This window comes from Rhopalosiphum maidis, chromosome 1 (assembly GCF_003676215.2).
Source record: "Rhopalosiphum maidis isolate BTI-1 chromosome 1, ASM367621v3, whole genome shotgun sequence".
Classification (NCBI taxonomy): domain Eukaryota; kingdom Metazoa; phylum Arthropoda; class Insecta; order Hemiptera; family Aphididae; genus Rhopalosiphum; species Rhopalosiphum maidis.
In genome coordinates this window covers 61,431,369-61,540,567 of record NC_040877.1, presented here as the reverse complement: position 1 = coordinate 61,540,567, position 109,199 = coordinate 61,431,369, and the positions used below count along the sequence as shown (strand labels likewise).

At 25.6% G+C, this 109,199-nt stretch overlaps 2 protein-coding genes across 5 annotated transcripts; both read right to left on the bottom strand.

Annotated features, from left to right (window-relative positions):
• Positions 1-13,868: 13,868 nt before the first annotated feature.
• On the bottom strand, positions 13,869-20,471 carry LOC113548436. 4 transcript variants are annotated; one of them, XR_003404884.1, is made up of 10 exons: positions 19,837-20,471; positions 17,381-17,521; positions 17,137-17,317; positions 16,866-17,049; positions 16,604-16,781; positions 16,299-16,532; positions 15,889-16,233; positions 15,629-15,821; positions 15,321-15,384; positions 14,091-14,228 (listed from the first exon to the last, which is right to left on the bottom strand). XR_003404884.1 is itself a non-coding variant. In XM_026949314.1 (9 exons), exons 1-9 carry the CDS (start codon positions 20,131-20,133, stop codon positions 14,056-14,058), a joined length of 1,908 nt encoding a protein of 635 aa, XP_026805115.1. In that variant the 5' UTR covers positions 20,134-20,471; the 3' UTR covers positions 13,869-14,055. The 4 variants fall into 4 exon arrangements, 3 of the variants coding, with proteins under 3 accessions (XP_026805115.1, XP_026805114.1, XP_026805113.1); XM_026949314.1 differs by lacking the exon at positions 15,321-15,384 and having other exon boundaries at positions 13,869-14,228; positions 16,604-16,763; XM_026949313.1 differs by lacking the exon at positions 15,321-15,384 and having other exon boundaries at positions 13,869-14,228; positions 16,866-17,043.
• Positions 20,472-35,784: 15,313 nt separating this feature from the next.
• Positions 35,785-91,441, bottom strand: LOC113561263. The gene is made up of 5 exons (XM_026967581.1): positions 91,146-91,441; positions 40,571-40,671; positions 38,584-38,725; positions 36,328-36,462; positions 35,785-36,225 (listed from the first exon to the last, which is right to left on the bottom strand). The coding sequence occupies exons 1-5, from the start codon at positions 91,207-91,209 to the stop codon at positions 36,002-36,004; spliced, it is 666 nt and encodes a 221-aa protein (XP_026823382.1). The 5' UTR covers positions 91,210-91,441; the 3' UTR covers positions 35,785-36,001.
• Between the last annotated feature and the right edge of the window lie 17,758 nt (positions 91,442-109,199).

Sequence of the window (109,199 nt, the reverse complement as noted above, 5' to 3'; positions counted from 1 at the left end):
GTCAATTTAGATGCCAATATTATAACCGTCGTTACTCGTTTCTCTACATCATATTATTATTAAATTACACCCTAGATCAACACTAAATGTGAATTATATTTTAAATTGGAAAAAAATTATAATTTGTATACAAAAATGTATTTTAAAGAAAGTACGTATTAGGTAAACTGTATAAATATGTAAGCTGTTTAATAAACTATACTTGATTTCTAAGTTATGACTTATCATGAACACAGATTTTAAATTAACTAGGTGTCTAGTGATTTATGCTTAGGGGAGATCGGGGTGTTGTTGGATTTTTTAATAATGATATATTATTTACATGAAAAAAAAATAGGATCTGTGACTAGTCAAAAATGAATATCCCCCCTTTCAAAAAAGCTGAGCACGCCCAAGACTCTATTATAATTTATAAAACATTGAATAAAATTAATATTATATTTTATTTGTATGACTGACGGTGAGCTAGTGAGCACGAACTAAAGATCTCTTAGACTGTACTCACAATTATAATCTTTCTAAAAACGTTATTACAAATAAAATAAAAATAATAAAAAAAATCTAGATATACAATATATATATATATCCTAAAAAATAATTTATTAGATTAAAATAAAATCGTGTTCATATATGTATAGTACATATACCTATTATTGCAATACTCAACTTATCTTTTTGTTTAATCACTTTGTATGCATAATGGTTTAACAAATAATTAAAAATAAACAAATATTACTTTTATTTGATACAGACTTGTACTTACCAGTAAACCACTGCAATATACAGGTAGTGAGGAATAAAAATAGGAATACAATTCATAATAATATATTATAGCATATTAATAAACTGCAGTAAACAGTATACATATTATAGTATAATGGATATTTACAAAATATTTACTTAATTTTTAAAAAAAAAAAATGAATGTAGCACAATCACTTTACGTATGAATCAAGTGGTTCTTATAATCTAAAATAATAATAATATAATAATTTCCTCTCAACTATATGATAATTAAATATTTTTCTCCTTATTGATAATACACCTTAAGAGTTAAATATATAAATATATTATTTGTTAACTATTGACATAAGTTACAACTTAATTTAGTTAACTGTTTATATTATATAGACAATTTTAAGTATGTAAGTATCATGCAGTAGTAAATATCTATATCTAGATAGTTAAGTATTGTAGTTTAAGACGTACATTCGAACATAGATACTTAAACGATTAAGTTATGTGTCCATACATATTAAAATTTTCATCGGTGCTGCACATTGTGTCTTGCAGAAACGAGCAGAAACAATAAATAATAAAAAAATATGCATATGACGACATTTCTATAGATAATAATATTAATTTGTTATTCACGCTAAGGTTTTATATTGTCGATTATTATTGGTATTTTAATTTTTTTTATATTAAAAATTACAATATACACGAAATTATACGTACCTATACTATTGTTATCTCAGCCGTCAACTACGGTTGTCGTCTTGTTGCTCTACACTTGTGCGTTGTTTAATTAGGCATATACATATACACCGATACTCGATAGTAAACCGCAAAGCTGTACAGCTGTACCTATAGATGCTCGAGACCTGTGTTAAATATTTTACAGAATAAATGTAATAAGTTGTAAGTAAGCAGTTATTTTTTTTTATTGAAAAACATTTCGTAGATATGATATAATAAATAAAAACGGTACTTATACCTGCAATATATAAGTTTAGAATTTGATCCTATAATTTTTTCCATTTTTCAAATTATATTTACGTTATATTAAAACCATGGACCCGGAACTTAAAGCATTTGCATATTTTTATGGATTAACTTAAAATGTAGCAAAGTGCTATGGAAGTGCATGCCATGTTAAAACACGTTCAATTATGAAATTTGAAAGTGTTTTATTTTGTTTTTTCAACGATTTTTAAAAAATACGCTTATTTCCAGTTTTTCTGATTATTTATGCTTTTTTGATCAGTTTTTCTACTTTTAAGTTTTTTTTCAGAAAATCCTTCGGAAAATCTATAAACAATAAAGCAAAATGTCTCGAAAGTGAAGTTTGATTTTTTTTATAATATAAAGATTTATTTTTATTTGTTGAGTTAGAAGAAACTTAACCACTTGGTCATTGATGCATAATATGTTGTATAAGACGTCTAAAACTTTCATTTGCCTAAAAAAAACTCATGTATCCAGGTATCCTGAACTCTAATATACAACATCAAATTAAAAATCATTCAAAAAACAGCATCATTGAATTTTAATTAATAAAATATGATAAATAGCCATATATAACTTCTATTATAGTAAAAAAAATATAACTTGTTTATGTATTTTGAACATTATTATACATACGTGTAATGTCTATAATACAGTTTATAGGTATTATTGAATTATTCTATTGTGCAAATGGTGACAATAATTATAATTTATCTGAAAAAGGAAAAATCATCAATATTGTTATTCATACGAATTACAATAACATACCTTTAATTTACGAGTATACCTGCAATTTTATCACAATATCAGGCGTACATACCCCAATTTAATTTTTCGTTATCGTATTTGTATAGGTACCTGCCACCTGGTACCTATAATAGGATTTACTCGATATTTATTATATAATATTATATTACAATCACGGACAACGGACAATCTTATTCACTGCTAATATGTATCTACGTAATATACATTATACGCACTGTGCATATTGCAAATACAGTATATAGTACATATACCTAATTAAGTAATATCTAACTATAAGTATCATCAGCTAAAATTGAATGTTATATAATATTGATTACTAATTATCTCATGTATATATTTTTATTTTTATGACAAAAGAATGAAATGAATATTAGGCCACTAGGCAATAATGTATAAATAACATAACATAGTTATAATTTGATATGCTAAAATATTTATCCAAATAAATATTACAATATTTTATAATACATAATTCTTTTAATTGTATACATAATATGCGTATAGTATGTATATTAGTTGTATTTCGTGTGTTATATAAAATAATATACTTTATATAGTAGATACACCTATCATAGTAGCCATATTATAGTTAGTTGCAGTATAGCCTATTTAGGGCATAGGTAAATATACAATACATATATAATATAATACAACGATGATGTACGCACAACAATACGGTGTCCCACGAAGATTCACTAAATTAAAACAGTACTATAAAATCGAGTCTGCATTATCCCACCACTTTAAATTGATAAATCCTCACGAGGCAACCCTATAGCAATTAATTTCAACAAACGTATTAACATATTGACCTGGTTTTGAGTTAATAAGTGAATATAATAATAATCAGTGAACTTTCATTTAGCACATATCCATTTTAAAATATTTTCTGACAACAATAATCGTTGTTTACCTTCAAAATGCATATAATTATAAAATTATACATTATAGTAAATGTATGCAACACAATATATGAACATAAAACCAAAAACTATCATGTGAAGCATATTATACATGTATAGCTTGGTAGCTTGGTCATTATAGCATTATTTATAAAAAATAAATGTAATATAGATATAATGTTATAAATATATTAATAAAATATGTAGAATGATGATGAAGTTATAGATTATCTAATATGTTTATTTTATACTTAGGTATTTAGAATTAACAATGAGCTAATCAAACCTATAAACATTTTAAAATCTTTTAACAAATTGTATTTGTGTAGTTAATTATAATGTTAAATATTTTTGAATATTTATCGGCAATATTACATATTTTATGATTGGACTAAAAAACGTAAAATTATGCTGATTTTACTTAGAGTTAAGTTTTTAGAATTACCTATAAACATATATATTGTTCTCTAAAAATGATATAATATCTATTGAAAAATCTACTCAATAATTTAAAATATATGTTTAAGACTTAACAGTTTAATTTAGTACAAATGTACTTAATACCTTTGTATACATAAATTCAATACTTAAATACTTATAAGTTATAACTTAAAAAATAATATTCCTATAAATCTTAATTTTTGAACAGTGACTTCTATTATAAGGTAAGTAAGTAGGTACTGTACAATTATTATTAAATAAAAATATATAGGTATAGTGTATTATAATAATACAAAAATATATTAATTTATACATAATATATAAATCACTATAGGTACATGTAGTATTAGTATTTTAGTAATACCACTAGTATATATTATTTAAATGTTTAAAGTTTAAATTGTCTATAAAATATGTAGACATGTAGAACCTCCTAAGATATATGAGTATCTTTACACATAATATAAATACTAACAATTCTGAAATCAAATAATATTTAATAATATTTATTTAGTTACTAAAATACTGCATGTATATATCTTATAAGTATTTGATTTTACAGTACATAAAACAACTATACTTTTTGTATTGTATAATATCGAGAAATAAAAAAAAACAAAGTTAAGTATAGTTTATAAAAGTTTGTGTATATTATACGCGTGCATATTATTAATAAATGGGTAACTTGCCAGATTCTTAAAATAAATAAAATAATATTGTTGAAACTTGAAACAGAACATATTATATACTATTTAGTATTTAGTTACAAATAAATAGTAAAAAAACAAAAAAAAAATGTTTTTTATTTGATGGTATTACTTGTTTTATACCCTCCTTATAAATAGAGACAACGGTTATCTAATATTTTACAAATTATCAAGTTTAGATATTTATAATGTAGGTATACGTATTTAATATAACACGTATACGTAGGTAATTTACTATAAATAATATGTTTACAGTTAAGTTAATAATTAATATAGATATAATATATTATATTATTATTTATTTATTCCAAAACCTCAATACTGATAAAGAAAAAAAAGTGTAACAAATTTTAAATGCACTATGCACCTATACTTTGTTTTAATTACGGCGCGATGGAGGCAAGGACTTGAGAGTTGAGGAATAAAGTACCTACATAATATTATATATAATATAAATTTTATAGGTTTATTGGTTTATACATTTATAATTATTTACATCCCTGATTCCTCTATTATTCTATATTCTTGAAAAATAGTTCGTCGTATAATCGATGATTATTCATAATTATTGTCAAACATATATACGTATATATTTATGATGTATTGACGTAAAATATTGGTATTCAATATTAGATTTCTTTTGTAAATTTTATCTTTCATAAGAAATAAAAGAATTAAAAATTAGTGAAAAAATAAACAGATAAACAAGTATATTAATATCAATGAGTATCTTGCTCCCTGAACCTTTAGGATGTCCACCCTCTCCATTTAATTTAAAATTATAATATGTTCTATTAACATAATATTAAGAAATTTATATATTTCTGATGGTTTATATAACGGAACTTAATTATTAGTGATTGAAGACGACGAAACAATATTACATCTTTGACAAGACACAAGAAGGGTAATGAATGATATTGTTTATACCCCACGCATAATATTTAATACAAACGGAAGATCTTTTGTCTTGAAAAGATTAAAATTCCCATCAGCAAAACTTGCATTCTGATATTTGCCATGACAATTAATAAATAAAAGACTAAAAGGAATACAATTTTGAAAAAGAGATTATTCGTTTCATGTAAAGAGATTATAAGTATATTAACACATGATGGTCAATGATACATTGTATTTTATCAGTATAAAAGTAGGATTGAGTGCAAATTTAAAGATAAATCAATTATAAGTATTATACTTAATGAGACATTATAGTATAGTAATGTGTTAATGCAGTACCTATGTATTATATTTTATTTAAAATCATATTAATTTATTATGTTTGTATTAATTGTTGTTCAGATTTTTGTATTTAGTTATAAGCTCTCAATCAATCTTAGCTCATATAAAAAAGCGAACAGGGGGCGGGGCAGAGAATTCAGTTTTTAAATACAATGATTGTACTTGTAATTTTAAGCAAGTAAGTATATACTTAGTTAATTAAATTCAAGAAAGATTGGAATAGGTACTATCCTAACCAATAAATAACTTAACTGTCTTAATTGTATACGTTTGTTTTAACGTTTTACTTTTAATATATTTAAAATATTTAATATAACTAATAATGCTTATATAATTTATTTTACTATTGATAAATGATATAACGGGAGGTTTATTTTATTTTTATGGAATAACATAGCATTTATTATTTATTTTATTATTAATGTATAAAATATAATTATAATTTATAATAATAATAAATATAATATAATATTTTATTATTATATTTACAAGTATATACCTACCTATATTATTATACATATTTTTTATTTGTTAGATGTATACTATTACTATATTATATAATAATTGTTATAAACTTATGAGTTATCGTAAAACAGTTTGATTAGGTTCAAGATAAAAATAAGTAATGCATTAAAATGAATTAAAATATTTTGAAAACGTTGTTTTGAATAGTAAGATTCATAATAAATATAAACGTGCGTAAATGTTTTAAATTCTCATAAAAAATGTTTTTGAATCAAAATAAAATAATTAACATCGTTATTTATCGTTTAAATATGTATGTAATTTCACTATCAAATTTTAACTTAAAATGTCGATAAAAAATTTTTTTGGTTTTTATGTTTTAGATTTTCTGGTTTACTTATATAAACTTTACTACTTATGAGCAACCTTTTATTCAAAGTATTATTCAAGACTTAGATTTAAACAAATATTTATTGTTCACTACAAAATAAATGGCGAATTTTGTAATTTTAACCAATTTTATTAAAATACTTATTAAAAAAATAGTGGCTATATGTATCTTTAATATTTTTAAAAAGCTTTAATAGACAGTTATAAAGACCTTGTTTATTCTATTTTAAGCATTTTTAACAACACTAAATATTTTTTTATCAACAATAGCTAGGTACTTGAAAAAAGTTGAAAATTTTTAATGTTTAAAAAGAGCTCAAAAAGTCAAAATATTTGTATCGTGTATAAAAAAATGATAATATAAACATTTTGTGAATTTTTCAAATACTTATAATTATTTGTTTTTGAATTTTGTATGTGTTTAATGTATATATATAACATATATTTTATATTAATAAGTAATAACTAATAAGTATTATCAATAAAGTAAGTACTTTCTGAGTACTGAGTCTTATAAAGCAGCGTCCACTGTATTGGTTTCGCGACATTTTACCGGTGATATTTTGTCAGTATACCAGCTATTTGTACCGTATGTCGACATGTCGACTGTGTAATAGAAGTATATAACACAATATCTATTAAATGTTTATATAGTTGGATATTGATATATTTTAGCCTGTAGGTAACTTTTTATGCCATTAGTAAGTAATTATACAATATAATATAGCCAATATATATACTTTGGTATTTACAGTCCTACACAGATATATGCAGCCATGTAGGATGCAGATCATGTGTTATCAATTTTAAGTTACTACCTAAAATTAAATATTATAACTGTAATTTAATTATTTTTCATCACGTCTCATCTGGCAACTATAACTAGGTAATACAATTTGTTATACTATAAAACATTGAATTTTTTAATTAGGTAACTATAGATAACTAGGTAATAGGAAATGAATACCTAGTATCCAAATTCTAAATTCATTAAAATATTTATATTCTTCATAATTTAATATTTACGAGTATATACCTAGTATATTATTGAATTCCTGCAAAATATGATAAATTTACTATACCTATAGGCTATAGGTATTAATACGGAAAATGGCATACAAGTAATTAAATATTTTGGATGTATAATAATGCAAATTGTATAATATATTAATATGTTTAATAACTTTTTTAATGACATTTTATTTATCATTTATTTATCATTGAACATAAATAATTATCATTTTACTGCAGCAAAAAGTGTACTTAGGTATTATTAGTGAATCATCCTTTATAGAATCACGCTTATATTAGTTGAATACATATTATTATTGTAAAGAAATATCTACGCTATAAATTAATTAATGATTGTCCATCTTTCTTGATTTCATAAAGATACCTATAATGTCGTTGAACCTTGCAAAAATAGGACCCATCCAATGTTAGACAAATTATATTTACTGGATTTACTACTGTAATAAGAATATAATTTTGTGCAGTTGTCATAATTTATTTTATTTGCTTAATATTCAATTTTTTCTATGACACAGCAGCATAATGTTAATACAAATTTTTCGTTTTTTATCATAGCAACTAAGATAATAATATAATATATACGTTTTCACTAAAATTAATTAATTTTTTAAATGTACTCAGTAAGACAGTAACTCATATCGTATTATATTTACCAAAAAAAAAAAATACTATTTAAGCAGGTACATATATTCTTTTTGAAAGCACCACAATATAATATACAATCCTAGTTTTATCCATATTACTGTCAGCTGTATATTTTTATTGTTTTTTCACGTCATGACAATCGGACTTTATCTATACATGGTTTCATTTCGTTAATCGTTTCAGCAGATCCGTAGGTATATAGTGGTCCTCACCATTGACTTTTTTAATAATATAACAACTACTTGTCTACAAACTTAGTACATACTTTAAATATATTCCGATATTAGTTTTCCAGTTACAAACTTTTAGGTATCTTATTACTTATCCAAAATATGTCAAATACGTATAGATGCATTTCATTTAAAAAAATTTATTTGATCCTACATTTAAAACCTATAGGTTATATTATAAATCCCAATAATGTTATGCTGTTGAGTCTGAATTTAGTGATCAAACTTATTTTTAAGTTATAACTAATTGAAATTTATGGTATATTCATATACACCCAGCAGGACACTCGCTCTGACAATTAAAATCGAAAACATCCCTCGACTTGCTATTAATTTTAATTCTATATTACTTTTATAATTCTACTATATTATTTTATATTATTATTCTTTAAACCAGTGGTTCCCATTGTTCCCAAGGTTAGGAATCCCAACCTTTTTCATTCTATGCCCTCCTTGTAAATTTACAAAAATCTCATCCCCCTTCCTAAGTTAAAGTTTTGGCGAATTTTTTTTTGTGAGCGGTACATAAAAATCATATAAAATAACTATAAATTTATACAATATACAACTATTTACTTTTATTATTTCCATCATTTTAAAAAATTTTTATAAATCAACTTACGAAGTAATAATAATAAGTATAAGAAACAATTATTGGATATAAAAACATTGTAAAACAACAAAATTATTTTCGTAATTCCATCAACCATCATCACTATATTCCCTCACCGGTTGTAACCACTGCCTTAAAAATAATTCATTATTTATATATTAACTGATTATTATTTATTTTACCTGACGTCTTTATAAATTATGAAAATAAAATAATATTCTAAATATTTATTTGTTGCAGGACGTTTTTTAGCAGGATATTTTTGGTTCAGGTTCTTCTTAAACCGGATCAAATATTGCGGATCAATTGTCGCCGGAGGTTAAATTATCGAACCAAATGACATACAACCTTATATAAAACCATCATGGTCTCGAAATTAAAACAAAATTATTAAAAGCAAATATACATCTGGCGTGATAACTAGCTCGACATTGGTTTCAGATAATTTATTTTTTCGCCGTAATTTTTAAAACGTTGATTTGAATGAAAATTTGTTTTAAATATGGTAAAATTGAATAATTGTAGTGCAGATGCATAAAAAACCAAAAATCGTGAACTTTGTAAGACTATAACTCAAAAACTAATGATTTGCGCCCATTTCTTCTTGTACCATCGTTCTAAACTCATTGAAATACACAGGTTTTCGAAAAAAAAATTGAAAAACTGGCGTATAGGTGCTAAACTAGATGTATGCCTATACTTTTTTACAGTGAAACCTCCCTTAACGAACACCTCTAAATAGCAAATATTTTTTGAGGAACGGGAATATTTTCACTACTTTTCTATAGGAAAACCTCTAAATACCGAACACTTAAATGACATTTTAACTTTTGATTTTAATTATTTCTGTCGTTAATTTGTAGAATAAGAAAATGCATGCACATACGAAATGACCGTGTCAAAATATGAAAAAATTTAAAGTAACTGATTTTTTTAATGTATGTTAGTTTTAATTTTTATATTATCAATTTTTTTTAAACTTTTTACCTACGAATTTTTAAAAATAATTAAAACAAAAATAAATTAAATTTATACTTATGTATTTGTATAACTAAATAAATAAATCAACTTTTTAACTATAATTTAAATTTTTTATTTCTTTAATATTATTTCTCCTTAAAAATACCGGACACCTCTAATTAGCGGACAAGCTAACAATTTCAGCGACCGAGGGTGTCCGGTATTTATAGTAGTTACACTGTAATAACTAATAAGCAATTGAAATAAAATAATATTTAAAAATATCGAAATTATGAATACAATGTGCATTAAAATCAAAATAAAAATTACGATTTTATATATTTACCGTCGTCAAAATGTCTGTACCAACACTGCTGAAAATTCTAAGCCTTGTTCCTAGTATCCTAGTCCTGTTGTGGATAGTAATATATTAATATGTATATAGGTACTTACTAAACAATTCTGATGTGAAAACATTGCACTTTTGTTCAAATATCAACAGCTGAAATTGGTAATTAAAATAAATGGTCACTCATCTTACTACCTTAGCGGCTTAGCAAATACCATTTGAATCTCCAACCATGCATTCATGACTAATCACAATTATTGGTTACCGCCATATTCACTTTTCCATGAGATGTACATAATTGGAAGAAATATCTTTTATTGCAGCGCAACAAGTAATAAGGAGGGAATTCACGTTCCGTTTAAAAATAATAAAATAATATTACATTAATTTGAAATATTATAGTATATTATTATATTATTTTTCATTGTGAAATCCACGAATCTAAGAAAAACGTGACACGTAAAGAATTACGAAATAAACGTAAAATATGTTTTTTTTTTTTTAAATTACAAATATAATTTTTAAGTCAATTATAAAATATATAAATAAATAATAAATCATAAATATCGTATAGAATTATAAGCTGTTAAAAAAAATATCATAAATACAATAAATTATTAAATTATTAAATGAAGATATAAGAAATTGAGTGTTTGACCGGTGATTGCTATCATAATAATGCAATTATCATTAAATAATTCACTATTATTAAAGATTATACCTTAGAATTTAAATTTAAATAATTAAATTCACGAAATTGACTAAGTTTTCTTCTTAAATACTATTAGTTTTTTTTTATATGTACAAATTTTATTGAAATTCACACTTCAATAGCACTCTTATTAAACAATATTTATTCTTATTAAACTGATCAAAAAATTGTTTATAATTACATCTTTGATGAAAAAATTATGATTTTCTAATTTTTACAGCATTAGCAATTATACTCTCTTAAATATAATTATACAAATTTTTGATTTTTATAACCAATTATTGAAAAATAAATAATTTAATGTACTTACCTGATGAGATAATTGCTGAAATTACACATATTTTTTTTAAAAATTCAGAGATAAATTATAATATAATATAATCAGATCTACATTATATAACACTATTATATTATATGAATGATAAATATTGGAAATCATTAGACAATTTTAACCAGCCACAATAAAGCATGATTTTTTGTTATAAGGCTTAAACAATAAATAACAACACCTTACAAAAGCAAGTCCAATAGAATATTAAACATTTTTTTTTTTCAATTACATTAATTATTTTATTCAAATTTATTTATCATACGTATGATTGGATATTTTCATTTTCTAATGATAATATTATTGAATTATACAGTTTTGGAAGTATTTGTAAAGTTTCAATCATAGTATATTATAATAAACAGTGGTTTCAAAGCTTGATATTAATAAAATATTGGTATGGTATACTTAATAATAATATTTTTATGAATATTAATCAACTATTATTTTAAGGTTTAAACAGTATAATTGTATGGTTAAGAAACAAATAAAATAGATAAAATTATTTTCTCATTAACAATTTATTTTTGTTAGTTCCAAGTTTGCAGCTAACTTCTATAAATATATTATTTATTATAATTTATAAATTTGAACTATTAGGAAACTGTAGGTTTATTCAATAGCAATAAAAATACATTTAATTAATAAAATAATATTTTAAATGTTTATTATTACTCAATTTTTACAATTAATATCTTGGTTTGAATGGTATATCTCTAAAATTATAATATCATTAGAAGCTATATTATAAACATATAACTAACCTGTTTTAAGTAATAAAATTATTGTGAAAAATAATAATAATTTAAAGATATCTTATGTATGTATATTTAATAGTGTATGGTTTTAATACCAGGAAATAACATAAATATATCAATCCTACATAATATAAATGCAATCTAACAGATTTTGAAAAAAAAGATAATCAATATAAGTACAGATAGATGTTTACAAAACAAATAAATAAATATATTTAAACATGATACCAATTGAAAAAATATTCTTTATACAACAACTAATGTTAAGGAAATTATTGCTATAATTTATTAATCAAAGCGCACATAAAAATAAATAAACATTATATACTTTAACAAGTTTTTAAGAAACTGTTCTTTTCATTAATAGAGTGCAGCATAAAAATGCAAATTTATTTTTGTGTATCAATAGATGCATTAATTTATTAATTTTGCATTTTATAAAATTTAATTTTTTTGACAAATATAATTTTTTTCAAATATCATTAATGTGAATACTAATTTAAATACAGAAGTTATATTTCATAAATCACAAAGTTATATACATGTGTCTACCATACATAAACATATATAAAGTATGTATTGTTTAAATTCAGTCGTCGTTATGTATTTAAAGAAAACAAATGTTTTCTGTTGGTTGTCTTATCAACTTCTATAATTAATTTTAATTTCGTAACTTATCCATTCATACTATACTATATTACTTCTACAATTAGATTGTAAAATAATAGTTTTCTAAACCATATAGTTAAGACAAATATTTTTAGGCATTTACAAATTTCAAGTGGACAATTCATGGCCACTGTAAATTAAAGCTATATATTCTCTATAACCAACATTAAATTCTATAAATAGAAAAAAGTATGTTATCTAAATGCAAACTAAATATAAATAAATCATCGATAGAAACTTAAGCTCAAGAACCTAAATACTTTCAATAAATTTAGATCAGAAAATATTTCTATTACTAATACACGAGATTACCCTTTGAATGAAAATGGCCTAATTATTTTTATTTACAATGTTAATACCAGTTTTTATACATAAAAAGTTAATAAAAAAAAAAAAAATATGTAAAAATATTAATAATATATGATATATAAAATATACAATATACATATAATATATTATATAAATATATATTTTGTAAGATTAACTTTAAAATTTGTATACATTAATATTAAAGTATATACAGTTAAAGTTAGATTTACGTTCAAAAATAAGTAGGGAGATTATAGTGCATCACAATAGAGGTAGACTCTTTATGTAAGCTTAATAAAGAAACCAAAAATAAGAGAATTTATGATTAGAGAGCTCCTACTATCATTTTGTTGGTGTGAGAGATACATACTTTAATATACAAAAAGGTAAGGGCACATTGTCTTAGAAAGAAATATTAATATTATGACAAATAATTAAAAAATAGTCAACTGAACAGATCATCAAAACAGTTGATCACATATTATTATACATGAATGTTTGTTGATTTGTTGCTCCATAAACACAATGGAATGGGAAAGAAATGAATATTAATTAATTTAATAAAAATTGTGAATTATAGTTTGGTTTGGATTGAAAAATAAAAGTAGATCAAAACTCAATTTGATTTAGCATAATATTAAAATCTATTGATATAATGTGTGCAAGAACAAGAATACAGATTCGATACTTAATTCAAATTTTCTCTTAAGCTATAATATCTCACGTACACATAAGGACAAAAAAAAAAATTTAAAAAAAAAAATTAAAATGAGGAATATGACGAACCTTGCGTATTACGCATGCTCGTTATTTGTTGACAAGATTTAGAGGTGTTTCATCTTGAACAGGTTCTTCAATTATAGTTTGTACAGCTGCTGAATTGGGCGATGGCGGTTGCTCTACTTCATAGCTTTCTTCTAATTTAGCGTCTTCTGTTTTTTTAATTTTGATTTTTTTCTTATTCATGCTTATGTCCATACCTACACAAGAATAAACTGTTAAGTATATTTAACCGTTCTGATCCATAATCGGACGACTCCACAGTGAGCTGTAAGTGGGCATGTGAAATTCACAAACAATATGTCTTCGGCTTATAGTATTAAATAGTAATATAAATATTTATTATAATAATAATAATGGAATTTTTATATAGAGTAATACACAGTTAACAATTTTGAACCCATTTCCATTAAGCATTACAAATCATATTAAACAAAATTTAAGATACTACATTCTTAACAAGTTCATTTATCCTTATTACTTAGTTAAGCAGATAATAACAACCACCACCCACTAGCTAATAATATTAGAAAGTAAAAAAGCAAATATTCTTAACTATCCACCATGAAAATGCTTATAGTTGGAATGAAATACGAGTTATCACAAAACAAGAATTAAAAAGTAACAATATGGCCCAATTCAATATAATCACGAAAAACAGGATTTTTTAAACATACATTTAATATTCTTATCACATATATAATCAAGTTTAAAATTTTACTAGTTACAAAAAAAAGTAGAATAAGTTAATTTGTATAATGAAGAATTTGATTATAATCCTGTATTAATTAATTAAATATTTAAATGATTATTATGTACTATAAATAATGAATAAACAATAATATATCAAATGTAAGCATATAAAACATTTAGTTTTTATACTATTTTCCTAAGAGGAAGAAATTTTTTTTTTTATTAACTAAGTCTCGCTTTTAATAACCCCAATATTTCTAATTTTTGACAACTAATTTATTTAAAAAATACTTAATATTATAAAAATTATAAATACTTAATATTTTTAAACATATTTAATTTTTACACAATTTTATTATAACATGTTATGATTACAAAAGTATTATGTTCATGCTAACAAAAATAATGCATTTATTATGAAACTTTTTGTGATAAGTTAGTAATTATGGTGAGTTTTTAAATATAAACAATAAACTAATTTGAAAAAAAATATAATAAAACTAAGCATATTACAAGCTGTTTTAAATATAATAAAATAATAATAATAAACAAGAAATTTGACTTAATATCATCAACTTTTACCGCATTGGCATTCTTACCTGAAGCAAGCGTAAAATCTTGTATAATTGTCCTGACCACCGCTTAATTTTAGTTTTTAATGTGCTGCGGTTGCATAAATATATTAGTGTACCAAAAAAAAAAAAAAAAAAAAAATACAATTATTTGGCACTTAGCTATAGTATTACTACACAACGTGAATAATAAAAGTAACTAGAAGGGTGTTAGTTTAAGACAGAAAGGAGACGTCCGAAATTTTTTTAAAAACAGAAATATATTAGGTTTTTAAATAAAGAAGGAAATATATTTGATTTTTTTCTAATATAATAATATAGGCGAGAATGCTAACCGTTGTCTGATCGTTTTCTACGTTGTCTAGTATGAATGGTATCACGCCTCATGGTGGGTGGTCTAATTTTTCCATGTAGTTTGTAGTATAATCCACAGGCGTTACATACTGGGTCTTCATTTAGTCTTCGCCATATTGTTGAACACGTAGTTCCACAATTGCTACACATTCTCTGAACAGACGATTCCCTTGCCTGAATAAAAACATTGTTTACAATAAATAAATTATGAAGTATATAAATTACTCATAATTATACTTACAGTACGTTTCCTGGGTATGTTTGGTGAAGCATTTATATCTTTAACTTGCTGTTGTACTTGATGACCATCTGAATACCGCCTAATTGTAGCTTGTGTCTGATATATCTTACGCTTTTGGTCTGATGATACTAATTTACCACGTACCACAGTAGCACCCTTGGGTGTGCCAGGAGACTGACCATCATCACTTTCAGTGGATAGTTCTTGAATATGAGTAGCAGCAAATAACAGCATACCCATGCGGTCTGATGGATCTGTCGGTGCATTTGATTGACCTTGATTATTGGCCCATTCACCAACTTGCATTACTTGTGGACGTAATTCAGATGTTGTACCATCAGGATTCTATAAAAATAAAAAATATTTTATGATAGTATACTTGTACACCTATTATAATTTTGAGTACTGACTTTTGTTTGAAATATTAAAGTTTGACCACTGCCTTGTAAATTAGGCCATGCATAGGCAGGTTTTACTATAACAGCAGGGGAATTGGAACGGATTTTTTTAGTTGTCCAATTTGTAACATTTCCTTCATCTGATGAATTAGTATCATCACCAGCAACTTGTGTACGAAAACCACTTAATTCCAATGCTCTGGTCGGACAACTTTGCTTACGACGGTCTTTGCTCGAACTAGAAGCCTAATAAAAACAAAATAAAATAGTCAAAATAATAAAAATAAATTATTTTTATGGAATTCAATGAAACTTACCCAGGATGTTGGAATGCAATTAACTAAAGAAAATTGCTTCTGGCCAATTTTATGAGTACCATTAACAATTGTACCATTTACCATTGGGAACTGAACACTAGCAATAACTTTTGGTCCTTCTTGTTGGTCATAGCTTTCACTACCATCATCATTTTTAGTACTATACAAACCATTGAAACTATTAATATAATATATTAGTTTGGTTGTGAATAATAACAAATAATTATACATTTTTATTTAAGTTATATGCAATTGTACTCACTATTCCTCATCATATTCGTCATCAGGTTCAGTTTTAACTACGATAATATTTTCATCGTCATTATATGTTCCATACTCAGCATTATTGTCAGTACAAATAGTGTCATCTCCTGATACAGTTTCTTCCGAATCGTGAGCTATTGTCACTTCTGCTGCCATTTCATCACACCCTTGAATAACTTCAACTATATATGAATAAATGTGATATGAACTTACATACCTAAGTGTATTTAAATATACACTATATTTCAAGTGTATATTTTAAAACTTACCATGAGAAGCTAGAGATGCATTTGTTTCATACGGTGGAGAAGTAGAACTATTATTCATGTTATTAGCTGAATTATTGGCCTTAACGTAACGAGGGTCAGATGATACACCCGATGATGACGAGTGATTTGAATCCGCAGGACTGTATACATATTCAGAATTTGGTGAATTCTTAACTTCCTCCTATTTTAATTTAGAATAATATAAATTTTAATTCTATCTATTCATTAAAAAGGGAATTCTTACGATTGTTGGCTTTTTAATCATGTCAAACAAAACACGTTCTTGGCGTTTATATGTTTCTCTATGGCTGTAACACTGTTCAGTATTTTGCACACATTTTGAGCAAAGTTTATTTGGCAAATCTTTAGCATCGGTAATTTGTACCTAAAACATATTATAATAATAATAAATATATTACCAGGACTGCATTTTTTTCTGTAACATTATACTATATTATAAAACAATAATTTACAATTTGATTTTATGATAATACATCTAACAGGTCCTAAATGCATCAACTCCAGATTATTAAACAGCTGTTTATAAATAATAATTATTAGGCTATTTTGTTTTTTTTAACATAAAATTGTTTTGAATATTATAGGATATAAGTGTGATGAAAAATAATTTTTTAATTATAAAATAATATATTTTTAAATAAAACGTTTCATTATTAGAATATACTATTAAAATTTAACCATGAAAATTGGTAAAACAATTGGTCAATAAAAACAAACAATCTATAACAGGTAAATAAGTATTCTAATAATAATCAGATTAAATATATATAATTATAAACTGAAATCATTTAACTTGGAAAAGTAAAAATAACATTTAATTAACTATCTCTTTTATATCATTTTATTAGCATTCTATAATAAATTAATAACTATTAATTACAGTAAGGAAAACAAAATATAAATGAATAAGTTGTCTAATACGTATATACCTATTATCACAATGAATGCTGCGTGTACGATATTATATGACAATTTGTAAATTGACTGTTGGTGATAATAGGTTATTATTTACTCAGTAGTTGATCATTATTGTCACCGTACTGTACTCGATAGTCAGAGAAATATTGTTCAAAATTTCTTGAAAAATAAGGGACGGTTAAAATTAAAGAATATTGTTTTCCTACTGATTAATGTAGTATACTAAAAAAATAAAAAACATAAAAACATATTATTGGAACGTCAACGGCAAAAAAACGGCCACCGACTACCGCGCGCTTTCGCCAGATGTGCGACGCATTTACGTTTTCGGCGCGTGGTGATGACGATGTATGGCACGGATAAAGATCAAAATTCTACTAAGGCGGATAGGTACTAAAGTATATTATCTTGGTCCGAGACGTGCGGAAGTCAACAAGTATCATAATGTCATTATTCGAGTGAAGTTATAATTTTTTGAAAATCGGACCCGGAATATTGGGTGCTACAGAAACAGTGAGTAATAACATCAAGAAAAATAAACTGAAAGAGTGAAAAAAACCAATCAGAGCAAAGATAATGAAACGCGGGCGGCGTGATGATAAAAAAAACGAGGGGCACAGCCGCCGCAGAGCACGGGAGATACCGTGGCGACTATAAATAAAACCTGTTTGTGCCGAAAGTTAGGGGGAGGGGGAAAGTAATGTGCGGGACACGCAACGAGGGAAGGACGAAAATAAAAATATATTATATCAAATAAAAATAACTCGCACGCACGCGCGTACGTAACACTAAAACATGTGTGTGCCAATGATAAAAACGACGCGGAGAGCCAAAATGTCAATATACACATTATTATAATATCATTACGGTAGTACGGTACAACAATATTAACCGATAATAACGATTGTTCGATTACAGAGTAGTATTATAATACTACTACTTTACACGAACGAATGTCAACCATATAATATTAGGTATCATTAATATTAATATTCTCGGGTTTCCGCTGAAAATCGTTTTTACAATCGTCGTATTATTGTTACACACACAGTTGTTGATTTTATATTATATACATCATTATAATAATATATATATATATATATATTAACATAAAAACATAAAAACGGCGGTGATGATAATTATCGAATGTGCGTGTGTGTGCGGTGACAACGCAATCACACGCGTACACAAGTACGCACGCGCGAGCGCGAGACGCGTGATTACGCGCTGCCAAACAATGGCCTATCATAAAGCGGTCGCCATTATCAATAACGTTGGCGGGCCGCGGGCGGCGGCGGCGATCCGATCGCGCGCGCACGCCCGTTACGAAACGAGCGGCCTACCGAGATACGGCGGACGGGTTTGGCGCGGTGGCCGATTATTATCGTCCGGCCGGACGCAAACCGTGTTCCGCGGGTGGCCGTACACCGCACGCACGATACGCGGTTGACGGCGACGGACACGCCGCGCAGAGTATGATGCACGGACGGATAGATAAATAAATATTGTGGATAGATAAAGACGGAGTGAGCATGATAAAGGGGAGAGAAATAATAATAACAATAAGTCGCGGCGGCGATGATAAAACCGCGCAACGCCATTATCGGCAACCGCCGAACGCATTATCACGTTTTCGTGTTTTCCCGTATTATCTCGGCCTGTTAACAATATTTTCCGTCCTGTTAACAAGACGACCGCCCGCCATAAACAAATAATATTGAAAACGATAATTATGATTTACGCGCGGCACTGTCCGCTTACCCCGAATACACGGTAGATTTTCTCCGGCAACGAGGGCACCTGGTTGTTGAACACCGATTCGCCTTCATCCGCTTTTAGCGTGTTCAGGCACAGACGACACATCTGATAGAGATCCGTCGGGCTCGTCGTGGTCATTGTCGTCGTGATCGTAGTTGTCTGGCTCGTGATGGACATCGTCGTCGTCATTGTCGTTGTCGTCAACGCCGTCGTCAGTGTCGCCTGTGGTGGCGGTGGCGGCGGCGGAGGCGGAGGCGAAGACGGTGGCTCTTTCGTCTCGCCGTTGGTGCTGGTGTCCATCGCGCGTGTCTATACTGTTGTGTGGCGTGCAGGTGGAAAACGAACTGAATAAATCGTTCTCAGCCCAAAAACGGGCGATTACACTTCTTTGTCGTCGGTTTTAACTGCGCTGGCTGCTCGCACGCGTATTTGGCCCGGTCGATCGCGTTACTACATAATAAAACTCGTTGTCTCGGACTGAGTATATTTTTTTTCGAAAAAAAATTCCTTCGAAAACGATTCGGAACGCTGAGAGTCGATCGTTGGCGGGTGGCCGACGGGCAATACGTACGATAAACCGTGTACACACGAAATGACGCTATCACACACGGACGATTATTAATCTCGGTAAACGCAAATGGCGGTCCTGCACTGACTGCGGTGGTGGCGGGGCTGGGGGGCTTGGCTATCATCGTCGGTCGGGCCCGACCGCCGTAGTCCCATCACCCCCGGCCCATCGAACGGCCACACACCGCGACCCCCGACACCGCGGCGTCGACGCGCGAACCGTTCCACGTTGGCGGCACTGCGGACCGCGTTATCCCAAAACGACGTCGACGACGGCCCCCACTCGCCCCTCACCCACTCATGGAGCGCGAACGCCACCGCTGACAACAAAGAACCGCGCGCGCGACTGATGCAAGGACAGTGTAATCGACATAAACGTATTATCGCCGCCAAGGAGGTTCTGACTTTGGAGAGCTGCCGTCTCGGCTCTAAACAACCACGATACATTATAATATTGTGAAATATTATACTATAAGATCTTTCAATATTCAATAATATCTTTTGTTACCATGATATTTTTGTATTATTATATTTTACATATTTTATGTACATTGTTATATTTTGTTAGCCTGTCGTTACTAATGGTATCATTTTAAATTTTTATCGTTATCGTTTCTCCGTTGATTCTACTTGATAATCGCCGGAAAACACGGAGCGAGCGTCCGTCGATAAATGTAAACATCACGTCCTAATTATAGGACACTGCTTGACAATATAATATCTTTTCATGGGATACGATACGTACTATACAGATCACTACCATCTAATGTTAGTAGTGTAGTAGTGTGACACTACTACTCACTACATTATAGTGTGTGTCTACTGACTACTACAATGCCCCAGCTATAGCAATCAGAAATGCTTTACCACTGTGGACGAGTAAATAAGTGTCGAGCTTAAATCATACGTCACGCAGTCTAGCGGCATCGTACAATATTCTTAGTCGTGATTAACCACAGATTTGTGCAATAAAAATATTATAATTAATGTACAATGTGCATTTTATCTGTGTAATTAAGGAATAATCGATTCGAATCTTTAATGTTACTACTTAAGTTTCAAACAAAATTGAAAATATCAATTTATTAACTATTATTACTTTTCAGTAGCTAGTAGGTATTAATAATGCTGTGGTCACTAGTCAGTGAAACTTCCATAAAACGAAATATTTTTGAGAACCAAATTCATTTAGTTTTACTTAAGTAATTCTAAATTTCTCTGTGATATTTTTTTTTTTTTTGCCAATGAGTCTTCGTAGTAATATGAAACTTTCACCGTATAATTTAAACTCGTATATAAATAATACTATAACGTAATGAATAAAAATTAAGTATGGTCAATACTGAATATTATATTATGCATACAAATATATTTGAATAACAACAAAAACTACTAAAATAGTAATTTTTCAATAAAATATCAAAAATTGTGATTTTTTAGTATTTTAGTTAGATTTGTGTAAAAACTTATGAAAAACTATGCATTACATTTTTAAGTTGCTATAATTAAATTGAACATTTTATAAATTTACAACTATGAAATAATTTGCTATTTTCGTTATTTTGACAAACATAAAAATTTAATTTACATTTCGCCTCCGTATTTTCGATATTTTAAAAATATCATTAATATTACTTATAAAGAATCTGACCTAACATATATTTTCTTTTATCAACATTTACAAAAAAAATTTAAATGTTAAATGTTGTGGATTAAAACAAGTCTAATTACTTTGAAAATTGCATTGTGTGAAAACAATGATTTTCTAAATTATTGTAGAATGTTTCAATTTTCTATGGTTTATATACATATATTTTTTTAATAACAAAATATTTAATATCACTTGAGGATTAATCGTTAAAATACATTTTAATTTCTTAACACATAAAAACTTGAATTTAAACGCTCCTAACAAATTTAAATAAATGCCTACAATATCTTATACGTATAAATATAATATTTTATGAGCTTATAAACATTGAAAGTGACTTACAGACTTTGATGCAAATTATTATTTATTCAAACCATATTTATCAATAGAATTTCTTCCATATAATCGTTATTTTAACGGAAAAACTGTAAGCACTAACGTTTAGAACTAGAACACAATAATTAATAATTATTTATTCTGATATTTAAGAATACCTGAATATCTAATAAATTAACTGGACAATAAGAAGTCAACTGTGATTGTGATACAATAAACAATTCAATATTGATAATATTTTTATACAGTCAAATAGGTATAGCGTATCTGACACAGTGGCGCACACAGGGAGGGTCAGGGGTGTCAACTGACACCCCTTAGAGAATTGGTAGGTGACTAGTGCTGTGTGAATTGTGAACTAGGATGAATATTTGCATATATAATTTTATTTTTAGTATCTTTGTTAGTAAGAAAAAACCAAAAACACTTAAAATAAGAGTTATACTATGCCTAAACTCAGATTTTACTGGTGGAGGTGGGTGGGTACCTCGAAATATATATTTTCGACACCTTTGTGAAAAATCTACTGTGCGCCACTGATCTGACATAGGTACTGTCTATCGTCTATTTTATTTTTACTTATGAAAATACGAACCTAAAAAATTTTTCATAAGAAATAACGCAAACCTAATTTTTATCCAAGTATAATTCATAGACTATTATTCTTGAACCTTTTTTCGATTACGATTCATTACTGAATAAAATATTTTATATGCAATAGCCAATAGGTTAATATTAGTACCTAATAGGGAATTAAGAAAATCTGAAAATGTAATATAGTTTCTATGATGTGTCCAGTAGGTACTTACTACAGGCCCCCTTCCCGAAATTTTGGTCATAGTTCACATCCATCAACGAAAAAATAAATATATCATAGAAAACCAAATTTATGACCAAAATAATCATGCAATTTGTAAACAAACAACCTTATGAAAGAAAATTATAAAATTGTCGAAAAATGTTTACATTCTTAAATGTCAACATTCATAGAACAACGATAATATTATTGTGATAGTATGAATATATCCGGACACAACTTTACTTCTATCACGGCGGCACCTATAAAACAATAGAATTTTTGCCACCACCATTGCACCTTTTTCATTACTTTATTATCTATAATGTATACACCTATCATGTTGGTAGATATTATTAACTGTGGCAACCATGCATAAAGCATAATATTATGATCATAGACCTTAAATTCATAGACCGGCCCTGCCTATTTTTTTTTAATAATACGCGTCGACGCGTCGTGAACTACTATTGAGGACGCTAATAAGTGATCGAGTACCTATTTGAATTTTGAGAGATTGATTGACCAATATACGCACACAATTATAGGAATATCATACATAAAAATATATTATTTAGTATTTATTTAATTATAATTTGACTGTCACCAGCCTTATGCGTATTCGATTCGTATTCACAGGACCGGCGCAATATGAGTATAAGTATAAAATATAAAAAGTATTCATGCTAAATAATAATAATGTTTATGTTGTTGTTGTAAAGCATTTACACTTACAGTTTATATACAAGTTATACATTTATACAAATTAGGTATAAATACAACATCTTTTCAACTTTTTTTTTTTATCTAAAAATATAAAATTATACTTAGTTATGTAGTGCTCCGGAGTCCGGAACCCATTGCCTATATCACTGTTCTCGACTCAATGTTCTAATATAGGTAGTACAATATCACAAAACAAATTTTACTTTTTTTAAATACCTGTATAATAATGAAAGTTATTTGTTTATAAACGAAATGCGTTTACTGTGGCATTAAAAAAAAAAAATAAAAATAACGATTTATAATAAATAATAGTAAGTACACTTTTAAATTTTAATTGATCAGTAGTATATTATAATTGCATTACGTAATTAAATATTATGTTATATTATTATTTATAATTCATATGGTTTAATTAAAAATTAAAGATATTTATACCAATTAAAGTCACCCGCATTTCAATTATTTGTTAATATTCAAATAATATGTATAATTTATCTAAATTACCTGGGCCGTATTAGCGCATAGGCATTATAGGCACTGTGCCTAGGGCCTACGAAAATTTTTGGGGTCTATAAAAATAAAATGTGTGGTTACTATTTTTTTTGTTACAATTATTATGTTTAATACTTATAAATACAAGGGATAAAAAAATATTCAAATTGGCGTAAAATAAGTTTTTTTATGATTTTGACAATTTAATTTTTTATTTATTTGTAGACTGAGTAAAATTAATTGTTTTTAAAGATTTATTAAAATTATTATCATATAAAAGTGTTAATTATAAATACTAAATACTGAAAGTTTATAGTCAATTAACTTTATTCATCATTATAAAATATTTCTATTTTTAAAAAAATCTTGAGGGTCCGGACCCCTGGACCCTCCTCCAGCTACCGCTTTACCTAGGGTCTACGATTGTATTAATCCGGGCCTGTATATTATAATAATATATATACTATATAATATAGGCAATGAATATCTGGTATTTATTAAAAAAAAATGTTAAAGTATTAAAACGTCAAATAAACTTACATAATGTTCAATTATATCCAATTACCTATGTTGCTAAATACCTAATAATATAATAATGTAAATAATAAATATTGTGAAAACACCCTTTCCTATAATATTCCGAATTGAAAATAAATCATAAATAATCTGTACTAATACAGTGAATATTCGTCAACGTGCATAATTGCGAGATCGTTGAAAACAAGGAGGCATTTAAAAACACATTTTTATATCACTATCTGGTACATATGGTAGATATTATTCCAAAGATACAACAAATTTCTATAATATAATTATTTATTTTTCGATTTTGAGCAAGTATTTTTTACCATGTATAATAAAAAATATTAATTAATTAATAATATACTTAAGGTGGATGTATCCACCTTGAATAAACTGTTAATTTATTACTCATCTATAAACTATATTACGATAGAATGAACATTTTATGTTGGATCATATTATAAATAACGAAAAATGTTAATTTATTCGATATTTCTATAACTTCTGAATAGATGCATCAAATTTTCACCATATAAACATATCATATAAGTACATAGTAAATTGTAATATCACATAAAAAACCAACGAAAAAAATACTATTTTGTAAGATAATACATATCTAGTCGACTATAAATTTATTAAAGATTGTAAAGTTATTATGGTGACAACTGATTGCTAGAATGCGTATCATTATTCTTATTTAATATCTAAGTGTTAGGTAAGGTATAGACGGTATAGTAGGTGTATACAGTATAGGTACTGTATCTATATTTTATACATATACCTTACCTTACGCGACCGTAGATATTTTCATACACAAATACCTACTTATTATTCGTATAATTTAATTATTTTATCATATCTTACTCAGTTATTTTTGAATATTTAATTAAAATATTTCTATATCTAAGATGATTCAAAGATCGATAAGTGTGTTAGAAAAATATATTATAGGTAATTATTATTACGAGATGGTAGGAATAGGAAGTCTGATCGAAAAATGCCCAAGTATAACCTATGAATTACTACGAATTACCATCTCTAGCATTACCTATGTAATAGTATGGACAACGACACATTGTTGCATACAATTATAATTTTACGATAAAAATAACTTAAAAAATCCGTATTGAGACACACTAGAATAAGTAATTAACTAATAAAGGTACATTTTGATGTATCATGGGTAAGATTATGGTTGATTATAAGGCCAAAATTGCTGGTTATAAGGAGACGCCTTATCTATATTATAAAATAAAGAAAACAATTATTATACAAATGTAATTCTATCCACGAGTATTAGGTAGGTACCTGCATGGATTATCCTATTACACAATATTTTTACATAAATAAATAATAATTAAAGACAGTTCATCAAACATCGTTCTTAATCACTATACATTTATTTAGTATTATATTACTGTAATGTATAAATAACTAGATAATAATAATGATAATGTGAATTGTATTTAATTTTAAATAAAATAATTAATATTTATATATGTGGTCGTATCCTCTAATTATCTATTTGACTAGAGTGCCAATATTACTCTATACTGCTGGCCCTTGGTACGATATTACGATTGAAGAATGAAGTGTATTAGGCCAATAGGCAATAGGTCATCGCCATACATGATTAAGGTGTATTTATAATATTATAAGACACAATAATTATCAAATACAATGCATGTGCTATGTGTACCTAGCAAAAAAAAAAAAAAAATTAGTCGACAAATTATAAAATTATGTACAAACGGTATCAATTTTTTCAGATGAGGTGAAATGGTTTAATACATTTTATTTCAACTCGAGGAAAAAATGAAATCACCCCTTGTAAATCATGTCATTATCATTTGTTTGATATAGACAATCCAATAGTAAGATTAATTTTTAATTTAAAATAAACATAAAATAATAACAGAACTTATTATAATTATTTAATTTTGTGTATAAATTTTTATACCTTTCAAAGTATCCAATTTAAATACACAATAAATTAAAAATATATTAAATTATATTATATTATTGTATGTGAATTGTCGATATAACTAATTGTATCTTTCAGTATCTTTTTGTTCCTGTAGATAAAATATATTTCATTTAACTATACCATAAAATATGTAATATTGTAGTGTATACCTATATGTATTTACTTCACCACCTCCAATCCGTATAGAATCTTTAATTTGTATTTTTAATTTATTTTTGATTTGTTGATCTTTACAAAGCATATTTTTAATTACGGATTTCGTGGCATCTCTACTTGCGTTTTAGTCAATCTTCTTAATTTTTTCTGCAAGAAGTTAAAACTGCACATGCGATGTGTATGAGATGTTTTGGATGATCATATGACATCATTACAGTCACGGCTCACCTGAGTAAATAGTTATACGTTCATGATATTATCTCAATAATAAATTAACCTAAGTGCAAATTAATTTTATAAATACCAATAAGTAATTGAAAATATAATTTAACCTTCCGAAGTCATTATAACCAATTGTAACGATGTACGTAGTATACTGTATTTAATGTTTACTACAACGTTAATTGTAGATATAATTAATAATCCATGTATAATCGTAATACATTTTTTTTTTTATACTCAATTCATTTACTATTTCATCTTTATAAACATGTTTTTATAAAACGAGTATTACACGAAATATATTCAATTATATTTTATTGTAATTTGTAATTATTAAATTTGTTTATTCAGCCCGATATATTTAAGAATGGGGATGAGCTCGTTTGAGATATTTAGGCTTTTGTAGAATGTTTTCATATAGGAGATACATGTACCCCAACAAGTTACATCACCGAGTTTTATAGAACACCTATAGACTATATTGCTATAATACATTATAATATTAAATTATACTACAGATAAGTAACAAGTTAGTAAATCTAATCTGTGGTAGTTCTAACACAAATAAAGTCCCCTTTCACACAAAGATTCCCTAAGTTACGTTCATGTATCTTCGTATAATAGGTAGTTTGCATAGATGTGTTTTAGTGTTTTACTGTCATTATCACTCCATACGAAGTGCAGGTTGACATATCTTAGTTTTCCATTAGGTAGGTAACCGTATGTTAAGCGGATAATGGACCATACCGTTGTATGGCCGATTCTCAATTTAGCATTACACTGTTATAGTACCATTACTAGTACCTATAGTCTATATACTTAAAGTTAACACTTATATATATACACTAAATACCGTTTAGTAAACGCATTACGTCAGTAAGTATTCTATACGCAGTACAACACAACCGTATACTTATGCCCCTAGCCTCCCATTATAGTATGATACATATAATAATACCGTACCTATCGCTAGCATATTTTTTTATTCAAATGTAAATTTATAATAATTATGAATAAAAATCATAAAAACTAAATATGCTGATAATCAAAATGTATTTATATATTTTTTCTTGTCTTAAATATTATTTTAATTTTAGGTACGTAGAGCCTTAAGTGGCTTACCCCTAGTAAGTTATCTACTATTGTACCTACGTGAATTTTGTACCATAATTGTTTTTTATTAGGATAATGGATATAATATGTAATATATAATATATGGTGTAGTACTGTAGGTAGTGTACAATGTATAAATATAATATTATGTATATTATGGAAGTATATCACTATTAACTTAAAATATTATAAACATTTTAGATATTGTAGGTAGATCAGTATATAATATAAATTATAGTTACTTATTTGACAGCAAGCTGGATTTTATTAGGAATCAAAAACATACTTTTGACATAGGTAAACCAAAACTGGGAAAAGACTAGAAAAACCATGTGATCTAAATAATTAAATTAATAACCTAATGAGTAATGAAAAATAAAAATAAAATTACCTCTAATATTATGGAAAACAAATTTACGTTGACCTTCTTGTTATAATGTTATAGGTATTAATATGAAATGAGTGATCAAATTATAATAGGTATAAGTTCATCAAAACATTCAAAACAAGATCTTATTTCAAACATATGATATAATATTTCATATATCGATATATTATATAGGTACTATGTGAGTATATGACATATTAGTATAATAAACATGATCGATTATCGATTTTACGTCCATTGACAGTCTAACGATAAATCGTTTTATTGGTATGTAATTATGCGTTACAATGGTACGTAGTGATATCGTCAAAATCTATTTTTAATTATAGTGAAAATTCAATCAAAGAATGTTGATACACAGGGTAACTTTTACTATTTAGGCATTAGTCATTAGGGCGTTAAAAAAAATGGTTGATTCTAAATGGGAAATGTTACCACTATTTTCTCGCTTGGCTGCGGTCCTGTATCTAACCCTTTTTGATTATTTGGCGAAATGTATTATAATGATATTTCGGCCTGTTACAAATGTTAAATACACGTATCGAATCAAGTATAATCTTATTGAATCGCGAGTCCCATAGCCTACAGGTAAAAGCTAAAACATGTCACCAGTAAAAAGTAAAATAAAATAAATCATAATATTTAAATTGTATTTTAATAAACGTAAAATACATTATTATCCAGATACTTGGTATAATTAAGAGTCTTTTCTAATTTAACATTAAAATCGTTTCGTATTTCCCCGTTTTGTTAACTGATAAACCGTTCTATAGCTACAATAATATTATTGTTGGACTGGGACCATAATATATCGGCTTCAGGAAATCTACATTTACTTAATTGACCCAATTATCTAGTTATTTCTAAATATCACATGCACAAAATATAGGCCCCTAATACATCGGGCCGGGTGGCAAATGGCGATTTACATTTAATGGCTAGTTCGCCCATGCAATATTATATTACACTTACCTAAATATTACATCTATTATATTATATGAAATAACTTGATAACATATTCTGACTTACTGATTCATAATCGTCTAGCTGTAACCACTAACCACTGAAGCTATGAGTATGACATTAGGTCAGTAGTTCGTTTTATGATGTTTTGATTTTCTATGAAAGGATTTTCCGAAATTTATCTCCTTAGGGGATTAAAACGGAAAACGTTTTTTTTTTTTTGGTAGGATTTTTTTTTTTTAAATTCATTGTTTAATGGATAACTAGTTCCTAAATAGAAATAGTCAACACTTTTTTTAATAATATGAAATATGAATAATGGAATGGAAATTCATATTGTTTTCCTTACGAAAAATTGGCAATTATATAATTAAACAAAAAATAAAGAATATCTTATAACTACGAAAAAACTAAGATTAATCATGCTACTATGGTTCAAAATGCAAACAATATCCCTATATTTATTCCTTGGTGGCTCGGTTTGATTGTTATTAGTTAACAATTATTTTAAATTACCTGTTGTTAAATTAAATTGATTAATCGATATAGAGTTATATAGTAGTATGTATTGACAAATTATTTTATGAATGTGTTCCTATTTATTGGAATTTATAAATTTTAAATTATAGATATAATCCTTATCGTCAAATTTTCTGCCGTCAACTTAATACCGTCAAGTCAGTGTAAAAGTCATTGGTCACAAACTCACTAACACGGCTGTAATTGTGGTCACAAAATATAATTTACTATCCATCGTCTATGCATAAACTATAATAAAAATAAAAATAATAAAATATCAAAAAAATATGTCTGAGTCACCGTCCGGGTGGATATTAATATTATATTCACTATTCAGTCAATCATTACGCGTCAGGATGATATTGGCAACGCTATCTACCGCTGGGTGTTTGAAATATTCATCGTGTTGGTGAATAACGACTGTGTGCCTATTTTGCACCTAAGCGGCGCAGTAGTATACTGTTTTCTAATCATATTTTTCATTTAGAGCTACCTACACTCAATTCTCGGTTATCTTTTTTCTGTACAAAATAATGCTTTTACATTATATCACAACTGCTCAAGTTTTTTCGTAAGACAGATTAGTAGTTTATTTAGTTGTGATATCATACGCGATGTTGCGATTTACATATTGTATTATTGTAATCTTGAAATCAATATATACAATAACATACAATATATACTAAGTGTATCTGTACATTTTAAAGTGATCCAATTAATACAATTCAACAAATTGTTGATTTGTAAAAGATAACTGGGGTTAGAATAATGTAAATATAACGAGACAAAAAGCGTCCTGTTCGAAGTTTGTTGGGACAAAAGACGCGATGCTCAAACGAGAAGTATAGTCGTCATAGGACCAGTGGAGTAACTAGGTGCAAAAAGGTCTTTAGCACCCCTTGATTTTTATATTTTTTTTGTGTTGTTCAAATAGAGTTAAGCTTAGTAGGTGCACTCTCTGGGGCAATCGTGCAAAGGCAAATACAAGTGAAAATTGGCAAAAAAAAATTTATTTTTATAACTATAATTTTATACTTGTATGCATTTAATAATTTTACTATATTTACTTATTTTTCGTTATAGATTATACCTACACATCGAAATGCGTCAAAATTTTGTTTTACCGTTCTTGAAGAAAATTAGGATATGAATAATGAATATTCCATCATTGATGATAGACTCAAAAGAAAGCCAACAAAGTTAAAGATTTCTGAGTTATCTTTCAAAAACACTTGATGTTTTCAACTCATGTACAAGTCTGTTCTAAAGTCATAAGAAATCTTGGTTTTTTTTAAATTAGAAATATAAAAGATTTCAAGGATAAAATCTGTTTCAAAACATATGTCTCATTTATCTGGCCAATACTTGAATATTATTCAGTATTATGGAATCCGTCGCAAATAGGTTTTAAGTGTTTAAACGAATCACTCGAATGTGTTCAGAAAAGATTTTTACGATACATTGCTTACAAACGACAGTGTATTTATTTATTTATTATTATATAACGGGTACAAGGCCCAAATGTGCAATATTACATTTTACATTTATTTAAATAATCTAATATATAGCAACAGAAAGTAATTAAAAATATTGGTTAATATAACTTAAATAATACAACATTTTGACGACATAAAGTAATAAATAATTAACAAAACACATAATAAATCAGTAATATAGACTAAATAAGGTAGGGTGCTTATTGGCCAAATGCATCATTTGATCAATTGGGTAGTTCTTACCATAGTTAGTATGATGTAAAGGAATTACAAAAATTAAACATGATCTATTACTGGTGAACTGTCATATTCTTTGTTTATACCATTAAGAATAGTTCAAGAGAGTCTACACTTGGAAAGTGTGGATATTTCACGCCGATGTAATGCCATATACTTTATGTCCAAACTTTTAAATTTAATTGTATAATGTCTTCTGGAATTAGTAAAATTTTTGTCTCTCAATAGGTCATGTCTCGTTCCAGTCGTTCCTGTCTTACATTCTCTATAAAAAATAACCGAATATTATAATATGGATATAATAAACCATGCACCATATTGCGCGTGAGTGCAATAATTTAATAAATATCTACAAATTTAATACAAAAAGTGTTTGACACCCCCGTATAGTAATCCAATTATGATTTCCCAATATTTACCTATATTTGTACTTTATCTTGTAATTTTTAATTATTTCTGCTACAAATTTTAAGTACCTAATGTCCTAATTAAGTCAATTCATGTGTATATAGTTCTTTTTATTTTTACTACACATAGGTACTGTATTATTTTTGTTATGTTATTTGAATTGTGGTTGAGCCACTTGAGCTGCTGCTAAAACAAGCGTTTAAATAAATAATGCGGTACACTGTATAATATATTTTGTATTAAGCAACTGCCCCTTACTTCTCTCCCATTCTTGGCATCCGTATTCGCCCTTGATCTAATGTAAATCGGTAATGGTCGGCCAATATACCTGTGGCGATTTAAGTGTATTTAGGTTAAATTGCATTGCAGTTTAAGTTTGTTTAGGTTAAATCATATTTCGGTTGAGTGTAATTAGACTTTGGTGAGGTACTTCGCTTGTGGGAAAATTGGACCAGGTTGGATGTAGCTCTTCTGTGTACATCTGGTGTTTTTTTGTGTTAAAGAAGAGTGTATAAAGAAAATCTCTATTAGGGATTTTCGGTATCGAAATTAGTTCAAGTAAGGATTTTTTTACATAAATATTTTTATATTGTAATAAAATCTATTAAGCTACTTATAACAAACTTTCAACCGGATATTTCCCTCTTTCCGTTCCAACGTTGGTAGTTTTAAACAAACGTAGGGTATATTTTTCTATAGTACCCCGTACTCCTGTAGACTGTAGTAGTGATTTTTTACGTCTAATATGTACATAATATTTTCAATAATTATAAACTACCACTACACGATGTTTTAGATATATATATATAGTTTTAGCTACACCGCGGCTATCGAGGTCTAATATATTACTGGTATGTTTCATTATATTGTCATGTGCTTAAATTCCTTATAGAATTCACTCCCTATGGGGCCCAAACTTATGATTGTTGCTGATCCATAAGTTAGGTTGTAAAAGCAACAAAACTTTACTTATTTACGCACTTATTTACAAAAAAAAAAAAAAAACAACGAATGATAAATTAGAAGACAATTTAATTGATGCATCCTCGCTATTTTAATAACAGCAGTATAATCAAGGCAAATAATTAGATTATAATGTAATAATATTTATTGAAACATTTAACATAAAATAATTATAGTAGGGTGCTAATTGATAAATGATATAATTATTCAGATTATACACACACATTATAATATTATATCCTTAATTTCAGTAAGTAAAGTACCTACTTATTACATTATTTTTTTAAATTTGAAACACTATATGATATCTTAATGTAGATATGTTTTATGAAATTGATGTATACAAATCTAAGTATACAGGTATATGAGGTACTTAAATTATAATTTAGTATAATATAATTATAATGATAGTAGTTTCTAATTATTTAACAATATTTAATGAGAATAAGTATACAAATGTATGTTTAACGAAAGAGTTATAAATTTATTTAAAAAAAATTAAATTAGATCGTAAAAAAATGTATTTTTGCAAGAGAGAAGTTATGTATGCACCTAGTTATAAAGGTTTTTTACAATAGTATATTTTACTTAAGACTTTTTTATCCGAATGAAATTTTTAATTATTTAAGTATACATTTGTAATCACGAATAACACTAATAAGGATGTCTACATTTAAATAACTTATATAACTATATATGTAATAAAAAATAAAATCGTTGTACTACTTATATGTAATATAATAATAATGGTATACACAGTGCACAATTAAAAAAAAAACCAAAATCATACGCTTATATTTTATAAAATAAAAAATAATAATTATATTGTAAAACACATATATATATAATACTTACTAATAAACGATATAAAATGTATTTATAAGTTTAAACTTAAAAATATTTAAATAATTCATAATGAATACTCGTTGTAGTAGCCAGTTACTATCTTTTGTATGAAAATTCACATATGTAAAAATAAAAATATATATACATACATTTGGGTCATAAAATACAGCTAGTAGCAATAGTTACTATAGGAATTTATATTATCATAGTTTTATTTTATGATAATATTGTGGTCTGTTGACGTGGTCGAGATGAGTTATTGCATTATTGTGATAGGGCAGAAAGACCAAGTTATTCAAGATAAATATATAGTATAATAATATATGTATGGCACCTACCTATAATATAACTATTGAATATTTGAATGCGGGGCAATCCTGGAAAATTTTGAAGCCAAATATCACATGAATGTAAAGTGAAATTTAACGGGATAATCATAATAATGATCATTTTTTAAACTAAGAATAATAAAACAAAAGATTTTCCATGAAACGGAATAATAAAAAAATTTGTAATGGTAATTATTCCGAAAAATGACTGCTCTAAAGAACAGATCTTTATATTCGCCGCACGAAGAGCATAACTACCGGTCGCGCATCTAAAATCACTTGGTCAACTATGCCGTTCGTCATAGTAGGTGGTGGATGGAAGTTTGTAAAACCAACCAGAAGTCGACTGCGCGTAACGGATGCAAAATCAGCCGCTCTAAACGTGCGGCGAGTATAATGTTTTATGCACCTCCTTATATTGATCTATAGGCTATAGCTAACATATTATACTTATTTTTAGTTTCAATACAATATGTTTATATGAAATGGACAAAAAAGCAAAATTAGAATAACGCATTATATATAGGTCTTAAATTATTATTATTACATAATGTCTACGACATAATAATACTATGTCTGAACCGTATTATACGACGATATCCTAAGCGAATTGGTCTTTCTATCACATACCGTGTATTGAAAATTAAAATGGTATAATATTTTTATTGACTTAAAATTGCCATTATTATTTTTATGGATGTGAAATAAAAAAGAACCCGTAAAAATATAACACCGTTAACCAAATCATTTTTACAAAATTGCAAATTCTGCAAGATGAAGGGTACAGCGCAGGAGATCATTATTTTCGATATTCAGTTTAAAATGTACCTGTTACGCGATATACCGCAACTACTATAATAGGGAATAATAGTGCGTATATGGTATCATTATATGTTAAATATACAATATTGTTGTATATTTTATTGAACAAAAAGTAGCAAGATGTCGACAAGCACTGTTTGTGATTATTTTGTTTGAATTTTCAAATAAAAACGGACAAATTACAGTTATATATTCTTTCTGTCATTCGGTATTATTAATGGCAAAACCACGAATTTCGAAGGCGGACATAGTATCCACATGAGGGTATTCTTATGCTTAAACGGTCACAGCTCGTATTTTTATTTAATGAGGATTTCTTACTAATTAATTTGTAATTAAAAAAAGACAATTGTTCACTGTAAAAAATTAAATACTAATAAAAAGAAACTATGATGTAAATGTATGTATAAACTCAAATCAAAAATTATAAAACGAAAAAACATAACTATTTAATTAATAATATGGGAATAATATAATAATAATTATTACTATTACATTTTTGGCGGGCATTACAATGGTAGTAATATTATAGCTGTTTTAATCAAACAAATCGCATATTGATCGTAAAAGACACATCATTTAATATACATAAAATTTTCTCTTTCTAGCTCTCTTGTCCATTTCCATCAAACGACGTTGACGGCAAACATGTCCATATTGAAATTGCCGTTGTTCTGTTCGCCATTATTGTTGCCGTAGAATTCCGGTTCGGAGGTATCCTCGTCGCTTAACGAATTCAACGTAATACAGTCCTTTGGGCTGCATGCGATCTGCGAGTTTTGGCCGCACTGGCATTCCAAACAGGATCCCGCGTCCCTCGGTAAAATGCTACCGGGCTTATATCTAACTCCTGCGTTTGAAATAAATTCGATATTAATAACAACAGATAATAAATTGTTATTTGATCAGAACGATTTGATTTCGCGATAAATTGTTGCGGTATATACATTACCCATAACGAGACAAAATGCCTCGGTGTCTTCGTTGGGTGTCACGGTGGTTGTCTGCAAAACGTCTGAGGGACTCGAGTGAGGTACAAAGTTTGTTGATTTCGAACTCGCATCGGTTTCGAATGTAGTCAATATTACTGAAAAATATTAAATTTTTCGACGTAAAAATATTGTTCAGATTAAAGTGAGGCGTATACAAAGCTATATGTATATACATTTCTCTTGACAATAAAGTGTCAAACGTAAATCATCTTTGAAAATCTTTAAATTACTTATACATTGTTTCTAATAGGGTTAGAAGAGATAGAGAGTAGCAATATTATGCAAGACGTAATACGTATATTATTCTGTTTTAATGATTAATGGCTTTTAAATAGTTCGATATTGTGGTTACAGCTATATACATGGATAATGTCGATCATAATATACTGTAAGTAGGAATTACTTTCCTGATGCTTTATTTGTATATCTACTTAATTTATACATATAAATATATAATTATATAAAAGATTTGTAACTCTAATACTGACTTAATTATAGGGAATAATTATTTTGAATATAGCGTAAAATATGGAAGCGAATGATCAAACTCACGAAGAGGTGTGATGAGCGTTATTTTATTCTTTCGATAACAAAACTTGGTAGATTATAAGTTGATTCTAGTTCTATTGTAAATAATTATAAAATGAAACTTTTTAATTTTAAATAATGTAAGTACACTTAATACATTCATGTTAATTAAAAAAATATACGTATTTATTACATAATTGTTAAAGCACTTTGAGAATGGTAATGTTACAATGAAAATTGTCGGTAATATCCATATAATATAATATGTCTTTTAAAATCGAGAATTTCTAAAATTTACAGTATCATTGTACTATAATAGAATGGACATGAAATGAGAAAGAAAAAAGAATGATTTTGTTCGAGATGAAATTGTCATTAATATAAGTATTATTATATCTTTAACTGTATTCTCTATCTGCACAGTCATTGGTAAAAACACTTCAACTTATAATACTACATATAGTCGGTTATGGATATTATGTAATACGCCAAACTGCATATTATTTACCAGTTACCCCTTTAGCTACGGATCTCGGTGCACCATACGCGCACGTCCGTGCACTATATATACCTACTAGAAAACGATAGAGAATTACAATACAAAAAATTTAAATCCCTTTAATATATGCACACAGTTATCATTATCATCGCTACATTATTTACATGTACAATAATGACGGGTTTTTTTTAAAAATGTTTTTTCCCCATACACCGAGCTTTTGTTCTGTCTGATTATTTATTGTCTTTAGGTTAGTGTTTTACCGTGCTCGTGTACACATATACTCCTAGGTGTATAGGATTGTTTTAACTCGTAAATATTGCAAATGTCAAGCTGTTATATTTATATGCCTTTACTGTAAACACAAAAGCTTTGGTAAAAACGTTAAAAAAAAGAACGGACAGGACACGGATATGGAGACTGCCGCTTTGCTCACCACCGTGTACCTAATCCGTACACATATGTTGTAGTGTTGTATAATATTTATATACATATTATGAATTTGAAAGTAATAATAAATCACTGCGCATTACGAAAACGATGCCGCGTTGAGCTCGATTTACTAGTATAGTAGTAGGTATATGTATATATATAGTGTTAACAGTGCTTGTAAAAAGAATTTACTTATTTGTATGTACTTCTAAAGGTTTTCGAAACGTATTGGTATAAAATTTAAAGTTATAACAGTTATAACTAATGAGTAATGTTCGAAAGTTATATGACAACTGACAAAATATAGTTGGCATAGAAAACAATTCACATAGTAGGTCTTTAAAGAAAATAAAATATTTAAAACTGAGGCTTTTGAATATCTTAATAACACTGCAGTATAATATTATACTGATATGATGGTTAAGCGTGAGTTTAATAATGCGAACGTCAAAAAATGAAGAACAAGCAAAAACTACAGCTATTTTTTTTAGTTCTATTGAATTGTACACTGTGCGCTTATAAAGGTATACGATAAATAGGTATACGTATGATTGTATGTATGTGATAAATTATAATGTCAAATAGTCATCCAATAATAGATTATTTGTAAATTGTTTGTTTTTTTTTTTTAATTGAAAACAGACATGAATCCTACATTTATATAGCCGTTTTACGTATAGGTATGAATATATATTATATATATATGTTCATTTAGACCACACACATATTGAAATAACTTTCTATTGTTATATATTACTGTTTGTCGTGGACGTGGATTGCGGTTCGCCGTCGAACTCTTCGATCATTGTGTCTGCAGGAGCTGTGTCGTCGCATTGCCAATAGCAAAATATTTGACCGTCGATGCAAATGCATGCTTTACAGTGGTCGGTAAACAGTATCTGTTAAACGTAAATACAATCATTGTTATACAATATGTATATAATATTTGTACATTGAACGGACAGTTTTTTTTATTGAATACGTAATGTAAAATAATTAAATTTAAAAAACTGACTATTCAAGATGATCTATATTATTGTGACTAAATGCTATAGCGTATAATATAAGTACCCATAAATGTTACTTTAGAAATTCAAATGGAAACCTATATTCTTTTTTTACAATCATAATGTGAAGAATTTTTATCGTAAAAATTGAAATTTGGAGTAGTACATAAGTTTTGACTTTAGAGTTATAGATAGTTTAGATAAGTGGAGTGGAGTAGTGCAGGGATACCCCGCAAATGTTGTCCTATGCTTCATCTTCACTCACCTAAACTTTAAATATTTATAACTGATAAACTACTCCGCCGAATTTCAATTTTTATGTAAAAAAATATTCCGAAAAATATTGTATTTCAGAATATAAAATTAAAAATATGTGTTGTCTTTTTATTTGAAAATTATAGCAATAAAAATATAAAAAAATTGTTTTATATTGATTGAAAAATATGAAAAAAAAATATTTTCAAAAATTTTAATAGATTTTGAAATAATGAGTATTGTTCGATAAAAGAATCACTCTGTATATTATATTACATGCTGAATCTATGATCGTCTTTGCACGTAACATTACATTTATATTTATGCTCGCATATGTAATTTAATTATTTAATATTAATATAATATTATGTATTTTATGTAAATAGTATGGTTTAATTGTTTAATACCATAATACCATAAAAACCTCATAGCAGTCCAAGCCCTTTGATTACTCGATCAATTTATATATTGGATAGGAGGGTGAGGTAAAACAATTTACCGCACATGTATAATAATTTTATAGAGGATCAATAAATAATAAAGCTAAAGACGACGGATGTCCGCATCGCTACAGCCTGCAGTCATTTTAATTTAAATAGTTTGACACGCTAATTTTGCATGTATAATTAGTGGAATTCATTGAGATGAGGTATGATGTCCGAGAATCAGAGAAGGAAATTTGAAAATGATTAGGTAAAACCGAGTATTGGTATATAGTCAATTTAGAAATTGTTAATTTACAGAATGCCTGCGGTCGTTCAAGGGTGCAGCCTCGATCCGGTTGGCAACGGCCAATGGTATTATAGTTTAGTGCCGGGCGTATATACATAACAAACACGATATTATATATTATAATATAGGAATTGATAAAGGCACTACAAGGGCCTTATAGTAGTTAGAGAGTTGGGAGACTTGAGCTGCCCCAAAAACAATATAGGTATATGATTCACCCAAAATGATTGGAAAACCAGAGCTATGCCTACGCCTATTTTGGTAATATTAAATCGAAAACCAATCAAAGTATTATGCACTATACCTAGCATTTATTTTTTCGTAAAACATTATCCTTATACTATTCCAACATTGATATATGGCATTATAGTCATAGATTATATGTAGTATCTTTACCCACCGCTGTATATTAAATTATAATATTGTATACCTTATACGCGAAAGTTAACAACGCATGATGTTTTATGTATAAAACCCATCTATGTATACATAAAGGCATACGAAAAGCGGATATATCATTAATTGCGCAAAGGTATACACTGTGGCAGGTGTGTATAAAACGAATAGGATAAAGTACCTATAATAATATACCTATTGTATAGTTCAGTTAAAGTATTATTTAAGTTCGTACGCACATCGAATCAAAAATAATATATATTCTACGTTTTTCTGCGAACGGCTGTGCAGCATCGTAGTTATACTTATAATTAATTTACAGCTGTAATAAAATGTTAAAATTGCACACTGTACCTTTTGACTGTGATTATAAAGCACTCCTGAAACTTTACACTGTTTTGTCCCTAGTGGATTGGAGAACACGGCGTCGTTTAAGTTTCGTATGTTGTAAGGAGCTGAAAAACGGATAATATTAAATTAATTAAAAACAGTAAGTTTATAACAATAAATTAAGTAACAATATTTCTACGACAAATAATTAAAATATTTTATCCCGTAGTGCACCGGGCACACTATTACAAGCATTAGATTAATGACAAAAATAATTTGGAGGGACAAAGGTTGACTACCGCCAAACCCCATAAGGCGACGGTCATTATATTATTTGGTGTCACCCTCTATTATTACGCATACGCAGCGCAAACAGTACCACTCTCAATGTATTTTGTGTTCTGCATATAATTTAAACTAAGTTTGGATAATTATAATTTATTTTTGTCTTGTGTATTGCATACGATTATTTTAAGTAAAATTTCCGCAAAAGGCATACATATATTTTAAAATAGGTATTGAAGTATTGTACGATGATTGTAAGTCACAACTGTACGATCAAAATAATAGTCCCTATAGGTACTCAGGAAAAAAACAAAAAAATAATTTCCAAAACAAAATTGTACCAAAATTATATGCGTTTTTTTGGTATTTTTTATTATGAGTATAATATTAATAACTATTTGGGCTTAGTTTCGAATCATCACCATCAAATAATTAAATTATTTAATTACATGTCATGTTAATTATAGGTGTAGTAGGCGTGAAAAACAATTTCGTATAAAATGTATTTGGTATATCAAGCTATGTCAAAGTTGGATGTCGAGATGGTGGTTTCTGTACTTTCTAAGAGGTTGGTAATGGTTAGTAAACTTTTGTAGGTATTTGTAATTTGAACATTGCAAAGTTAAACACTTGTGTGATGTATGTATTGTAATTATAAAACACTATGGAAAAAATGCAAATATTTGTCATTTAAGCAATTGCTTTGCTTCCCTTGGTGCTAAGTACAGTTACAGCGGTGCTATGTATTATAATTACAAATTTGAAAGCTATGATATTGTAATAAAATATATTGTTATTAGAAATTTGAACTTGTTAAACATAAACATCAAAAAATATTGTTTTATTATTATTTTTGAACTAAAAATGAGTTATATATGGCTGTTATAAGAATATTTTTAGTACTCAAAGAGTGTTAATAAAAAAATATCATTGTAATAATTAAATGCTAGGAATTCGAAAAAATATGCCTTTTGATATTTGACTTATTTCTTTTAGAAAGAATTTTCTTACTAAAAACATTTTAGCAGGAATGATTAGTATAAAGTTTAAAATTTTTAGAAGAGTAGTATGTTTTTATTTCGTAAACTCCGTAAAATTAAAATATTTATATTTAAATCAAATAAACTTAAAAAGAAAATTTATTTATGAAATAACACGGGGATTTAAAACAAAAATGTATTAAAGACGTTGAGTGATTGAGTGAATATATTTCTTAACTTGAAAGCTTCTGTGATAAATTATCGTATTATTATTCTTAGTAGAGCTTGGCTTAATTTAAAATGGTCAAGATTTTAAAAAAAATGCGCATAAAAGAATTTTAAATCCACAGATAATTAGGATAAACGAATAATCAAATTTTTTGACAAGCGTACAAATTTATAATATAAATTACACTGTTGATTTGTTATAAATTAATCTGACTTGCAAATATATTTTCGAGGAAATTATAAAATGACTTCGAGTGTAATTTAATAAAAAGTAAAAAAAAAATTAACAAGATTAAAAACAAATTTAGACTATCATAATTAAATTCAATCATAAATTACTGTTTCATAAAATTGTTTTTTGTGTTTATGGTCTATCGGATATTGTCAATCAAAAATATTGTTAAATAAAATTGAAAATCTTCACAGAAAATATAGACTAAATATATAACTTTTAAGTCAAACATGATTTTATTTTGTTTGTATAATATTGTACAAACGATAATATATATGATATGTATAAGAACTATATTATACACTTTGATATTGCTTCTTTGCAGGTGATCAAATAGCTTTCGATATTTTTAGATCTAGAGCAGAAAGTGGATTTTATTGGTTGTACAATTATGTGTATTTTTTATTATTCTTTATTTTTGTGTATGTTATTATGCTTTAGAACGGAAAATTTACTTTAATCTCCTTTTTGATAGAAAATTTGATACAGTTGGTATTTTGAGTTGATGGAAAACCAGTTAAATCTCCACATTTTTCTTGATAAATGAGAAAAATTAACAAAAAACAGTGGATAAATGAAAATATTTATTCAATAACATTTTTTGACAAAATCAATTTTATTAATTTGTTGCAGTACACAAAGAAACAACCGATCATTAGGCATAAGAGTATTAGAATTATTATATTATAATTAACAATGATATGTTATAGTACAATAAGTTTGTTAATCCAAATAACTTACTGATTAGTGATTACAAAATATATATAGGTAATAAAATAAATTGAATTGAGAAATAATGATGTTTTGGGGTGTACGAGTATTCCCCCCTCATTCAGATACACTACTGATAGGCATCATTAACAATTGTTTAAATATTATTCTACGGAGTTTCGTCTCGTGAGTGGTGAGTGACATTTATAGTATCTACTATCTGCGATAGATATATCAAATTCTTTTAATTTTTTGTTATATTTATTACTCGTATTTTTCCATTTTTTTTTTTTTATTATATTATCATGATGAATAATAATTAATTATTTTATTTTTTGCTATATAAATTTGTTAATTGAAACACTAGTCAATAAAATATTACAAACATTGCAAGAAGTAACAATTTTTCAAAATGCCATGACTCACAAACGCGTGTAGTTACAATTACAAAAAAATTTGATTTTATGAAGTATTTCTATTGTATATATATATTAAATAGGTTTGTTTAATGACACGATTGGTAAAAACCATTTGAAATTTCGAACGCAATTTATAAAAAAAAATGTACTATAGTGCCAGAAATATCAGATTATTGATTAATCTGTCGCGAGGGAGTGAAAAACGGCTGATCTGATTTCCTCGAGAGTTAATTTCAAGTTGAGCGCAATTCATTTGGTGTATATATATACGCCGGTCAGTCTGACCTATTCTATTTGAAGTCAACGCATTCGTATTTGTCCAGATGACCGCCAGGGTGTCTGGTTTGTCTGGTACAGGGCCGGACTGGGTAAGGTCGGCCCATTGTCTCAAATATAATAGCAGCCCTACTTTCTCTGACCATGTGCATATTTAGTTAAATATAACATAATTAATATATAACTTAATTAAATGCACATATAGTATATAAATAATTAATTAAACCCAATAAGTATAAAATTTCATGATAAAAGTTTTAATAAAAGCGATGAAGAATTTTTTATAATTTCTAAGACATCTTGGAAATCAACCTCCTCCAAAACTATTTTTTCTGCTGAAATCATCATAAAGGTCTCTAATCGTTCTTGGTTTAATGAGGAGCGTAATCTATTTTTATTATTTTCAGAGTGCTAAATGCACGTTCACAATTAACTTGACTATAATACACAAATTATGTATTATATAAAGAGGTAATTATTTTTACTACATTACACTTATTACGTTGGTCAATTTCCGTGTTTTAAATTAAAATAATATACGTGATAGTATTATATTCTATCTATAAATGATGAAAATTATGAATGTGATCACATTATTTACTCCTTAGGTATCCACGCATACTTTTGTGTAATAAAACTATATTTTGTTAGTATATTTTAGAATGTTGATATTTACATTTTCATAATATTAAATAACACTGATAATAATGAATGCAAAATGTAAAAATAAATAAATAATATTCATATAATTATTTTGCTTCATAATATAAGATTTAGATTGAAGATGTTCATTAAAAAATAATATTTAAAATAAATCTAAAACTTAGTTATAAAAATTAGATTTTTTTTTTAAAAGTAGTATTGTAGTAAATAATATGAGTAATGAGTAAACCAACTTTAAGTTTTGTAATTATGTAAAATCATTATTTTCAAAAAAAATAATTGAATGCAATGATTGTTGACTTTCGAATTATTGATATCTGCTAAACATGAAATGATCATCTTGTATGTATACACGCAACTGATATTAGTCACGGACCAGTAAAGGGTTTAAACGCTTTACGATATTTATACTACTATACTGTAGCACGTTTAGTTACTATGTAATCTATATACTTATAAATTATAATAGCTATACCGTTACTCCTTAATTTCCATATATATATATATCAGTTGTTGAATATATTGTCGAAATATTTTATGTCATTTGGAACAAAAGTAACTAAATATATAAAATAAGTAATTGTATATTAGTATTCAGTATACCTACTACCTTATACCAATATATCATTTTCATTTAGTCGGCCTTTATCGAGAATGTACATTAATGAGATGTTGGCGATATAAAGGCGAAATTTGGTGGTGATTGTAATTAACTTTTTTTCCCCAAGACGAAAACTGTCTAAAAGGAAATCGACTTCTAGAAAAAAGAATACCCGTACAAAGAGGTGAATAATAAAATCTAATATACCATGTAGGTTTTTCACTCAGTTTAGTTCGGTTAAACACACATAGGCGATAAACTTGAAGCTTTTAACTTACATGGTTATAGTGTATACCTATGATAATATTTATGTACCTCAGCGCATAGTTCGCTGATGGTAATAGATTTTTGTACGTTCCTTGTTTCAATGTTTCCATAACGACATATGATTTTAAACGTTGTCGGAGGGCGAATAAAGCCGACGTTAATATTGTGATAATAATATGTACAAGTGACAAGCAAAAGACAAACAGAAGTTGTTTATCTTATTCATCAATAAACAGGAGATTAAAATGTTATACATATATAAATTATTAATTGTCTTTTGTACACTGTCGGACATCATAATTAATAAATAAAAAAAAAAATTAATTTCATTCATGTACATCAGCTTACAATAAGTGTAACCAACTATATAATATATATATATATATATTATAAGTGATATTACATAAGACATAATATTGTAACGCGTTATGTCATTAAACTTTCAAGAACCCGTTCAAATTGTATTTCGGATATAATTTTTTTTCTTATTATTACGCTCGGTCAAAATGTTATAGATTACACAAGAGTTTAATGTTATCTATTGTATAATTCATAGATAATGCTTACATTGCTTTAATAAAAGCCTTAAATGTTAGGATGCGTTCAGTATTTGCGTCAAAATTGATTAATAAATCTTCAGCTGGCGTTTTCTTTTACTCCTAGAGATTATGGCGGGTTTATAATACCATATTCCAGAGTAAGAGATGCAAAATGTATATCAGTATTTTTTTTTTTTTTGACGTAGATCGATTACTATAAGAATAATATTATTATTTCTAGTTAAAGCGGATTAGACATCGGACGAATATAATGGACATTTCGTTTTGATACTTTATTTTTTTCCTATAACAAAATTTGAAATTACGTTATAAATGTTATATAAAAATACTTTACACTTTTTAATATAACCACAAATAATAAATCATTCATCATATATACTGTTAAATTATTATATGTAGGAGAACCTCCGGAATATTTTGTTATTATTCAATATACATATAACAGAACGTACCGCATTCATAATATTCACATATATTATTATAATTTATTAATGATTCGGTCGAGGTTTTGTCGATCAATTGTTTTAATGACGAATATTGATAAATTTAAAATTACTAGTAATATTACTAATTGTTACTAATTGTATTGCAGTGATCAGGTTGGATAGGCAGCTAGCCGGCATACCTCGTCGTAATATAATATACACATTCATCAAATATTATTCAAACCGTCTACTATCTAGTTTCATAAACGTTAATTACTACCTTTGATAAATTATTTACCTATACATATATATATATATATATGTGTGTGTGTGTGTGTGTGATGGCAATCAATAAGAAGGACTTTTACGATTCCAAACGTTAGATAATTAAAAATTATATCCGAGAAACTCAATATGTTATAGCCATAAAACCTACGAGGATTTAATTATATATGATCCGGAGAATTCATTAATGTGTATGAAATGTATAGTATCAATATTTAATACGTACACGTATAGTCCTGTACAGACGCCAATATATTCATGCTCGATAACGTTACACGTAGGGATGAACCGATACTAGGGCTGATACTCGATATCGGTTTTATCGGTTGAGTGGGTTATTTTGTAATACATATTTGATTGGGTACCGAAAAAAGAAGTAAATGTACCACCAGTATATACAATAATATGACCACAATCATAAATTAATAGAGTAATTTATTATTTTTGATTTCACGGATATCGATTTACGGGATAGGTATTATTGTAATATATCGGTCCACGGTTTTCGCCTGAAATTGAAAAATATTGTTCTTAAAGATATCGGTATAAAGTAGTATTATTGGCCCATCCCTAGTTACGCGTGTACAACATTTATGCAGCCCAACAGGACGACAAAAAACTATGAAATGCGTATAGTAAAGGCTATAATAATTTATTATACAGTCACTAGTGTATAGGTATACTAATAAAATCTATTACTTAATTAATTGAACGCATATACGTTACTATACTCGTGGAATCGTGGATGGCAATGGCAATTTTTTCATTGGAATTTCGTTTAGGTACAAAACGGCCGCAAATAAAACACGTTTTACACTAATATGATTTACTTCGAATGAATAAACGAACCAATGGGTATTTTCTGATTTAGTAATAGTGCTACAGCATTTGTAGTATTAAATATTATATTATAATGGTTATGTTTCCCGCCGAGAGATTTTTGTTTTAGGAGTTACAACTCATCCCCCGGCGAGCAGTATATTATTATAAATTTAAAACGGGCATATATAAAAAAAAAAAAGGTTACGGTAAATATTTTTGGAAGAAAAGTGAGTGATAAACCTATTTTTGTGGATCTGCAGGTTAAGCTAAAAGCTTGGGCATTATGTGCTAATGCTAATCCTTTATTTCGTTGAATTAAATTATATTCTACTGATATAAATATACTGAGTGGACATTGAATATTATATTATACGACATACGACATACGTAATATGTATATGTAAATGCATATACATGGTAATTCCACAAGCACACTGTTTTTTCTTCTTCAATAATGCATTTATTTAAAATCTGTTTTTTGCCATTTTTAAATATATAAAGATCCCATTCTAAAATGCTCGATATTTTTGTGTTATTTAAGAGGTATCCTGTGAAGATAAAAACTTTTGTTTTTTAAATGAAAAACAACTTTTCAACTGTGAATTATTTAGCGGACAACTTACTACAAAACGTTTGATGTATTAAAATTACAATTCGAATAAGTAATTTGAGTAATTAACTTTGCGTATTAAGGATAATAAGTCCATAATAATGGGATTGAAAGATATGGTTATATGGTAATTTATATTAATCTACTAATATATATTTTTTTTCAGTTTTGAACAGACCACGCCGTGGGAACTGCTTTAGCATTGCTTCCAGGGCGCCGCAATCTACTAATATTTATAATTTATAAAAATGATTCAAGGATAGGTACTCAATACTAGATTCGACATTACATTTATTTTATATTTTAAAAAAACCATTTTTAAAGACTATTAATTTAGTAAGTACAAACACTTTAATAATTGAGAAATTATCAGTTAGAATTTTGAATTAGGTAGGTCAACATTTTTTTTTAAAAAAATGATCCACTAAATAATGTACATTAAAATGAAAGGTTTTCATTAAAAAAATAAGCTTGTGTTGCCGCAAGACATGCTTAAGTAGTAAAAAAAAAAATAAATAAATAAATAAACAAGAATTGAAAAATATGGTCAATATTAGAATATTCAAATATTCTAAAAACCAAAATTTGAATAAATTAATTATAAAATGAAACATTTTGGATGATTATGTTTGTTGAACTATTCTGTATATTATATAATAAGTAATTCTACTATATATACAATAATAATGTTTGTTTTAGTCGAAAAAATTTATATTGAATAATACAATTTTATCAATATAAAAGTTAAATCGATCCTAATATATTTTATTATTGATGATCGAAATATTACAATAAAAGTATAGTACCAATAGTGGTTATTTAATATTTTTCTAAACCATTTCTAATGTTTGTGCACTATAAAGTTATATATATATATGTTCCGCAAAAATGAAAAACATAACATTTTTTTAAAAGAAATATTAATGCATATATTGACGTTGTTGACATATTTCTATACTAAAATACTAGTATATTAAAGTACCTATAAAGGTATATGAATAAATAACGCTATTGAAATGATGTAATTCTGTATATCTGTACATGATATGGACAATATATTGTATCATTTAAACATTTTTCATGTTTTTTGGCAGCATATTATAATGATATAAAATATTATAAATTATTTTATGGTATTAAAGAAAAAAATTACTACAGTTTAAAAATAAAGCTTATTTAAAATAAATAAATACATTTTATTAAAATTTCACAAAAAAATTCATACTTGTATATTTCATGAAAATTTAAAACACTATCTATATTAAGTACGTGGATTTTCTTAAAAAATATTTTTTAAAAAAAATATCAACTTTTATTTTTTTTTAAGATATTTCTTTTGATCAAAAACCAATTTGTTGTTGTTAATAATAATGATGGTGAAGTTATGAAAACAAATATACGCTGTTTGGGCTGTTTGGTTTAAGTGGTTCTTGTTGAATCTTTATTTACCACCCCATAAACTCATATAGTGATTGATTGAAAACAAAAAATAAAAAGTTTCGTAATTTATATAAATGAAAAACAAAACTTTTCGTTCTGATTCGAAATTATACAACCTATATTAGCTTTTATAATACATGATGGGACATGGGAGCCATTAATGTTTTTCAATAACATACAGACAAACCAAAAATACGGTATCCCGTCCTGTACATATGACATATGATCAAAGTTTAAAATCATAAACATAATATGTTACAATTTATTAGTATGACTGTGCACACGCCACACATATTTTCAAAAATATTTCGTAACTGAAATAACAATACTGATAACCAGTAATATGTTATGCAATAACCGAAAGGAAACGCGTATACTTTCAGTATTTTCGTTCATCAATCATAAATAAAATTCAACCATATATTTTTAATAAACAGCGATATTATGGTTTCTTATTATTTGGCTTAGTGTAGAAGACAAAACAATTATTGCACTTGTACAATTTACTTATTTCTCGTGGAATAATAATCATAGTGCTATAAAGGAGTTATGCGGCGAAATTATATGAACGAAATCTGAATTATTATTACCCCACTAATATAAAACAAGAACAATGCTTGAGGTTTCCATAAATTTAAACAACAAAAAAGGGTGGTGAGTTGTTTTTGGCTCAGTTTTTATTGTGAAATAAATGATGGTAGTATGATTATGATAATTTTTTCGTTTTCAATGCGAATATAAGAGTAGGTTAATACTTCTACATCGGTTTGTTTTTAAGTTGAAGATATTACAGCAATGATGGATCGAAAAAATAAAACAAACATAAATATTACGCAGAGAAAAAATAAGTAGAGGTAATTCAGTAATTGTTTCAACTTAAAACACCTTTTTTGATTTAAATGGATTTATGAAAAAAACTTATAGTTTGTAGTGTTTGTTGTAATATTTATTACAATTTGTGTTGACTTATATTACTTGTAATGCATTTCATCATTTTCCAAATGGTGGGTATATAATTCGATGATTATATTATGATATTAGTATTACTAATATCATGTTAATGTCGATCATATTATATCAATGAAAATCAAAAAAACCTCATTAAAACATATTAATATATATATATTTGTATACATCTGAGATGTGTACAAAAGAATAGAGATCATAAATCACTGCATATTCACTCACAAACGAATTAAAGCAATTAGAAATACTAAGATGCATTATTATTTATTTTAACGTTTTATGAATATTTGAGACACTATACATATGTATAGTTAACCCTTTTATAGGAGCCAGTTATTATTGTCTTGATTTTTTTCTGTTCTGCTATAGGAACACTTGAAATAACGTAGTTCAAAGAAATAACTTAATAAAAACTTTGGTTCTGTTTTTCATTATTATTTATTACAATTCATTTACGTTTACATTCATTTCTCGGGAATGTTAAATAAATGAAAATATTTTTGTTTTAATTTGAATATATTTAAAAACAAAAACTTGATTTAAAATCGCATTGTACATTAGTTTTTATTTATATTTTAGTAATTCAGACGAAATTTGTATACTTTCCAAGTATTATAGTAAAATATTTTTTTTATACCGTTAAATGTTATATGTAATGCTGAATGGGTATTTTTATTTGCAATATTTATTTTATACAAAACTTGCATATTGCTAATATTTATCATGTTTTAGTAAATGGGTTTTAGCTTATTGAATTGTTTTTTTTTTTGAAAGAAAAAAAATAATTTTGAAAACAATTATTTGTAAATCTTTTAAATATTTATTTTATGATGCCTCTTATAATAATTGAAAATACTTTAATAAGTTTCAGAATATAATATGTATTTACCTTTGTTATCCTTAAAATTATTATATTAAAATAGTTTTTATTACCTCGTAAGTATTATATTTAAAACAAAATATTATACTAAAAATAATGATTGTTTAAATATTTATGTATAGGTTCTCTTTCTAGTAACTTTAAAAATAAAATTTTAATTTCACTGACCCAGAAATATTCAACTTTTAATAAATATGATGAATCACATCAATAAAGTACTGTCATATATTGAATAGTCTCTTCAGAGAGTTAAAGTTGTAATATCTGTAACGATATTTTTGTGTATTACACCTTATACGTATACTGTATAGTTAAGTTGAGTGGATATTTCACACGGGGTTTGAGGATTCAGCCTACTTGGCTGGTAGTTTATTTGATTTTAATTTCAAAGAACCGATTGAGGTAGGTTTATTATAAGTGGTATCGAAGGTAGTTTACTTTTTTGAAAATTTAGATATTCCAAAATTAATTATACTATATTAATATACTAATGTTTAATTGATTTATTATAAAAAGTACCTAATATAGGCAATTATAATAATATTATATTTACATCAGTACATTATTTAATAATTTATTAAATATTATTTAATATTTAATAATTTTAATTTTTTAATTATAGGAACAGTATGTTATACAAAATATTTTTACGTATTAAAATTTTTAATTTCTTGATTGGTAAAAAATTTTTGAAAATATAATACAAGATTCTTAATAAGTCAAAATAATATTTTTCAAATTAGAATTTTGACAAAATTAATTTTAAATTAAAAACTAATAAATGTTTATATTATTTCTTACATATTTATAATATAATTTTCATAATAGTTTGAATCTTTTTGAATTATTTATAGACACTTGACATTTTAAATATTTTTTAGATTACTTTAATGGTAACATTAATAGTCACGAAATATTCTTAGTGGTCTAGACTGGTTTGTCAGATCACCGTCGCTCAGAATCGTTTTTTTGTATACAGTGATACATCTTTTAATTCAAATTTAACACATATATTACATTATTACAATAACCTAATCAACACTTACTATATAGCAGAGTAGTACCCACTTGCCCTACTTTATTTTATTAATATAAAAAAATGTACATAATAAACAAACTATTAGTAATAAATAATAATAATTATATAGTAAGCACATACAATACAAACATAAAAAGGACTACAATGATTAATAATCAATATGTTTGTGTCTAAATAGTGTCTTTTTCAGTATCGATGTATATAGTATATAAAAAACATTCCGGTAGTCCACTAATTTACTAATTGGATTTTTGGATGATTACCTATATTATCTATGTCAGTGCCAGTGACTTAATCGGTGGTCCATAGATTTAGTTTGATTATTTCGCAAATTGAATGGAAACATCAAAAAATATGATTAAAATTATTTTAATATTTTTTTTTTTTTATTAAAATAAAATGTGTAAATGTTCTATTTTCACTCAAATATACTTTATTCAAATATATCATTTTGTATATGTGTTCAGAATTGTAATGTTTATTATTTATCATTAGATTTTACGGATTAAAATTATAAATATAATTTATTAAATTTATTGTATAAATTTGAAATCAACTGTCTAAAATAACTAATGTGGAATAAAGTCCTATCATTTTTTATGTAATAAAAATATGCAATTCTAATAAGAAAAATAAAAACCACTATTATAGAATTAATGAAATATACTTCCTCCTTGTAAAACTGTAAGGTCATACAAAATGTGAAAATTAATTTGAGTGATTTTTTAATGAGTTTGGGTTATCTATTAAATTTAGTTAAAAATTACAGTGAAGTTCATTTTAACGAGAGTATCTGAGCAAATTAATTTAACGAAAAATGTTAATCATTGTTAGTATAATATAATCACAATATCCATAGTAAATTATGTTGAATATTGGTACTTGGCTGTATAAATATTAATTCTAAAGAATTTGTTTTTTAATAATAAATATTTAAACATTTGGGACTGTTAAGAAAAATGTTTATTACTTTTCCTCGTTTGTGATTACTTTGGGTACCTAGTGAAAGGTCACGGAAATGCGATTTATTTGTACAAGGTTCTTTTGTGTTAAAAGTACTTGACTCTGGTACACTCGAAAGGTCTAGAAACAAAAAAAAAATCGTCAAAATGAATAAGACGCATTTTCCAGTACTGTGCACATTGATAAGGTTATACTACATGTTTTCGGACCCATGATCATCCGTCACATTTGACTCGTTCAACCGTAATATATTTGATAGTGTTAACGCCAACAGTTCTAGCCAAGTCAGTTGGAAAATGCAATTTGCCAAAAACAGAGTCCTCCAGGCCATCCAATCTTCTATAAATTCTTTTCCATCTAGTCAATCATTGATGTCATTTTCAGTTGATTTGTGTGCGCGTGCAAATCAAAATCTTATACATATATAATACATATATATGCATATATGCAATATGCATAACGAAAAATCAATAGCGAACAATAGTATATTGATTGTGGACGTAAACATTTGTATTCAAATTGTCAGTAAATCAAAAAAAAAAAAAATTATTTTGTGTGTTGCTTATTTTTTTTTTCTATCAATCGATCGTGTACTCGTTTAATGTATTCCTTATAAGTACTGTGTGGGCATAATATGTAATAATTAAATAATTAGATGGACTGTAGTTTTATTTATATGACCTAAACGGTGGTTGATGCTAAAAACGTGTTTAAATACAATCCAGGATCACACAATTTTAACTCTTCTTAATTCACGCTTTACGCTATAAAACGTTTACTCTAAAAATATTTACACTAATACTATATTATAAAATTATCAAAATCCACTCATTTCAAATCTTTCTCCCAGTATTTAATAACCGTAGTTCAAAATTTAATTGGTTATGCGATCTTTTGAATAATTAAATCAAGACAATATAAGAACGTCTATAAAAATAACGTCGCTATTCACAAATGATTACTCGGTAAACGAAACATCTAATTATATATCTAATATTACTTACATTGTTATTATAATAATATTTAATAAAACACTTTATTTATTTTGGTTTTCAGGAACGTACATTTGCTATTTCAGTTAAATGTATAACGAAGGTTGCGGAAACGAAGTAAATATATTCTTGTTTTTTTTTTTTTTGTATCACTACTGCGATGGTCTTATTTCCTCGTCAATTTCATCTTATCTGCGATTTCTATTGTTGGAATAATACACGCTGTCTTTCTGATTTTTTTTTACACACTTAGGAATTCGGAGTATAGATCTTTTTTTACACATCAGCTGCAGAATATATTATACAATTTCTCCATGCATTAAACATGAATTTCCCCTTTAAATGTTTACATTGGTCGTGCTTCAGTCGGTAGCGGTAACACGTTGCAGTGCACGATGAAACGAGTAAAGGCATCCGTCTTCGTTTATAGATCTAACGTGACACAAATTGGCTCGTTTAGTCGATATATTGTAACTAAATATTGAACAGAAATTATTTTTTTTTCATTAGCAACAATTGGTAAAAAAAAACCGATGATTTTCAGAAAAATAGTTTTTAGCAGTTATATGAATAAAAATGTTTAAAAAAGTCTTACAATATTTATTTTATTTTTATTTTTTATAATTATATATTAATGGATTTGACAGTACATTGGCGAGTTATAAATTATTTAAGTTTAATGTTTTTATAAATTTCACAACAATTCTAGCTATATTAATATAACATAAGATCATCTTATGAAAGATCTTGCATTAAATTTTTAAGTTAACGATAAAAATTGAAAATTAGACGAATTTTAACTCAAAAATAATTATTTTTTGCAATTTTATTAAAAACTGAATTTTAAACACTTATAAAAAAAGTTCTGACTATGTATTTTCAATATTTTTAATTGCTAAAATCACATTTTATCAGGAATCTTGTAATACATTTTAATTTTTAATATTTTCAGTTTTTTAATTAAGTATTTTTACTGCTCCAAAAGATGATGACGAACATAAAAAAAAATGGTTTAAAACTATTGATTCGTTAAAAATCTAAATCCACAAAAGTGGAATACTTGACTGATAATTCAGTAAAACTACATCAAGAAGAAGGTAAAATTCATGTGTAGTTTATAAAAGGAAATAAAATCTAATTATAATAACATTAAGTTATTGCTTGAAAAAATTTAATTAAAAAGTATAATATTAATTTTTTTTCGTAAGATTTAAATTATAATATTAACTATGGTTTAATAATTAGATTCCAAGACAACGCAACGGTTAGAAATTTAGTAAGGTAGGCAGTAGGTACTTATAATTGCAATTATTAAAAATTGTATTTAAAGATATTACAAAAGGGTGTATAATTACTATCATGTGAATTATTTTATTAATGTTAAAACAAAATTTTCAAAGGGTTTTTTTCGAAAACATCAATTTATCAAATCATATAAATTTTAACTTTTTTAATACTATAAAATCAATACAATTGATCTGCATATCAAATTTAAATATGAATTGTAGTTATATTTTGGTGACCTTTAACAAAGAAGTATTCAGTTAAAACTGTAATGTAATTATTATCTATTTACTTAAATTGGCTGTTATCGTTTTCTAAGAAACTCAAATATTTTTTTATTAATCTTGTTTCAAATTTTGATAAACTAAAAATCTAGGCTTTAACTCTCTAATATATATTAATAAATAATAGCATTTAATAATTATATAAATATTTATATATTAGAGAGTTTAAGTTTAGATTTTTGGTGTATTGAAATTTAAAACAAGATAAATAAAAATATTCGAGTTTCTTAGAAAACGACGACAGCTAATTTAATTAAATAGATAATAATTAAATAATCAAATTATTAAATTTCATTAAATATTAAAATATTAATGTTTAAGTTTTAAAGTTTAGATAGAAAATGTGGTGTAGATGAATACATATAATATATAAAATACATATATTTTAGTCAGGCTCCAACGAGGATACAAAATATAATATAGATATAGCATTCTGTGTAAAAAAATAACGACGCATATGTTTTCTTGTAAAGTTTGTCTAAATTTTTATTTTCATATTAAACAGTAATCACACGTATATAGTAGTTTTAAAAATTGTATTATGTTTACTATGCATAAATTGATAAATTAATAAAATTTGAATTTTATAAAAATCTCTTGAATACGAAACAATAAAAAACAAATTTAATTAACACTAACTTAAAATTAATCATTCCTACAGGCTGTAATATATAAGTACAATCTAAAACGCGAAACAATTCATTGATAGTTTTAAATTTTAATCGAATCGTATTTATGATCCCTAACTGATGTATATTTAATTTATTATTTATAAATATATAACAATTTGGTTTTATTTAATCCAATATTACAAAATATCGTTCATTATATTTGATTGTACCATTTGTATTTATACTATGATATTATTTTATTTGTATCTATATAATATATTTATATATAATTATGCACGTATACATTAGAACATTATAACTGATTAAAAATAGTTAAATTCAATAAGTCATAAACGGTACTAAATTATAAATATAATTATTATACTCTGTAATAATAGAATAATTATTGGTTTTTAATTGAATTAATGGGACGAGAATATATTACTAAAATAATCTTCATGAAAGTTCTATTCGGTGAAAATGTATCTATCTAAAAGTTTTCGCTAGTGCTGTAATAGAACAAATTACCATAAAAATTATACGTTGGCATAGAAATTTCTTTTACGATTGATTGTTAAGTAATATACATAATTATATAACAAATGTAATCATTAAAGAATATACATGACAAATGGTGTTCCAACGAATTCGAGCATAAAAAAAAAAAAAACATGGTCCCGTTTTATTGCTGAACCATAAAAATAGAAATAAAACCTTACGTCTTCGAATAAAACACAGTGGGGTAACCATTATGTTTCAATATTTTGTTTATGTTTTATTTTTTTAAACTGTAAACACGTATATGAACTTTAGAAGAAATTATAGGTGTGTGTGAGTGTTGGTCAAATACATTTTTTTAACCTATCTTGTCGATAAATTATATTTTTTATAATTTTTTTAAAAACCATCTAAAAGCAGACACATTTGTTATAATCAAATGAATTTTATAGGATCAAGAAAGTTGTTAATTAAAGATTTCTACATAATAGTAGAGATCGTTGAGCTTTGGAAAACAAGTATTAGGTATGCAACGTGTCAACGTATAATATTAATATACAAATAAAAATTATTTGAAAACTGAACTTTTCGTTACGATATTTCAAATAAATTTATTATAAATTAAAAAATATTATTTAATACTAATAGTTATGATAAATAAAATTATATTATTTTTATGACGTATTAAATTAATTTGAAATACTTTAAGAAAAAGTTTAATTTTCAATTCAATCGTGATCATTTTTGGGTTAATTAAGAGGTTCATTTAGAATCGTTTTTTGATTGCCACATGATACAGTCATTATATTTAAAATCATAGAAAAATTAATTAATAATAATTAGTAACATAATACATGGTTATTCTTTACTGCTGGCACAAGAGTGGTCTTGTCTCATCAGACAATAGATTTTTGATTTTATAGATTCTGAGATGAACGATGAATGAATTGGTTTTACAACGACGTTGTGTGTGTATATGTATATTTTTAAAGACTTCTTACATTTGCATGTTTTTTTGTAGTGGTCGTAGATTATTCTAAGTTATAAATTTGTTTTATGCAATTTTTGGAAAAGAGTATATTTGTGCATGTTTTGCATTTTTTAAATTTGTATGTACCTACGTAAAATTATCGAAAAAAACCATACTAGGGAAAAATTCAAAAATATTTTTTTTTAATAAATTAAGGTCGTATCTGACTCGTATATCTGTTTACGATAGTTTCTTTGTCGCTTAAGTAACAACCTTTTTATCGAAAATTGTATAGTTGTGGTAAACCCTAATGACATCTAGATTCTAAATTGTACGACGATAAGCAGTACGTGTTCACGTTAATCACGGTTAACTGATTGCACATCACACGTTTACGTTATTTCTTGTTTGCTCAGGATATATTATGCCAGTTTTTTTTATAAACTTTAATCAATTTGTTATTTTTCACGATTTTTATTATGTACCTACCTAATTTTTAATTTTTTTTTATAATTATAATATGCGTTTTCAAAAACAAAATAAAGAATTAGCGGCATATTTAAGCATATTTTTATGATTTTGACTCCATATTTCGATAATTTTAAGTGCAACAAGTCTCGAATCCTAAATATAACTATTAAACAAAAAATAAAGATTTTAATTATAAAGTCGTTATTCAAAAACATGTATTTGTAGAGTGATTTGAGACTTTACTTTAGTTGCATTTATTATTATTTGCAATTATTGATATGTAGAAGAACTAGATAGCGAACTGCATATTACATTTCTATAGAGACGTTGAAGTCGTGCAGCCATATGATACAAGGCAATGTTTACAAAATAACTCAATAGATGATATAACTATACGGCTATACCGACAATAATACAAATAACAAATTTCTTTTCATAGTTTTGTATAATACCAGAATTTTGTTAACATTGCCCTGTTAGCATATGACTGTCGACTTCAATATTATAAAGTTGATTATTTAGTTGTTCTATTTGTTTATGTTTGTAATACACCATAAGATTTTAAAAATATTAACATTAATCTTAAGGTATTTATACCACGATTCTATTTACACCGTTGTACCACACTTCGGTATTTATACTTATAAGTTATAAGTTAATGACAACTAGTAATATTATATGAAATAGTATAATACATGTGATTTTTTTTTTTTGGAAAATTGATTTAATCTATAGTTGTACTAATATAAATATGAATTTCTAATTTGTATTATAATTATTTTAAAATAATATATCCTTATATACACATAGGCGGAAAGGCCGTCTTCGCCCAGAATCGATTTTCGGATACAATTAATTATTATTGAATTAAAATTTAATATATACATCACGGTGACTTATTCATTACTCAACAATACCTACACAAAAAGCCTACTATACAGCAGAGTGAATTTTCTTTTCATTTTTTTTTTAAACTATAACTGTGCTTTAGGTATATAAACATGTTCAGGAAAATAAGGTGACCGTAGCGAAGGTAGGTTTTTGACGATCACAAACTAAGACTGTGCGTCAGGTATATTTGGGTTATAAAAATGACGCTTTGGAACTAGCCTTCCTAGTTGTTAAATGTGCCCTAAGAGAGATATAGAGAATGAGAAAGAGAACATATAAACAATAAAGAGCAAATGCTAACAGTTTTCTACCCATATATTGTCTACGCAGTTCGACGTAGTTTGTGGTTGGTAAAATAGGTAGGTACTTCGTCTACTGTGTTTCGTATATTAGACCTTAGGGATTTAAGATGATGGACAAAAATAGCGTAGGTTGACAGTGTAAAAATATATCTAGTATAAAGTTCTATATCAGAGACAACAAAAATAAAACAAAAAAAGTCCGTTGTGTAATGTGTTACTCACGCAATTGATTTTCTCTTTTACATACATATACACACACACATAAATCTATAAATAATATATTCATAAAGCGAATGAATATTAAACATAAGTCGCACATATATGATATGTGTATATCATCGGTAAAAAAAGGTTATACGATATGGACGATTTTAAAAAAATTGTAATTATTTCGTTGTTTTTTAATTCAATTTTTCAGAGTATGCAGTTAATTTAGTATAATATATTTATCAAACATGTCACGTGTTAAATAATTATGCGTAACTACATATAACTACTGTTTATTTCAATACTTTTTAATTAACGTAAAACATATCGATTTAATTTTATAAAATTTACTTTTCAATAATTTGAGTTATTTGAGACGGCTGTCTGGTGTTTGTCGATACTTATTACAAGTGGGTAGTAGAAGTGACGTGATTTATTTATTTATGTATATATTATTATATGCATGGCGATACCCTTTTTTCAAGAGGAGATATGAATGGACTAAACCAGTGATTCTCAACCTGGGAATCGCCAATACACAAAACAGTTAGTAAGAGTTTTGTGTAATAAAAGGATAGTAGACAATCTTGGTGACATTATAGGGGTCATGAATTCAAAAAGGTCGAGGAAATGCCGTACTAGACTGCTAATAGAGTGAATCCAAATTCTTCGCTGAAAATCAGATGATCCATTCAAGAACGTATGGAACTATGGCAGTGTGAAATAACCTATTTCTTTTGCATTGTGTCATATCGTGATCATCTGCGTAACCACTGCAGTACCATAGCCCAACTGAGACATAAGTAAACTAAAAATTAATTGCTGTTTCTTATAATCTTTATATTCTTTTAAGATAATAATTATAAATATTATACTGCGTCTTAGTTCACAAGTTATATATATATATATATATAAATTAAAAACTACTGAATAAAATATTTTTTAAGTTAAAGTGTAAACCGTTTGATAAAAATTAAATGTTTATAGTGTTATACCTACCTACAGGTTATATTTAATGAAAAATTGATCAACATAAAATCTATAAAAATACAATTAAGATATAATCTTATTTAAATATTTAATACTGTAAAAATTTATCAGAATAGCAATATAATTTTTTGTTTACTACCTACCAAGAAAACTAATAATTATTTTAGCTAATTTAACCATATTTTGGTACATATACTTCTGATTATTATAGTTGGTATACATTGAACAATGTACAGTATTAATAATTGTGTTGTTTATTTCATTATTTAGACTGGATTTAAGAACAACAACTATCCAATAATATAATATAATATAACATAATACTTTCCAAGTACAATCGACAAGTGTCTATTTTAAGGATTTTTGCCAACAGCACATTAAATTTTCTCTACCCTTCTATCACAAGTAACATTTATAACTCTACTTTAAATGTAAAAATATCATTCTTTTTATAAATTTACTAAAAATTTATTAATATAACAATATAATTTATAAACGTTAATAAAAGGTAATCAACTTCCGAAAAATAATCTTTAAAATAATACATAAAACTGGCATAATAATTTTATATGTAATATTTAAAATTTGAAAATCGATCTACTAACATACGCATAATTCCCACAAAATTGGCATAGGTAGTTTTTTAAAAATATAATTTTCGAACCATTTCACCAACCTCCTCATCCGTAATATCATTATAACATTATCAACAACATAAAAATGTGTTTCCAACAGCGCAAAAATTTTCTCAATACCGCAGAAAATGCTCTACAGCGCATTAAATTATACCTCGAGTGTTACATTTTTTGTACCGGTTTATGTAAAAATTCAGTAAAATATCGAACGTCAGATTTTATCAAACGGAAAATACTGGTACTCTTTTACTTTGGCTTTAAAGATAACAATAACCCATCAGTGTCGTATAATAACAACCAATGTTTTAATATCTATCATACGGTATTAGATAAGGGACTTAAATGGATTTTGGATTTAATTGAAAAGAAAGTCCAAACGCCGGATGTTCTTATTTCAATGAAAAATTACTTTTCGCGTAATCCTTTCCCATCAATTTATACTTAAGCACCTGGGGCCTGGTAGAATAAACTAAATTGCTTTTAATAATAATACACTTCGGTCATGTTAATTGCTTTGGAGCTAAAATAGTTCAATTACAACAACGTTATATTATTATTATATTTATATACATAAATACCGTAAAAGTAAGGAAATACTGATTTTTAGACTTGATTATTTTGAACACTATTGAGTGGTAAGTCTTACGATGTCTATATACTTAATAGATGTTGGAGTATGTACAAAATATATATTTTATAATATATAATTATATTTTATAACTGTCAATACTTTAAAAATTCAAGTCCCCATTAAAAAAAAGTTTCTTGAAAACTATGACAATACTTATAGTCTATCGACAAGAAGTTTTTCAGTTTAAAAATCAATATGTTCGCATTTTTCATTAAAGTTCATTTCATTTTTCAGATACCCAACAATGATAGGGTTTCAGAAAATAACAACGTCGAAGCCTAGAAAGTGATAAGTTATAAAGTGTATAATTTGAATAATCCACCTGAACAATTATATCATATTACACCTATCTTGATTTAATTAAAAAACAGTGTATGTAAATAATATTATTTTATTATAATATATAGGTGCGCGAGCGTACTTCAGAAAACAATCTGAGTGGTTCGTGGAGAAGATAAGTCTCGTATCTCACGTTCATGTTATTTTTAAAATGTGTAATCAAATTTCACTTAACTAATGGTAGAGAAAAATACTCCCTGTTAGTTTTTCATTTTTAAATCTGTTTAAACGTTTGTTTACATTTTGTTCAACTTAAATCATTGCGTTTCTTCAATGAGTTTTCAAGACGACGAATTTGATATCAGTATTGTTTTTTTTTGTTAGCAGAGAAGAACAGTTCACAATATAATAGACTACTCACGAAGTTAATTTTTCAGATTTTTCTACTGGATTTTTATTTTTGTTATTTATACATATACCAGTATAGATATTAATTGAAAAGTCAGTAATTGTAATTCTAAAAATAATGCAGATATTGTACTTCAGTTTGTTCAATATAATTTATTATTAATAGTCTACCTTTTACAATGATCTTAAATAAAAAAAAAAGTCAAAAACCACTTACATTTTTTTTTTACAAATAAAAGAGTTAGCTATTTGTAATACGAATAAAATACGATTTGAAATCGATTTAATTTTGAATGAACGAAAGAAACTTATACTTAAAAAAAGCAAAATTTTACCTATAGTTTTGACAACTATTATGCTAGGTATAATCCAAACCGTAATAATTAATAAATACACTACTCATTTAAATTGTATTTAATATTTGTTATTATAATATTGTTTAATATGTTATATTATGTTCACTATACACTGTTAATTATATCCAAGTTCATTTTAACTCTATTGTGATTTAAATCAAATAAAGTTATATCTAAAAAAACCGTTGAATATATGTTGTATTTAAATTTTAATTGATCTAACGTTTTTTTAAATTTCCTAAATCATAATATTGATAACAGTGATCAAATATTAATTATATTGTTGTGGGAATATTGATATAGGCCATTAATGTAACCTTTTATGTTAAAATTCTATTAGTGCATTTATACAGAGTGAATCTTTTATCAAACAACATTCATTATTTCAAAAAGTATTAATGTTTTTGAAAATATTTTTTTACAGTCTCAAATTGTTAAAAAACAACGTTTTTATTAAAAAATTATATTTTTAAATATTTTTTATCCTTATAATTTTTTAAGTTTTTTACTTTTTTTGAATGACACCATAGATTTTTAATTTCATATTCCAAAGCAGAATAATTTTTTGAGTATTTTGATACATAAAATTCGAATTTAGGGTGAGTAGTTCATGAGTTATACTTATTTAAAGTTTAGACAAGCGGAGTACTGGACAAACATTTTGCGGGGTAACCCTGTACCACTCCATTCCGTGCAACTAAACTTTAAATACATATAACCCATAAACTATTCGCCCTAAATACGAAAAAAATTTTCAAAAACATTAATACTTTTTGAAATAATGAGTGTTGTTTGATAAAAGAATCACCCTGTATATTACAAGTGAATAACTCTACAAAATGGTTATTAAAAATTTTCTTTTAAAAAAATAAAAATTTAAATGGTTTTTTTTATTTTAGACTATTGTAAACGGCAATATCTAATATATATTAGTCATATATTAGATTGAAAAAAAACTGCACTAAAATATCTGTATTATTTTTTGAATTACAGATGTCAAATACTAATTTTCCAATTAATTTACATACCGTATATAGTAATATAGTATGAAGTAGATGGGTCGTGTACTCATGTACCATATATTACTATAGTTGTTTTTAAATGGTCGAGAGAATCTATGAGACTGTATCAACACACCTTGAGGAATAAGTTTAATTTTAAATAGTAACATTTATATATGTATATTATGTTATATTGGAACTAAAAATTTTACTTAAAGTTTGGACAAGTTGATTTCTATACTACAACTAGTCGCCACTACTCTTATTTAATCTAAATTCAAAATGTAAACACAATATAAAAAAAGTGGGCAAGTGGGTATCGCTCTGCTCTATAGTAGAGATGGAGAGTAGGTCATTGGTCACTATAATGAATGTGTTAAATTTGAATGCAATGACGGGCATCATTGTATCATACGAAAAACGATTCTGAACGAAGATAATTTGTCAGTCAATGATAATTATTTGGTTATATTATATTATTACCTATATTTAAATTGTAATAAATCGTTATTTTAATTTCATACGCTCATAAAATGTTTTCTATATTGACAATGGAATTTATTTTACAGTTATTTGAAGGAAAACTTATGAATAACCGAGTATTGGATTTTTGAACCTGAAGTATAAATCACAAAAATTTTATGAATTTTCAACTTCAAAATTCTTTGCAAATTTTCGTGATTTTGATATATTTTGTAAGCATTTGAACTTTAAATGCTTATAAACAAAAATTGTGACTAATGATTTTTGATTTTTTTTTATTACGATAAGTATAACTTATAATAAACTTTGTATAAACTTTTAAAGATTTTTTGGATAGCCAAATTTTTTTTATCGGCATTTTTAGAAAAAGAAATTTAGAAAAGTCGAAAATTTCAATTGTTTATAAGTAGCTTAATAAAGGTCAAAATATTTTGAAAATTTAATCGTAAATAGATAACCATAATATAAACATTTGATGAAAAGTTCAAGTATTTACAATGATTCGTTTTTGAGTTACAGCAAAATCCAAAAATCGATTTTGTCGAAAACTGGTTATGCATAAAAATTTCCGTTTTTCTGTTATTTTTCAGGTTTTTTCCCGGCGCTTTTTAAAATTACTGGAAATTTTTTACTTTTGACCCCCCAAAGTACCAACTAGATAAATTTTCCTATTCAAAGAGAGGCTGAAGTCAAAAATCAAAACATTATTACTACTCCAAAACGTGATGACAGACACAAAAAAAAAAAAAATAATAATAATAAAAAAAAAAAACACACACATCGTTGTAAAATCAATACATTCATCACTCCGTTCAGAATCTAAAAAATGTAAGAAAAATATTCTGTTTTATGGAATATACAATATATATCATACGTTATGTATTTAAAATAATTATTATCTTACAGTATATTATATTTGTAATATGTGACATGTGTTGATGTTTTCACGCTTGTCGTCTAATCGCACATCGTGTCAATCCCTCACGTTTTCTATACTGACTACTGAGTATATCGGATAAACTCGGTTTTTACCTTTTATAATTATTTGGTATGCGGACGGGATAGTCACATGATGTTCACAGGTAAGTATTAATATAATAATAACGCCACCGTAATACAAGCGTGCTGCCGGTTCAGTAATAATTATACATTATTTTAGAGAAAACCCACCTCGCAGGGTCTCCTTTGTAACGCAGACTGTGTGTGATGATAATAATAATAATTGCTGTTATCCGGCCAACTGTTATAATTCTTGTACATAATATTATGTCTGTCTCGACAAAATCATCATACTCTATATATCATACAGAGTGATTCACTGAGCATGCACATCCAATTTTTTAAATTTAATACTTAATGAGTAATGAATTTCTTCAAATTCTGATTTTAGAAATTTTTTAATATATTTGAAGACCATATTTTAATATTCCTGAGATTTTTTGTACTGCTTATGCTGTGTCCTATCACTCATCACTCCTATCATGATTCACACTTCTGATTTTTAAATGAAAACTCAAATATTTAAAAAAAAAATTGATGTTCTTAATTCAAAATTTAAACGAGTTCCTCAGTCATTAGAATGTTTATATTGCATAATACATGATAATAGTCTATAAAAAAAATATATGTTACATAAGATTTAATATTTATTATGCACAAACCTTTTTTATAAATAATAAATACTGAAAGATTATTACAAATTAAAAATATTTTCAAATTACTAATCAGAGCTCCAATATTTTCAAAACCCATTATCACGGACTGAATATTATTAGTACACAAAATAAAATAACTCAAAACTATCCTTTTAAATTTTGATTTTGATACGTCATCATTTTAAAAAATAAAAAGAAGGAGGTTACCTACCATTTGATAAAATAGATGTTTGTATCTTCACCAGACACTCATTGAGTAGTACAAAAAACTCAGATATTTTAAAATATAGTCTAAAAGTACATACAAAAATTTCAAAAATCGAATTTTAAATAATTGTATTATTGAAGAAAAAAAAGGGGGTGAGTATGTTCGAATCACTCTGTATAATTGTGTGTATATACTCGTACTTCGGGGCCCAATCTTATGTATGCCGTTCATTCCATAGGCTCTACCTACACCCTTCAACCACTCACTATATTCACATAAATATGTTTATATACATATTATATACAGACTATATAGTATATAATATATGTACTTTTCTTTCTCCTCTCTCTCTCTCTCTCACACACACACACACACACACACACACACACACATCGACGACTAAGTAGTTTACGCTGGATTTAATTTCCGAATTATTAGTGCCGCAGTGAAATTTAAGATATTTTGTAATACGTCTAAATATATGACATACGTATAATAATATACAAACACATTTATAAAGTGTCGCAGCAGCGTTTTCTTTGCCCTGCGGGCGTGATTAAATTTAATAACAACTTTTCGGGGTGTAATTAAAAACATCATAATATATACAACTCTACACGCATTTAGATTGTTTTGTTTTTTGCAATTTGCAATTTGCCACCGACTTTATCACTGTCCGCTGCGACGTTATAAATAAATTGTTACGACTCCGCGTGCTATACAATAAAGAGTCTACATAAAGTCCGAAACTTGGCATAATAATATAAACGTGAAATCTGCGGGTGCATTACGAACAATAGTATACGACGCGCCGAACATAAACGATAGCTGATAGGAAATAATTTCCGTCTGGTTATATATATTTACACGCATTATACAGTAGGCGGTGATTTACCCAGAAACTACTCGTTGGAATTTCGATTTAGATACATCAATATTTATAAAAAAGAATCATCAAACTTCTAAACAATTTACAGTGAAAAAGTTTGATTCTCGTTTGGGGAAAAGAACTTTGTACCACCACGCGGGTCACTCCTTAAATGGTATTTAATTCTAATGCATGATTGCACAATCACAATCACAATAAATGCAATGAATCCATAGTGTGCTAATTTGACCATATACACGATTTAATGGTTCTACATTTTAGTGAACCATTTAATTGGAAATGTTTTTAAACGCGAGTATTTGAAAAATTGGTCCATCAGCAATTATATTTTATAATTTATTTATTACTTATATTATACTTTACAATTCTATATAAATTGGAATTATTGAAATAAAGGAGATACTAATGGTGGTATGCTTGGCAAATCGCACGTTTTATGCTATTTATAACACATATCATAATTAAAATTCATAATATTATTAATATTGCATAACTTGTATATTATATATTTACATTACCGATGTCGATATTAAAATAGAAGATATTTGATATTCTTCAGTACACGGGGTATAACATAATATAATTTATTAGTATGGAATCTTTCCGTGCAACCAATTGTGTATTATGGGATAATAATTATAAAATAATAAAACAAAAGAATTTTCGTTCATATAATACGTATATAGTACAAAGACAGGTGATAATAATTTTACGATTTTAAATGTATTAAAAAGTATATATAATGATATGGTGAAAAATGGCCAACGAATGGGACGCACGTACGATAGTCTATCTTTAACCCTGCACTACTGTAATTTTACGATTGAAATGCATAAAACAAATTGAATTTCGCATCGCTTTGTAACATATGATGAATAATTCCAACAGTCGACACGATCGAATCGGAACGTATACTTATTAACTGGTCACGCATCGCACATATGTATTTCAATATTTAACAGTTTATACACCCGCAGTACAGCAGAGCATATTATTATTCAATTTATAACACGTATATGTGGCCAATGGCCAATATATCATCGAGTAGTGTGTTCGTCGCGTATAAGTATAAGATAAGCACAGAAAAATACTTAAGGAGGTGATTAACTCTTCGTTTACTGCGGAATGGTATATTCCTATTTTTTATTCACGGAACATCGGATTATCGAATCTTATAACGTTGTCGTTAAGCAACCGTAAATATTTTAGACTGCGATAATTTAAATAGAAAACACATCTCATTTGAAGAAAAATAAAATTGGAAATACCTATAATCGCACCTTCCGCGTGAATACTCTTCTCCTCGATATTAATTATATGTCTCGATCGAATATAAAATATTATGCGTGAAAACGTTACAGAGTTATAAAGTTTATTAGTTGAGTATATACACCATCATTAAGTACGACTTATATTTTAAAATATATTTTATTATTAGCGTTTTATTTTTAAACAATAAATCATCAATTTTAAATTATAAAGTGATCGAAAATAATCAGTTATCTTTTTAATCTACACCAACCCAGTTCTGGATTTACGATTAAGTAAAATTTTCTTTCGGGTTATCAAAAATAAAACGGTAAAGTGTGTTTTTTTATTGCTATTATCTTATTTGTTTTTAAAAACCTATACATAATTATTATTAATCTTTTTTATTTAAAAAACAATGGAAATATTGCCACTATTCTTTTTTTAAAAAAAAATTCTAAAACCTGTTAATATAAAACGCCAGGTTTTTCCTTTTGTTGTTATTTTCTGGTTCGTTACAATCTTTTTGACATGGGTATAACGGTAAAAAGGTAAGTAATTAAATTAAAATAACTGAAATGTATATTGTGCAAAACGGGAAATTGTATTGGATTATCCCAGTTGCGTGACGTATCATATATTAAAAAAATAAAAGGGATCAACTCGGAATGAAGTATGAACTCGTTATGATCAGATACAACATGCTATGGAAAAAAAAAACGTGGATAGTATCGAATCACCATAAATAATCACCCGAAATCAAATTACTACTCATATATTTATGTTATTATTGTTATTATTATTATTACTGAAATTACGAGAAGCGCGTAGTTTGAGGGATGAAGCGGAAAGTGAAGCACAACTTTATAAACGTATATTATGCTATGCACCTGCCACCGAATTTTTTTTTTTATACATACAAGTACTTTTATACATAACTATATATACATTTTAATTTTACACTTTGCCGGTTTCTTATTTGGCATTTCATACATATTACATAATGCATGGTAACAGTTAAATCTTATATAAATTATACCCGTGGCGTCTGTTTTTATTTTTCTTTTCTATCCTTTCCACCAATTGTTTATAATGACAAAATTATACACAACGTCACATTTGTAAAACGTGGACATTTTTCTTGTTATGCTGGGACGGTTTCGCAGAAAATATAAATGTACGATAATAACAGCTGTGCTGATATTATGCATAAACATAGGTAACAAAGATTGAAAGATATTTTGATACGTATTTTAGTCGTCATACTGTTTTGACTGTTTTGTGAAACGTATAACGTTGATTTGTGACTCGTTTAAAAACCGAATGATAAACGCACATATTATACATTAGTTTGTATGGATAAAATTACAGAAACGACTTTAGATGTGATGCATATTGATCATATTATGTGGTATAGCATACCAACAAAATATAACTCTCATGTATTTACTATTTGATTATTTTTGTTATACATATAATAATACTTGTATTGTATTGTAACACAAAAGTTTTATAGATAGACTCTGTACCTACAATTGTATACGCATAGTTCCGTAAAATAATCTAATCTGACTAATACGTATAAACACAATGGTTGAAAATGTAAAAATAGCATGGGTATTTATTTTTATTTTTAAGATCATAAAAATTTATAAAAATGTTTGGTTGATTAAAAAATTAATGCTTAGTGTTACTTTTTATGATTTTACCTTATATTTTAGATTCAGAGCGAAGCGATGAATGTATTGATTTTTTTTCGTGGATGAGTACACGATAAGTTGTCGATAAAACACATGCTTCGATTTTAAAAAATGGGGACGTATTGGATATTAATTAGTATCTAGTTTATAATTTAGAAAGGTCAAAATTAAAAATGATCAGTATTTATTTTTATAATCAGGAAACAAATGAAAAATTAAGAAAAAATGATAATTTTTATAAAAATCCAATTTTCGATAGAATCGATTTTGGTTTTCTTTTTTATGTAACTCGAAAATGAATTCTAACAAATACTTGACATTTTCATTAAATGTTTAAAATATTATCGATTTTTATTCACGATAAAATTATCAAAATATTTTGATTACTTTTGAGCTATTTATAGACATAAGAAATTTTTTTTAGGTTCTTTTTTTATAAATATTTAAAAATTATTTGTTAGGTAGAAATGCTTGAAAACTAAATATAAAGCTCATAAGTTGTGAATTTCCCAGTTAAAAAAATATCGAAAATCTATATTCATAATATTTTTTAATAAGTGTTCAAAGTTAGAATTTTAACAAAATTCATAAAAACCTCGAAAATTAGTAGATTATTTTGTAGTTAGAAATTCACAAAAAAAAAAAAAATATTTATACCTAAGACTTAAAAATTTAATATAAAGAAGAGTACGAAAGTTATTCTTTTGTTCTATAATTTCTTAAAAAATAACGACAAGTGAGCACAGTTAAAAACTATATGTTTATCGATTTGAGATAGTGGTAAGATGTATTATCGTCGTCCATTGTTCTTAATGTAATTTATTGATAACGTAAAGAATTTTATTTAATAAGAACGTGACAAAGTTTGATGGTATCAATTTGATCATAGTAGGGTACTAATATACAAACCTATTTAAAACCTATCTGACAAAAACTTTTAATGTCAATGATTTTCTTAGTAAATTTTATGAAAGTTTAATTTTGTTTATAGTTATAATGTCGATATGTATTAATTTAACTTATATTTTGATAATAGTGATAACAATATAGCATAAACATGGGGTATAGTGTATACTAAATAGTAAATATAATACCTTTATTAACTTAAATAATTTAAAAAAAAACGTATCATTGACTTGATATTGTTTAATAAATAGTATAGCATTTGTACTACGGATATTTTGAAAAACCAAAAGACAATCATTTTGAACATTATTTAACGATTGTGTTATTATAAAACCAACTTTGGATTGAATGGTTTTTTAATTTCCAATCAATTTTAAATTATTTATCGACTGTGTACACAATCTTCAGTGAAATACGGCAATACATTTTAGAAAACCGTACAGTTTTTGGTGTTTGTTCTGAAATAAAAAAAAAGAAAAGGAAAATAATATTTGATCTTACAATAATCTCGGAAATATTTTGACAAAGCGTTGTATGAACATTAAACGTTTTTATTTCTTCCGAAATTGCAGGATTTGAATTTGATTTGAATTTGCAGGAATACAACTGTAAGGTATTAAATGGCCACGATTTTATGCTGTGTGACAAGTGAAAACGAGGCCGATACCATACAGTTTTAATGGCCGTTCGATAAATTGGCAGGATTCCAAAGAAGAAAACAGTTAAACTATCCCTTTATGATGTTATATTATACAACATTATACCTATAATACTAAAAACTAATCGTTACCTAATCTTAAACCATATCTACGAGCAGTAGGTTTATTCGCATACAATAAACTTTTCTGGTATCGTGGTATCGGGTGGTTAGTATTTATATTGTATTGAAAATTGATTCATGTTTTATTAAATATAATAGCTTATCGAAAAAAAATCATCACAATAAATAGCGTACCTACTTGTATTTGATTTTAATAAATTTGGTCGTGTAGTATAAACTGACCACCGATCGATGGTGATCTATAGCTTATAATTTCATAAGGCAATGTATATGTTATGGCAAACCTGGTAGTGAAGTTGTCCAATTTCATGAATTTGACAATTTTTTACTCAGTTCATGAAACGGACAGACAGTCTGTGCGACCATCTCACGAACTGTTCATATTTTGATTCTGTTTTGCACATTTCGTAAACTGATATGCATATATATTTTAATTTAAAAGTTCCTTGGAGTTATTCTTATTGCAAACGTTTTATTTTTATAGGTACTCATTATTATTCTAATAATATTAAAGGATTTATTCTATTACGATCAAATTGTGGCACAAATAAATTTACACCGAAATTGTTTAAAGTTTGTTATTTGTTCATGTAATCATTCATGTTGCTCGTTTTTCATTATTGTTTGATGTTATTTTCTAATTTGTAGTGCTGGATGTTTGTTATATTGTTCTTTGCTTTTTTTTTATTTGCCTCATTACCGCTCTGTGTAAGATTTATGCCACCTTTAGTATTCTTATTATTATTGTCTAAATTACCATCAGTTAACATCGTATATATATATAAACTTAAAATACAGCTGGAATTAAACAATGAACGTTGTCAGGGTTTACGATTTAAATTAAAAATACATTAAACCGGATGACTTAGAGGCAACGTTTTGCCATTAATATATATATATATAGTGTGTATTGGTGTTCGGGATCGTTATTTATATGTGCATCATGTTAGTACAGACTGAGATATAGAAATTTTTGCGGGTAAATTGTAATTGGAACAACAGAAAGCTGCGTATTCAAACATTTGTGTAGCTGACATGAACTTGTATATAAACAAAAGTTAAATATACATTCAACTTATTAAAAGCCGACGATGAAATAATTTTCTCTATTATACTATATTTTTTTAACGTAGTCCTTTTATAACCGTATACTGGATATTTATGATATCTAGTCTGCAGAGATGTGTATATATTCGTTTTGACACGGTGTGATATATGATAATGTACAATGACAGTACGACACCTACGCCTTTATATTATATAGAATAGATATGATATTATAAAATATAATTTATACACGTATGTATGTAGTAAAGTCACATCGAAAATCGTCCGCTAACGAAATTCTGGACTTAATTAGCTATTTTATATACTTCCTATACTACGTAGTGATGTACAATATATATATATATATATAGGACATAGATATATAAGAGTACGCTTGCTGAAATAATGAAAAGCAAGCGAGTGTCAAATACATTTTGGTCGTTTTGATGTAGCGTATATATATATTATATATATATATATATATATATATAAACATGAGAATTACGTGCTTTTGATTGCGAGATTCGTTTGCAGTGATTTATTTCCTGTAATTTGCATACCAAAAAGTCAGGTATAACACATTATTTTCAAGGCCACACTATGCAGAGTAAGTCATGTTATAGTTATATAAATTATATCTATATATATATAATTTATATACATTATAAGGTGATGGAACAATGGTGGTGCAGTGTGCACTGTGTATAGACTGCAGAAAACGAAGTCTTTGAGTGCCATTATATGTTAATACGCATCAACGACACCTTTCACCCCATAGTTTTGAGTGCACTCTATACACCACATTATAGTAAGTGCAGAAAGCAAAATGCAGTATGTAAGAGTTTAAAACGAATACATTTATTAGGTATAATAATATGTATGTAGATTTTTGATTTATTGGTATATTCTAAAAAAAAATAATTTTTAATGCAGAATTTCTATTTCAACAAGACAAATTTAAATACAATTATTGTTGGTTAAATAGATATTTTAAAATGTTAAAATATATTAAATTTTATTAATCAGTTTATTCGTTGATTGATATAATGATATAATGAATATTTTTAAATAAATATAAATTAATTATAACTCTAATATTTGATTTTTTAATAAATTGTTGGTTTTATACTCGCATACATCTTTTTAAAGAAGGGTTAATAGTATTTTTCTTAAATTACTGTTATTTATTTTTACATTAATTTGGAGTAAATTCGTTTTTGTATACAAATAAATATGGAAAATCAATAGTTAAATAAATTATAGAAATAGGTATTCTTCTTTATTTTTTTTGGTGATTTCCCAATTTTAATTCCAGTACATGTTTAAGAACTGAACCTTAAATATTACACAAGATTTTTTTTGTAATATTAGATAATAAATCTCTGGAGTCATATGTTACTTATTTAAATGTGTATAACTCTTTAGTTATATTATGAACACGACATAACTAACATATTAATTAGGTATTAATTAATTATATTGTTTTATATCTTTGTATATTTTATTTTTTAAAATGATATTTGTGATATTGCTTTTAGAATTTTAACTGTGTATATTATGATAATAGTAAGTAGTTTTCATAGGTATAAAACTTTAGTAACATTTAGATTTGACACTACGGCAACTAGTTACGTAAAATCAATAGGTTTACTGCTGTTGATCGATCTATAAAATCTATTAAATACGAAATGCATATTATATGCATAAGATAATAAATTAACTATACAAAATAATAGATTATTAATTATACATGGCATTAAAAATATGAGTTTATGTTTTTAAATTCTTAATCGTTTATCATATTAGTATTAATATTGTATTATATATATACATAACCTCATTTTATTAATAACAAACTGAACAAACACCAGGAAATTAGCATGATATCGTGATTATACATACATAATATTATTATAAATTATAAAAAAGGAGGTACATATTTTTAAATAATAATGAAATCTGTTTTCTTAACCATCATAGCTCATTTTAATATAACATTAAAATATAATATATAAAGATAATTGTTATCGCGAGCGTATAGAAATAATATAATATATAGAAATGGATATACCTTGATAGATACTTATCCAATAAGTATAAAATTACACATATTTTATAATATACACGTGCTAAGTAAGTTTTTATTACTCCTGTATATTGTTAATATCTGTTATTTTACTCAAGAATAAAATATTATTCAAATATTATAGGTAGTCTAAAATTAAATTTTTTTGATATCGATTACAAATTTATTTTATTTTATGTAAATAATATTAATTAGATTATATGAAATTGATATGTCTGGTATTTGGATACGAGTATACCTCAGTTCACAGATAAGTTGGTGTCGGTAAAGTAAGTTGAAAGCTGTGTTTGAGTGTCTAGTTATTGGTTTCCATAGAAATTTGCAATTCAGATTAATTTTATTAAAACTAAAATGCGAGGTAACTAAAAACAACAGTTTTATTATTATTATTTATTAATAAGTTTAATTTCCATTGATAACTATGTAAAATAATATATAAATTTATTATTATACACATATACACACACACACACACATAATACGTATATAAGATAAATTCTCAAATCTTAATACGCGTCGTAGTGGCTTGAATGAAATTGTCGCTGTAAGGAACCTATGAAAATAGGGGCTGATGTACATCCTATCTATACATAATCTCATAGGGAAACAAGGGTCGTGTTTTGTCATCTGGTCGTATATGCGATGTGAAGGTTTATTACTATATATTAAATTACATTTGCCGGTGACTCGAAAACGATTTGATCGAAAAACATCGTTAATAATATAGGACTGCGGTGAAAAGACAGACTCGGTAAAGTCGGGACGGCAAAGACCTTTGTTGTCCTACAGGACTGATGATTAATAAAAAAAAAAAACATCCTATTCACCCGATCGTCACGAGTATACTATAATATATTTGAATATATTTGACGGTCGCCTTGGTCAAGATTATTGTGAACAACTTTGATAGTGGAAAACGTTGATAACCTTTGATAAAGGTAAAATGCTATTTATCCGTTTGGTAAACGGTTGATTAAACGTCGGTAAATATTGTAAACGCCAGGAAAACCACGAGTTTGTAGAACCTTTTTATAAAATTCGCAATTGGTATCGTTCCAAAAGTTGGTACCTGTATAGTCATTGGCGAAATTCTGAGAAGTTGTAAATTCACGCAATTCAACCGTCGAACCATGGTTAGTACAATCAATGTGACCACCGATCATAATGTTTACGGTATACTTACTGCGAACGGATAACCATGATATTTCCTGGTCAATATTTTATTTTACCGTTTTCTCAAAGTGCTTTTCCACCGTCCGATTCGCGGTCATAAAGTTTAGGTTGTTTTTTTTTTTTAAAGATATAAAATATGATACAAATCATAAAAGTCAAACATTTTCACAGCATGCGTAATATTAATTTTTTATTAACGTATTCGATTACTACTAAGAGAATGATACATAAACCCTTAACGTGATACCCTAAATAGGTATGTATTCCTCAAGCCCTTCATATCGCCAATTTTAAGTTCATTCACAGTAGTTACACGTAAAATTATTGTTTTATTATACAAAGTTAAAATAAAGTATTTTTAAATATATTTTTTATTAACTCAAACTAAATAATATAATCATAATTTTATTTAATATTATACTATTATGTATAATTTCATTTTTTTTTTAAACATGTTATACGGAATGTAAAATTGAATAATTTTCATATAATCTAAGATTGAAATATTGTTTAATTTTCAAATTATCTATTTGTTTTATAAAAATACTTGTATTTATAGATTTCATATTTCTACAGTTCATAACTTAAATTATTAACTCTTGATACTTATAGCATCAATGTTGATTTTTATATTCTATGACCAATTTACTATTTATTAAATTTACTTTTTTGGGGGATACAAATGGTATACAAATGTTAAATGAAATTTTGAAAAAATAGTTAAATCTAGTTTATAAACATTTAAAGTTTTTTTAAAAAAAATTTGGTAATAATGTAAAAACAAATTCAAAAACGTCAATACTTTTAGAAATAATGAGTGTTTGCTGTTAAAAATCACTGTATTAGGTATTTTGTCACTGTCGCAAAATAATGCATTATTAGTATAAAAGAAAACATATTTTCCCCCTAAGATAAATTATTGTAGTTTTACTCAAAAGTATTATTCGTATAAGGTGCTCTATATACTTACTATAAGAAACTTCAATTGCAGCATATAATTTCATCATATTTTATTCTCGTTGACATTTTCCTTTATGCGATGTGAAGATTACTTGAAAAATTTTTCAAAGAGGATTATGTATATTTTTATATATTATATTATTGTAAACAGTAAATACATACAATTATGACCTTTTATCATAGTATATTCAAGAATTTTAATAATTTTAATTTTATAAGTCATAAATACTTGAGTTTATTTTTTCTCTTACAAATTTTCCAGTATCAATGTAAAATATTAGTAACAAAAATTCTACAGTTTATCATTTGTATATGATGCATAATATATTATATATTTACTCGGAAAAATGAAACTATTTGTCAATTACACGACTAAAACATATTTTTCTAATGCGATTGTAAATTTTTTCAGAACCATATGCCGAAAAATAGATTGTAACAATAAGAAATACATATTGCAATACATAGATATACTAGATAGGATATTAAATTTGTATTTTTATAAAAAATAATGTATATTTATGTATTATTCATTTTACTTGTTATTTGTTATTACTTATTACAATTTAACGCAGTCAGTTAAAATCATGATATTCTAAAAACTATTTTAAGAATTTGGATGTTGAGTTTTCTATGGTAAAGGTAAGTAAATTAAATACATTTTAAATTAAAATATCTAAATAGATTAAATTACTACCTATTAATCAAAATCTATATTTTTATGAAAAATAATGTATCTGGGATTATGGTTTCAAAATTAAAGAAAACTATTTCAGTATTTCGTTAGAGAAATAGAAAAACCAAAAAACTTGTAAAAATTAAATGTTTTTAATGAATATGGAAATCAACAGAGATAATTTGTGGTACATGACGTTAAAATAAAATTCACCTAGTGTATATTATATAGATAGGACGTATAGCATCTGATCCTTCGAATTCGTACAATATTTACATTGTTTACGGTCGAGACGACAAAGTCGAAGTGTAAAAAAATAACACATTGCTGATCTTTATTTGTTTATCATCAAAGCTTGCACACGTTTAAAACATCGGTCCGAAGTTATATATATATATTATACATTACAATCATAATATATTGTATACAGGATACGGTATTACTTGTATATATAAATATATGCATGATGCATCATTTATAATTCTTCAGCCGTGTATTGATAATTCAACTATTACTATTATTATTATTATACTATTTTTTCGGTTATATAGCGGTCAATCGTTTATATTTTATAACAACAATGTGATTAATGTTTCGGGTTTAACGTACATGTGTATGTCTTTGGTCTTTGACTTAGATGTACGGACAATGTATATTATAATGTATTATTATATTTTATGGCTTCTGAACTTATGCGCCTGACTTCTATATCCCATTATCATATCAGAGCTATCAATGGTCAGGGCAATGACTTTTCCGGTTAAGCTCTGTATTTATATTATTGTAAGTAGGTGTATCTTCTATAGGTCTGTTTGTCTCGTTGTCATCGTTGGTTCGGAAAAATTAATAATAACTGTTTGTAGATAAATATATATATATATGTATATTGTATATACTGTGTCTATACAATGTGATAATTATAAAGTTTACTTGGCACATTGTTGATAAAGTGATCAAAGTTTTCATTTTTAGAATTAATGCAGCCTAATATTTTGATTAAACGAGTAATGATGTTTTTAAAAACTCCAGGGAAAAGTTCTTAATATTAAATGAAGGTAGATAATGAGAGATAATAATTGAGGTGTGACACTGTAATTAAAAATATGTAATGTTTATATTCGTTCATATTTTTGTGACTAACTGTACTCTTATAATATTAATATACCATTGAAATATAAATACCGATAATATTATACATTTGTTTTCAGTGGTTTTAGTTTAATTAATTCTATTTATATAAATATAGTATGTACATTGTAGTACTTATAGCTGAAATATAATTTTATTGGTATAAAACTGCGTGTATATAAGTGAAATGTCAAACACCAAATTGCTATTTAATTTGGACAAAAACTATTTGTAATACTTGTACAGTTGGTATATTAGTTGATTTTATAAATTATTACATTATTAATGAAAATGAAAATTTTTAATTTTATTTTTATGTAAACAATGCACAAAACGGCAGATTTTCAATTATTTTAATTCTGATACTCGTATTTAATACATTAAATTATTAAATATCTTAGACGATTATAACAACTATATTATAGTATAATATGTTTTTCATATTGGGTATTCTATTACGGGCTATGAATTACTTATAAAAGTATTTATAAATAGATATCAATAGATCATGTATAGAAAATGTTCAGGATGTCAGAAAGTTAAGCTCCAGACTTAGGTATATATATTTTAAAAACTATATATATATATAGTCGCTAAACTCGTATATTGCACATATTATATGACTAATAATAAACTTTAAGTAAATTATTTATTACTTTTTTCAATTTTCAAGGAAAATAAATGAGTTTAAACTTATTCAAACTTATTTTTTCTTCTTAAAAAAATGTAGTATCATGATTTTTAATCCATAAACGGTTTCTAAAAGAAATATATTTTAAAACATATATTATGTATATAATATATAGCTTTTTGTAGGAGCACTATTATTTCCAATGAAACAAATAACATTTTTTTTTACTTTGCCTTTTAATAAAAAAGTTCTTAACGATATTTTTCATATGGTTTTCACGTTGTGACCCATGCAATGACAGAATCGATATGATGAAAACAAAATAATCGCAGAGAGATTACCGGCAAACGACAACTATTAGGAAACTATTTGGTCACGTTCATCATTTAATACAGAAAATTGATAAAGCGAAGGTTTATGACAGTGATGAACAGTGGAAGTAGAGACTGTAAAGAAACTGGACAAGATGAACAGGATAGAGTGACGAAGGCGTTGTAGTTCTATGTGATGTCACTGAAGGTGGAGGTGATTTCACCGGAGGTATAGAAGATATCACTGGAAATTAATCGTACACAAACCATCACAAGATTTCTGGTGAATTTATCAAGCGGTTTGTCAAGTACCTATAACAAAACGATGCCATGCCACTGACAGGATATTTTCTGGATGCATACTTATTACACAACAACTATAAGAATAAGTTGTAAAGATAACACATACCATATACCTAATATACGTTCACATATTATTGGATATTATGTCATAGCGTTGGTTTATCCGGTTATACGATTTTTATATTTATTATTTATATTTTTTCTTTTGTCTGTAAGGTCGTTGATAATACCGAAGATGTTATCGTTGTTGTCATCCTCGTAGTATGTTTTGAGCGAAGTGAAAATTGTTCATACGGTGGTATGGTAAAAAAATGTATTTCTATTACGTATGTAGATTGTATAGGTATTACGTTTTCAGGTGCATAATATGTAAAAAGTTTCTTACGCAACAACTTTAAGATGTATAGAATTTCATTTAGATAACAAACTTTGAAGATGTCATTATTTTATTTCCAATGCATGTATATGCGATATAGTTATTATCCAGTGTATGTAGAAGTAAAAATGTAAAAAAGTAAAAATTATTATCAGATTTCGGTTGTAATAAAAAAAAAACAAACATTATTTCTTAGAATATCCTTTTTTAATTAGCCAAGTTTAGTTAATCGTAGAGGATGATTATAGTTTCTCCTTAAGTATGTCTAGAACTTTAAAGTATGAACGCATATGAATCAATTTTGGAGTTATTAATTGTACAATATAATGATATGTATGATTCCTAATGTTTATTTCGGTATCATACTTGTATTTCCAAACATTTTCACTTATTTAAGTAAATGGTTTTATTAGATTTTAATAAATTAATAACTAGTAAGTAAATTATATATAATAATGATTATTGAATATTGATTATAGTATTAGTTAAAAATATCTGAAAATTGATAACAGTAATGTAATATTATTATGATCTTAAACCTTAAAATAATAAATTCTGTCAATATTAATTTTTAATTCAATAAATTTGAACAGTATACCTTGTGAAAGTTTTTAAGTTTTATGGCCATTATTTTAGATTTTATACACACAATATATTGATATTATATTTATTATAATTTAATTAATTTTAAACTGTTATGGAAATTAAAAGAAAAAGTAACTTGAACACGTTTAAATAAAATGATAGAACACACAAAACATACTACTATTAATAACTGCATATTTACAATTCATTTTATTTCTCTGTAGAATACATATATGGTTTATACGTTTTTTAAAAACCTATCTTAAAGTTAGTATTAAACATGATATATATTTAATATTTTAAATTTTAATAAAAGTAATTGAGATCATTTGGGTGACTATTGAAATAATTAAGATGTGTAGTTGTAGAAAAATACATTTTTTAAAAATATAAATGATTAAATGAACAAATCAATAATAAGCATTATCTATTCACAGTTGATTTTTTTTCTTTTGAAATTTATTTTATTTAATTCTAAATGCATATGTAGTTATTACTACATATCTACGTCTACTGGGATCAGTATTTGTTTGCCAAGTGAAAATCTGCAATCAGTTAGATGTTTGACATGACAACGGATATAAAAACTTTGTTTACTTTTGCATGTCCGTTTTTTAACTAGCATACATGGTTCAAAACTAGCAAATCTGTTACCATAGTTATTGTACATTTTTATTTTTAACACAATTTACGTATTTTTTCTTTGTTACAATAAAACGTAATCCGCTATTACGCATTGTTATTTTTTTTATAGAACAAAAAATTATATACGTTTCTAGATGCCAATTTTTTTAGAAGTTGGCAATGAGTGCCTTAATATTAGCACCATTCATTAAAGATTAGTATTTGGCAATTGGCTTAAAACCTAACCTAAAGGTTCACGTATACTAAGAAAAACACCAAATATATATGCAAGTGATAAACTCATAACTAATCCATGGCCGCTGTGATTAGAATTTTTTAAACATTCATTCTTATTATATAAATATAAACTATTTAAATATGAAAAATATGCTTTTGTTTTTTAATATATCTAATACTTCAATCTCCAAATTTATAAAATTTGCAACAACATATTTACTGTATACATACAAGTATTTAGTCATTTAGGTTTTTTTTTAAACATTTTTATTTATTTTACAATAATATTTGTTTAGTGTGTTTCATTATTTTGATTAGTATAATCATAAAATAGAATTGTTAAATAGAATTTAAAATGTCGTGTATTTATCACTTCGATAATACACAATCAAAACTTGTAAATTTCACCCACTTTATAATGTTTTAGGATCAATAAATAATAACGTAGTTTTTGAAATAACGATTAAATTGGTTTTAAAAATTACAAAGCCATTAAATTATTATTGTATGCTTTGTGATCGAAAATAAAAGGTTGTATCAAAAATTCACAGCCAAGAAATTTAAAATGAATGTTTGTAAAGGATGTTAATAAAACAAACGTTGACATAAAAATTAACGAATAAGTTTTTTTTTTATAAGAGTTATGCACAACATAACATAAGTGTGAAGTTATTTTTTGTGTTCAAATTTAACGAAATTCGAGAGAATAGTTCCTGTAAAACTAATCTTTTAATTTAAAGTTGTATGTGTGATTAAAGTACAAGGACTGTGTATTGTGAAAACCTAGGTTTATAGACTAAATCATTAAACTATTTTGTAAACACTGTCCATTGCGGCATTGCTTATTTGTCATTACGCGCTACGAATATTTCACAATCAACTTCGGACAACTGTTAATTATTAATTGTCATTATCGTTTACTTTATATTATCTCATTATTGACATTTGACAAGTTATAAGATAAAATATAAATTGTCCGTTTTTAAACTTAAATACCCTAATGACGGTTGACGGACACTATTTACAATTTGGATAGGACTTTGTTTTGGGTGTGTCTCTTGGATAAATAAAGGATGTTGGTTAGGTAGGTATTAGGATGACGAATGTGTTATTACTTGTTAGTTAATAATATTAAATGGTTTTATTACTTTATGCCCTTTATGGTATGTTTAAAACGAACCTGAGTAATTCAACCCGGGTTCGTTAGTAAAGTTTAGTGTTTATTAGGTATAGTTATAAATGTTATAATAAGTTATAACATATAACTAATTATATGATAATATAATATTATTGATATTAATGACTAATGATAACAATACATTTGCTAAAACTTTATTAAATTAATTTTAAATTAAAATGGTTTTACACATTTTTAGTGTCTTTTAACTGCATTAATAATTTACACTTTCATATTTTATAAGACAGATTAAAATAGTTTAATCAAATTAAAAATATTTCACATCACAATAGTTCTTGTAAAAAAATATCGAAAGAGATATAACGATGGACAACAGTGGAAGAATTGTAGGTCCAAATACAATATTATTTCGTGTAAAATTTTTAATATCATCACTATTGGCGATTGCTCATAACACGAAATCGCCAATAATAGTTTTTAATACATTAATACGATATATTAATAAATAGATAAGGAGGATAAGATGATTTATTGATATTTCAATAATTTTATAAAAAGTTAGTTAATCATCGTTCTCCACATTGTTATTAAGGTGTTCTTCATTTTGTTTTCAAATTATAAAATTTATATTTCCTTATAGTTGAGTAGGAAAATATAAATTTCTAGGAAGCACGAATAATTTTGGTCAGAATTAAACGTTCCTCTTTAAACTTGGGTATATCGTATATGTAATAGAATCTGAAAGCATAAAACATGGATTTGATGAATTTTGATTTTAAGCCTCACTTTAATTCCCATTAAATGCAACCAAATAAATAATACTGGAATATATGGTAAATAATATTTAACGTATATGCAGTTTCACAGCCCGTCATTAAACATATACAAGTTATATATTTTATTAAATAATATTGAGAATTGCGTATAATTGAATTTTAATTTCACATTAAAAAGTTTGGTGTTGGAGATCGTAATAGAACATTTCGACATTGGGTATAATTTGTAATGTTAACGACCGCTTATGAATAAGGGACTATTTTGTTTCATGATTAGGATTTGGGTTTATATTATATATTCTAAGACGCCACAATATATGGTGTTATTTACGGTGTGTATAAACAATAGTTTTACCACAGCTAAGATATAAATAGAGTTATTTAACGGAAAATTCTAACTTATACGTAATTTAGAGTAATATTACTGAATTTTGTCAAAAAAATAATCCGATAAATCATTAATTTATAATAATTTTCAAAGAATTGTTTTTTTTTATTAAATCAATTAAAATTTAGCACTTATAAAAATTATGCCATAATTTCAATTTTATAATCATATAGAATTATAGACTATAGTCAGAAATTATTTCATTTGCTATTTAAAATATCTGGGTTGTTTTATTTATCAAAGAAAGGTTTTTGAACAAATTACAAAATACATTTACTAAGTGTTTTCAAAACTATTTAGTTTACTTTTATGCGGCCAAAATTAAAAAGAAAAAAGTATGTTAAAAACAATATGTTAAATTGTTATAATATTTACTCAGTATAACACAAAACATATAAAAACACAATCATTTCTAATTATTTTTACGCATGTAGTACTATTGTATATTATTTATGATGGATATTTTGTCCATTTTATATTTATGAGTAAAATAAGAGTTAGATTTCTTGGTTTATATATATAATACCTATACATTTTAAAAGGATAAATAGTTGATTGAAGTCCATAACATAATTATCATGTCTAAATTGTATTTAATAATTGACAAATAATTTATCAAAGCATTCATAAATGTACGAAAAATAAAATACTTATCAATATTTATATATATATTTATATCTAACCTATTTTATCTGCAATTATACACAGACAAACACAATGAATATAATATACAGTTTCTATATATGTCGTACAGAAACCTGTGTGTCGCATAGATATAAAGTTATCATCCGACTCGTTTAAAAAGATGTTACTTATATTAAGTTCTATATGGCTTATATTTTTTTTTCGTATTGGCAAATCCGATTTTTCTGTGAAAAAAACAGGAGTGTCTTGTTAATATCAGTTTTAATGTTAAAAAACCTAAAATATCACTAAATCGATTGATTTAAAAAAACTCTTACAATATGCCCGTATATAGTATATTGTTCCCTAGTGTAATATTGCTGTTATTGAATTTCGGTTGGTTTATGAATTTAATATCGAAGTCCGATTCATTCGAAAATGTATCATCTATAGTGTTTTGAAATTGTTCATTTAATTTCTAATAATATAGCCAATAACGTTTTAAAAATCAATAGTTATCAAAGAAATACCAATCGATTATTTAAAAATACTTAGTATTTTTTCTTTTTTTACAATTTGAACTATTATTGTGGTAATAAATAAAAAATCACGATTAGGTATAAATGTATAATAACAAAAGTGTTAATCTGTACATGTATTCTTAAATTTGTGTTTCAAATCTTAAGTATGTATCTTAATAAATGTTTAAAACACTTTTATATAGGTACTAACACATTCCTTAATATTAAAATAAAAATAATATGAAATAGCTATTAGATTGGTATATAGTAGTTTTATTTTGCATAATATGCTTTGAAGTAAAATTTAAAATGCAAATTCTAAAATTTCACGAAGAAATTATTCAAAAAGGATATAAATGTATATTATTAAAGCTTCTATTGTAAAGTTTTTTTTGTAGAAGATTAATTTCATTTTTACACAAACCATGTTCTTTAAATGGTTAATAAACCATAGACTTTTGTCGCGAAATGTAGTTACATCAAAATATACTAATTTGCATATTTTAAAAGCGTTGTATTTTGTATAATAAATAATAATTATTATAATAAACGTAATGCATATATTACATAATGACAAATCCATTTTAATAATTTTGTAACGTGTTTCGTCTTGGAGGTAACTTATTAAATTAAATTATATTATTTTATTGAAAATATACAAACAGAAATAAATGTTACATTTTTGTAAATAATACATTTGTTATGTCTACTCATATTACACAGAACATTTTCAATAATAAGAAATCTCAATTAATTTAACTTATAACGGATACGTATACTATTTTTGTATCAAATGGAGGAACGTATTAAAGAATAATCTACATAATATTTTATTTTAAACTACATTTGGTGTTAATAACATTTTCTAAAAAGTTTTGTCAATATTTATATTTTTAATTTTTGAACAACTGACTTTAAATTTAAAAGTTTTATTAACTGATATTTTTCTTGTGTATATAATTATTTAAGTATGTCAAACTTGTATCATCATAAAAACTATTAAAAATTATAATATTGTCGCTGTCACGAAAAAACCGTTTTGTTTTTATATTATACATTTACATATTTATAAATATAACGTGATTTATAACATTTATAATAATAATACAATTTAAACTATTTGATTAAATGTTATAAAATAAATGTCATTTTATATTCAAAGGTTCAAATCATTGATTCAAAAAAATGCACTATTTACAGTCTGTTAATATATAAACTAACTTGTGTATTTTATGTACACACGTTGACTTGTCGATTTCCTATTTGCGTAAATTGAAAAAGTCTTGCTGAGATATCTGATACGACAGATATTTTTTTAACTTAGAGCGTTTTGATAAATCATTTTATTGTTATAAATTGTATTCTTTATTATGTCACAGAGATCGATTTTTGCACAGTAAAGAATTATGGTTACACACGTTCGCTTTTCAAAAAATTGCAAGAATTATTATTTTTTTTTTGATGTAAGAGTTTAGTCTTCGTTTTATAATTTAGGTAATAGAAAATAAAAAAATGCATATTAAAATAATGTATTATTAGTGTTTCATATATTGATGTATGAATTTTGACAAATCACTTGAAAATTCCATTTGTACATTAATATAAGGTATTGAAAAAAACCAAATAAACCAATGTATTAGTCAAAGATATTATTGGACATGTTTTAAACCTCATTCTATCTAAAAATTTATAATCTTAAAGTTTTAAAAGATAGTCATTATTTAATGTTAATTTATATTATTTTTTTAAATATATTTATTTTAAAAGAATGATTTAAAAATTAAACAATTATGAAATAGTTGAAACTTGAAGTACCTAATTAAAACAAATATTTTATCTAAACTACCTGGATGTTTTTAATTTAATTTTAAGTCTTAATTATAACTTCAAAACCCAACACGTACATATTTTAACACAATTTACCACAAGTATATATTTTGAAGTTTGGTTTAAATAATTTGAATAAGTGGCTTATATCTAAACAAAAAAGTTGAAGAAAAGCTGAATAAATTATGAAATTAATATGTATAACATTCATCCCCCCCCCGAAAAAAAATATAGATAGGTATTACAATAATACAAAATATTTTGTATTAACATTCAACTTGTATAAGAACAACAAACATATTTATTTCATAAAATAATTTATTATAAGCATTATATTTTCTTTATTTTATTTTAATACCTATATTTTTTTTTATATTTTTATCTCAATAAAACAGGACTACTTGTTTTAATGGCTTTACAATAATGCGTATTTCGACATTTATTAGTTCATTTAGTACATAGATACAATTCTATTCTAAAATGCAATTTTCAAAGGTTATAAATTATTTTAAATGTCGGTAAATTATAATAAATAACTTATTCATTAACATATTTTATAAACAAAACCGAATTACGTATGAATAAGAGTTTCTAAAAAATAAAAAAAACATTAAAATATAATCAACCTATATGGTTATATATAAAAAAATCAAAGCTTATTGTAAATTGTAGAGTTAGACATTGAATAATAATAGCGGTAGCTACCTAATATTATTATGATTATGCATTTATGCGTAGATCAATCATTTTAACGAATAACTATAAATAATATGCTTATATGTGGCGTAATGAAAATATACATAAAATATTGAAATAATAAATTATTTAATAAAGCTTTAAAAAAAAACGAATACCTTTAGGTATATAAAACATATTTTGCTAACAAAGTCATATTATAAAATAAATATTTAATTTTACATACGACTATTTGATACTACAACTTTGAATGTAATAAAAAAAAAATATGGCGTATGCTTTAATGTAACAAGTTTCAAATGTACCTTGTTAAGATAAATATAATTGTCAGATATATTTTATTTTTCTGATATTTAATAACTATAGAAATTAAAAATATATAAATAGAGTTAATTTGAACAAAATTATATAAATATTAAAGTTTTTTATAGTTATATTATAAAACCGTTGCTTTTCAAGTAAGTTTATTCATTAAATAAATATAAACAATAAATAATAAATAAATAAATATAAATAAAAAAATCTAATATAATAATAATTGTTTGGAAGGCGAATAATGTTATTTTTTCTCAACATTAATTGTTCTGAGTTTATAGAGTTTATAGCTAAACACGTTAACTGAGAAAAAAGTTTTTTTAAATAAAACATGTATTAAGTGAATGCAATAATTCACCGGTTGATGACCCATTTAAATTGGTTTCCTTTTCAAAAATTTAAAATATACTCAATATATTAGATCAGTTTTGTTATAATATAAAAATCCCTGTTAAAGCCTCAATATTTTTTTGAAATAAGTTTAATGTTTATTTGAATTATAATGGTAGTCAATTAATGTAAAAATTAAAATATACGTGTTTTAGTGAAGAATAAAAAAAAACACTAAATGTTGTTAAAAATCATTTTAAATTTGAAATATTTGAAATGTAGGTACCTCTAGGTTGTAGTACTAATTTTATATATTATATAAAATAAAATTTAAATTTGCCTTTTCAATAAAATATTTAAATATTTTATAGTTTTTTCTATCCATAATGTTGTCAAAATATCAATGGCTTAAATTATTTTAAGTAGATATGAATTGTTCATAGCTCTTTCAATTTAAAAACTAGCACTCCCGAAGTATTTGCACCTTGGTATCTTTCATAAATAAACTAATAATTAACTAGTATAGCTATGTAGATGAGAAAACTTACCATAATCAGAGTTAATATCATAAACTAAAATCGAATTTATAATCATTAATTAATTTAAGGTTTATTGTTGTAAAGTATAGTGTGTGTACTGTGTGAATTGTACTGACATTTTCAGTCATGCGAAAAATAAAAAGTGAAGTTATAACAAGTATATAATACAATTGGTTTACAAATCTATGTTATCTATTTATGAATAGAAATATAACTATCCAATATAATAATTATTATTAAAAAACGCTTAATACGCTTACATTGGATAATAGTAAATCAATTTGTTTTAAAAATGTTTTATAACTTTAAATATGAGTTATTATTTCAATATAGTATTAAATAGTATTAATTTATTAATGTATTTTGATTATTAAATAAGAATTCCTCTATATATCCAAAAATATTCATACATTGATTCTACTTTAGATGCACCATTGCACCAATACATACCATATGTGATTAAAAAAATGTCTATACCTATAAACCATTAATAAGAGCCTAAGAAAATAGCTTATAATATATATATTATATATTATTACAATATTATACCATGTTATAACTATAGATTACACTTTCTGTTAGTTAGTATGTAGCTTACTTATGTCCTTGTATATATAGGGAGACTTATAAAATGTGTCAATTCATCATGAAATAATTTTTTTTTTTAAATAAAAAAGTCTACGTTCTATTTTTCCATCGAGCGTATGCACAGTGCACACCCTTCAAAGCACAGCGACTTCAAGTTTTATTTGTGATTTCAAAGAATTTTTCTTGTTTAAATTTTAGTGATAAAAAAAAATCACACATCTTGATTTTCCATTTTTTATTACTTACGTTGTTTTTTTCAGATTTTTATACGTTCAACAATTTTATTGATGTTTATAATATTATATTATATAAATATTGTTACATAGTATTATAATAATATAGCCTATAATATGTAACGTGTATACAATGTACAATGTTATATTATGTACACTGTACATAATATAACATCTTTAAAAATATACTTTATCTTGTGCTTTACACAACTACATTTATTATCTGTTGTCGGTATAATATTAATTTTTATATCACTTTATTTATGACCCTCGTAATAGTTTAATAATATAACTATAAAATATATGACAACAAAAACTCGAGCATATACATAGGACCTTGTGGCTAGTATGGTTTTATTTTAGACTTATCAGTTTACGAGTATAATGTGGAATACGCATAAAACCATCAAAGGACTTACATGGGATATGGTCAATACAAATTTGTGTGATATTAGATAAATTAAGGAAAAATAAATGAATAAAGACTAAATCTTAAAAACTTGACAACTATTATTTATTTGTATACTGTATAAGTTGAACTTCCTAGTAAATATAATATAATAACAAAGTTAAGGTAATTAATCTTTTATAGGGTATTTATTGATATGTAAAACAGTTAACTTATCATAATATATCAAATAACATGATAATAATAACATTGAATATATTGTCAAATTCAAAAGAAAAGATATTTATTAAGTCACATTAAAATTAAAATATAAATATAAATGTATAAAATATTAATATATTTATAAAAAAATTTACCTTAAAACTTGATAATAGATAATTAACTTTAATACTTAAAATAGTAAATTGGATTATTCTGAATTTAAAACATTCTGTATTACGCATTAGTAAGACGGAGACGAACAACACATGGATACGACGTCCACCTTATATTACAATTATTGCTCCAATGAGGTAATCAAAATAAAATTTGAACACTAAATAATAAATGATAGTCGTAATTTTGAAAACATTGAAGAACCATAATCAGATTAAAATACAAATATATCTAAATCTAATCTTAAAATTCACAGTTGAAAACTATATATATGTGTACTTATAATACTTAAAAAAATCCGGGGTTCTTGGAAAAGGCCCTTTTCATCTGGGTATAGAAACGACTATGTTAATACAATAAAACTGACTTACCCGCCAATGCAAGACTGCAGGATAATCCAAGTACAACGAAATTGATCAGATCGATTCTAATCATGATGGTTAAAAATTTTTCGTAAAAATATGAACAAAAATAACCCTCCACGCTTTTAATTGTATTATTAAGCAGATGCTCGTAAATACGTCCAATTAATTCAAAACACTTAAAACATTTAAATTTTTTATTTTTTTTAAATTCACGAATCACGTGTGCGACTGATACTCGGGCGGCGCGTATAAACACGATACGTTATGTTGCCCGACCGGTGGGAATGGCAATAGGTCGTCGCCGTCGCCGCCGTCACCGCCGCCGACAACTAATCCGCACCGATCGTGCGCATTAGTGCATTACAGAGACGTGAGTGCGCGCGATCTGACATTTTGGCCGTCGCCGGGACTCGCGTATACACATCGGTCTAAAACCTAAATGCCACGTTTCCCTGTCCCTTTCTGCCCGGCAAAGGTGTACAATTATTGCCGAGGCAACCTTTCCAATATACTTACACTGATGCACGTAGATATTAGAGTACGCGTATTTCGTATTTGAGCAAGTGAAAGCTCGGATAGCTAAGAACCTTTTCGTGTTATACATTTATTTATATTGGGTATGCGTTTTGGTAATATTTTCACTTTGCGTCTTTGTGCAGAATTTTAAAGTTTTAAAAGTCAAATACAAAAATAATACTCAATTGTAGGTAATAGGTATCTATTTTATAATATACTAGGTATGTCTAAACATATTATATCAAAATTTATAATCCTAAAAATGCTCTTGATACAAATAATCACATTTAACCTAGAAAACTTTAATTTTTCCATTAAATTGAATAAATCGTATCAAAGTTAATTATTAGAAATTGTATAATTGTATAATAAATATTATTATTATTTCCAACATTGAAAATATAATATATAATTACATCTATCCAATTTCAATCTTCATAATATTATACTATTGTACTTATATAACATTTTATAATAAAATTACTATAAATGACCTTGGATTGGTTGATTTATACAAAATTTGAATGTATGATAGAATTCTACGTTTATATATTTTCGTTACATACATATAAGATAAGAAATTTTTGAAGTTAAATATTGTGGTTAGTGGTTTGTTAATTAAATTAGACGTGCTTAAACTTTAACGACGGTATAGTCGTTTAATTATAAACAAGTTTAGAAGTAGTGTCAAAAGACATCTTTCATTCAAGCAATTCTATCCGTAAATATTTTGAACATATTACTTATTGACTATTGTATTTGGTGTAAGTAATTTTTTAATATATTCTTTCTTTTTTGTTATATAAAAAAAAAAACCTTAAACAAAAATTATTTTTTACTGTAATCAAGTACTAAATTTCTCACCATTTTTCAGCATGTTTCACTTATTTCTTTATTTTTCGTCATCGCCACATTTTCTAACTAATTAAAAAAATCTGATCATATTCAAAAAAAAGCACTATAAACTAATGGTTAAGCCGGATTTTAATAAGCTTAAAATGCAATTTAATCCTTGTATCAATTTAGTCTTGGTAAAATAATTTAATACTTATGAAAAAAACATTTTTAAACAAAAGCCACGATTTTTTTCTGAATTATTTAGGATATACATGACTTTTTATATTCACGTACCCAACAATCTATTTATCTATATATAATGTTCTATGATTTTAAAAACATATGTATATGGTATACTATAACGCTATTACCATTATTTTATTTAGAGCTCAATAGAATTATACAATATTCAATTTTATGTATAACTTATGAATATAAGTGAAATACTTTATTACAAAATGTGCATTTGTACGAAAAGGTACTAAAACCATTTTTTATCACCTATGCGTAGGTTACATTGGTAGATAAATTTAAAAATCGATAAGAAATTATATGTAAGCATCACGCGTCAATAATGTAAAATAAATAATGATATTGCAAAGATTAATAAGATATAAGAAATACAGTAAAAAAATGATAACTTTTTATTATGTACTCTGAAGCCTCCTCTATAACGGACACTTCTTTCCAATATCGAACGTCTTACTGGAAACGGGGAATTTTTCATTATTTTTCAATGGGAAAACCTTCAAATAGCAGACTCTCCGATTAACGATCTTTTCTTTGAATATAAATTTAAAAATAATGACAAAACGACGATACACAAACGTGCTTAGTGTACATTAATATAAAAATAACAAACTCGTTCAAAAATAGATTTTTTTACATCAAATAGAATAATTGTATTAATTATACATGTATCAGTGGCGTAGCCAGGGAGGAAGACTAGGGACTTCAGCCCCCTCCCACACCCCGAAAAACAAGAAAATTTAAAAATTATTTTACTGACATGAATGCATTCTTTTTATACTTATTAAAGTATGTGTATAGTTAAAATAATCAAACATAAATTAATAATATTGTAATTTCATTTAACCTAGCACATATTTTTTGTTTTTACACATTTAACCATTATAAATTCAAATAATGTACTCCTTCTGAATAGTGGACAACATTTTAAAATGCCCGTTATTCAGAGATTTTGCTGTATTTTGTATTTCATTTCATATCAATATTTTACAGTTTGGAATGCGTCAAGTTACATAGCGATTTTTGAAATAGGTATTTTACCACAAAAATCATTTAAAACAAATAAATTGAGTTTTATGTTAGTAAGATAACTAACATGAAAAATATTTCTTTATGTCTAAAATGTATATAAGAAAAATATACACATAGTAGAGTTAACATTAGTCATTACAATTAAATGTATTATTTGTTTATTATTAAATAAAGATCATTTATTATAATAATATTAATAAAATTTAGGGTAAATGGAATATAAAATTCTATAGATGATTATTATGAATAAATTAATACAGATAACCTGTAACTTGTTGAAATTAAAAGAGTTAATTTATTTCAAAATATATTTGTATAGTTTTGAATAATTATTTTACATAGAGATGTAAGTTTATATGTAAGTTAGTTATATGAATAATTTGTGTTCAAAATTATAATTTTTAAATTAGTAAGCAACAGAGTATTTAAAATAAAACGTTGACTTAAAATATATAACTATACCTTATAAAAAAGGTATTTATGAAATTATAAACTGGTTATATTTAATAAAAATAAAGTTTAGAATCAAAGTAAAGACCTAGTTGTTATAGTTGTAATTATTTATACTTATATTATCTAAGAGTGTTTATTTAATATTAAATAGATTGGAATCTTAAAATTGTACATTATTTACATTTTTTTCAGTTATAAGTAGTGTATTAAATTAGTTTAGTATGCTTAAAATTATAATAATACGTCAATATATTATATATTTATTGAGAATCAGTATTATAAATGTTTAAAGTTAAAAACAAATTCAAATTATCCGGGCAGTGGTTCTTTCTATTTGTATTAAGTATCAGCATAATTTTGTGGTAATAATATTTGAAAATTAATAATCATTAACAAGAAAATATAAGAAATAATTATATATATTAACTATATGATATATTTGTTAAGTGTCAAAGTATTAAATCTTTTAAAGTTAAAACAAAAATTGTTATAGATATTTAAATTATTTCAATTATTAAAACTTCAATAGTCTTTATGATTTGTTATTGTAAATATATTATATACTCACATAAACTTTTTTAGACATTAACATTATGTATATGCTTTTATATGCGGTTTATTGAATTTGTTTCGCTTCACTAATTTCAGTATGGCGCGTATTACTATTTATTAATTTAACTTTAGACATTATAATAGATCTTAAAATTAGATACAATAGTCTGAGTAAAATTAAATTTTCTTTAGATTGACTGATTTTTAATAAAAAAAAGATTTATCATATAATCATACAATTATGGACTTATGGACTCAAAATCAGAAGACACTAATTTGATAATTTTTTAATTCACTATACTAAATAATAAACATAAGTTTAGTGTTATCAATGTTTAATAATTCAAAGTTGAAACAACTTAATAGGTAAATTATTTAAAAAGTTATTAAGAACCTATTTGGTTCTAATAGATTAACACAATTTAGAAATAGATTATTTAATTTTAATCTGAATATAAAATAGAACCATTTGATGCTTAACTATCGTGATAAAACTAAAAGGTTCTATCTACACGATCAAATAAATAAGTGATACCAAGAAGTACGATATTATATCCATTATTGAAAAAAATGAAATAAATATATGCATAATAGTCATACAATATTTTTGATTGTTGTACATGTATTAATAAAATAAATAATAGTTACATCTTATTATTAAAGTTTTAACATCCCGTCACAATCACTCGAGTTTCAGTAAATGGGAAACATTTATTTATAGAAACACAGAACAATAATTTTTACATTGCATTTTTTTTACGAAGTTTTATTTAGAACAAATCCAACTTACAAGATTAACGAAGACATTTTGTTAATTTTTAGAGTTTGCAATCGTGAAAAATCTTACATTACAAAAGAAGATTTAAGTAATAGTTTAAAGCTTAAAATTGGTATCCTGAATAATTTGATATTTTAAAATATAGCGCCTTTTGGTACTGAGCTTATGCGAAGTAATTTAATAATCATTATATTAGAATGTCACATAACTTTCAAAATAAATGTTTCTCCTAATTGTGGAAATAAATTTAACGTTAAATTAATATTTGTGTAATGCAATGAACACAGAAGTTAGGTACTGCAGCGAGGTACTATAATTTGTATACTTCTGCGTGTAATTACTAATTAGTATTTGGCTTATGTATAACCTTAATTCCATCTGTGTCTCAGTGGTTCAAGGATCAGTTTTTGATGTATATAGACCAAATATACTAAGTCTTTTGACGAAATGAACTTTTATGAAACCTAATTTCTTAATAAGTTATTTGGATTATATAAAAGAAGTATTGTGAGCTTATTATTTTCAAATATATTTATAATAATTCCCTGATAGTTGATCAACAAAAATTTGACTTATAGTGTTAAACAATTTGATAAATGTTTCACAATTAATGGTAGTCAACTGTGTTTTTTACACGTAAATTACTATGCTGCAGCAAATTGGCGATCTCTGATGAGTTAAATATATGCCACGTAGGCAACAATAAGCGATAATATAATTTATACTGGGAACCTATAGCAATAACACGTGACAATGACATTATCTTTAATCCTAAAAATAACACTAATCAAAAATAATTTTCATAAAAACTACTTTAATGCCTTGATTACTTTTACGGGGTCCAATGAAATTGGCTGCTGATTCATTGAATAGCAAGCGGGTGTGCATTAGTTTTGTTTCACCGCTGCTTCGTTGGCGGAAACCTTTCCACTAAATGCAATGGAAAGCAATTTACTTTTACGGTCGTTTACGTTATTCGGTGCTATAGTACAAGAAAAACGTTGACATCTAATTTCACAGCCAACGCGTTTTCAAAAAGCTTATTTGAGTGGTATTTGCAAAAAAACCAATGAACTCAAAACCCACACTATGTACGGGACGCTAAAATAATGGAATTTTTTAACATTAAGGTGTATATTATGTAGAAAAAATACATTCGTTAACCTATAATTATAAACATTAATTTTGATGTATACATATATATATTTTGTTCATTTTATCATATTTGTATTCAAACTGTTCTTCCTAATGATAGCTTATCATGGTTTATATATTCTATGGTTTTTTCACAACTTGTATGATTCAAATGATACTATATTAGCGCTATCCCCTTGGTGACGAATATTTATGCACACAGTTTCAAAAAAGTTGAAAATAATGCACTTTGTTGTTTTATAAAATTTTTTTAAATTATTCATAATTTATGGTTTCTGAATTCATTGGATTCAATCCCCGTCTAAGTAGTTTCTTGGTATTAACAATAACTAAAAGATTATTATTACATCTTAAACCTTTCTTCTTTGTGGATCTAACTTTACACAATTAAGTTTTTAACCCTAAAATAGCCGATTTTAATTTTAAAATACTAATAAATATAATATAACAAATAAATGTATCAATATTGATATTTAAAGAGAATCCTATCAATATTATAAAATTATAATTTAAAAATGAAACATCTTTAATCTAAACATTTTAAAATAATTTCAACTTATGTAGCGTTTTTACTTAGTAGGTACTCACTATTATAATTACTATTGATATTTTTCTCTTTAAATTCCATTATAATGTTACCTTGTAGTAAATAAATTATAACATTAATTTTCAAAACTTAGCCGTATAGCTTTAATTTTGAGAATAACAAACTTTTTATTAATTTGTTACGCGTAAAAAAATATAACAAATCCCGGTATAGCGATCACTTAACAGATTAACGAAGCAACTTGATATATGTATTACATTTGAGTTAAAGTTAGTATACGTTTAGATAATGCACTGTATGGTTTCTAATAGTTTTTTTTTTTCATTTATTTGATAGACCTACTGTCGATTGACAATTATTTATATTAACGGCTCTACCGAAACGATACGGTTCATTGCGTATCGATTAAATAAATTGACATAATATGTGTAATTACTGCTATGTCATACTGCTAAGAAATGCTGATTTTATTGCATAAATCATTTTAAGGGTGTTCAATAGCGATACAAGCTTATTTTTATTAAATTAAACTAAGCAATTTTTACTGTAAATTGTTAAAGATGATTTTTTTTTGAAAATTTTCACATTAAAATTCAAATGAGTAATTCTTGAGTAAAGTTTTTAAAATTTGTGAACTATTATAGTTAGCAATACGTTTATATATTATATATGTGACGGATACTGTTAATTTAGTTAGCTAATCTTATTTTGGGAAATTTCTGCTAAACCAAAAAATATAAACAATTTTAATAAAAAAAACACATCTATATTTTTCAGATTTAGTTGATATATTTTTATATATTTTTTAGTTCTAAAATTAATTAATTAAATTTAATACATGTTTATAATATAATGTATAAACAAAAGAAATATTTGAATATCACTATAAAAAATTAAAATAAACATAATTAATATTCTGTTTTGATATAAATATATAATGCACGTTTTATACAAGTTTAGTAATTTGTATTAGAACCATACCGTAGAAGATGTTAATTTCGTTTTGAATTAAAACGAAGACGAATTATGTTGCTAAATTTTTAACAATTATATAATAATTAATAACTATGTATGCATTGTTTTTAACTATGATCAAAATATACTCGTCTTAAACTTTCTGTCTTTTGAATACTTCCATTAAGACGAGTTTCAAAAGTTTTACCTTCATTATTTCAACTGAATTTTTACATAAAAAATTTAAATTAAACACAAGATATAATAATATATTTTTTGATAATATTGCAAAATCTAATATAATCTATAATATAATATTATGCGTAAATATATTTATAATTTTGACATTAATTGGAAATAATTTTCAAATGTCATTTTTATAAAAAGGTTAAGTTTCCCGCATTATATATTTAATAGTTACATATAATTTTCATTAAGTTTAACATTAATATTTTTACAATAAAATCTTTTCATAATTTAAAAAAAAAAAATGTTCACAAATGTTTATATTTTACGCTCACATATAGTGTCTAGTTTAAAGTAACACTAGCATGCTAATATTAATATAAAAATGTAATAAAGAGTTAGTATGGATATTTTGTTCAATATTTTGTTTTTTTTTTCAAATTGTAAATAGTTGACGAGTTTGTCTATGTCTTATATCAGTTGATCAAAATGTACGTAGCGACGAAGCTTTTTAGTTTTTCTATTCTTTCAGTTTATTGTAATGCCCCTAGTCTTCCTCTCTCTATAGAGACCTCTGTCTTGACTGTCTCTCTTACCGTCAACTTCGTCACCTAGCAAAGATTTACTTTTCTTTCCATTTGAAACTTTTCTTAGTTCCGGGATCTCGACTTGCTTTTCCAAACTTGAAAATATTTCTCTGTCCCAACTTTGTCTCAATCTGCTCCTTATACACTATTTCCGTTTCCAATTCTGTGTATCATATATCAATAAAGTTAAAGCTGTGATATATTGTGATACATGTCATTATATTTTGACAGTCTTTATACCTTTATCGTAATCATTTTTTTCTTCTTTCTCATCTGTGTATATTTTCTTGGTTATATATCTGCCCTTCGTTCTACTTCCAACCCTCGTTATATATTTTATGTTATTTATTTTATCGTAAACTCTGTCTTTTCAATTTAATATTTTATTGAAACTTTTCTAATTGATTATACCATCAATATTTAATATTTTTGGTCTAGAATATATATTAATAAAAGCTATAAAAAAAAATAATAATAATAATATGTACATACACGTATAGTGTACACGAAGCTTTAGTAAACACTGGTGTAAAGTTTTAACGATAAAGCTATTTAAAGGATAATTAAATACACATTGAAAACTTAACTCACATTTAAAAACAATTTCCTAATATATTCAGTTAATATTCGTTTAACGTGCATGAATTATAAGAATAATTTTAAACCATTACTTAATGTTTTGTTATCTCTCAAAATAATATATAAGTAGAGTGACTTACCATGCACACTCTCCCCACTTGTGTCATTAAATAATGCATATTATAGTCTTTGTAGTAATGGTTTTACATGGAACATAAAATATATGTAATATTTCATCTACAACATGTACTTAATTATTATATTATAGCAATTGTTACAAATTATAAAATGTTAATAGATTAATATTAGTTATAATCATACATATGTTACGGGTAACGTAAAATTTAGATAATATCAAAATTAGACATGCATTTTTCCAAATATGTAATTCTTCGTTTATAAATATGAAATATCAACACTATCCGGACAATGTAATCCTGTCAATAGTAAATAATGTTAATAATTATGTAAAAGCCTTAGTTGTCACTCCATTTGCTATAGAATCATAATAACAAAACTCCAAATTTCCAGAGTATCTTATTTTATCTTAATGATAACTGAAAAATATGAATTTAGAATTTATTTTAATTAGATTTAAGTTTTATTTTAATTTTATATATATTGTACAATGCACGATATCGATTTATAGTTAATCTATTTTTAAACATTCAAATGAAATTTATAATTCAAGTTTTTTATCTGCTCGGTGCTAATATTAATCATATTCGTGGAAGCTAATAATGATAACATTTGATTAATATGCATTATACAATTAATTTCGACATAATCCAAATGTTAAAGAATCATAAATTTATATATTTCTAAATATGTGTTGCATTGGTCTACTAATGGGTGTATTTTTCAGACAAACTTCATCAACTTCCTATTCACTCCGCTTTCAAGTATCGTACAAATTAAATTACCGGTTAAATAGTATAAAATATATTTATAGTAAGAATAATGTACAATTACATAATATTACAATTAATAATAATTATAAAATATTCAGCTTACATTGAGTTCAATAAATATATTTACTCATATTTTTTAATATATTAATTTAAAATAATAAAATATAAATTTACACTAAACTTTATAACTACTATTAACTAATCAAGTTTCCTATTTCTTTACTGTGGTTTTAGATTTAGGTATTTTTATAGTACAAAGAAACAAGCTACAAGACAAACAGCTCTTAGTAAATATTTACCAAATGTCTATCAGTTAAGTATCCAAATGGCCAAATATATAAAGAAGTTATTAAAACTTTAGTTTCTATATTAAATACATGTATCTTATGAAATGCAAAGCTTTTCTATACGCATAGTATTATTTTACTTATAAAACTATGTACCTACAATATAGTGCTATGAAAAATAACGGTATTTTCAATAAAGAACAGAAAACTAAAAATAAATATTCAAAATAAAAATTGATTACAACCACTAAGCAAAATGTATTTATTTTATTTTTCAACTTTTTAAATAATATATTAAATTAATCTTTGTTTAATTAATTGACACTGTTCACTTAAGTCTGCACTTAGCACTTATTTCTGTAAACAATTATATGTTTAAATTTGTTGGAAATGTGCCAATATTGTAACATTATTCAAATATATTGTATTTTACTATTATCTGCCACTTAATTTATTAATGAATAATATTGAATACATTTTATAATTTATTTTTCGTTTTGATTTTGCATTAACTATACATTATCGTGTAGACTGAAATGTAATTATTTTTTATATAATATTATTTTTATTAAAATAGTCAATCATTAACAGATATGAACAGACTTGTACGAGCATATTATAGAATAAACAATTTTATTAATATTATAATTGTATAATTAAATAAGGATGACTGCAGTGTATCCATAATTTGTGACCAATAGTTGAGTTATTCAAGGATAACCTATTAATTAAATTATATTCAGTTCTTAGTTCTTGATTTATAACTAGATCCCTTATGTCATAATTCACACATAATTTAAAGGGTACAGCTTACGCGTACACCTTAGAGATTACTATGAAAACCTTATTTTTAGTACCTACCTACCCTTACTATAAATATTAATAGAAGTTCTTACTTCTATGATACTATAGTGTCTAGTTAATATAAAAACAAATTAACTGCCATAAATCATTAATAGGTAGTACGCCATATAGTTTGTTATATTAAATCGTAAATAGTCTATTATTCAACTATCATAGTAGCATCATAATTTTACTTTAAAGATGATGAAAGTTTATAAACAATTTTTACCATTTTCCTTATAAAAGCACGAGCAGTAAAATAAATATTTGCTTTTTTTCGTTCAAAAATAAAATATATATTATCTATTTGAATGAGATAATCATGCAGATGATCGGTGAGTATTAAACACATTGTATATATATAATAAAGTGAATCCGTTCTGAATCCACTTGTAACTAGCAGCATATTTATTAATTATTATCATATAATATATGCGTACGCATGATATTCCACCTAAAGTACCTCCATAGGTACTTATAATAAAATAATAAATTATTTTATTCTAATTTTAATCCAATAAGACCTGCTCTAAAATAGTTCGTGATGGAAATATTCAAGTTTTCTATTTTCCTATACATATTGTTTTCTCCCACTAAGACTAAATTCTTAACCTTAACTTCTTCTCGTTATACTTCAATCGTTCATCGAGCTTTTAATAGACCTTAATAGCTTTTAATAAATACTCTTATCTTCTACAGTGGGGTAGTCATTGCTCGTTATTTAAGCGTCGAGGTAGGATTTTGTATTGTTAGGCATCATTTGTAAAAGTTTTCGTTAAAGAATTTTACACTTTCTTAAGTTAAATTATGAACAATTAGAAAAAATAAATTTCATCATTTTATAATTATTAGTAGTAGGTTTTTTTCTAATAAGTTATCAAAACAGCAATCATCAAACTGCAAACACAGATATTGTAGATATATCCATAGTATCAATGCATATATACGATCAATTCTTTTCTTACTTTGAATTTTAATACTGAAATAATAAATATTTTATTACCATAAAAGTCAATATTATTACAGGATTACAAGGCAATTTAAAAGTTTGTAATTAATAATTAATATATAGTTATGAAATTGTTTTTGATATGTATTCGTTCAATTTTTATAGTTGTATCTTAATTTTTTATTTACCCCAGGAGGATTCATAATAAATAATAGTCTTTTATTATGTTTCTGACGAAATTGTAATATGCGATCTAGTCAGATACGTGTAATTTCAGATAACATCGTCATTTCAATTGTTCTGAATTGTTTTATTCTGGAGATTAACTCAAGCTTATTCGGTATGTTATTCATTAATTGTTTAATAATATATGTATATTAATATTGTACAACTGATATTTTGGTCGTGTTTCAATAGGAACCCGATTACTCAGAAACCAGTGTAGTTTAATCACACATTTATAATCTGTTGAACGACGAACTATCGTTTAATCTGTTACCAAGTAACCAACAACCACATCATCTGATGCGTTAATGCTTTCAAGAGTTGGCCGATCATTTTCATCAATATATTTTGTGCAGTATACTGATATATAGTAACTAAAGTGCTATATTATTTATTCAAATTGTAAGGAAACAATATGTATAATATTGTATGATATATATATATATATGATATGACATATTGTATGTTGGTATTATACACAAGGTTTATAGTAAAATTCTATTAAAGTAGATAAAATATAAAAAACAATTTATACCGTGATATTCACAATGATTTGTATGATGAATATAACCAATATTTCATCATTGATATAAAATATGACAAAACAAATTTTATGATACTCGGGGGAGCGCCTAAAAAATCAAAACCTAAAAAGACTTAAATGTTCATTGCTAAAATATGCTAAGTACGTTCTTTTTGAAACTTATAATTTCTTCGATTTAAATATTTAAAAATTAAGAAAATGTATTTCTTATCTTATGATTTATGTAGATTATAAAAATATTATACTAATGAGGATTGTTTTAAATATGACACACGTATATGTATTCCCAAAAAATGATATGAATCTAATATTTAAATTTATTATTATATCGCTTTAACTTCAGAGCACAGATGGCACAAAAGATTAATTTTTTTCTCTTCCTTCGTTTTATACACACATAATCTAGATAAAACCTCACTCTATAATTCACCCATTCAGATTAGGTTGTTTAAATGAAGGTGTTATAATTTATAAGCTAATACAACAACTATAAAATACAATATCATCTGTGTTTTGTGAGAAAGTTTATATATATATATATAAATTTATTATGTAATTAAATAACTAAAAATGTAAAATATTAGTTACTAATAATACTACTTTCGAAATCATAATATTAAAACAAGTTTCTAACAAAAAACAAATAATATTGATCTTTAAAATTGTTGTAAAAGGTCATTGACATTTTGATTTAAATATTGCAATCAGAATAAATGAATATCGGAAAAAGGTTTCCACTGTAATATTCTATGCGTACAAAACTTCACTTCATATTAAATTATTGAAAATTGCTTATATTTGCTCAATATTATGTTTGGTTTATATTAAATAAAAGTATTTACTTGCTATGGGAATAAGAATAATAGCTTAAATGCTAATTTTATGTTGTGTTTAAATTTATATAAAAATATTTATTAAATTTCATTTATTGTAAAATGTATGCAATAAAGATATTGTTATTACACATTATAAAACAAACATCCTGTTTAATCTTTATCATACTATATTGTAAATTTACTTTATGAATATATTTTCATACTTCTAAAACTTGTAGTAACCCTAGCAACGAAAATGTAAGAAAAAACTTTGAGACCAGACAGACAGGCATACCAAACAGAATATAATGTTACTATATATTATAATGTTCACATAGCAGCCCCTAAAACAAGTTTTTATATTTAAAAACTTTAAAAGTGTATTACAAACTAAGCATCTTCAAATTAATAGTTGTCTGAAAAACTGTATACTAAAATCCCCAGGTGGTGTGTGTACACTTTTGGATCTTCGTTTTATCATTTATTGACTTAATTTAATGAAAATCAGCAAGGTTATAATTAACTTTACATAGTATGAGCATAATAGTATAAAAATTGGAAAAATTATTATTAAATTCAAATAAACACAGGACATATTATATAAATTTAAAAATCACATATTAAAAGCAGTCCACAGTTAGGGTGAAATATTATTTAAACATAAGTATACATATCGATATCGAATTGTATACGTTTAAAATACGTTTGATTGAAATCTGTAACACTGTAATGAAATACGATAATTTATCGAGTTATAGTCTTCTAGGGTAGCTATTACATAGCTATAAATTATTATGAATTAGTATTCAAATATTTTTTGTAATATTGCATGTTTAATATGTTATAAATTATAGTGTAAATAATAAATTATAATAAACGTGTTCTATAATAAGTAATTCCATCTTCAAAATTAAATTTCTATTAATAGTTATTAAAAATGTAATCTGATATATACTATGTATTTAAATATTTGAGATAAAATAATAAAAATACTACAGTTTTAATGTTCTTACACATTCGTGCTATTAATTTGCCTATTTAAGACGCCGTGTTAGGTATATTTAGTTGGATGTGATAATATAATATATCAGGTATTATTTCGCATGTATTTTTTCAAAGAAAAATAATAAAAATATTCTTTTTATTAAAAATATAATTATTATAGATGTCAATATTCCATTTATAAAACAATTTTTATTCCTACAAATTAAATATTAATATAAAATGTAAGCAATATAGAATTTTCTCAAAATAATGCCAGGCCCTACTGGAAATTCACAGAAAAAGAAACACTCTCGGACATTCCCAGAGGGTCACAGAAATAAAATTGTTTCTAGGAGAATAAAAAAATAAAATATTTGTTTTTATTCTATTTTGTATAAATCTTATTTATTCTAGTAGAATAACGGCATCCATGCTAAAACAAATATTAGTAAGTCAAAAAAATCAAATCCTCAAAATTTGTGCATTGTTAAAATATTACATAATTTAATCAATAGCAAGTAAATCTTTTAAATAAAGAATTATATAAAATATTTATGTTATATTTATCTTCCCACGTTATTGGTATCAATGCAGTGATAAGCATCACATGAATGTTAAAGCGTTACTCATTAGTTAATTAACTGCAAATGTTGACTTATCTCTGATTTTAACTTAATTATATGTATTTATATTTTAAATTAACTGTTTAGTTTATTATTATACATTTTTTTTAAACTAAACTTTTAAAGGAACATTTTAGAAGCTTATTTTATTTTTTTACTTATAAATTTACTATGTATTTATATTTTAATAAATAATTGAAATACTTAATTTTAACTTGCCAATATAATATAACTTAATTATAAATAAATATTAATATTTATTATCCCGATCATTCTCATGCATTTCCGGTAATTCTCACCAAGTTATATTCTCGAGAATTTCCCAATCCTGCTCAACAGGCAAAACATATATGTTATTTTTAATTGAATATTTTGATATACATATATATATTAGATTAGTCGGAGTCTTAAAAGTTGGAAATAGTATATTAAATAGTTTACCACAAGTCTTAAAAGTTTTATGGTACGTAATAATTTTTAACCACAGATGTTTTGTGTAACAAAACTTTAATATGAGTGAATTAAACTTAAATTATACTGGAATTTACAATTTAGAGAATGTAAAGATGTAACAGAATTCAAGTGCGCTTAAAATACGTTGTTCATAGTTAGTTATTATTTATTTCACATAATTTTAACTTTTGTATTATTTTAATTTAATGTCCAATAAAAAAAATTTAATTGTTTCATTTCCAGGAATGCTAAGCCAAACTTTTTCATTAAAATTGAATATTTTTCTTACAAACATTAAATTTTGTAAATTGTATTTATAATTTATTTATTTATTTTTGTATTTTTAAAACTAAGTATACAATATACATACTTTGTTGAGAACCTGTTGTGACGTGATGTACTTATTAAAGGGTTTAATTTAAAACTGTGAAGTGTAAAACTATTTCTTTGTTAAAAATATAATTTAATACGAAGATTAAATTACCAAGCTTGGCCATAATTCTATAATTACTGAATGTTTTTCTAGATATTTAAAATGATATATAAGTTTATAAATTGTTATAAATGAACTCACTATAATCACAAACAATTGTAATAAAACTATAACTACGTTAACAGTTATATAACCATCAGAGTTATGTTCTAAGACAAAAACAAATTATATGTTAAATTTCTAAGGAAATTATACTATGTGAATTAACAATTTACAACTAGTTTAAAACTATTTATTCTAATGTAAAGTCCACTCGTAACTACATGTTACACATGCCACATGTTAATTTACAACGAGAAACTTTTTAATCACAGGTTGTTAAAAAAAATATGGGATTGAAGTTAATAAAATATATAAATTAATTTGTTGTGTAAGAATCTATTTATTTATTTATTTTTTGTCATTAAAAATTAATTATCTACAAGATTAAAATTTGATATTAACACTAAAAAGTTATTAAAAAAATATAGATTGAAATATTCGTGTATTTAATAAACATTATAACTAATTTTCACGAATTATGAAGTAATATATTGTATGTTTTATTATTTTATAAAATTAAATTGTTCGAAATAATATTTAAAACAAAATAATTATATTCTATTTATAATAGATTTAATTTTAAGTGTTTTATACGTTATTTAAGGTTATACTTCTTGTGTAACTATTTAAAAGTGTATATACAAAAAAAAAGTTTTAAAGAAGTTTTAATTATTGTAAATATATATTTGATGGATAAAATTAGAATATACAATTTAGGAATTTAACGAATTACAAAATCGTTTATTTTTCCATGGAATTAAGCAACAGAGTTAAAATTGCTTCGGGACTTTATAATCCAATAAGTAATTAATCAGTATTCAACTGAATCATGAAAAGGAACAATATTCGTAAACTCTGCAGCCAAAGTTATATTGCAAAATCATTAAACACTTTAGTTTAGCATCTTCTTTATAATATATTAAATAATAAAAAATGAAATTGATCATTATGGGTAAAAATATAGATTCGTTTTTAATAGTTTGTATGTCATAATTACGCTTTAAGTTTTAAAGTAATAACAACCAAAATTATAAAATGTCGACGTGCGTTGCAGTATAGACACAATAATTTATCATTATCATATGAATTGTTATTTGTCGTGTATGGAAACCAATATAATATGGCATTTGTCAGATTAAAATATTGTTACATTAAGACTGATGTCTCGATATAATTCAATATATTATAGCTGAGATAGTAGTTTAATACAAAATCGATTTTCATCAATTTATGTTTTTTGATCATTCGTTATGGAAATGGCAAACAAGGTACCCAAGTTTCCATTTTGTATACTTATAACTCCCTGTTGTATCAACTTATGTTAGTATTTGAGGTATATAACCCGCGCTTTAGTCTCTACAGCAGAATACGCAATAGGCAATTATTTAACCAAAGCAAATAAATACGTTTTAAATGTTCTATAGATATACAATTAATTGGTTTTTCAAGCAACGTTATTATTATATCAAAAGATTTACACGCATATAACAACAATGAGGATAATATAATTATCACGTATTATTTTATACAATTATTCGTAAACCGATATTGCGTCGTCCGAAAGAATATTAAAAATATGATTTTTTTTTTTAAATAAGTTGCAACACTTTCATTAATTAAATAAACTTACAAGCATTACTTTTGACATTTATTTTACTCATCAATGTAATATAATACAATACATAACAAACAACAGTGCCGTACTGTTTGTCGTTACGAGTGCGTCAATACGGTTCGCTATGCGTCGTATAATTTATTAAAACAAGTGCGTAATATAAAACAGAAAAAGGAATATCTCTTCAACTTCATCCAATCCTCCATTACACGATGATATAAAGTTAAAGACTACCACACGTTTGGGTATTTTATCCTAAAACAACCAGACACATTTAGATCATTTGTGTACTATATTTTATGATGTAGCACGTCTAGGCACTTTAATTTGTAATAAATATATATATTATCTACATTTATATAATACATAAAGTAAATCATTTTTTTATACGAGTTATTTATAAGATTTTCAGTAAGAAATTATGTGTTATAAACATGGATTAAAACAAAAGCATTTAAACAATATAAATCGAAAAACACCATGTACCAAACTACCATACGCCCAACTATAAAACAAGTATTTAGTACGATATGATAATCATAGTGAACTACAAAAAGGTACGATCTTAATCACAAAATAATTAAATTAAATATTTATAGTATAGTTGGTATCCATAACAAGAATTTTATAAAAATTAATTTAAATTATATAATATACTTTATTTATATAAGTGCATAAATTCGTCAATACTAAAAATGTATTCGGACTTGATTGCTTTATATTAAACATATATAACATATAATTGTGTTGAATTTATTAAATTTAATAAATCCATTAGTCCATTTAAGTTAGTATTGAATTTTATAAAACTCTAAGATAATAGCAATGAAAAATATTCTAATTTATAATCT

Coding starts and splice junctions, on each gene's coding strand:
- LOC113548436 (XM_026949312.1), bottom strand. CDS start 20,133: ATGGACACCAGCACCAACGGCGAGACGAAAGAGCCACCGTCTTCGCCT. Junction 17,050..17,136: donor TGCATCTCTAGCTTCTCATG/GTAAGTTTTAAA, acceptor ATTCATATATAG/TTGAAGTTATTCAAGGGTGT. Junction 16,234..16,298: donor CTTTAATATTTCAAACAAAA/GTCAGTACTCAA, acceptor TTATTTTTATAG/AATCCTGATGGTACAACATC.
- LOC113561263 (XM_026967581.1), bottom strand. CDS start 91,209: ATGATTAGAATCGATCTGATCAATTTCGTTGTACTTGGATTATCCTGC. Junction 38,726..40,570: donor TTTATAATCACAGTCAAAAG/GTACAGTGTGCA, acceptor TACGTTTAACAG/ATACTGTTTACCGACCACTG. Junction 36,226..36,327: donor GGCATTTTGTCTCGTTATGG/GTAATGTATATA, acceptor TTTCAAACGCAG/GAGTTAGATATAAGCCCGGT.